The sequence below is a fragment of the Mustela nivalis genome (genome assembly GCF_964662115.1).
Source record: "Mustela nivalis genome assembly, chromosome: 10".
Taxonomy (NCBI): Eukaryota; Metazoa; Chordata; class Mammalia; order Carnivora; family Mustelidae; genus Mustela; species Mustela nivalis.
Window position 1 is genome coordinate 22,560,038 of NC_139029.1, and position 112,793 is coordinate 22,672,830.

The 112,793-nt window shown below is 54.8% G+C and overlaps 2 protein-coding genes and 1 long non-coding RNA gene across 17 annotated transcripts; all 3 read right to left on the reverse strand.

Moving 5' to 3' along the window:
• Positions 1-19,887: 19,887 nt before the first annotated feature.
• On the reverse strand, positions 19,888-56,523 carry ADGRB2 (adhesion G protein-coupled receptor B2). 12 transcript variants are annotated; one of them, XM_082685597.1, is made up of 30 exons: positions 56,298-56,520; positions 48,316-49,150; positions 37,245-37,328; positions 36,828-36,992; positions 35,462-35,626; positions 34,691-34,855; positions 34,433-34,600; positions 34,255-34,356; positions 33,976-34,082; positions 32,981-33,175; positions 32,763-32,831; positions 32,566-32,674; positions 31,897-32,227; positions 31,462-31,567; positions 31,249-31,292; positions 30,890-31,016; positions 30,335-30,438; positions 30,132-30,234; positions 29,319-29,469; positions 29,069-29,138; positions 28,634-28,700; positions 28,403-28,488; positions 28,013-28,111; positions 25,738-25,909; positions 25,342-25,437; positions 24,955-24,994; positions 23,710-24,326; positions 21,390-21,425; positions 20,931-21,026; positions 19,888-20,361 (listed from the first exon to the last, which is right to left on the reverse strand). In XM_082685597.1, the coding sequence occupies exons 2-30, from the start codon at positions 49,133-49,135 to the stop codon at positions 20,176-20,178; spliced, it is 4,680 nt and encodes a 1,559-aa protein (XP_082541723.1). In that variant the 5' UTR covers positions 49,136-49,150; positions 56,298-56,520; the 3' UTR covers positions 19,888-20,175. The 12 variants fall into 12 exon arrangements, with proteins under 12 accessions (XP_082541723.1, XP_082541719.1, XP_082541726.1 ...); XM_082685593.1 differs by having other exon boundaries at positions 20,931-21,029; XM_082685600.1 differs by lacking the exon at positions 35,462-35,626 and having other exon boundaries at positions 20,931-21,029.
• Positions 56,524-66,632: 10,109 nt separating this feature from the next.
• On the reverse strand, positions 66,633-79,058 carry LOC309841772. Its single transcript, XR_014299304.1, has 3 exons — positions 78,909-79,058; positions 69,631-69,746; positions 66,633-67,868 (listed from the first exon to the last, which is right to left on the reverse strand). It is a non-coding gene; the product is annotated as an uncharacterized lncRNA (long non-coding RNA).
• Positions 79,059-81,724: 2,666 nt separating this feature from the next.
• On the reverse strand, positions 81,725-111,803 carry SPOCD1 (SPOC domain containing 1). Of its 4 annotated transcripts, none has more exons than XM_082685637.1 (15): positions 111,578-111,785; positions 109,601-110,948; positions 91,891-92,067; positions 91,416-91,511; positions 91,271-91,331; positions 90,892-90,982; positions 89,985-90,144; positions 89,748-89,864; positions 88,074-88,199; positions 85,653-85,785; positions 85,068-85,218; positions 84,627-84,762; positions 83,978-84,067; positions 83,506-83,692; positions 81,731-82,562 (listed from the first exon to the last, which is right to left on the reverse strand). In XM_082685637.1, the coding sequence occupies exons 2-15, from the start codon at positions 110,936-110,938 to the stop codon at positions 81,898-81,900; spliced, it is 3,528 nt and encodes a 1,175-aa protein (XP_082541763.1). In that variant the 5' UTR covers positions 110,939-110,948; positions 111,578-111,785; the 3' UTR covers positions 81,731-81,897. The 4 variants fall into 4 exon arrangements, with proteins under 4 accessions (XP_082541765.1, XP_082541763.1, XP_082541762.1 ...); XM_082685636.1 differs by having other exon boundaries at positions 89,748-89,885; XM_082685639.1 differs by having other exon boundaries at positions 81,725-82,562; positions 109,601-111,803.
• Between the last annotated feature and the right edge of the window lie 990 nt (positions 111,804-112,793).

Here is a 112,793-nt window from a genome sequence, read left to right on the forward strand (position 1 = left end):
CCGGTAGTTACTGGTATGATTCCAGGTATCGATTCCGGGAGCAAACGCTATAATAATTGAAGCCACGTACTTTGGGTCTGCGGTTATGCCCTATAAAACCAGCCTGTGAGATCAGGAGAGGGTCGCTCTCCTCGGAGGCGGCTCTGGCCGGTCAGTCTGACTTCTAATGCTTGGCATAGAATAAAGCTCCACATAACTTTCACTTAGTCTCATTCCTTTGATAACGGACCCCAACACTTACACGGCTAGGAGATGGTGGGACAGGTTCCCACGCCCAGGAAGCCTGCACTCACAGCACAATCTTAACTACTGTGCCATCCTGGGCAACTCCTACCCTTCCCCCTTTCATGCCCGGCTCTCCAAGGCAGGGGGAGAGGGCTGGACCCAGAGCAGCCAAAGCAAGAAGGACCTGAGAAGGGGGAACAGAGATAGCTCCCCGCAGCATCGCAAGGGTACTCCCACGAACCGCCAAGCCTGGGGTGCTCCCTGGGCCTGGATACAATGCAGACACGGTCTAGAAAGGTACCTCTGGGGGCGCCTGGGTGGCTCAGTGGGTTAAGCCGCTGCCTTCGGCTCAGGTCATGATCTCAGGGTCCTGGGATCAAGTCCCGCATCGGGCTCTCTGCTCAGCAGGGAGCCTGCTTCCTTCTCTCTCTCTCTGCCTGCCTCTCAGTGTACTTATGATTTCTCTCTGTCAAATAAATAAATAAAATCTTTAAAAAAAAAAAAGAAAGAAAAGAAAGGTACCTCTGCGCCTTCCTCCCTCCGACACGTGGGTGCACACATCAAGGAGCATGTAGATAGGGTCTCTCACAACACGTGTGTAGACTTCACACACACAGGCAAGCAAGTATCTTTACACAGACACACGCATGCACACGCTAGTCCTCCACATAAACGGACGCACAGAGACACATATGCGAGCACATATGAAACCACAGAAATATATCCCTGGACATACTCCAACACAGGTGCCTAATTCCCAGAACACACGCGTACAGAGCTGCACGTACTTGGATATGCACACACAGAGTATGTCTGTGCAAACACACACCCGTGCCCACAGGGGCAATTATTCCTATACACGAGCAGAGAAAGCTACAGAACTACAGTGCGTACACGCATGTGCACACAGACACAGGTGGCTCCCGCAGAACCGCCCCCCCAACTCCCACACTGACCATACGTGCACACGTTTATACGCTTCCGCCCCAGAAAGCCCCGCACACCAGCGAGCAGGGGCTCCTGTGGGGCTGGGCTCAGTGCCCTGGCCCCAGATGGTATCACCACGAGGTAATCAGTGCTGCTAATCGCCACCAGCTGCCCTGGAGCCTGACTGCCGCTGCCGGGTGGGGCTCCAAGGCCTCCCGGGCCCAGGGTCATATGCCCAGATGTCAGCCGGGCCCAAGGGCTGCCCACCCCACTGTCCCAGCTGGCCGCTGGGGAATCCCCATCTGGCAGAGGCAGCACAGGAAGCTGGGGGAAAATAAAGAGCCAAGACAGGACCTTGTCCCAGGACAGGCCCCAGAGCTCCCATGCAGCCGAGCAGAGATGATCTGAGCCCCACAGGCTCACGTGGATACCTGGCCCCCGGCATATGGGCACACAGTTGTGCACGCACGCACTCATATCCCACATGGCCCAAACAGACCTCCTGATTATTCCCCACAGATCTGCTTCCTCCTGTCTTCCTCATTCTGCTAAATGCCACCATAATTCACTCAGATGCTCAGGCCAAAAAACTAGGAGTCATCCTTGGTTCCTCCCCTACCCCCCATCCAGTCCTGTTGACTCTGCCCCCCAAACACAGCCTGCATCCCCCCACTGCTCCGCCACTCTCATGCAAGCCACACCCACTTCTGCCTGGACTGTTGCAGGAGACCCCCAACCCCTACCTCCCACCCAACAGCCAGCAAGGCCTTTCCAAATCTGTCGCTGTTATGTTCACGGTCCTGCTTCAATTTTCCAGTTCTCATTTCATAAAACCCCAGATCTTTTCCTTGGCCTTCCTCGAAGCCCATCATGATCTGGCCTCCACCTTCCTATCCAGCAGCCTTGCTCCAGGAGCTGGGGCCCCACTGGCTTCCATTCTCAGTACTGTATTGGCCAAGTGGATGTTCCCCTGGGGGCTTTTGTACCAACCCCTCCCTCTGCCTGGAAGGATTTGCCCCGATCTTTGCTGGACTGGCTCTTTGATAGGTCTCCTCTCAAAGTTACCTCCTCGAGTGGCCCTCCTTGACCACCAGATCCACAGGAATCTCAAGTGGCTCCCGATCACATGAATCTGTTTTAAATCTCTGCATAGCTGCAGTGTGTGTGTGTGTGTGTGTGTGTATGTGCTGTCTTTCTCTCCTAATAAGCAAGAGCCTCCACGAGGGGTCGGGTCCACCCGCTGGTCCTCACCAGCCCACAGCTGAGCCTGGCACCCCAGAGGTGTCCCCTGGTGAGGTCATGGGGAAATGCACACTGGCACTGTCCCAGCCCCCAGGCACAGATGCGCGCCCCGCAGGAGTTATCACACGCCAGCATGGGCGTGAGCGAACACACGTGAGAAACACCCACAGGCGCGCAGCTTCTGGGCTCCAGAGGAGAGGCTGAGACCTGAGGACGAAGGTCACGCTCCGTTTCCTTTGGATGCTCTGGGTGTCTCTGTCCCATCTCCTTATGACTCTGGCTGTCTCCCACTGTCTCTGTCCTTTTTGCTGTGGGTCTGTGTCACTCTAGGACTCTCTAGCCTGCCTTTTTCCCTGTGCCGCTGGGCGCTCTGCAGCTCCCTCTCGCCTCTGCCTCTCTGCTTCCAACTCTCCTGTGTGCCAGTTTGGGAACCTCCATCTCCAGCTCCAATTCTCTGTCTCTCTGGGTCTCTCTGGTCTCTGTCTTTTTCTCCCCCTTTCGGTATCTCCATGTCCCTGTCTCCTGCCTCTCTTTATCTTCGAGCTGCTCTGTTCTCTGCTTCCTTCACTCTGTCTCTCCTGTCTGTCTCTGCCTGTGTCTCTGTTTCTGGCTCTGTATCTCTGACTCTCTGACTCTGTTTCTTGTCCTCCCTCCACCTCTTTGCCTTAAATCAGCCCCGCTGCCCCATCTCCACGGCTGTCCGCATTCCTGTGGCGGGGAGACCCATCTTTCACCTCCAGCGGCAGCTTTATGGCCCCAGCGGGTGGGCCAGCGCTCTACTCTGCCTCTCCGATGCCCACCTCCCCTGCAGGGCCACAGTGAGCTCCACACAGACAGCCTTGACCCTGGCAACATTTACAGATGCCCAACCAGACGGGCAGATTTCAATAGCTCATGGCACCCCGGAGCTCCCAGAGAGGTAGGTGCAGACTCTGACAGGTGCTGCTGCAGGTATGGTGATGGCAGGGCAGGTGGTCATGGGGGTGGGGGGCAGTGTTAGGAGGGAGAACACAGTAGGCATTATGAGCCCCCACTTGATTGCCCCCTGGGCTCGGCCTGCTTGTTCTGAGGGAACTATGGGGAGGTGACAGGCACAAGAGTCCTGGATTCCAGTCCTACCTTTACCCACTGTGGGATCCTGGGCCCCCGTCTCCCCAGCGTGGCATAAGGTAAACTATAGACTCCTCCCATGAACCCACTTCACCTGGTGTGCTAGGACACCTTGCAGCCCCTTGTCTGACAATTCTCCCTCAGTAGTTCTCCACCGAGGCAATTTTGTTCCCCATGGGACACTGGGCAACGTCTGGGGACACTCTTGACTGTCCTACTGTGCCTACTGGCATCCGGGGGGTAGTGCCCAGGGGTGCTGCTATACATCCGTGATAGGATATGATATGGACGCCTCCTGTGAGGCATAGGACAGTCCCTCACAATAAAAGAATTATTGGGTCCACCTGCCAGCAGCGGCAAGGTGGAGAAACTCTGCTCTACCCCAAGGGAAAAATTCGACTCCTCAAAATTCCCACGCTCTCTGACCGCCTGTAAAGTCTTCATCATACTCTGAGCAGGGGTGGGGGCCGTTAGAAGACAGTAGCAGTGATCCTGGCTCTGACTTTAATAGCGGCAGCTAAGATTTATTGGGCCTTTCTAAAGCACTGGCTGGCACCAAACATGGAGAAACTCATTTGAGTCTCGCAACAGCCACAGGAGGCCCGGGCACAATCGCAATGCCCGTTCCAAGTGCGGGAATGCAGGCAGAGAGAAGCGAGTCATCGGCTCAAGGTCACGCAGCTGGCAAGGACAAAGCCAGATCTGAACTGGTCATTTTGGGACAGACCCACAGGGCAGAGTCCTGTCTGGGAAAGAGTCCACACAGCATGGTCCTGGGCAAGTCCTTTGGCCTCTCTGAGCCTCCTGGGGTGTTTTTGCTTTTGTTTTTATTTTTGTTTTCATCCGTCAAATAGGATCTACTCTCTCATGTAACACAGCCAGCAGCAATTCTAGGAAATAAGACATTATTCTTACCTCTTTATGGGCCAGAAAGGCAAGGATTCAAGACTGAAGGCTCAGGTCATAGGGCTGGGAAGTGGTGGAGCAGAGATCTGAACTGAGCTCCGCCTGACCCCAGGGCTTCGGTTCTGAATCAGGTCACCTGCAGTCGCCCAAGTGCCACAAAGCAGGAGAGCAGAGGTCCTCAAGCTTGGAGAACTGGTCCCACACGGCCCCACTCCCCAGGGTTTCAGAGTCAATAGAACTTGCTTTTTGAGTAAGTTCCCAGGCCATGCGGACGCTGCTGGCCCAGGGACCACATGGAGAACCCCTGCAATAGAACCTGGTGTCAGATCGTGTGTCCCTAGGTTCAAATCCCGGCTCTGGCTTTTGCTGGCTCTGTAACAGAGGGATGGGGTATGGGGGTGGGGGGGTGTCACTTAACCTCTTCCTCTGAGAAACAGAGATAATGGTAACATCTATCACTTCAATTTGCTGGAAGGATTGAAGGGGATAATGACAAAGGGAAAGCTGTTCTCAAGGTGCTGGCACCTTGTCAATGCTCAGAAATGCTTGCTGGCATAACAATCCTCTAGCCGGGAAACTCCCCGCCTCCCCAGACAGACTGGAAGCTTCCAGAGGGCAAAGGACAGATGCTTCCTCTTCTCCTGTCTACGGGCCACCTCTCTGGGCTTGAACAGAGATGGTATCTCAGAACAAGCACAGAAGGGCCAGTGGGATGTAGCCCTCATTTATCAAGGCACCCCAAGGGGCCTCTGAGCCACAACACAGGGCCTCCTGGAGCAGGACAGGGAGGAGGGGCATAAGCAGCATGGAGGAGCACCAGGCAGACCTGGCCCTCAGCCTTCCTCCAAGCCCTGCCCACCTCTAGTAATCCCTTTCGGGGCCAGTGTTGGCCCACGGAGATTCTGGTGGAAGAGTTTATAGCCAAGCAATCAACACAGCTCAGTCCTGCTATGCTGTGCCACTCTGAGCCAACCTCTAATCCCTTTCGGGTCTTAGTTTCTTCATGGAAAAATTGAGCAAGAACTCTGAACTGAAGGTAAGAGTAGGGCCTCTTAGCCCCAGGATAACTGGGTTCACCCTCCACCTTTCCCCTGACTTACAAGCTGGATGACTTTTGGCAAATCACCCCAGCCCCACCCCCGGGACAGTGGGGAGCTTCTGTTTCTTTGTTGGTAAAACAGACTTGTTCGCAGCTCCCAAGGGCGCTGTGAAGGGTCCATGAGATGATACAGTGAAAGAGCTAAGCGTGGCTCCTGGAACTCAGTAGAGTAGGCAGCTATCCTGTGCAAGCGAGGAAAGAGAATAACCCTCACCACCACCACACACCATCTCTTGAGGCTCCCCTGGCCGCCTGCCCTCTACACCCTTGGGTTTGAGACTGTCTTCATTTTCCTTCCCAGGACGGGGTGGGGAGCAGCCTCTCAGAAAAGGCACATCTCAACAGAGGCTTGGAAGAACGAGGGGTGCAATCAGTTATCACCCACTGATTTAGCTGAGCATCTTTGTGCCGTGCTGGACTGTAAGCCATACAAGGAGCTGCTTTTGCTGCCATTTTATCCCCAGAGCCTATGACAGAGACTAAGCGCCTTACAAATCCTTGCTGCATGAATGAAAGAGGAGCCCAGGTCCTGTAACAGACACACTCCCCGCCCAGGAGGGAAGGCCAAAGAGTCTCTCCTCTGGCTGGTGTGGTTAGGAAGGGAGCATCCAGGGACTCCCAGATTCTTTCTTTGCATGCAAAAGCCTCAGACACTTGGAATCGTAAATTCTTTGAATCCTGGAATCTCTGGGTGGAGAGAAGCTTTGCTGTTACCCCGCACTACCTCCTCCCAGTAGCGCCTGCCCTGGGGCAGGGCTGGGGAGGCCTGACAGCTGGGCTAGGAAGGGAACTTCAGGGAGTGGGCAGGGGAAGGGAAAGTTGAGGGTGAAAATGCAACTTTTTCATCAAGGCAGAAAAGCAAATCAAAGGTCGGAGAGGTTTGATCCTGGCTCTGCTACTTCCTGGCTTTGTTCTTTTAGGCAAATTCCTTCACGTCTCTGAGCCCTCAGTTTCCATATTTATAAAAAGGGGTTGATAATGGTAACACCAAGCCACGTGGAATTTGGGGGAGGATGAAACGAGATAATGCATGAAACTAAGCCAAGCCCATATAAACACTCAAAAAAGCTTCATTATTAACATTATTATTATTATTATTATTGGGGAGGGCTAGCAATTCACCAGGGACTCTGGCCCCAAACCTCACACCCACGTTCATATCTGACAGTCCCCCCTGTCCCCTTCACTATTTACATAGCTGATTTCATGTCACTTTGAGAGGTCACTGACATTTCTGACAGATAGAAGACAAGGTGGTTGTTTTTTTCCCTCCATGAAGAAGCCCAAATAACAAATAATACATAAAGAAATAAAATCAGCTGGAGTGTTGTCGTCAGCCTTGACCACTCAGAGAAGACCTGACAAAGAGTACAGGTGGCTGGAAGGTAGGGGGAAAGAGCCTAAGACTGAGGACCTGGGTTCAAGGCCAGGGTCTGCTTTGATGTACTGTTTGGCTTGGGGGGCCAGGGAAGGGGGAGGTTCCTGCCCTTTGGTAACAAGGTAAAGCTGAATTTTGGGGACACTTGAGCACCTTCCATTCCCCCACATCTGCAGGTCTTAAACCTGTAATGACCCAAACACGCCCTCTCCTCGGAAATGGAAAGAGAGTCAGGTGAGCCAGACCTGGACAAAGGGCAGGACGCAATGCCCCCTCACCTCAACTCCCTCCCACCCCCGTCCCACCCACTCAAAGTCAAGTGATCCTCACCCATCCCAGCGTCCCCGTGACCACACCATACCACCTTCGCTGAGTGGCTCTGAGGGGGAGGAGAGAAAAAACAGGTACCAGAGATAGTCGCGAACTTACTAGACTGGGACCCAACCCAGGAGCGAGAAACTCTTAATACTCCTCTGCTGCTTTCTAAAAAGTAATTTTCAGGGTGCCTGCGTGGCTCAGTGGGTTAAGTGTCTGACTCTTGGCTTTGGCTCAGGTTATGATCTCGGGGTCGTGAGATCGAACCCCACATATGACTCTGCACTCGTTACAGAATCCAGAATCTGCTGGAGATGATCTCTCTCCCCCTCTCCTTCTGCTCCTTCCCTGGCTCTTGTGTTCTCACTCTCTCTCTCTCTCTCTCTCTCTCAAATAAATAAATAAAATCTTTTTTAAAAATAAAAAGTAATCTTAATCATTAGGGCAATCCTAAGTGTCTCTCCTGATTCTCATTTTACAGGTGAATGGCTATCATCCTCAACTTGAGCACTTTACAGTAAGGAAACGGGCCCTAAGAAGTGGCTTGCAGAGGCAGAGCTAGATTTAAATGGAGGGCTGTTACAGGCTCTGTGATAGACCCTTTCCTCCCTTGGGACTCAGTTTTCTCCTCTGTGGAATGGGGTGGTAACTCCAGAATCTGTAAGATCCAAGTTGGGACTTCTTTGCTGCTCTGAGCCCAGGTCCGTGCCTCCAACAGCCCTGTGGGCCTGGACGGAGAGAAAGGCAGGTGTAGACCTGACTGTCCTGCCAGGGATGTGGGGGAGGGGGGACACCCGCGCCAGACTCACAAAAACAACTAAATAAATCAGGGCCGGGAACTTCTAATTCTTCCCGGCTGTAGCTGCTACCGCTACGCCTGCCCAGTCTGGCCTGCCGTCGCCTGGCCAGTTCCTGGGGCCTGGGAGGGGGACAAGGCACGGCCAAGAGCGCAGAGTCTAGCCAACAGAGCGGGAGTGATGCCTGGCCATCAACTTGGCCCCGACTCCCAGAGATGAGGGGAGGCATCGGGTGCAGGATGACTCAGGCATCCCAGACCCCCTCCTGGGTGGGCACGTTTGGCGCCTGTGTCTATTTTTAGAGCAGGCTCCAGGCTTGAGCACAGAGGGGCAGGAAAAAGCGTGGGGGGGGGGGGGCTCACAGGGGCGCAGGCGCTTGACCAGCTCCTCCTGCTCAGGGCTCAAGCCCCAGGCCCTCCAGCTGTCTATCTAGAAAAGAATGGAAACACAATACCAGGTGGGGAGAATTACAGGGGGTGAGGTGTAGGCTGGAGAATGCACTGGTCCCCCACTCCACCCGCCTCCCTGCAAGGCCTGGCAGTTCCAAGGAGCTGGGCGCGGCCTCCCCAGAGAAATGACCTCTCTTAAGTAGGGCCAGGAGCCTCGCGACGGCGGGTCTGGCTGGCTATGGGACTGGGGGCCAGGGCGAGAGCCAAGTGGCTAGGGAAGGAGGAAAAGAGGCTTCCAAGTTGGGGGATCCCCTTCACATCCCGCCATCGGCCACGCCTCCAGCCTACTCTGGCCACGCCCCCTAGGCCACACCCACGGCCGCTGGCTTCGCGGACTCCACACTAGGCCCCGCCTCCCATCTGGCTCCGTCGGGCCCATCTGGCAACCTTGCATCCTGCCTCCAAGGTCCAGAAAGGCCTAGATGCCAGGCGTCTGACGGCCTGGGACTGGACCTGGGCCTGCCTCTGGAGGCCGGGACCGAAGAGACAGGAATGGGTGCCTCCTCCCCCAGCGTGTGGGGTCGGGGAAAAGGAGAGCGTCGGGCAGGGTGATGGCGGTCAACCACAACGCCATTGACAAGGAGGTCTCTAAGCTGAAGGCGTATCTGTGGGAGCCCCGCGCTTTTTGAGGCCCAAGTGGCTGAGGACACAGAAACACTGCTGTATTCGCTGGTACAGAGCGGTATGCCGAGGCACGTGGGGCATATGTCTCTGGACTGATACCCCCACCACTGGACCCTAGAGGTTGAGTGCTGGGGAGTGGGGGCAGCTGATGGCCCCAAATGCTTGAGTTCTCTTGGCGAGTTCAGGGTTTGGAGAGGCCCAAATGAAAGCCAATCCCTGGGTGGGGGAAGGGGGAGGGGCAGAGAATGGGGAGGGGGAAGCTGGTCTCTTAGCACCAGCCCTCCATCTAGTGGGAAGTTTGGGAATCGCAGAGGGGATGCAGAGTTGGGGTGAGGGGGAAGGTGTTCTTTGCACTTCCAAACCTTCCTCTCCCTGGCGGTCCTGCTGGCCCCTACCGCCACCATCCTCCCCAACCCAATCTGCTCCATCTCAGGGATTGGCCCCAGATAGTCATTTGAAGCTCTGTTCTCCCCTTTCCCCCTATCCATATGGATGGTGTCCCCTTCTGTCCAGCAAGGCCACCACCCCGGGGTTCAGGCAGCTGCCCTCTTTTGCCTAGATCTCTGCAGCTCCTGCCAACTGCTGCCCTTGCCTCCAACTTTCCCCTTACCCCCTCCCTTCTTCTACTGCTAGCCAACTAGAGTTTCTGAATCAGAAATCTGGTCCTGTCACTTCCTTGATTAATATCTTTCAAAGATTTTTTTTTTTTTTTTTTTTTTTTTTTTTTTTTTTTTTTTTTTATGATCAAGATGAACAGCCAGACCTTGGCTGAGGACTTAGAAGGCTTTTCACCACTTAACCCCATCTCCTTCACACAGGCCAGCTGTCAGTTCTTCACACATCCCTGCTGGCGCTCACCAAGAGGCCTTCCCACCTGCTGTTCCTTTCTCCTGGAACACTCTTCCTTGCTGTTCTCAAGACTCAGGCTGGCAGAAACTCTGCTCCTTGGGAGGCCATTCCAGGCCCCCTCTCAGAATGAGTTTGGTGCCCCTTGTCTGAGCTCCCACAGTCCTGGGTGCCTCCCTGCCCCTCTCAGAGCAGTCACTGCCTGGGTCTCAACACTTATGCACTCCTGTGACAGGATAATTTATAGAGATGTTCATTGTTTTGCTCCCCTCCCAGTTTCATGCTGATAGCCCAGCCCTTTGGTTTTCCTAGCCTCAGGGAAGTGTGCAGGGCTGAACACAAAAGTTGTTTGAAGTCTGATGGCTCATCCTGACTTTGGAAAAAGCTAACCTTCTGGAAGTGACTGTGCTGGGTATTCCCAAGGGATGGGGAGAAGAGAAGGGCCAGTGAGGGCAGAGAACGGAGGCAGAGCAGATAGCTGCAGAGTGGGCAGAAGGGGGAATCCTAGGAGTGGTAGGGATGTGTGTCACAGCAGCCCCACCCCTGACTGGTGGCAGGAGCTGTGGAGGACAGAGAGTGGTGCACGGAGTTGGGGGGGGAGGGAGAGGGCACAGAGAAGGAGCCCAGGCACTAGGGTTCTAGCCTCAGTGCTCCAAAGTGGCAGAGGAACAGCTGAGTTGCCAAGCCTCAAACCTTGAGCGACCACATGAACTGAGACAATGGGCATCTCTGTGATCGAGGTTGCCGGAAGACAGGTGCTGCCTCCTCCATGCTTAGCCCCAGTGGGACAACAGGCCCTTGTGCAAGACTCTGGAGGAGGTAGCAAGGGGACTCCAGGGATGGTTGAGATTGCATTTGCTGCCAACTTGTAGGACAGGGCTTAGCGTGGGTCAGATTGGAGCTGACTTAACAAGAATACAGAAATGGAGTGTTTTCTTGAGTTTCTGTACCAAGATTTCTCCCTGGCGCACCTGTCTGTTGTATCTGCACCATGGGGCTGGGACTGTGCCTCATCCTGAACTGAATTGTTGGGACTTAGCGGGCTGCCTGGCACATAGTAAGTGCTCAGAATACATATGCTGAATTCACTTTTCCTTGGTAGCTACAGAGATCTAAAACCTATGTCTGTTTCAGTGATTCCCCTGCAACCCTCAGAATAAAATCCAAACTCCTATCCTGTCCAGCAAGACCCACTGTGATCAGAACCCGCCCCCCTCACAGCCTCGTCAAGGCAGCCCATCTCCTCCCCTCACTCCACCCCTACTCTGCACTCTCCTGTCCTCTTCAGCCAAACCACATGATTCATAGCTTCCCAGACTTGCCAGCCTGTTTCAGGCCCGTGCCTCCTTTGGTTACCTGGCCCCTGCCCCTTTCTCCACCTACTAAGTTTTCAATCAGTCTTCAAAGCTGAGCACAAGTGTTTGCTTCCTTAAAGAAGACTTCCCTAATGTCTTCCCCACAAAGGCAGAGGAGACCTCTCCGGCTTTGGAGCCGACTGCTCACATCCAGGTCAGACTCCCTCTTCCCCCTAGCCCTGGCTCCTAGGTGGTGGTTTCTTTAGTGCCCCATACCCTGCCACGTACACTGTAGGCTTCCCAGAAATGCTCACTGTTCACTGAACCTTAGTGCTAACCCTCCATGGACTCACGATGTGATCTCGAGCGACCTCTCCCCTCTGTGGGCCTCGCTTTTCCTCACTGCCCTATGGAGGTGGGAGTGGAACTCAATGGTCTCTCATGGCCCTTATTTCTCTCAGCTGGGCGGGGCAGTGATGGTGCACAGAAGACCATTCACCTGTGTGCCCTGCAGGCCCGCCAAGGGCAGAGCTCGCTCAGATGTGTAGCTGCACCTGTATCTCCCCATGCAGGGCCACCTGAGAGCAAGTCCTTGCCTATATGGGGGCACGTGAGCAAAGGCGTGCGTGGTCTTCTGGATGTTGATGCTCTCTGTCCACCCAACCCCTCCTCCCCAATCAACCACTGGCCCTGACAGTGAGAAATTCAGCAGGAGCCAGAGATGCCAGTCCAGCAGCAAGTTAATATGCAAGGAATGAGCCTCCTGCAATATGCATGGCCTGAGGCTGGTGTCCCATGGGGCTTTGTCCTTCCCAGGCTTGCGCATGCAATACCCTCCCTCCACCCCCAGGTCTAGACACAGACACGGCCAGCCTGTGGTAAAAAGAGCCAGAGATTTAGCTCCAGGTGTCCCCCACTTGACATCCTTTGGGAACCTTAAACTCCACATTCATTCCTTCATCCATGGCTCTTAAGTTCACATCATGTGCCAGGCGGTGGCATATATGTCAGTGAATATCACCCTGTCCTGTGCTCAGAGGTTCACAGTCTAGTGGGGGAGACAGACAACAAACAGGAAACAGGTGCTGTAGTTTCAGAAAAGCAGTACTAAGGAAAGATTAGGCTGATGGGATACAAAATGACTCAGAGGGGCAAAGTGTATATAAGGAAGGCCTTTCTGAGGGGATGGCTTCAATCAAAAGATGAGGAGCCAGCAAAGCAGATAACTAGGAAAGAATGTTTCAAGCAGAGGGTATAGCACATGCAAAGGCCCTGGGGTAGGAGAAAGCATGAAATGTATTTGAGGAGCAGAAAGGAGGCCACATAGCTGGAGCTCCATCAGTGAGGAGAGAGTGGCAGGGGACACATCAGAGCTTTGGACACAGTAGGGAGCCTTAACTTTATTCTGAGAGCAAGGGAATGCCCCTAGAAGTTTCTGAGCACAGGGAAACCAAATCTATCCCTTCTCTCTGTGCCTCTTCTCCTTGGTATCCTTTTTTTTTTTTTTAATTTTTTTTTTTTAGAGATTTTATTATTTGACAGAGAGAGTGCACAGTAGGAGGAACAGCAGAGGGAGAGGGAGAAGCAGGCTCCCCGCTGAGCAGGGAGCCCAATGCAGGACTCAATCTGGGGACTCCGGGATTATTACCTGAGCCGAAGGCAGACACTTAGCGACTGAGCCACCTAGGCACCCTCTTGGTATTTTTCTTAAGGACTATGTCTTCCTCATCGTCATATCATCGGTTCCCAGCACAGGGCTTGGCATGAGCTGGCATCAGACAATGTTGGCTGAATGAATGAATGAATGGCCGATTCAGGCTGTCCTGGCTCAAGGTTTGAATGAGTGAGTGGCTCAGAGTAGATGAGCTGGGCCACTGGGGAGTCCTCCGGCAGCTCAGATGGGAGTCATCTGAGCAAGATTAATATATTTAGGTGCCCTGCCCACTGAAAAGAATCCGGTGTTCTTCATACATAATTCATAATAGAAATAATACTATTCTGTGAAGCATAATACTTACAAGCATGCTGAAATGGAAACAACTTCTTTTTGGGGATTTTTCAATTGCAAAATTCTGGATTAGTTCATCGAAGCAGAATTTCTTCTGTGTGTGTGTGTGTGTGTGTGTGTGTGTGTGTTGCTGCCGGCTTGCAGGTGCCCCAAGCTCGATTATCTGACCCTTGGGTCAACCATGCTAGAAGACAGGCCTGACCCAATGGTCCCCTCAGTGATATGGTCTTGGCTTTGAGCTCAGGACAACGTCAAATGCCAAAGTGGCCCCAGTGGCCCAGGCCTGATAGCAAGTGGCCCACTGAAGCACTGTTGGCAGTTCCTCAAGGCTATGCCTGATGTGGCAGGGGCTCAGTGCAAGAACCCATGCAACCCCCTGGGCCACCAAGGCTTTGAAGCCCCTGCCCATCTCTGGCCCTCTGAAAACTGTACAAAGTAACCAAGGCACCGAGAGACTTCTCAGAGGAAGAATCTAGGGCTCAGAAAGGTTGTTTAACTTGCAGTCACTCAGCAAATGGAGATCAAGTTGCAATTTAAGCATGAGACTGGCCCCCAAGCCGACTTCATTCTCCTCCTCCTCTGGGTGGGCCAGACAAGGCAAGAGCACCAAGAGGCACAGCCTACTTGATCTGATTCCCAGAGATGAAAAGAATGAACTGTGACACTGAACCCAGCTCAGCCTTGCGGTGGGCTCTATGGTGGGCTTAGCTTCTTTGGATGCCCAGCTGATCTCTAAGCTCAAAGCACTCTTAAGCCATTCCCAGAGCTTACCCTTGTCTCCAGGTCTCCATGTGGGTCCCACAGCATTATATAGACACAGTGCTAGAGAGCTAGAGGGGCTCCAAAAGCTTGAACAGAGGCTCTGGGTCCCAGGATTCACTCTCACTTCTTACTTACTCCCACAGTGGCGGACTTCACAGTTTCTATCCATCATTCAATGCCAACCACACCTGTTCTGCTTATGGACCCTGTAGGGAATTAGACTCAGTCCCCGAGGGGGAGGAAGGTTGACCTCCCTTCCCCACCTCAATGTGCTCCCTGGAGACAGGGCTCTGGAAACTCAAACAAAGCAGATCAGAGATTCTCAGGGAGAATGGGAAGGCGGGTGGCTCAGGGCAGCACCCCCACGTGCAGTCCAGTTTCCCCAAGGCAACCCCGGAATAAGCTCTGCCTCCACTGAGCTCTAGCACACTCCACCCCCCGCAACCCCCAGTGGGTGGGAAGTGACAAATGAGCCTGAGGAAGCGGAGAAGGGGAGGCAGCGATCAATAGCATTAACATGATGCCCAAATTAAATATTGACTTTCCTGGTTGACTCTAGGGATGCCTGGATTGATGGCTGGGGCTCTGCCATGCACCGCAGGGAATGGGGACATACCAGCCTGGAGCAAGCCCAGTGGGGAGGCTTGGGGGAAGGGCTCCCCACTGCTCTCCCTGACCAGGCAGAGAAGGCTGCAGAGAGCCCTGGGCAAGTGCCTGTATCTCCATCTTGTACCCTGGGAACTCCCCGGGAATCCAAAGTTTCCTCCTCCCAGAGGTCTTAGAGCTGAGGTTTTGTTGAACACCCATCTCTACCCTCCATCTGCTCTGCAGGACTTGCCGCTGGCCTGCAGCCCAATAAATGAGTAGAATCAATCTCCATGATGATATCCATTCCCAGGTCTCAGGACCCTGCCTCCCCGAATGGCAGAGCTGGTTATTTTTGGTCTGTCATTATGTAGGAACTTGGGGACAGGGTAAGGATGACCTCTTCATTGCATGGAAATAGTCCATCATCCTTGCCAGCTAATTTACCTTCAGACCCTACAGCAGACCTTAAGCTTCCTGTCCCTTTTCGTGGCCCCACTGCAAGACTGCAAGAGTTGTCTATACCGTCTTCATTTCTTTACCTCCTGCTCACTCTACAGCCTACTCCAATATGGCCTCTTGCCGCATCCAAGACCTTAGTACAGCTCTGGTTCCACTTCCATGAGTCTGACCACCTACTTCCTACTTGAAATTCCCCTTTAACTACCTCCAAAATATTTCCAGGTTAACACACTCAAAGCCAAAGTCATAATGTGTCTCCCACAAAGCTGGTTCTCTTCTGGTGCTCCAAATCTAATGGCACAATTGTCCATAATAAGAAAGAAGCCCATGAGTTGTCCTTGGCTCCTTCCCATACTGCCTTATCAGCGGCCCACAACTCCACCCACTACATACATATAAATTCCATGCCCCCTCTACTCTAAGTTCCCTTCGTGGATAGTCCCCTCACTGGTCTCTCTGCATCCATCCTTACTCTCGTTAATAACCCACCCCCATCCATTTCCCATCCACTCAGTGCAATCCTGTTAATAAATAAATCCGAGATCGTGCCAGTCACCGGCTCGACACTCTTCTTGACTTCCCACTAGCCTGCATGCCAAAGCCCTTGTGGGAGGCTCCCCTGTCCTGGACATTAAGATATATGTTGAGGGCCTGAGAGGATAGGGGTCTTCCTGGGGTTGGTGGCCTTGGAGAAGTGCAGGGAAGAAAAATAGGAGGTGCTAGGGACTGGCCCTAAAAAGCCCAACTGTGAGACCCCATGAACTGCCATGGTAGGCAAGAAGCCTTGAGGGAACTAAGTCCAGAGAGGCAGAAGTTCACAGCATCCTGCACCCAGGGTCTCCCTCAGGCCTCCTTGGTCACCTAATTTCTTTTTAATTGGTGCCTAATGGAAACGAATTAAACCCTACTGAGTTTTATTATGTCTGTTCAAGTGCCAGTCCTAACCTGCCTCCCTTCTCCCAGGATCGGGGGCTGCAGGTAGAAGGAAGGAAGACAGGCTGTGGGGTGAGGGGAAGGTCTCCTTGGGACAGCCCCCTTCCTGTCCATCTATCCTCCCTGAATACCTAGATTCTAGGAACACTGACTTAGGACCCACTTCACTGTGGTACTGTGCTGAGACTCTTCCCTGCATCACCTTCTTGAACCCTCACCATGACCCAGTGAGGCAAGTGGTACTTGTGACCTCCTTTCAACAGATGACACTAAACTGACTTGTCCAAGGTCACTGTCTTTATTCTGTCTAGAGCTGTGCCATCCAGTATGATAGCCACTAGCCACATATGGTTACTGAAGACTCAGAATGTCACCAGGCTGAATTGAGATGTGCTGTTTGTGTGAAACAAACACTAGATTTCAAAGACTTAGTATGAAAAAGAACATAAAGTATGTCGTTGGTAATTTATGTAGTATGTGTTGAAAAATGATATTTTCTATATATTGGGCTACATATATTATTTTTTAAAAATCTTGAGTGCCTGGGTGGCTTAGTTTGTTAAGCATCTCCCTTTGGCTCAGGTCGTGATCCCCGGGTCCTGGGACTGAGTCCCCCATCAGGCTCCCTGCTCAGCAAGGAACCTGCTTCTCCTTCTGCCTGATGCTCCCCTTGCTTGTGCTCTCTCTCTCTTTGACAAATAGGTAATAAAATCTTTAAAAACAAATAAACAAACAAAATATATCTCACCTTTCTCTTTTTAAAAATGGCTACTAGAGAATTTGAAATTTACAATTGCATATGTAAATTTCATTTTCTTGTTGGACATTGTCCCAGGGTCTGTTCTTACAAAGGTAGGGCTGGTCTGCTCACCCATGACCCTGCCATGGCCCAGAAGGCAAGGGAAGCTGCGGCTGAACTTGGCTGAGCCTCTGGGGCTGTCCTATCTCTTGGGAGGCCTCATGTCCCTTTCAGCACCCTGGACAGCACCCCGGCTCCCCTCTGGGCCTGGTACTGTGTACATGTCACCGACAAATGCTCCCCAGGAATAATACCAGCAAGGAAGGCTGGGTAGGGATTATCGATATCTCCATTCTGCAGATAAAGAAACCAACACTGGTTTATGCATTCCCTCTGTTCAGTCAGTAAAGATCTGCTGATGCCTACTCTGGAGCCCTCGACTGAGCTCACAAACATGAACCACATCAACGTGAATATTACCAGTTCTGTGAGCAATGTGACAGTGAAAGTGTGTGCCAGGGCTGAGATGGGGAGATCAGGGATGGCTTCATAGATGGGCCACTTGGGCTGGATCTAGAAGGGTGAAGGGATTTGCCAGTGCGAGCAGGAGGGAGTTCTCTGTGCCTAGGCACAGAGGTGAGAGGTTAGGAGAGGTAGACAAGGGTCACATCACCGAGAGCCTTGCATTCTAGGCTAATTCTAGGATCTCCAGGAGGCTTCTGGGCAGGGCAATGGGCAGGCCAGATGGACAAAATCCTGGAGACAGGAGGCAGAGAGAATAAGGAGGATGATGAGCAGAGAGATTCAAGTACAGGAAAGAAACAACAGGTTGATTGCTATCAGCCCTAAAAGAAGGGCTAACAGCCTACAGATAAGGAAACTCAAGGCTGGTAGGGCCTGGTCACACCTGCCGCTGCTAGGCAGTGCCTGGGGGAGTGAGGACTGTGGGGCCAAGAAGCACAGAGCCTCAGCCCAGGAAAGCTCTGGCCCCGACCACAGATGTGAGTCTCCTGCCTCAGGAGCTTCTCCGCTGCAGCTGTGGTTGCTGCTTGAGCAGAATCAACAAGGTGAATACTAAGCTGCCTTAATCCAGATGCACAGCGAGAAACCACACGAGGGGAGGGGAAAGTGCACGGCAGCTCAGCCCCAGAGAAACCCCTGGTGGCCAGTGAAGCCCAGGGCCAGGAAGAAAGGAGATAGGAATATAGGAAAGACACTGAGAAGGCACTAGGTGGTAGCTCAAAGGAAAGCCTGGCCCATGGCTGTGGGCAGGGGGTGGTGTTTGGCACTGCTGGTCCAAGGTCAAGACCAGGGCCTTTGTTTATGCCAACCGCTCCCATCACAGCACCCCAACCTCTACCTGGGCCATACACAGCCCTTCCTTGAGGAGATTCTGATTGGAATTTAAAAGAAAGTTTCATCCTCTCTGGGGGCAAAGCCAGTGACGGGAGCTAGGAAGCCTAGTTGGGGGCAGTGAGGATGCTTGCCTAAAAGAATGAAGCTGACATAGAGCAGCTATAAGGGACAGAACATCTGGAAGCACTCTCACCCTGGGTCCCAAGACCTATGGACAGCCACACATGCCCACCGCTATCTTCCCTGCAGCTTGCAACTCCTGAGTGAACAAAGTTCCCTTTTTTGCAGGCTGGCTGGGATCAAGAGTCTGCCCCTCACAGCCACAGGCCCCAGTATAGTCACTTACAAGATCTATGTTTGGGAAAGTCATGTCCCCTCTCTGAGCCCTGATTTTCTTATCTGTCAAATGGGGGAGTCACGGTACCTACCTTGAAGTCTCAAATGAGGTCGTTCCTGAGAGAACCCTGTGCCCTGTGCGTGCCTGGGCTGCCGGGGGCGGGGGTGGCAGGGAGGCCTGGAAAAGCCCAGGGCCTAGAGGCACAGGTCTGAGGGCTCTGCTGCTCCTCTGACCAGGCCCACAGCAGGCAAGATTCAGAGAAGACTGGGGGAGCCTGGACCTTGTGGCCAGCCCCTCCTCCAGAGGCTTTTAGCTGTAACCCCTGCCGCAGCAGCCAGTCCCTTCCCCCTTCTCCCCCCCCTTCCCCCTAGGCTCCCACAGCACCTAACCCCTCCCTCTGAAAGGTCAACCATCCTGAGACTGGGTCCCTGGAGAGTGGCCCAGGAGTGCCTGTGCTGCTGAATGACCAGGCCAGCAGCCACCCCTGCGGCCCCTGCTCACAATGCTGCCTGACCATCGGAGCACCAATGCCCACCCTCTAAGACATTTCCATGTGCCAATCCTACAACTCTTCTTCCTGGGTGCCACCATCCACTCCGGTGTGAGAGGAATACACCCCAGCACAAGCCTCCCACCCCGGACCTCGGGCCCCTCCCCTCTACACCCACCCTGAGCCCTGGACCCCGAGGCTCCATGGCCATCCAGCGCCCTGCCACTCCCCCAGCCAGGAAGCTCAGGTCCCAGGGAGCTGAGCTCTAGCTTCCTGTCCTGTCAGGGCGAGGCTGATAAAGATGGAGGCAGGCGGCTCCACTGCCCACCGAGCCTGGGCTGCAACTCCCAGCTCTGACTCTGATAGTGGCCTTGAGCAAGTCACTTCCCAATTCTGACCTCGTATTCCCACCCACAGACCTAAAACCTTCCAGTTATTCTGAGGGATCAGGGGTTGTGTGTCCGAAGCTCCTAGCACAGAGCACAGCTCGAGACCAAGTGCCAAGAGATAATAGATAAAAGCCTTTAGAAGTGTCTCCCATGCCAGGCACTCGCTCAGTGCTTTGCTCGGGTTAAGATGCCTCATCCTCTCAACAACCCTGTGAGGTGGGTACTATTACCAGCCCTATTTCACAGAAACCAAGGTCACTAAGCTCTGTCTTGGCTCCAGCCCTGGCAGTCTGGCCTGTGAGTCCCAGGGAATAGCAACCATGACCATCACAGCCAAGGGGAAAGGCCAGCTGCCAGGGGCCCCCTCCCACATTCCCAATCTGCTTACCCCAACCCAGGCCCTGACAGGAGACAGGATGTGCCCAAGGTCACCCAGGGAGTCAGGGGCAAAGACAGAGTCAGAGCCCAGGTGCCCCCTCCCAGTCAGGGTAGGCCTGACCCCATTATACAATTTGAAAAGACCCAGTGAGGTGAACCAAGGAGACAGGGGAATAAAATTGGGGTCCCAGGGCTGGGCCTTCAGCCGCGGGAAGCAAACAGCTCAGCAGCAAAATCCACAGAGTGAAGTTTATTCCCGACAAAGTTTCCCTCCCCCCTCCCCAGCCCGGGACAGGGACAGACAGCTGGGGTGAAGATGGGGGGCCTCTGAGAAACAGGGAAGGGCCCTGGCCCCCCCCAGGCCATGCCGTGTCTGGCTCCCCCAGCCCGGCTGAGTCCACTGCGCCTCCCTGCCCAGCCCTCGGGAGAGGGGAGGGGGCGCCGGCTCCTGGGTGGTTCCAAAGTGGAGTGTGAAAATAGAGAGATATATATATTTATACGCAGTGGGCAGTCCGGTGTGCACTCACACCTCTGTCTGGAAGTCACCATCAGGTGGCTCTGCGGGCTCCCAGGCAGCTGCTCGGTGCAGGCCCAGCCGTTCTCGGGGCTTGGGGGGAAGTGAGCCCAACGTCATCGACTTGAAGGTGCTCCAGCTCTGGTGTCTCCGCTGTTGGGACAGGCCGGGATGCTCCCCAGGACTGGGCTTCTCCTGTGAGAGGCAGTGGGAAGGACCCTTGGAGATGGGCCCATACCTTCTCGCTCGTCATTGGGCAGGACAAGTGGAGGAGGCCCAGAGAAGCCAGAAAAGCCCAAAGTTTCCCAGCATCCAGGCGCCTGAGTAGAGTTCCGACCCAGATCTGCTTGGCTCCAGGGCTGGAGGAATGAGCCCTGTGCACTGAGAGGCCCCTAGGGTCATGTCTTCTGTGTTCCCATCCTCCTTGAGATCCTGCCGGAGCCCCAGCAAGGCTCCCCATGCCCAGGCAGCCCCAGAACTGTCACTTATGCCATGGGTAGGCCCTTGGTGGGGCGGGCTGAAGTTGCCCAGGAAGGGGAGGAGGGCTGGGAGGGAAGAAGCTCCTCAGAGCCCGCCTGACCCTGACTCTGACCCAGCCGGGGGACTTATACTAGACATGCTCCACTCGGCTGTCCCACCTGAGGACGCGCTCCACCGCTTCTCCCTCTGCAACGGGGGCCACGGGTCCAGGTCTGACCCTGGGGGGCCCTGTGTCGGGTTGGGCCCGGAGCTGTGGACAGGGAACACTCAGGAGGAGCCCTCACCTTGGCTGTGGACTGGCTGCGGTAACGGTCGAAAGTGTGGAATTTCTGGTTGAGCTCGTGGTAGAGTTCCGAGTGCCGCTTCCGGGTGTGCATCACCTTCTGGGAGCCACAGGGGGTCAGAGGAGGGGGAAGGGACTGCACCGGGCGGCACGGTGAACTAGCCCCTACCCCTGCTCCCCAGCATCCTGGCACTCCACATCTCTGCCTGCCGCTGGCCCCCTAGGACAAGGCCCCGCTCTCCCTCAACTTCTCAGCTCTGAGCTTGGGCTCGGATTGGGGGATGGTAGGAAGATGCCCACGGAAGCCATGTGCTTGGGGTCCTTGGGTCAGGCTCTGCAGTGAGGCTTTGGCTCATGTTAGGAATGGACCCTCTGGGGACAGACACCATGGACAGATGCCCCCCAACACACTCACACGCACACACTCACACACACTCACACATACACATGCACCACTTACCTCAAAGTCCAGGTCTGAATATCGTAACTTCTTTCGCTGGGAGGGAGCAACAAGGAGACAGTGAAGGAGAAGAAAGTGTTTTAACTGCACGCGGGGGCTTTAGAGCAGGAGCCCTGGTACTCCACATCTGCCCTCACACCCCCCTGCCAGCCCGGGGCCCAGGAGCCAGGAGCTCTTAAGGGGAGCCCTTGGGACTAGAGCAACAGGACAGAGGCCTAGGGGATGAGGAGCTGAGGTGTGACCCCCCCCCGCAGCCTCGTACTCCCACCGCTCCTGCAAGGCCCGCACACACCCAGACCTGCAGGCAGACACACCCCAGACACCCCAGCTCAGTGTCACCGAGACATGGATTTTTACATGGGATCACAAAGCAGACCACCCTCCTCTGGGCCCCGAACTCTACCTTTCACCTCATCCTGCCCCATTCTCTGCCAGCTGCAGGCACCCCCACTCCTTGGAACCTTCCACTTGCCCCATGAACACAAGGACTCAGTATTCAGTTCTTCCTTGGACCCCGCCTTGCTGACAAACCAGGTCTTACCCCCCTGGCCTCTGCACCCCTCCAGCCCCTCGCTTGCCCAAGAGCACGTTCAAGGCCCCATGGATCTATGCAGTGTACAATGCTGTTCAAGGATGAGGCCTTAGAGTCTTAGTGTTGGCACCAGGAGTACTCATGAGAGTAGGTAAACTGTCCCGGGTTACCCTGGGGAAACTGGGGTCTGGGGAGGGGAAGGGACTTCCCCCAAGGCCCTCAGGGATGATGCTAAGACCACCAGCTAAGATTTCCTAAGTCCTGGGCCCAGCAGACATGATCATCGCCACTGGCCTCCATGACACCACGCCCTCCTGGTCTTCCCACCATCCCTGGCTTCCCCCGCATGAGGCCCTCCATGCTCAGCCCTAGACCTTCTCGTGACCTTGACCAAGCACCACCACGCGTGTGCCCTCCCCGTTCTGGCCACGTCTCTCTTTCTGGAGGCAGCAGGACATCTCTTCCTGTCCCCTGTTGCCCACAGGCACCACACACACAGCTGTGCCAACTAAAAAAACTCCAAATTCCCCACCCTAAACCCATTCCTCCGCCTCCACTCCACTGCAGTTGTCTGCACCAGAATCCTGGACGTCATCCTTGACCCCTCAAGACACCGCCACATTTATTGCTACCTCCCACACACAGAGCCCAAAACTGGCCCCTCCTCCGTGGCCCAGCCCTGGGCAGGTGTCCACAGAACAAAACCTGCCGTGATGCCGACCGAGCTCCTCCCTGGCTCTGGTGTCGTTTTGTCTTTGTTATGCCTTCCTGTTTCTGCCATCTGCAGCAGGAGCGGGCACCAAATGTTCAAGAAACATTTTTGGGAGAGAAACTAAACTTGCAAACCTCTAGCTGCTAACTTAATTTCCTTTGTGCGGAGGATGAGGAGAGATGTCGGAGGCCAAACACGAGCAGCCTACGGTGTCTGAGCTGTGACTCCAGCCCGTCCTTATCTGTGTTTCCATCATCCCTCCGGAGTTCTAGAATGTCCTAGAGTTCTACAGTGGCTCACTGCTTGTCACCTGCTTGTTCCCAGTAATTCCCTGAGGAAGCTGGAGGGAAGGTGGGGCATCCACAGAAAACACACAGGCAGGGAGACAAAGGGGCTTTTCTCAGGAAGAGAGGCTTTTCTCAGGGGCTTTTTTCAGGAAGGGTCAAGGACCAGAAGCCTAGGGCCAGTGCCTGAGGCTGATTTCAGGGATGTTAACAGCATCAGTTTCCAATTATCTAGCACTTTCTACTTGCTCCACACAGAGACAAACGTTTATACCACTCAGTTAGTCCTCAGAACAACTCTACAAAGAGGCTGCCCTCTTTACAAACAAGGAGACTGAGGCTCAGAGAGAGATGACACTCGGGACCTCATAGCTGATTGGTAGTGCCCGGATCCAAACTCAAACCTGCCAGACTCAGTGACCTGGGCTCCCAGTCCCTGATGTGGCTTCCCTAACAACCCAACACTGCACCCCTCCAAGGAAGACCCATCCTAATTGGTCACCCCAAAGGAGGAACTGAAGCAATCAGGAAAGCATGAAAGGTGCGCCCTCCGCACACGGAGTCCCAGCCCATCTGAGTCCAGAGAAGCCAGGATTCCCTTGTACCGGTGGGAGCACACACCGAGGAAGAAAGGCATGGTGTACACACTCCCAGCCACTTGGTACAAAGGAGCCGCTTGGCAGGGGGCAGTGCCTGCTGTTCCTCCCTGGCTGCTACCTGCTACTTAGACGTCATCTGGGGCACATGGTGGCAGGCCTCCTCCAACCCACCCCACGCCCTACGGCCCCTCACCTCCAAGGAGCCCAGCTTCATGGTGGAGCCTGGCACAGTACGGGGCATGGTCCGGCTGCGCTCCCCTGGCTCAGGTATTTGGCGGGCACTGGGCGTCGGTGGGGGTGGCTGGAAGGTCATCCCGTAGGGGTTCTGTAGGGACCCATAGGCAGGGCCCAGCCCCAGGCCTGAGTGGTCCACAGACAGGAAGCTGGGGTAGCCTTCAGGGTGGGGCAGCGTCTTGGCAGCGCGCCGAGGGGTGCCCTCAGGCCGGGCCCTTGGGGGTTCTTCGCCAGCTCCGCCCCCGCTGCCGGGCTGCAGGCTCAGAGTCCGCCGGGGCAGCACCATGTAGTCCCCCTCGGAGCCCGGCTCGGGCCGCAGCCATGTGAGGTCCAGCTGCCGCAGGCCACCTTCACCACACATGTACACGGGGTTGGCCTCCTGCGGGGGCGGGGGCTCCCCCAGCCCTGGCGAGGCCGCCATGGGCACCAGGATATTCCCGGGCAGCGGTGAGAAGCTGAGGCCGCCCTCAGGACCCACGAGGCAGGACTTGGGCTCCTCATCCTCGTCCAAGGACAGGCGGGAGAGTGTGCCCGTGATGGTAGATGGGTTGCAAGTGTTGACCTCCTTGAACAGAACTGAGGGCAGGAGGGGTAGAGAGTTAAGTCCTAAGGAGGAGGGGTCCCCGATGCCCTGGCCCAGGTTGAGTGGGTTCCAAGCCCCTGAGCTTGGACTGAGTCCAAGGAGAGGAAACTGGGTCCTGGAGAGATGGCTAGGCAGGAAGCGCTCTCTCACATACCAGATGGGTTATGAAGAGGGGTCAGACCGGCCCAGGGCCCCACAGCAAGGCAGGGCAAGGGATGAAGCCAAGACCTAGCTCCCACAGGTCAGCTCCCAGTGCAAGTCCTGACCTCTGACCCCCATAGCCCCAAGACTGTCAAAATGGCCTTGCTCCTTTCCCTGCCTTGGCCCGGTAGCTCCTCCCCAGGAGCCAGAAGTGGAAAGTGGATTCTGGTACGAAGCATGGAAATGATACAACAACGTGACAACCACTGCATACCAACCATCCTGCTGGGCATTTGATGTCCCCTAATTCAGTTAAGGCTCCAAGAAGTAAGCCCTTTGCCCAAAGTCACACAGTAAGTGGTGTTCACAGCTTTGACTCCAACTTCAGGCTCTCTAGCTAAACTCCACAACAAGACCGTTAACAGGCCCTCCCTTCCTGCCCACTCTCAGGGGCCATTCTCGGTTCTCAGGCAGACTCACCTGTCTGACAGGCCAGATCCACATCCTTTTCAAAGTCTGACTATAGGCAGAGAGGAACAGAGCAGATGGGCGGAGAGAGGATCCATGTATCAGGGTGGGGGGAGAGGGGACTCGCCCCTCCCCAGCCACCCAGAGGGGCTGCCCTTGGCACACTGCCTGACAGAGCCCAGAGGGGCCCCAGACAGGGTCTTCTCCAGCCTCACCCAACAGGTGGGAAAACTGAGAGGGGAAAAGACCTGCCCGATGCCACCAAGCTGTCAGTGACTGGGCCTGACTCAGACCCGGTCTCTGTTCCCTCCCTGTCTCTCATCCCCGGGCAGGAGGACAGGAGCGGGGAGCATCCTCAGAACCCACCCACAGCCTGCTTTGCTCGGCCTCCTCGCTCACCAGGATCTGCAGCTGCCCGTTCTTACAGGAGTCCGGGGAGTCTTCACTTTCATCCGCCCGGCACACGCCCATCTGGCACTTCACCACGTCCTGGACCTGGTGGCAGCAGGCGCCCGCTGGGCTTCAGGCCACCACAGGCCCCCTGGCCACAGTTGGCTGTGCCTCCCACCCCAGGCACCCAGGTGGGTGTGGAAGAAAAGAAGTACACCCAGGGTAGGGGAAGGTCAGAGGGGAGAAGGAGCCTCAAAGGCCCAAAGGCCAAGGTCAAGACCTCCTCAGGCAACCGACTTCCGCACCCAGCTAGGAGCGCCCCCCTCCCCAAACCTTGGGGCTTGGCTCCGCCCCGTCCGCACAGGTGAGGCGGATGGGAAGGGGCGGGGAGAAGCCCAGCCCCACCTCCCGGCGCAGGAAGCAGTGCACCGCAGTGATGACGAAACCCTGCGCGGAGTTGAAGACCGCGAAGAGAGCCTGGAAGAGGACCGAGCGCCGGTCTGTCATGGCCAGGACGGCCGACATCCAGGTGAGCGCCAGCAGCGGCAGCACCACGCAGGAGCTCCAGAGCGAGGCCCTGAGAACGGCAGCAGAGGGCCCATCAGAGTGACCCTCCGGGGACAGGGTTGCTGAGTCCAGGTCTGCACTCGGCCTGGGGCCCGTAAGACGCCCAAGATTGGCAGAGGGCCAAACTCCAAGACCTCAGCCATGTCCCCAAGCAGACAGAGGCCAGGAGCCCACGGCAGAGAGACAGAGACCAGAGACAGAGCGAAGGGCTGCAGCGGGGGCCAGAGCGCGGCGGAGGAGAGGTGGGAGGGGTGGAGAAGGCGGGCTCAGCCAGAGCCAGGGCCAGCGTCCGGGCATGGAGACCGAGCAAGTGGACAAAGCTGGATGGGAGAAAAGACCGGGAGGGAGGCAAATGCAGATGCTGTTGACTTTCAGCCCCAATCTGCGCGGAATCACAGGCCTGGGATGCACCCCCAGAGATTCCAGGAGAGGCGGGAGGGGGCCGGACGCGGAGAGACAGCAGACGCAGGAGGGAGAGAGCATGAGACAGGCCGACACAGAGATCCAGCAGTCAGAGCACAGAGGACGTGAGCGCACACATCTTTGGGGATGGGCCCAGGCCCGGGGCAGCAGAGCCTCTTCCCTCTCAAGGAGGCTGTGCCGGGCTCTAGGGTGGGGGTGGGGGGGTGCTCAGAGCCCTGGGCAGAAAGTGCATAGCTGGGGCTGGCCGGAAAAGCTGGGGTCATGACCAAACCCACACACACACACCCCACTCCTTGAGCAGGGATGGCCAAGGAAAGAGGCAGACGCGCCCTGGCATCCCTGCCCCAGAGCCAGCCGACCCTCACCAGCTAGGGCCCACGTGGGCACAGCAGGGCAAGATTGCCCTACTGGGCCAGGTGCCACGCCCAGCCTACTCTGCCTCGTGAACACCCCAGCAGGAGAGTCAGGCAGGGGTGGGAACAGCCCCGGACAAGGCAGAGAGATGGGCAGGGGGCCAAGACCTGTCCTAGGAAGAGAAGCTGGGGGCTATTCAGCCTGGCAGGGGGCGGGCACAGTGGTCTCCACAGCCCCCGGGGGCGCAGCCAAGACTCAGAAAGGGCCTAATCACAGTCATAAGAGCTACCATTGATTAACCACCAATCCTCTGCCAGGCCCTACACTGAACAATTTACATACATTAGTTCACACTGTGATCAAAACAACGCCAGTAAACAGGCATGGGGATTATTATCCCAATTTACAGATGAGGAAACTGGAGTGTGCCCAACTGGGAGAGAGAGACAGAGCTGGAATGCAGACCCAGCCTGGCCGCCTCCAAAGCCCAGACTTTTAACTGCTAGTTCTGAGAGACTGGGTCAGGGAGGCAGACGGAAGCCCGAGGGAGAGGGAGCTTTCTACCACGCACAGCTTCCCAGAGATGGTGCCAGCTGCTTCCAGAAGCCGTGAGCTTCCCTGACCCAGGAGGTGTGCCAGATAAGGCTGGACCCCCACTGGTCAGGGAGGCTCCGATGGATTTCTGGCCCTGGGTAGGAGGAGGTTGGGCCCAAGGCCCCTGTGGATTCATTCATTCATTCACTCATTCTGCTCTTAAGTGGCTCTGATTTTAGGATTCTCCGCCTCCGGGGGTTATGTTGGTGAAATAGTTCTCCGTCTGTTAGATTCTCTGTCCCCCCAACTGATTGTGAGATTCAATGCCTCTAAAATTCTAAACCTCAGATTCTGTGACAAATGATAAGACTATGATTCACTCATTCTAACATTCTTAGCTTCTAATTGTCTTACTCTAAGATTCTATCATTCTAAGGTTCTATGAGCTCAAGAATTCTAAGGACCTAAGATTCTAAAAGCCTCTGTAGGTTGGGGGGGGGGGTGTAAGGAGGGCTCTGCAGCTGTGCCTGGATAATACATAAGCTGGGAGTGGGGGGCAGGGGTGGGAGCAAGGGGTGGGCACAGGAACCCAGCATTTTCCAAGAGGCACAGACATTCATTCCCCGTTGCCCTTTGCTGCATCAGTGCCAAGCCCTTGAGAGTGTGTGGCAGTTGGCAGGGCAGGGCAAGCTTTTCAGGGCACTGGGCTGATATCCCTCCTCCCCCCAACCATGGGCACTGCCCCCCATTTCTTTTGCCCCCGCCCGCCCCCACCCCCTCCCCCCCGGGGGGCACAACTAACATGGCGTTCCTGGCCGAGGCTGAGCTGAGCAGGGGGCTGGGGACCGCTCCACACGCTGAGCAGGGGAGGAGCAGGCTGGCCCAGGGGCACCGCTCCGACCTCGGGGGCGGCACAGACACGGGAGAGGGGGGAAGACACATGGGAAGCGGGAGGAGACGGGGCAGCATGAGCCCCAAGTGGGGTGGGAGGGGGAGGGCAGACGAGAGAGAAAGAGGTGGGTTAGGGTGGGCGAGGGGATGCAGTGGAGCACTCCAGGTGCCCACCTTGCCTGCACCCTTGATGCACCAAGGTCAGGGAGCCCCGGCTGCATCGGCAAGCCCTGAGTCTCCGAGAGGCCCGGCCTGCCCTCCCTGCACCGTTTCCCACAAGGCCAAGTCGCAGCCCCCTTACCCGGCCCTCTGCTTCTTGGACTTGTCGGAGATGCCATCACGTGCCATGAGTTTGTTGAAGACGATGATCCCAATGAGCATATTCACCTGGGGGCCCAGTGAGGGGTGGGGGGAGAGATGGGATCACCAGGTGCCCTCCTGGTAGGAAAACCCCCAGGTGGGAGCTGGAGTGCAGGGAGAAGGTAGAGCCCCTTCGGCCACACCCTTCCCAGGATGCTAACGGGGCACATACCAGGACAATGACAGCTGCAGGGCCCACAAAGGCATAGAGCAGGCCGCCCTCCAGGGAGAGCCAGCAGCTGGGGTGGAGGGAAAAGAGGGGGCGTCAGACACACCACCGCTCAGTGCCCCCTGGGCTGTCGGTGGGGCAGAGCCTCCAGCTGGGTGACAGTGAGCCTTGGGCTCCTGCTGAGCCTGTTTCTGCTCTAACAAAGACCCAGCCCTGAGCCCACCATGGTCTGACCCCTGAGCTAAACAGTTCTTAGCAATTATCCCCAATCCCAGCATATCCTTCTACAGTCAGGGATACAGAGGCTCGGAGGCAACATTTTGCCCCAGGCACAGCAGGCAGGGGCTAGGACCGCGGCCTGAGTATACCCCACGCCCAGTGTGATGCGCAAACAGGTCCACTCATCGCCCTGCTGCCCACCGCAGGAGGCCCACGTACTAGCTGGATGTACCGTATCCTTTGGTGCGGGTAAAGCCGACAGACACAGCCACCACCAGGGCCGGCAGACCTGGAGGAGCAGGGGAGGGCCACAGAGAGATGGCTGCGGGTTCTCGGCGTCCTCTCAGCCTCCCAGCCCCAACACAGCTGACCCTGAGCCCAGAGAGCAGGGCCAGGGCCAAAGCTGACCCCGTCCCGTTGCTCCTGCCCCCAAAGCCCAGCGACAGAGTCCGGCACAGGCCCTGCTCACCCCAGCCCAGGCAGAGGAAGCGCTTGCGAACGAGGCGGGTACGCATCCGTCCAATGACAGCCAGGTAGGACTGCCAGGCCTCCGTGAGCACCCAGCAGAAGGAGGAGAGGAAGAAGAAGTGCAAGAAGGCGGCAGTCATGGTGCAGACACCCTGCAGGGAGACGGGAGGGAGTGAGTGGCCCTGAGCAGCCACCAGGGCGGGAGGTGCCCGGCTTCCCACATCCACCACTGGGCGCTGCCACGGCCGCCCACCCGAGCTCCACCCCACCCCCCCCACAGAGCCCTGTCAGGCACCCCCGCCTCTCTGCACCCACACACAGCACGACACGGGCCTGGTGACATGCACACAGCACTCGACATCCGGGAGGCGGGCGGGCAGGCCACCCACACGCAGACAGGGCTGGCAGGGAGGGGACAGACAGGAGCCACTGCCACGTCACAGCCAGACGGGCCTGCGCCTGGTGCTTCGCAGAGCCGGTCGAGGGGGCAGAGGGGACAGTCAGCCAAGGTCACCCACAGGCAGGTGGCATGAAAAGCCCTGCTTGGGCTCCCGCAGACCCAAGGCGGCCCAATGCATGAGCACAGGAGCTCAGCTCACAGACGTGCTCCCAGAGGCACAGGGAGCACCTGCAGGTACATACCCCTCTCCAATGGCCCCACGTGCACTCACACACACTCCTTCCCACTCAGTCCCTCCCCCAGCACAGGGTTTGGGTGTTCACAAACCGCCGCCACACACTGTCCCCAGCAAGCGCTCTCTGCCCTCAGCCCTTTCACTCCTCCCTCACCCTGGCACCCGTGACCTGCACCTGCCTTGCTCAGCACCCGGGACTGGCCCACGAGGATCAGGATGTTGGAAGCCAGGATGGACAGGCAGAAGTTCAGCAAGATGATGGAGCGCTCGGATTTTATGAACCTGAGAGGGCACGGCAGGCAGGGACAGAGGAGCTAGCCACCGCGCCCAAGTCAGGGCTGGCCACCCCCCACCGCCTCACCCCGCCCAGCGTCCCACCTACCTCCAGAAGGCTGCGTAGATGGCAAGGAGGGTGAGCAGCGCCATGCAGGACACGGCACAGCCGATCACGAGGGGGACTGAAGGGGAGCCTGCCAGCTCCAGGGTCTAGGGAAGATGAGTAGGTGGTCCATGAGGGCACAGGGCTGGGCAGCTGCAGGGGGGCCCGCCCCCTCCCCACACCCTGTCTGGCACCAACGGGCTCCTACACCTTCACCCACACTCACACACGGGATGGAACTCCCCGCAGCATCTATGTGTGTACGGGCAGACACAGTCACACACGCGGACATGCATTTAGGCTGGGTCACCCACACTCTACTACATATAGCCAGACATGTACATGTGTGTACACACATGAAGTTGCCCCCAGGCACATGTCATCCCTGTGAGCACCCTCCCAGTGGCACGGACTTATGTGTGAAGTTCCCCAAGTGCATCTGCTCGGACCCATGTGCAGGATCACCCAGGTCCCCGCCGACACCGCCACATATGGTTCCTGGCAACCCGGGAGCATCCCCTGCCACCCATCCAGCCCAGGCACCTCCCTCCTGCTCACCAGGTCCTTGGGCGGCTGGGCCAACACAGCAAAGGTGGACAGGTGCTGGCACTGGCAGCGAGTGTGGGCTGCTTGTGTCTCCAGCGTCTGGCAGCTCTCGGTGTCCCAGTCCCCTGAGCTGGCATCTCTGGAGTCAGGGGAGAGGTGGAGTGATACCCAGCCCAATTCTGCAGCCCCACCCCCGGAGCTAGAGGAAATCCAGGGTGAGGCCAGTGGCTGGGAGCCCCAGGATGAACCCTGGATCCCTCCAGCCAAAGACAGCCCCAGCGAACTCTCTTGCCTTCCAGGTGAGACAGCCCCCTGACAGAGAGGTGCCAGAGCTGCACCCCCGACCCCAGCAGAGCCCCCACCCAACTCACGCTCTGGAGTAGTCCCAGCTGGCGCAGTGGGGATCCGTGGTGCCCTGGGGAGCAGAAGTCACGAGTGTAGCATGGGGTGGGGAGCTCCCCCAGACTACTACCCATCCTGCCACAGCAGACCCCCCACAGGCCAGAGGTTCAGCCTGCCATCGGACAGGGCTTTGGCTACCTGCGATGGGGTACCCCGAGGTTACTGTCTGGACCCCCACTCACGTTGATGATGTAGGAGAGCTCCACTGTGATTAGGGGCTCAGCTGGTGGCTGGGTGGGTGGCCGCACGGTCACTGTCATCACCCTGGATGTGACAGCCAGTGGGGGTCTGGGGACAGGTACTGAGGTCAGCTCGTGCCAGTGGGGCCCAGACCCAGGCAAAAAACCCCGGAGGTGCTCTAGATCAGGGGCAGGGGGCCACCAGGGAGCCATAGCCCAGGAAAGGCCTAGAGTTCAGTGGGGCCCGGGACTTCATATGAGCTCTAGAGCTCAGTCCAACAGCCCCAGTCCCCATAAAGCCGCTGGGAGCCCCTATGTCCCTAGCCAGGCAACAGTGACCAAGGTCCAGGAGGCTTCGGAGGGAGCTCCCCGTGGCCAGCACAGGCTCAGTCCTTCTCTCACCTGCGTGGCCCCAGCCATCCTTCCCCGGGGACTCACCTCGGGGGAGGCAGGATGAGGCCAAGCGTGCGGTAGAGCACAGCACCGATCACAAAGTAGGAGGACGACTCCTCGGGGTCTGCCGGCAGGAGGCGCTGGTGGGAGTGGCCGGGGCCAGGGGGCACGGTTCCTGGGCCCCTCCCCCTGCCAGGGCTGCCCCCTGGGCCAGAGGCAGCTGGCTTCCCCGGGGAGGAGAGGCTGAGCACCTCCTTGGGTAGAAAAAGGCGGTCCTCCGAGTGCCGCACCCAGTCCTTCATGCCCCTGCGGCCGCGCATGGGGAATGTGATGTCACTGGACACTGCTGAGACCGGTTCACGCTGAATGCTGATCACTGCGACCGGCACCAGAGACGGAGGGACAGAGGCGGCCGGGAGAGTCACAGGAGAAGAAACAGAAAGGGGAGAGACAGATGCCAGGAAGGCAAACGCAGACACCAAGGTTGGTACAAACACGCGGGTGGGGGACACACGCACAGAAAAACAACCGGGTCGGGGTAGGGAGAAGGGGAGAAAAGACAGGGACAGAGATACAAAGAAGGGGTTAAATGAAGGAAAGAGAGGACCCAGAGAGACAGAAAAGTAGCAAGAGCCCCGCAGAAACCATCCCTCCCCCAGAGCGGCCTGGGTTCTGCCTTCTCCAGCCCGGGCTCCCTAGCCTGCCTCCTGGTACCCAGGTTGTCTGTGACAATCAGAGAGCTCTGGAAGGCCTTGAGGGCATCGCCCACCAGGTGAATGAAGTCCTCCACGACACGCAGCAGGTGCACAGAGCCAGGGGATACCTGGAGAGAGAGAATATATAAGGGTCCCAGGCAGGGGTGGGTCCTGGGTGGGACAGGGGGGAGGGGGGCTGCAAGCCCCGCCCCTCACCTGCTGAGCGTCATCCCACTTCTCCTTGTTCTCTGCGTCCACCATGAAGCTCACCACCTGGAAGAAGCGCTGGGGGCAAAAGCCACAGGAGTCAGGAGGTACCAGCCTCAGGGACAGTGGCTTCCCCTGCCACCCCAAACACAGACTCTGCCATGGAGTCCCAACCCCCCACTTCAGTCTAGGGTGCCCTCCTTTCTTTTGGTGGGGCAGGGTGGCACCTGCACGTCGTCTGCCGAGGGCACATAGGTGGCCCTCTTGAAGGTGTCCGTGACGTTCCGGAGAATGTCCACGGAGAAGAGCAGGTCCCCACTGTAGTAAGTGCGCCGAGCCAGCAGCTCCTGCAGGCTGCGCACCACCTGTGACATGCCCTCGCCCGCCAGCATGCGCTGCCCCTTGGCCAGGTGCTCCCGAAGCTGCGGGGGACAAGCAGGCTGCTGTCACCATGGGGTCAGGAGCTGGGACCGGCCACGGGCCCATCCCACTCAGGTCCACCCACTGCTTGCATCCAAGAGGGAGAGAGAAGGGGGAAAGGTCAGAGAGAGCTGCTCAAAGGGGCTCATAGGAGACAGAGTCCAAGAAAAAGACCTAAAGATACTTGAAAAAGACAGAAATAGAAATAGCTAGAAAAGGGAGGTGCTCAGATGTGCACAGAAAAGATGACAAGCATGGCACAGGGATGAGGCACCTCCCCATCTCAGAGGGGTCAGGCATGCTCCCAAGCGTAATGCACCCTCACTATCACTCTCTCTCTCAAACACGAGCTCTGAGTGCAAACACACAGGTACCAAATGCAGTCAGACACATGCAACACAGAGGCCACATTCGCTATCCACATTCTTACCCCCCCAGCAGGCCCTCCTGGGCTGGGCACTGGGGACACAAAAATAAATCCAACTTTGTGCCTGCCTTTAAGGAGCCCTCAGTCTAAGGGGACACAGACACTTCGATGAACATTCACAACACCTCATGACCAGGAGGCTCGGGGGACCAGAGGAGCACAGAAGGAGGTGCCAGGAACAAGGGAAGACACTTGATGGTTGGGCCTTAAGATGTGAGTAGGAGTGTGCTGGGCAAGGAGGGGCACAACCAGGCAGAGGTACAGCCAGACAGCATATGTCTGCCAAGGCACATGGGCCAGAGCAGGAGGCAAGCTCCCTCCACCTCCAGCCTGGGACAGATCCTGTGCCCCCCCAGCCCCATGGGGCACACTCACAGACAGGTACAGGTAGCGGTATTCGTGGGAGATGCAGCGGGCGAAGCTGGGCAGACCCCAGTATGCCACGCCTTGGGCACTGAGGAGACAGCGGCGGCTGGCAGACCCTGCAGGGGGGATAGGATGGGACACGGGGTTGGGCATGGGGGCTGGACTCCTACCCACTTCACTCCACACCCGAGCACCTAGGCTCAAACGGGCAGGGGGTGGGAGCAGCAAAAGGGGGTGAGCAGGAAGGGCAGGGGTAGGGGCTTTGGGGAGAGTCACCGCAGCCCTCACCTGAGGCATTGGGGGGGCACTTGTTGTAAATGATCTCGCCAGCAGCTGCCTTCTTCCATGTCATCAGCATCACATACTCGTCCCTGCACATCTCATGGAAGGCTGTGGGGGCAGTGTAGGGGCTCAGCCAGGCCCACAGGCTTGCCCCTCAGCCTCCCGGGGGGCCTGCGACCAATACCTGGACACCTCTTCTCGCTGCAAGGCTTCACCTCCTCTCCAGTGCCCTCACAGGGGTAGCCCTGTGCACCTGAGGCCTGGCACATGCGAAAGCGGCGCTGCCAGCCCGTGTCGCACGTCTTGGAGCACAGGCTCCATGCATTCCACGGCCCCCACTTGCCATCCGCGGCTGCGGGAGGAGGAGGGGCATGAGTGGCCCCAGTCGCCCCCCCGGAGGCGGGGTTGCCACCTGCCCCCGGCCCTGGCAGTGAGCACTCACCCGGGCATTCGAGGTTGCTGCACTCGCGGGTGTCTGTGAGTGCCCCTGTACACGTGGCCCAGGCTGGGCCTGCCACACTGCACTTCCGGCTGCGCTGCTGGGTCCCATTGGCACAGGAGGTGGAGCATGGGCCCCAGGGACCCCATTCTAGCCACTGGCCTTCCACTGCATGGGGAGACACAAGCAGGGGTGGCCGTTGAGCAAGGGGTGTGGCGAACAGTGGGGGCAGGGAGGAGGAAGATCCTGCTAGGCATTCCAATTTGAACCAGGCCAGACCCACGGGAGAGGGGTGGATGCAGGGGGGCTGCAGTGAATAGGTGGTGCCTGGGCCTGGGCCTGCCTGCCTGTCACCAGCTCCAGGAACACAGGAACCCTCTGCACTCAGCACCAAGGTGGCACCTGCCCTCTCCTGGTTAGGGAAATGAGACCCAGGGATACCTCTGGATCTCTGCCCACTCTTAAGCCCAGATTTGTGTCGCCTCACAGCCACGCTAGCCATGAGCACCAAAGGGTGACGAACAGCAAGGGTATCCCGGGACTTAGGGAAAGGGGCAGCCTTCTTTCCATAGAGTTGCAGTGTGCCAACTCCCAAGTCTGGGCCGGGCCACATCACCTCCCACGCTGGCCAGTACACTTCGCCAGTCTCCCCATGCTTGGTTCAAGTTCATGGGCCCCTAGGGGCAGGGCACTGGACCTGACTGCCTCCCCTCGGTCTCCCGACCCCCACCCGGCTGGGCAGCGCCCGCCTGGCAGCCCACGGGCGCTACTGACCCGGGCAGGCAGCCATACTGCAGAGCTTAGTCTGCAGCTCGGGACCCTCGCAGGCCTTGCCGCCGTGCTGGGGGGGCACGCAGGTCCGCATCCGGCTCCGGGACCCCCGCCCGCAGCTGCGGGAGCACAGGCTCCAGGAGCCCCACTCCTCCCACACGCCGTGCACTGCAAGGAAGCACGTGGCCGGTGGCTGGGCAGCACCTTGGCCCCGCCCACTGCCCATCCGCCCACTGCCCATCCGCCCACCAATCAGGAGCTCTGGCAGCTCTGCGACAGCTCCTCATTGGCTCTACACTGGGCCCCAGGACTCCGCCCTTGGAGGAGGGGAGTCAAAGACTCAGGCTTCTAGTCCCAACTCACACAGGATACCTCCTGCGACTGGGAGACTAGGACTGACCCAGGAGAGGAGCAGGGGCTCCTCCTCTCCTGGGGGCACAGGAGAGCCCAGGAAAAGTCTCCATATCCGTCCCAGCCTATCCCACCCCAGCCCTCCCGATCCCCAGACCCAAAGCAAGAATCCAACATGACAGGCCTGGGGCAAGAGTAGTGCCCCTCCCGAACCCAAGCGCATGGACACACAAAGAGACACAAACCTCTACACGGACACTGACACAGAGAGCTCACACTCTGGAACACAGCTTGGCCCCAGCCTTCCGCAAGCTCTTGCCACACCCCGGGTGCCAAGACCCCTTCCCAGATAGCCCTATTCTAAATCCCTGGCCAGGAGCTGGTCATGGCCTAGGCACCGCCGCGCTCCCTCGGGGAACAAGGAACAGGACTGGCGGAAGCGGTTCCCCACCTCCCCCTGGCGGACCACCTGTCGCAGGCAGGCGCATGCAACATTCTCAGTACTCCATGCTGGACTGAGGAGGCTCCCTGGGGACTGGGATGGGGAGTCAGAGGAGAGAGGGGATGGTCAGGCAAGGTTTCATTTAGAAAAAAAAAAAAAGAAGAAGAAGAAGAAGTGGCATTTGTCTTAGATCTTAAAGGGCAGGCTGAATTGTAACAGCCCAGGTGGGGATAGGATGAGAATAAGCCAATGCTGGGAGACCAGAGAGTGCAAGAGGCACTGGTATGGCCAGAGCGCAGGGAACACAGAGGGCAATGAGGGTAAAAAGATGAGCCTTGATTACCGGGACACAGGCATCAGGAGAGTGCGGGGCCCAGAACGGAGCCCACCAGTGTGGGCCCTGGTCTGATTTACCTGTGTCCCCAGTGCCCTGTGTAGGGCTGGGCATGGTGTGGGGGACAATCAAGTTTGCTGAATTAAAAAAGGAGGCGACCCACCATCTTTGGCAGATAAATCTGCCCGAGCCCCAGGCCGGACCTACCCCTGCAGGCCGAGCGGGTGGGAGGACGGGCATACCTGGGCAGGTGGCCGAATTGTTGCAGGGCCGGGTCTCCCGCAGGGGCCCGCTGCACAGGGTCCCATAGGGGGAAGACACACAGGAGCGGGTCCGCACCTGCAGACCCTGCCCACACGTCAGAGAACACACGCTCCACGGGGACCACTCCTCGGCCGCCGGGTCGCCTACGAGAGAGGGACAGCGTCGGCGGCAGGGGGCACCTCCCAAGCACTCAGCCTCCTAGGGATCCTCCTGCCCTGACCCCAGGGGACAGGCTCATAAGGAGGCCGCCCAGCCCTACCCACAGGCCTCACGTGGCAGAGATGTGACTGAGCTCTAGGACACAGACACAGACGGGCACACGCCAAGCACACATGCCACCAGACGCCACACCTTCGGGCCCCCGCCGCAGAGGAAGGGAGGCGGGCCCGAGTTACCTGTCTGTGCCATGTATAGCCCAGGCTCATCTGCAGACCTTGGCCACTGGGTTTTCACCTTGGGTTCCTCTTCCGGCTCCTCACCTGGAACACGGAGAGGGTGGCAGGGGCTCAGCAAAGGGAGCTCTGTCCTGCCAGAGAGGCGCAAAGAGGGTGGCCTGGCTTGCCCTCAGCCCAAGGGTCTGGAACCGACAACAGGCGATGCAAGTCATGGCCCCTGCCCTGCCCCCCCACCATTTAACAGACAAGGCAGCTCAGAAGGCCACGCGGGACTCGCCCACAGCCTTACACCTCCTCTCGCCTCAGCTGGACTGAGGGAGACCGGAGAGGAGTGGCTGCTCACATCAACAGGCTCCAGGAGGCTTCAGGACCATGTGCTACCCACACCTAGCTCCCCCAATCCTCCTCCGGGACGCAGGGACCACCGTCTCTGTTTAAAGATGAGGACACTGAGGACCAGAGAAGGGACGTGACTTGTCTAAGAGCACACAGCTGACGGAGCCTGAGGCCCAGGTAGTTTCCCCTCGGAGTCCTCAGGCTGACAAACAGACCACCGCCACCACCCCACCCCCACCGCCACAGTACCTGGGACATGATTCATACCAAGCCATGGGCTGAGTGTTAGGCTTGGATTATTCTCCCATGCGGCCCTGGACTGGGACCCGTAGGCCCAGGTCAGAATGCTGCTCCGCCAAGACCCCAGGGCCTCAGGCAGGGGCCTACAACCCCCCGTAAACCCTCCTCCCCACTTCCCCTGCAGTTGGGAGAACAGCAGGTGCTCTTGGAGGCTGCTGCCAACTCGGCCCCAGCCTCACCAGGCTCTCAGCTGACCACCCTGATTTATGTGTCTGGTCTAGGCCTTGGAAGCCGGAGGAGGGGCTGGGAGCTCCCATTCTCCAAAGCTGGCCCCTCCTGCTCAGACATGAGCTCATCTAGGCCCTCTCCCACAGGCTAGGCAGCGCGGATGGGGGCTGACACAAACACAGAGGGGCAAGACCCAGCCCCTGTAGAGGCTACTACGCAGGAAGGAGCAGCATTTGGGATAAGACTCAGCCCAAGCTGTCACTGGACTAGAAGGTACTGCTGGCCCCAGCCCCAGACCCTCCTCTATATCCCAAAGCCAGGTCAGCACCAAGAAGGCCTGGTGTCTGAAGAAACCCAGGAGGGCTATTCTCTTCCTGCCCCCTGCTGCCCAGTCCAGGCTCTGCGTCTGAGAGAAAGCTCTATCCAACCAGGCAGGAAGAGGGCCACATTGAGCAAACCCACTGGGCAGGGGGCCTTGAAGTGCCACTCAGCCCAGCTTCTGGTCTCATCAGCTCCGGGGCCCCTACCTCCATTTCAGCCACAAGTACCAGAACTCTATCTACACCTTCCCCAAAACTTCTCCACCAGCTCAGAAACCTGGGCCCCCAGGATAACTCTGGAGTCAGACAATCCTGGATCCCAACTGCGGCATGGCCCTGACTTGCTGTGTGACCTTGGGCAAGTGTCTTTGCCTCTCTGACTCTGTTTTCACCTCCTTAGAACAGTTCTCGGAATACCGCCTCCCTTGAAGGCTGACTTGAGGACTCCCTGAGAGGGGGCCTTGAAGCCTTTAGCACCCTGCTTGGCATGGGGTGAGCACTCCAGAAGGCAGGACCCATCTGGCTTATTTTTACCATCTCCCCTCCCCTCACGACCTGCCTCTCTTCTGCACCCTCGCTTGCCACCCTTTCGGCCCCCGGGCCTCCTCCCTTCAAACAGCATCTGTGACTCCTTCCGGCCTCACTTTGCGCCCTGCCTCCAGTGGGACCACAGAGAGGGTGCCCGTGCCATGCTTGCGCACTCCCAAATTCCCTCACCCAGCCCTTCCACCACACCCGCTCAGCCAGTCCCCAGCCCGGGAGCCTTGTGACAAGCCGCCTTCTCCACGCCCACCCCCAGGCTGCTGAAGAAATCCACAGCTGTGCCAACTGGCACCAGGACAGATTCAGGGCTGCATATCCGCCCGGGCGCCTGGGGCTTCTCAGCAGCACTCCCCAGCTCCCTGCCTTCCCCTTTCCCACCTTAGCTGTGCCAGACCTTGACCTCTCTCCTTGAGCTCATCTCTGCCCCCATGCTCTCTGCAAGGAGTCCCTTTACAGAGAAAGCAGGCGCTGTGACCTAGGAACCCCTCTCCCAACCCTGGGCCCTGACTTTTTGTCCTACCCCTCCAACTCCCAAATTCCCTGCAGTCCCTCTTACAAAGGCCAGCCCCCCACCCTGGCCTGGCCCAGCATTCCCCGCTCCTACCCCATCCCACCCACCGTCCAGGAGGGCTCCACCTGTGACCCTCTGGCTCAGCATTTGGTCAGCGCAGGCTTCTCACGGCAGCCCCCAAATGGACCTCCATTCCGGGAGAGCCGCACTTCAACCCTCCTTCCTCTACTAGCCACTGTCCCCCACCCCATTCCTCCTCCCCATCCATAAGTGTTCCACAGCTGGCAGTCTGGTTTCTCACCTGCCACTCTCATGCTGGCGCAAATGTCACCTCGCCTGGTAATCCACCGCAGTCTGGCTTCTGACCACATCTTTATGCTGAAACTGTTCCTGACAAAGGCATCAGCGCCCTCCTTATTGCTCAGTCCTATGGCCGCTGTCTTCGTCCCACTTGACCCCATGCCAGCATGGGGCCCCATTGACTCTTCCTGCCTGGGAACACTCCCCTCCTCCCCGACTCTCCTGGTTCTCTCCTACCTGTCCGGCCTTCGTCCGTCCTAGTCTCCCTGACCGCTCTGTCTTCCTGCTGCTTCCCACATGGGGCAGCTATGCTTTGTCGGGTTTCCACTGCACCCCCCAGGTTTGACTTAGCCCCTCTGAGTGGCTGCTCCCAGGGCACCCCTGCAGCACCCCCACGCTGGGCTTCGCTCCCCTGTTGCCTCCTGCCTCCTGAACAGGTCTCCTGAGGAGGGGTCCTCCAATTCAGCCCATCCAGAATCGGACCACCGTTTCTTCTCAAATATCTACCTGCTGGTTTCCCACCTTTTCACCTCGAAAGCTCCTACCTGAGATTCAAAACCCAGCACATGCGGCCTCTCATATGTGAAGCCTTCCTCGTCCCCCAGCCCTGGGCAGCGTCAGCTGTCCCCTCCACTGTGGGCCCTGTCCCCATGGAGGATTTCGCCTTCCAACTATCCGAACCTCCCTGCGCCTGTGGACCCCTTTGAAGGAAGGTCATGGAAGCCGTCTCCCCGAGCACAGTGCACGCTGGCCCCGGAGCAGGCCCAGAAGCATACTAATGAACACGCTGCTCCCAGCTTCTCCCCCCAACCCCACAGGGGTCGCTGGAAATGGTCCCTTGTAAGCCTTGAGTATCAGCCCCGCCCAGCACTCCTCTGCTTAGACCAGCCCCCAACCTGACACCCGTGTCCTAGTAAATACTGCAGATGCTGCCCACCATATCACCAATCCAGCTGAGAATCCCCTCATTCAGCTCCTGCTTTGGCGTCTAGACCATCCCTCTGGGGCCAGCAAACCCGGACGCGATGAGAGAGCTGTCTGACCCGCTTGCTGTGGACCCCCACCACTGTCCAGGGTCTCCACGGCCTCTACAAACCGGGCGCCAACCCTTTGCTGGCCAGCCCCAAGAAAGAACCAGAGGTGACAGTGGTGGTTTCTAGAATGCACCCGATTTGACAATCAGAACATGTCCCAGGCCCAGCTCTTGAGTCCCTCTTGTGGCCTCCTGCGCTGGACCAGAGACGGGAGGGGACAACCCCAAGGCCACGGGGCCTACGTGGATTGCCCTCCCTTGCATCCCCACCCCACTTCCCTCCGAAGGGAAGCCAGCAATTCATGTCCCCACAGGTGAGAGGCAGTTCTAACCGGAAGGGGAGGAACACAGGTAAGACCAGAGAAGTCACTACCAAAACCGCGTTTACTCAGCCTATACCGTGGGCAGGAATCTAAGAGGCCGCTGAGCCAACAGCACAAGAAGGGGTCCAGGAGGAGGTATGAATGCCCTCCCGGAACTCCCAAGTGTCTCGCCCATGGAGCAGCACGAGCTTGGAGGATCCGGGGCTCAGATGCTCACAGTCCTGCAATCTGTGGGCTTTGTCATCCAGGAGCCCGCCCTGGGCAGGAGGGACCTACTGCCCAGAACCCACATCCCTACTCAACCCCTGATGGGCTCTTAACTGTTGTGTTTGGTTCTGAATGAGGCAACGTTTACTACACAACCCCTCCCTGCCAGTCGCTGTGCACCTGTGGACCCTCGCCTCATCTCATGCTCACGAGCGTGGGTTCTCCCATGTTACTGACCGGGACTGCGGCTCTGAGGTCCCATGACACAGAGAGCCTGAGTGCCATTTGAACCCAGGCCCGCCTGACTCCTCCGGCAGCCACGCTCTTTCTTCTGAACCACGCTGGTTCTAACACAATGAAGTCCAACTGGGACCTCTTCAGAGATGCCTTTCTTAATTCCCAAGGGACCTCGAGTCACTTCTGTCCACCTGCTCGCTCCCCAAAGCCCTCACACTTGCTACTGTGATCCAGTCTTCACACCACCTTCTAATTGTTCCTTTGCACATCCACTCCCCACCTTCGAGCCTGATTCTCTTCTGTAACCTCCAAAGTGATCCTCTGGGAGCCCAGCTCAAACCACCCCCACCGCTAAGGAATCTTCTGTGGCTCTGTACTGCTATCAGCGTAAACCTCGGGGCCCGGCACATGCTGGCCCCTGCTGACCTGCCCAGTCCTATTTTCCTTTCCCCACCAGGCAGCCAAGCACACTGCAAGGTCATGTGGGCCAGTGTGAAGGACACAGCTTTAAGAGCCAGACAGACAGATGCAGATTTGATTCCCAAATTCACCCCAGAGGCTTGCTGTGTGCCCTTGGGCAAGTTGCCTCACTTCTCTGAGCTTAAATATCTTCGACTAAAAATTGAAATGATACATCCTATCACAGTTCAGAATTAAAAGAAACAAGAAATATGGACTGCCTGGGTGGCTCAGTGGGTTAAAGCCTCTGCCTTAGGCTCAGATCATGATCCCAGCGTCCTGGGATGGAGCCCTGCATTCCCCTCTCTGCTCAGCAGGGAGCCTGCTTTCCCCCACCCCACACCTGCCTCTCTGCCTTCTTGTGATCTCTGTCAAAAAATAAATAAAATCTTTTAAAAAAATAAAAAAAGAGAGAGAGGGAGAGAGAGAGAGAGATGGACTGCCTGCCCTTTCCATGAGCTACATGGAAAAGGAGTGTCACCTTCTTGTCATCCACATGCTTTCCTCTCTGAGATTGGTGTTTCCTCCCCTTGGGATGCCTCTCCACCTCAATCTGCCAACATTTTCTACATGTTAAATGCTGCCTCCTCCAGGAAGCCTTCCTCGGTTGACTACACAGGAGGTTGGCTACCCTGGTCCCTTCTGTGGCTGAGACCCTAGATTGGTGCCCCCTGCAGCTGTGAGTATCCTGGACTTGTGCCTCTTATGAGCTCTACAGGAGGGTCTCAATCTCCCTTGCTCCTCTCGCATTGAGGGCCTAGCTCTGAGCCACTCGACAGAAGACAGGCTTTCGGGAAACCCAGGCCAGATATCTCTGAGTGTTCCCCCAGCCCAGTGATACAGGAGCAGCTCTTGTTTCCCCCATGGTGCTGGCAGGCAGGGTGGGTGCAGGCTCTCTGCCACATGAGCAGGACTGCAGACACCTGCTCCCCCCATGCTCTGCAGACCCTGCCCCCAAACCCCACACAGTGCAGCCCCCTCAGCCTCCTTTGTCATGAATGTGTTAAAAATAACCACGATAATCATCACTTCCACGGGGAGAGCAGTGCGATTTACAAAGCGGTCCTCCCTCCCAGGGCTCTCTACATCCTCCCTGAGGCTGGCCCTGGGGCCCTGAGTAGGCACCAACAGATCCCCTTGAAACAGGGCTCTGTCATGTCCCTCCATGGCTTCCCACCACCAGCAGTGCCTCCCAGCCCTGCAGGGAGGTTGCACTGGAAAATGGCTTTGAGAGCCCCAAGCTCTTCCTCTGCAGTCCAATTCAACTGGGTATCCCCATGAGAGCAGATGCCCAGCCACAATGCCAGCTCCCCGCCGATGACTCCCTCCCCCGATCTGCGGGCCTGTCTGCCCAGCCTCTCACCAGAGCAAGCTGGGGCACTGCCACCTCCCCCACGTGGCCAGCGGCTCCTGGAGAGCAGGGACCACATCTGACTCATCCAGCCTCATCCATCTTCCTGGCCTCCCCCATGACACCCAACTTCTTGCTGCCTTACCACCCTCATCCAGTCGGGGCAGGGTCCCAGGGTCTGGGGACGGCAGTCAGAGCCTGGCCCCCATCTCCCATACCTCCAAGGCTACTGCCCAGTAGCGCCAGTCTACTAGGCCCCTGGACCCCACATGCCCACCCCTCCACGTTCTCGCATGGGCTGCTTCCTCCTGCAGAGCTGCCCCAAAGCATGCAGTAGGAAATGACTTGGGGTGGCTCGCAAACGTTCCATTAAACAACGCTAGATCGTGGACTAAGGCAGTTCCCCCTTCCGGGTCTCTTTTAATTAGGGTGACTTCCTACCAATCTGCCTGGGGTGGTGTATTTTGTGCCTGCCCTGATGCCAGGAATAGGACCCCTTCCCCTACTTTAAAACCTCGGAAATGTCCCAGTTAAATGATAAATTATAGGGTTGCTTTACTTTTAATCCTTCCAAACGCACACAAGATAAAAGTCCCCAGCACGTGCTCATTTCTCTTTCTAACAAATCGAGAGGAAAGACAAGCAGCTAGTTAGAATTTACTATCATCGCTTTGTTTTCACTACGGTTGTCTCTTCCGTTATCTTCTCCTTCAAATAACTGATACTCCCTTTCTGGTTATGATGTGAAATTTCTTCCTAATACATTTGATTTTAAAAGTGATTCAATTAAAAAAAAAATTTCACGGGCTAGTGGATTCCTATTCAGTCCTCAAAACCCAACTCCAAATCACCTTCTCTAGACTGCCTTCCCCCCACTTTGTGGTTGAATCCCTCACTCTTCCTCCTCCCTTGACCTCTGGTCCATGTACATCACACCTACTGAACTAAATTAGGACACCAAGCGGCGATTTACTAGGGATTTACCATGTGTGAGACACTGGGCTAAGCACTGACCCATAGTCTCTTGCTTGATCTTCACTGTTACTCCGTGAATAGGCTCTACTAGCCCCATTTTACAGGTGGTAAAGTGAAGGTGAAGAAACTGGCCCATAGTCACACAGCTAGTTGGGGTTGGGAACTGAACGGGGGACTGGGTGACTTCAGCCTGTGATTGCTGTCCCCTAGTGGTGGCTCTCCCTCATCAGAGGGCAGGTATGTCTGGCTCATCTCGGATCTCATCCACTCAGAGATGCCCCGAGGCCTGGCACACACTCCACTCTGATAAAGACATGAAGATGTGAGTGTTGGACAGGCTGGGACTTGGTCCCTGCTGAGATGTCTCAGGAATCTGTCTCCCACCATCCTGTAACGGAGCACACAGAGCTCCAGCGGCATGGGTCAGGACTCGAAGGACCTTCTCTAGGTCTCCCTGCCCTCCCGCTCCTGCCCTGAGAGAGGCCCAGCCTCTCCAGTGTCTGAGCCCCAAACAAGCAGTGAAGGCTGCGTTTCCTGCCACCAAACGAGCCTGGCCAAAAGAGGACCGCAGGGCGTGGAGCGCCGGGAGGAGAAAGACCAATCGAGGGCTGGGTTGGGCAGGTAGAAGTAGCTTCCCAGAAGAAACAGGGCTTGAGCAGCTTTGGGAAGAATGAGGAAGATCTGGATAACTGAGGGCAAGGGGCATTCTAGGAAACAGCTCAAGCACAGGTGGGGAGTCCAGCAAGCAGGGACTCAGGGGCCAGTGAGGAGCCCCAGTCAAGAGCAGGATAGAATCAGAGGGAAGGCTGAATAGCAGGGGACAGTGGGGTCTGGGGTGGGGCCAGAATGCCAGATTCAAGAGTCTAGGACGCGACAGGGAGTCAGGGGGTTGGATTAGGGAAGCGATGCGCAGAGGACGAGAGGTCCTGAGGCCCCCAGGGGCAGCCCCTTGTCCAAGCCACCCTGCAGAAATGGCAGAGTGGGGATGTGAACTTTTGCTGCAGGAATGGAGCCAGGATGATGGGGAGGTGGGTGAGTGGTAACCAGCCAAGGATGGAACAGTGGCTCTGGGGAGGGCAGAGTGTGTGAGAAAGGAGGGGGAGGGCTGCCAGAGCAAAAGACATCTTCTCCCGGGTATCACTCCACACAGCCCTCCCCACTGGCCTGTGCCTCATCAGGTCACGAGGGTCTGCAGGCAGGAACTGCAGGGTGGCAGCTCTCTCTTCCACCCCCCAACCCCGCCCCCGATTCCTGCCCCGGCCTCAGCCGGCATCCGCTGAGCTCCTTCCTGCCTGCCTTCCCTTTCTTCCTCTCTCCCCACTTAACAGATTGCGGCAGCAAGATGGCACAAATTTATGGCTCAACTCACCAAAAATAACAAGAGATCTATCAAAGGCAGTTTGCGTGAAATTAACAGGCGCCTGTACCCTCTTGTCAAGTGCACTCAGCTCTGAGGCGGGCCCCGGCACTCCGCTCCAGCGCTGCCCACCAGCGCCCCTGCCCCACTCTACTTGGCCTTGCCATGCATTCCACTCAGGGTCTCCCAGGGAAGGGGAGCACCGCTCCCCTGCTGCAGTACTTGGCAGAGGGGCCAGGCCAAGGGTCTTACTCTCCCTGCTCGCCACCATCCCCACCAATCTTGTCCTCAATCTGGCAGTTCCACGTGCGAGCCGGTTCTCCCCGGGCTGGTACGTGTGTCCAGCTGGCCCGGTGGGGAAGGGGTGGTGCTACCACCAGGCCAAAGTGCCCTGAGCCCTGATGATGTCCTGGCCTCCGACGCCCCCTGCCACATGGAACGAACCAAGCCATATGTCCATTGTCTCTTGCCCCAAAGAGATTGAGCAGAAGGGAGGAGATGGCAGAGAGGGAAAGTCTCCTGCCTGCCTGCCGAGGAGAGGAAGGAAGTCTGGGCAGCAGTGTCCTGTGCCAGCCCACTTAGGAAGACAGACGCCACCTCAGCCCTGGCAACTCCCCCCAAGGGCCCTCCCTGCAGGCAACCCAAGGATCATCCTGAAAACAGGCCAAGCAGGACAAGGAGCATGAGCTGAGGTCAGGCGTAGAACAGCTGGGAGCCTGAGGCTCGGAGCTCAGAGATGATACCAGGCCTCGTGCCCAGGGACAGGGAGCATCCAATCTCCACGCATCCCCAGTCCCAGAGGCCCCTGCAGAGGCTGTGATGATGATGGCAACCACGGTGGCCTTCCCATAAGCAGCCCTCTCTGACCCCCAAAGACACCCCAACTATCAACCAACTCCTGCTTCCGGCTTCCCCCACCCCAGCTGGCTGCTCCTGGCTCCGGGCTCCACATGGCAGCCTGCCCAGATGCTGCTCGCCCATGAGGGGAGAGCCTTGCTCCGTCCACTGCGGACCACTGGGCCAATGGACCAGAGGGAAATCCAGACAAAAGAGCCTGCCCTCTGCTAAGCATGATCGGGGAGGCCCCCACAGAGTCCTAGGCAGTGACCGCCAGGCAGGAAGAGCCATAAACCTCCTGATATACGCCTGGCACTCTCCGCCGATGTTCGACAAAGAAGCGAAATTCAATTTCTTCCTGCAGGCACTAAATCCCAGGCCGGCCTCCAGGGCCCGTAACCTGCCCACGGCCTGGCTGTCACTCGGACAGCTTCATCGACCAATGTTAAAGGCCAAGCTGGCCAGGGGGAGAGGCCAGAGAAAGGCCACCGGGCACTTGCCATGGATAGGCATGGTGCCAGATGTCTCCTGGGGGAGGCTGAGGAGCCCCCCCCACCGCATTGGGAGAGGCCACGGTCACAATAACTAGCCCCTCTAATAGAGAGATATCTCCCCATTTTACAGATGAAGAAACTGATGCCAAAAAAATGGGATCCACTGAAGGGGACGGTCTAAGGTGGTGCCCAACTCCAGGGCTCTGGCCTCCAAAGTAGGGGTGGGGACAGGTCATACTCCAACATTCCTAGTGGCCCTCACACAAGACCCCTTGCCTCCCTGTAAATACTCGCAGGCAGATATAGATGCTTCTTCTGACTTCCAGCCCTGCATGACATCCTCATACTGGTAGGCCAGGACCTGTTACCCCAAATGGGGAAACCGAGGCCCGGAGAGGGAGGGAACTCCCTCTTAGTACCAGAGCTGGGGACCGGATCCCAATCTGCCTTCCTCCCACCCCACTCCCTGCCAGGCCCCCTGGCCAGTCTCGGGACTTGGGATCCAGACGAGGGGCTGGGGGTCCTTGAAGCTGCAGGAAGGAGGGTGGGCTGAAGGTGGCTGTGCTGAGGGAGCTGCGGTGGGAGCAGGAGCCGCCAGGACTCGAGGGCTCGAAGAGCTTTTGCCCAGTCAGCAGGAAGCTCTAGCAGCTGGCAGCCTCGGTCCCAGAAGACATGGGCCCAGAGGGGGAGAGAGGGGATGCTGGGAGCTGAGCCAGTCCAGCCCTCCAAGGCAGCCTCGAAGACCGGGCCTCTTCACCCAGGCACATTCTTCTGCACCTCCCTCTGCCCTGACCCTGGGGCCACTGCCAAAAATCACTGACCCCTATGGACAGGAACACGTCCCTGCTCCCTGCTGACTCTCCAGCCTCCAGGCAAACTTGTCAACTTGCAGTGCCAGAACCTGCCACGCTCAAGCTCAGCTTGGTGCCTTTGTTCGCACCGCTCCCTCTGCCTGGAATGCCCTCACCGCTTCTTTGGCTTGGCTGGCTTCCACTCGTCCTTCAGATCTCTGCTCCTGTATCACTTCCTTCAGGAAGCCTTCCTTGATTGCCCAGTGTGGAGAGTCCTCTCCCCAGATTCACCACACCACACTGGCCGATCTCTGCCCCCCATTCACCCTGCCCAGACTGGAACCTCTTCGAGAGCGAGGTCTAACCCAAATTCATTTCAGGGACCCCAACATTGGAACAAGGCCGCACACAGAGGGGATGAGGGAGAAGGACCACACGAATGGCCTGGGAGATCTGTCCAGATAGGCACCAGAGAACCCCCTGAGCCGCCTTGACACACCCACCCCACCAGGGCCCTGCTCAGACTCACCATATCTCATCTCGGTGGTAAACAGGTCATTGCTGCTCCCTGAATGCAAATCGGCCTCAGCGGGTGGGGCCGGGCCCCCGGGCACCAGGGCATTGGACAGAGTGTGGGCAGCAGGAGGGCCTGGAGGCGTGGTGGTGGTGGCGGGAGCAGCCCCCGCCTCCCCAGGGCAGCTGCAGCCGGGCTGGGCAAAGCCACAGGCCCGGCCAGCCGCACGGCCGCACTCCTCACTCCAGCGGCAGAGGACACCGCAGGTGAACTGGCTGGAGTTGTTGTTGTTGATGAGCAAGACCTCGACGAAGCGGAAGGCCAGGGCGGCGGGCGCTAGCAGACGTGGGGCCTCCGAGGGCTCTGCCGACAGGCACAGCTGCACGAAGTTCTTGTCGAAGTGCAGGAAGGTGAAGGGGCCCGAGCCGCCGCACAGCTCCAGCCCCGCTGCCGCCTCCTCTTCCTCCTCTGGCCGCCCCGCCTCTGCCTCGGCCTCGGCCTCGGCCCGGGCCCCTGCAGCCGCCTCCTCAGGGCTAGGCCGCAGGCAGGTGAAGTTGACCAGATAGTGGTCCAGGGGTAGCAGACGGGGGGCAAAGTGAGCGCACACCTGCTCCTGGCGGTTGAAGCGCAGGTAGAGGGAGTACTTGGTGGGGTCGGGGTTCTCCAGGGTCCAGGAGCAGCCCGAGGCGATGGTGGGGAAGAGGTCCTGCAGTGAGAAGGCCCCGTAGAGCACGCCCGAGGCCAGGGCGGAGCAGGCGCTGGGGGCAGGGTCGAAGGCGGCGGCCAGGCGCAGGGACAGAATCACAGATAGTAAGAGGGGACAGGCTGGGGTCATCCTATGTCCCTTGCCCTGTGGAGAGAGACGGTGGTCAGCGGTCCCAGGCACGGACAGCCTGTGCTCTCAGTCTCCTGTGGCTCACTGCCAGGAGGGGGCCTCCTGGTGACGACTCTGAAGTCACCCACGTCCACCTGTGTGGTCTTAGATGGGGGGTACTCCATTGCGTGGAGCCTCAGTCACCTTACCTGTAAAATGAAAGCATGTTGGGAGAGTGCCTGACTCTGGCAGTCCTTAAGAAAACACATCAGTTGTTGTCTCTGTGATTGTCTCTGTTGTCTCTGTCACCCTGTGATTCCTCGGTCAGTCCGGTCAGTCCCACCAGCCACGGGCACCTGGCCTGACTCTTGGATCTAGCCCCGTCCCCGCCACCCAAACGGAACTCTCCAGAACCCTTGCTCTCAGTCGCAGTGTATCGTGATCAGCTGTGAGGCGTGTCAAGCATAATCCAGTGGCAACTGTCAAAGGAGCAATGTTTCACAACAATTTGTTTTTTTATAAATCAGAGCAATTCAAGGTTATTCCCGGAACAATGTCATTCTCACTTGCTTTACTGAGTGGGTGGGGAAAGGGGAGGAGTTACTGGCAAGCCAGGGGCTGCGCACAACCTGAGCCACGCCCATGGAGGGGATCATGGCAAGGATGAATGTCATGAGTACCTATGGGGTGGGTTTCCTATGGGGTGGAAACAATGGGGGGAGGCATCTGCAAAATGGGTGCACTCTTCCCCTTACCCTTTCTTCCCTTCCTGCCATGGGGTTATCTTTCCAGGCCTGGCTCAGGGCCCGCTACTCCCAGTGAGACCACGAAGCCATCTCCCAGCTTGCAGCTCCTATAGCCCTTGCCTGTGAGTCCATAGCCCCGGTCATCACCTCTATCCCCTGCTGTCTCCCCAAGGCTAGCTCCTTCATCTCAAGGAGTCTTCAATTTCCTAGGAGTGGAGACAACAGTTCACCGATTTCTCCCTCCCAGCCAAGTGCTGCATGGAGCTGAATGCCCAGCAGGTGTGGAATGTACTCCTGGTGTGGGCAGGCAACCAGGACCTAGGCCACACCCTGACAGATACGCAGGGTGGCCAGGCCCAAGTGGACAAAAGCTGGTAGGCAGGGCCCCTGCAGGTACCCTCCCACCCCCCCAGGCCAGGCCAGAGCCACTGCCCACAGCCCACCCAGCCTCCACCCTAGCTGTCCAGAAAACAGAGTCTGGCACCTAGGCTGGCTCAGTCCTGCTTCCAGCCCTGCTCCCGAGGTGATCCACGCTGCCTCCCTCCTCCGTGCCAGCAGCATAGCTCACAGCACTGGATGGGCCCCTAGAGCCTGGTTGCTCCACATTAGAAGAGAAAAGATGAGGCTCCAAAAGGGGCGGTGACCTGCTCAAGATCACACAAGAGAGATCCAGCTGGGACTAGAAGCCTGGACCTGAAGCCTCCGGCCTGCCGTTCCCTCTGGTCCACCAACAACCTCTTGCTCCATCCCCTTCCTTGCCCAGGCTTCAGGCCGGAAGGACAACCCATTAGCTCTGGGAGCTTGAGTCACAAACAGAGGATAATTCACAGGTGTGGCCAGATGTTCCCCCAAGACCTGGAGGCTCCTCAGGCACAGATTTCCCCTTGGCTTTTTGGGAGCATCAACAGAGGCGGGCAGGGCAGGGGTGGGCGGGCAGGAATTAGCACCCTAGAATTCCAATCCCTGTGCAGCATCCAAGGAACGCCTCACTGCCCCAGATCCCGCACCTGCCCCTCCCCAGTCATGGGAGGGGGGGAGTGGAGGGGACCAGCTCAGGCAGGCTCATTTACTGGGGAGGAGCCACCCCACCCTCTTCCAGAGACCCGGGTGGAGTTATTCAGCAGAAGTCAGAACAGGCTGCATCTCCACTCCTCCCGCCAGAACTGACAAAGGGACACAGGAGCCCTGCCATCCCTGCCCCACATCATGCCTGTCCCAAACCGTGCAGCCCGCCCCGCCCGCTGCAGCACCAGCAAAGCCAGGAGCTGATGATGAGTGACATCCGATCCCCCCCGCTGCCCCCAATTATTTTTAAGCAGGCTGCAAAATTCAGGCCATAGCTGCAGCTCAGCAGAGGGGAGGTGGGGGCTCATTATAACTGGCCTCGCCTCCCCCACTTAAAGCAGGGTAGGGAATCTACACACACACACACACACGCACATGCACGCACACACAAGCTTGAACATTGCTTTGCCGTGTGCACCAAGGCACATATGCACAGACTAATGAAAAGACAGGTGTTCACAGGCATTCTGCATGTGAACAGATACACATGCACACAAACACGCATACAGATCAGTGAAGCCACTGTAAATTCACACGCACACTAGGGTACAAGCACCCACATGTACAAGGCCTAAAGAGCCAACCACTTAAACACTTGCACAGAGAGGCAAATGTACTCTGCTCGCGTGAACACATCCAGGTAGCTGGTTCCTTGAGGCTTTAGCACATGACAGCTAAGTGTCAGGCAGGATCTGACTTGTAGCTCCTTCCTTTGTGTGCAGTTCCTGAAGCTGGGGGCTCAAACCCCGCCCCCCAACCCTGCCTCCTGGGCCTCAGCCACTCCCTCCTCCATAGCCCTGACCCATCAAGAAGTCCTAGGTTTAGACCCTCCGAGGTGCAGCCCAGCTTCTGCACAACTGAGCCACCTTGAAATCCTGCCTAAGCCCCCTCCTCCGCTCAATCTCCTTCAAACAAATTTCACCTGGGGTCTCTATGACCCTCGTGGCTCCTGCGGTGACATAAGACCTCTGGGGGCCCTTTATTTTAACATCATTCACCACCCATTTAAAAAAAAGGCAAAAAGCCCAATTCCAAGCTAAGTCAGAGAGAGCCTCTCCTGGGAGGGGACCTAGAAGAATCCTTACGTCACAGGCAGCCCGGGTGGTTATGGGCCATGATCACCCTCCCTGAGCCTCAGTTTCTCCCTCTGTGGAATGGAGACCATGATCCCTGCCCTCAGGACTGGGCCACCTTTCTCATTCAGCCTCCCGGTGAGTTCCTAGCACCGAGCCTGGCCCAGGCTGAGGACTCACGTGCTCACTTCCCCTTCTTCCCTCCTTCTTTTTCTTTTTCTTTTTTTTTTTTTTTAAGATTTTATTTATTTATTTGATAGAGACACAGCAAGAGAGGGAACACAAGCAGAGGAGAGGGAGTGGGAGGAGAAGCAGGCTTCCCACAGAGCCAGGAGCCCAACATGGGGCTCGATCCCAGGACCCCGGGATCAGGACTCAGGACCCCGGGATCAGGACTCCAGCCGAAGGCAGATGCCCTACAACTAAGACACCCAGGCGCCCCCCCTTCTTCCTTCCTTCTGAGAATCTCACAAACTCCCTGATTCCCTACTGAGGTCCACCACTATCTCTGGGAAGGCCCTTTGGGCTGAAACACAGAAATGACTTTGCCACCTCCAAGTCCAGCACGATCACAAACGTGCCTAAGAGCTGTAGAGGACAGGTATGGAGCTCAGCTCTGAGGAAGAACTTCCTGGGTCAGGAGGTTAATGGAGAGGATAATCAGAAGTCCTCCTCCCTCACTCAGGACTTCAGTGGGCTGAGATAGGTGAGCTGCCGGTGGCATAATGTCAGTCTCCCTTGGGAGACTTGGGCTACCCCCTTGGGCTACTTCCACCACATACCTGTCGCCCATCAGCAGAGAATCCCACCCTCTGCCCAAGCACACTGAGACCCTGTTCCTCCCCAACCCGATAGGCCGCCGGCCTCGGGCTTCCCCTTCTGTACCGAAGAGGGAATCGGAGGCTTTTTCGCAGCAGCTGGCAGGGACAAGACTGGAGGCGGGGGGCACCTCAGGGCAAGGGCTGGGACTCTGGGATCCCCAGGATCGACCCCCTTGCGCCCTGCGGGCTGAGAGCAGCAATGCTGGGCAGCCGAGCGCGGGGAGGCCGGGCCCCGGGCGGGGGAGGGGCGGCGGTGGGGGAGGGGGCGCGGCGGTGCGCACATCGGTTGCGTTTATCCACCTGGCAGCTCCAATTCGCCGGCCCGTCACTCACCCTCGCCTCCCAGGCACTCGCTGCGGGGCCGAGCCCAGGCCGACACGCGGGCGGGGACCCCCCACTCAGGGCCTTCGGGTCCCCTGCCCATGCACCGGCCGGGTGGCAGGGTCCTTAAGACCCTGGGGGGTCTCCCGGAGCTCTGATACCCAGGAGGGCACACACCTCCATCCAGTTTCTGGAGCTGGTGGGCAGGACCGAGGGGAGGGGGCTCTCCGAGTGCGGCGCCGCCTTCTCCACAGGGCAAAGAGGGCCACTCCTCCTCTAGCTCTGGGGTCTTTCGGTTGGGGGAGGGGCCCTTCCGCACGACACTTCTGGGGGGGGGCCGCGAGGGCGGTGGGGTGGGGGGGAGGGGGCGGTGACTCAGCCGCCCTCCGCCCGCCTCCCCGGAACTTTGCAGCAGCTGGAGCCACCGTTGCTACAGGAACCGAAAGCTTTTGTTCCCCAATGTCAGGGCTGCCCGGGCGGACTGGAGGCTGGGAGGCTGCTACTCCCCGGTGGGACCCAGACCCAACCACACTGCCGGGAGGGCTTCCAGCAGCCAAACGCCACGGATTCGAGCGTTCTCTCTCCCCCTCACCCGCCCTTCCTGCCGGCAAAGCCAGGTTTCTTCGAACTCTAGGGGTCCTCAGGCCGGGTCGCCCCCTAACTCTGACCTGGAGCATTAACTGTCCTGGAAAGTTCCTGATGGCATCTGACCCCCTGGGGAGAGGTAAGAGGTTCCTATGTGCACCATGTACTCTTCTGTAGCTGATTTCCCACGTGGGCCCCCCTAACAAGCAAGCCTACCTTTGGAGACCTTGTCTTGGGTCTCTTCCTTGCATTTATCCTACCTCCCCAGACCCTACACTTGACCCAGAACCACTTGAACCAGAACCTCAGAAGCCTTGGCCTGGCTTTCACTGATGAGCCTGTGGCCAGAGCTGATCCCAGAGCAGTCCAATGGGATGGTGAAGGATGGGTGAGGGAGGGGAGAGGCTGACAGTCACAGGCTCCCTGGACCCTCTCTGGGAGCTGGGTGGTTTCTGGCTTTATGATCCTGGGGGTTAGAGTGAAGTCACTAGAACCTGTTCTGCACTTTTCCTCTGGGAATAGGAATGGTGTGGAGAGGTGCCTGACCTTGCTCTTGAAGACGGCCCAATAAACCAATCGTTGTTGAGCATTACTAGGTGCCAGACATTCTATACAATCTAATTTCATTCTCCCAGCAACTCTATGAGGCATTTATCACTGACCCATTTTATAGAGGGCCACCTGAGGCTCAGAAATGTTACACAGCCTGCCCAGGTCACAAAGCTTTTTGAACCCAGGTCATCTGGTCAAAAGCTGACTTACTATCTACTTACTCAGCTCCATTACCTGGGTGTTGGGAGGGAGAGAAGAGGGCTGAGACTTTACTTGGGGTTACAGAAATGCCTAACACACACACACACACACACACACACACCCCAGGCTAGACCTCTCCCTTTCTCAAGAGTGATGGCGGAAGGGGGATAGAAGAGGGGAGAAGAGAAAGCAGAGAAGAAGGGGGGGGGTCTGTCAATCTCAGTCCAGGGAAGAAGCCTCACCACCACCATCATCAAGGCATAATCCATCCAGAGTCCCCACTGACCCCTATGGCAGCAGGGCGACAGTCCCCAGGTGACTGCTCTGTTTTAGGGCCAGGTGGACTTCCCCCACCGCCTATGCCATGCCCAAACACCTTTGCCCCCTCCCACCACCTAGTGGGGACTGCCTTGGGGTAGACAGAGGCTCCCTGGGGACACCTGCCCAAGCCCAAAAGAGCCCATCCAGACCATCTCAAATCCAGCGCCCAGTCCTGCTGGTCTGTCCCTGCTAGCTCAAAGGGCTCCTGAATTCCTGCTGGGATGAGCCTTCTACCCCACCCCACCCCACCTCACCCCACCCCATCCCCAGAGCAGAGGATCTGACAACCAGAACTGTTCCCACACGGCTAGCACAAGGGGGCACCCGGCCTTGCCCGCCAACCTCTTCTTCCCCAGGGACTTCCCAGAGCCAGTCCCGCAGCCACCACTGCTGCTCCGGCTGCGGAAACCTGGGGCTGCCCGCGGAAGGAAAAGGGGCGGCGGGTTCAGGACTGCGGGCAGGGGGCGCCAGAGAACGCCCAGGGGCCCGGCCGGCAGCTGGCGAGGCGGGCAGGCGGACAGTATCTCTGGCCCGGGAGCCCCTCCCCCCGCGGGCACCAGACCCTTCACCCGCTCTGCACCGGCCGCGGCGCAGAGGACTTCCCTCGGACCGAGCTGACTGCGGGAGTGGCCGCCAACTTCACAACCTACAACCCCCCCCCGCCCCCACCCCATCATGCCAGTCCCCGGGGCTGCGGGAGGGTGCGTTTGGTGCCCGGCTCTATGCCCCAGGGGTGGGAAGAGAAGGATGGGGGATGGACAGACTCCGACCAAAGATGGACACGGGAGCCAGGGATGCAGGGCCAGTCGAGATTCCGGCCGAGGAGGAGGGGGCTCGGAGCAGACATGGGGTACACGGCCCCAAGTCCAGGCTGAGGGGGAGGAGACCTGCAGCAGAGACTGGCGAGGGATAGAGAGACTCCAGGCAGATATGGGGGAGGAGGCATCGGGACAGAAATAAGAAGGGAAGCATGGTCGGGGTACTGGCGCGGGGAAAGGCAGTAACTATGGGCAGACATGGATGGGAATAGGAAGGACTCTGGGCAGAGATGAAGTGGAGGGGAGGAGCAGGGTCCGGCATCCAGACGAGGAGGGGCAATTAAGGGGGAATACACAGCCGAGCTGCAGGTTGGAGAAAGGGGCTCTAATCAAGGTGGGGGGCGCACTGCCAGGATCCAGGCTAAGATAGGAAGGGACTCCAGACAGCAATGGGGGTAAGGTTTGGGTCAGGATTGTGGGGGAGGGCTTTAGCAGAAATGGGTAAGGGGAAGAGGGTGGAAAAGGGACTTACCAGAGATGAAAGGGGCCTCGGCCCCAGGCTTGGAAGTTCCCAAAGAGATGGGAGTGGGTAGATGCAGAAAGAACTCAGTTCGGGAGGGGGAGGATTCAACAGAGATGGGGCAGGGGAGCGCCCCGAGTCCGGGCCGGTGCGGAAACTCGGGACCGCGCCGGGAGGGCTCAGTGCGGGGCCGCGTCGAGGTCTGGGACCGAGCACTCACCTGGGCGCCGTCAGCAGCAGGAGCGGGGGCCGGCGCTGGCGGAGGCAGCCACGGGGCGCAAGTTTGCCATCCCTAAGGCGGGGGCTTGGCCGGGCGCGGGGCAGCTCGCGGCAGCGGCGCGGAGGGGCCGAGGCTCCCGCTCCGCGGAGCGGCGGGTGCAGAAAAGGCGCCGCGGAGCAGCGCGGGGCGGGCGGGCGCCGGGCCGGGCGCGGGCTCCTGCCGCCGCCTCCTCGCCGCGCCGCCCCCCCCACCCCGCTCCCCGCTCCCCCGCCCTGAGCACCGCCCGCGCCGCGCGCCGCCTCCTATTCGCGGGCGGCGGCCGCAGCCCCGGACTCCAAAAGCCGGCGCCGCATCCTCGGTCTCCGAGCGCCGCCGCCGCCGCTGCCGCCGCCAAACCCGGTTCCTCCGGCCGCTCCGGCCGCTGCCCGCAGCGCGCGCCGGGCCGAGTGACGGCCGAGGCGGGACGCGGCGCCTGCGCGGGCTGGGCCCGGGAGGGGGCGCGCGCCAGGCCGGGCGCGAGGAGCCGCGGGAGAAGGGGCGGGGGGCGGGGGCGACGCGCGCCGCCTCCTGTTAAAGGGGGAGCAGCGCCAGCCGAGCCAAGCGCACCCTCCTCCTCCCCGCCCTGGGCCCCAGGCGCCGGCGCGGGAGAAGCCCCGGGTAAGCCCCCGCCCCGCCCGCGGCCTCCTGGACCGCAGGATGCGGCGATCCGCGACGCCCCTCCGGCGATACCCCAGGCAGGAGGCAGCTCGAGCAACCAGAGTCTCCGGAGCCCCGGGGGGCTGAAACATTCGCCCCACCCTCCCCCGTGTGCTTTGCAAATTGCATATCCCTGTGCATGCAGGTGCCACTCCCGTGCGCTGAACTTTGCATATGCTTGTGCACACAGGTGCCTGTGTGTGCACTGCAATGTTGTCTGGCTCTGTGCATGTAATTGCTACACACGTACACGGTGTGTTAACATGTGTTCAGGTCTTGAATGTATGTTGGCCGTTCATGCGGGTAGGGATGCTATATGTGGACAAGCTTACAAGTGCCACCTATGTGCTGAGAGTGCTCTGGGTCACTTGTATGTAGGAGCCACATATGGACACTGCAGTGTGGTCCCCTTGGTGCATGAAACTCTAGTGTAAACTGCAATGTCGCATGTCCCAAGGCACGAGGATGCTACACGTGTGCAGTGTGTTACATGTTTTCCTGAGTGCCTGTCTAGTCCCACAAGTGCCTTTTCCTGTGCCAGGGGCGCCCCCATGTTGCATCTGTTTGCGTAGAAGCAGCCGGAATGTAGGGACCTGCCCCCTCCCCAGCCTGGCACTGTGCAGTTGGGTGGGGCCAGAGCCCACATGGTGGAGGTGGTTCCCAGGGAGATGCCTATGGCTCAGGGCCCTGGTCCGGTGGTTTTGTGGCCTGGGGCATGTTGCCACCAGGAAGGTGGGCAGACCAGGGACACACCACTTCGGCCAAAGACAAGTAGGTTAATCGGATGACTCTGGTCAGAGGAGGAGCCAGCAGGGGGCAGCTTTGCAGCGAGGGTTGGGATGGTTTCCGGAACCATACTTTTTGAAGGTTCTATGGCCAGGAGGGGGCTAAGCCTGGGAAGCAAGGAAGTCCCCAGTCCACCCAACCCCAAGCCCACCTCTCCACTGAAGCCTCTTGAGTTGTCACTCCGGAGACCATGAGAGGACGAGAAGATTCCGCGTCCCCCCAGGAGCAGTACCAGGAAGAGGCAGAGAGAAAAGCCCCCTGTTCACTTCCTCTGTCTCCCCCCCACCCCCAGTAGTCTCGATGACGTTTGTTGTGAGTGATTGTGAGAGATTATCGACTTTAATGGAAGGAGGTAATAAGGGGCAATGAAGGAATCTCACCCGTCACCTTAAGGGAATTTATGAGGCTGTATAAGGCAGGGAGGAGGGCTGGCACCTTTCCTTTCCCAGCGGGAGCCCAAGGAGGCCTGTGCCTTAAGCCTGGCACTGGCAGGCAGGGCTCCTGGGTTCCTGCTGGGCAATCTCAAGCAAACCCCGGTTCTCTGGGTTTGGAGGCTCAGCCACTACTGTGAAATCCAAGGCAGGCCTTGCCATCTACAGAGTGTGTCGAGCCACCCCAAGGGCAGTGGGAGATCCCAGGCTGCCTTCCTTGGGCATTGCAAAGGGCAGTGGGGGGAGTGTGTGTGCTAGAGTTCAGCCCTTAAGGAGGTGGGCAAAGGTGGGGAGAGTGGTCAGGACAGGAGGTACGCACAAGGATGTAAGGACAGGTGCTCAGAAGCTTCCAGGACCCAATACTCCAGAGAGCTTCAGCCACTTCCACTCCCACAGGGAGCCTGCCTCCTTCTTTATGAATATTCATTGCATTAGCATACTAGAGACCCAGAGCCCAGAGAAACCCAGGCAGGTCTCTCTCGCAGATGTAATGCAGCTGGATCCTTGAGGCCCTCCCTCTCCCCCCAGGATCCAGCTGGGTACAGGGGTAATGGGAGGGGCTGGCTCTGGAAAGACAGCAGCATTTTGTCTGTCTATGTGTTCCTCGGTAGCCCTCTGACTTCTCAGCCCCACTCTTTCAGCCACAAAAATGTATGCCCGGGGAAAGACAGGCGGTCAGACAGAGTGAGGGACTGACAGAGATGGTACCCCGTCCCTGGGGGCTCACGGGGCGCTGTGTTGAGGTCATCAAGGCAGCAAGGGCTGTGGGAGCTGGGTGGAGAGAACAGACCTCCAGGGGATGTGCAGCAACAGCCTAGATTAGGGCCAACCTCTAGAAGGCTCTCCCGGAGGTGCCTCCCTGCATGAGGGCTTCCCCACCTCCTTTCCCAAGAGCCCCTGCCCTTCCAGACTCACTCTGGTGATAATGCCGCCCCGGGAGGACTTGGAGTAATTACAAATCGTTTCCATATTCAAATCCAGCTGGTTGAAGAGAAATTACTTCTCTGGCAGCCCAGGCGGGGGTGGGAAGAACAAGTCTAAGCCCCAGGAGGGGCCTCTAGGGAGCCTTGGGCAGAGACTGGGCAAGGGAACAGGCCCCAGCCAGAGCCTGAGCACCGAGGGGTTAGGCAGAAGATAGGGATACCGCCCTCCCCCGACCCTGCTGAAACACAAAGACTGGGCAAAGGACAATGACCCCCAGCCTTTTAGCCTCATTTGGGGCTCCCTCTGGGAACCTCTGATGGGAGGTAGGGGACCCATCCCCCAAGGGCAACTAAGAAGTCAAACTCTCTACTGTGCTCTCACGCTGCCTCCCTAGGTGACCTTGAGAAAATCCCTCCAGCTTTCTGAGCCTCTGTTTGCTTACCTGTGAAATGGTATAAATGATCTCACCAGGGCTTCAGGGAGATAACGGATACCGATTAGCAAGAGCAGCATTCCTGAAACGGGCCTTTTTAAGTCATTGTTTTAGTACCAATCAATTCGTATTTTGGTTAACAATGACAACCACCAGCGGTCCATTCCGTAGGCAGCCCAGCCCTCAGCGGGGTGGTTCAGGAGAGGGTAGTGGGGGGGGGGGGCACAACCCTGGCCTCCCTGGCCTGGCCTCACCCGCCCCGACCTCAGCCCTGCCTCCCACTGGGCCAGCCACTGCTGTGCTTCGTTGCCCTTTAAACAGATGAGAAAATGTTCTTCTTCTCTTCCCAGTGATTTATTTGGCCCAGAGCCTGGTCAGGTTTCCTTCCAGTCGGTGGGGCCTGGGAGTGTCCCTCAGTCAACCCCTACCCTCCCCTGACACTCAGTCAGGCACCCATTGGCAGCCCAGAACTCTGAGTACCAAGGTCCCCTTTTAGTCCCCCAGCCCCACCCCCGATACCGATCAGAAGCTCATAACATGTTCCCAAAGACACCCAAATCCATGTGGCAGTCTATCAGGGTCTGTCCTGGAGTTCATGTGACAAATACCTCACTGCTCTAGATGTCATGGATCCTGGAGCGGCATCCTGGAAAAAGCAGACAGATCCTCTCTGCCTGTGGGAAGTCCTGCATGTCCAGTTTCCATCCTTCCTGCTGCAGATGCCAAATGGGTTAGAAGCCTGAGGCAGCCCGTGTTAGCTACTCTCTAGCCAGATCCTCCCAGAAGTTTAGAGTCTGGTTCGTATACAGCCCTCTGGGCAGTTCCTGTATTCTTTGGTTCCCGGGGCAGGGGGCAAAGAAAACCATCAGGGTCCTACGCCTTACACTGGAAGGTGCACACAAGAGCCTGCCGCAAAAAGGTACCTTTGCTGGCACATTCAACAAATATTTATTGAGTGTTTACTATGTTCTAGGCCCTGGGATCCAGGCCATCAGCAAGTTCCATTGCTTCTACCTCCCAGAATATCCCAAATCTATTCACTCTTCACATCCCCACTGCCAACATGAAAACCCAAACCACCAACATCTGGTGCCTGGACCTCCCTTCTTTAATCTCCATGTCCCTACTTCTCCCTCCCAGCCCCAGTCCATTCTCCTGGAGCTCACTGAGCCATCTTTTTAACATGTAAATCCGAGCACCTCTTCCTAAACCCTCCAATGTCTTCCTGCTGCACTGAGCACCATGACCTTCCAAGCCCCACGTGATCTGGCCCTTACCAGCCTCTCCAGAGCCATTTCCACTACCCATCTTCACACCATCTCCACACAATATGGGAGTAACACGGGTCTTCTTGAAAAAGTCCAAATCTTTCCTCCCCCTGGCACTTGCCCCAGTTTACCAGGAAGGTTTCAGTTCCAACATCACCTCCTCTAGGAAGCCTCTGGGATTACACTTCTAAAGCAACCCTACCCACTCACCCCCCTCCAAACCATGGCCTTGCATTTCCGTCACAACATCATTATTTGAAAATATGTTGTCTGTTTACACATGTGTCATCTGTTTCCCCCTCTGGACTATGAGTTCTGTAAAGGCAGAGACCTTGTCCCTCCATTCACAGAGGGATCCCCTGGCACACAGCATTATGTCAAGTACAAGGTAGGTATTTGCCAAGGGAAAGAATGGTCAAAGGCAAGGAAAGATCCTGCCCTCACCCAGCTTCCAGTCTGTGATCCTCGATCCATGTTTGTCCAATAAAACAGTGTTTCGTGTTTTCCCATGTGGTAAACGAGGAAGGACTTCTGCCTCTATCTCTCCCTGGTTGTGTGACCTTGGACAGGTCACATACACTCTCCAAACCTCGGTTTTCTCTTCCGTAAAATGGAAATAATGATCCCAAACTAGCAGAGCTGATGTGAGTCACAAGAGATGGTAAAAGATGAAGGCCTCACACCATGGCAGCCCCTGGGAGGGGTCATCCGCAGGCATGTGGCCCCTTTTGAGACCTACTGAGGGCTGCAGCTGTTCCAGGTTCTAAGGACATGAAGATGACTCAGAATGGGGCTCTGACCTTGAGACCTTCCCAGCGCCCCCTCCCTCCCACCCAGGGAGCGAGGAGTTCTTATCTGCTGAGATCACTGCTGTGAAGGAAGCCAGCGGAGTGAACCGGGACAGTGTGAGTGTGGGATTCCCGCAGAGAAACTGAGTCTGAATCCACTTCTCTGCAGCACCTCCTCTCCTTATTTGGAAGTCCCTCCTCCTCTCCTGCCTTCCCCGTCTGTGTAAACACACACGTGCACACGGATGCATGTGCTGACAAGCCTGAATCCACACACTTACACAGTCACTGACCCCCAGATATACATGTGCCTGGGAAACACAGGTGTATAAATAACCACATGCACACACAAACACACAACCCCAGGACTCACACCCCCCCTCCATTTTTCTGGCCACTGAGAACTTGTCTGGCTCATCTATCCACCATGTCACCTCCTGCTCTAGGCTAGGGTTAGACAAGACCCTTCCAGGTTGCCAGGTGGAAGCCTACACTCTCCCCCTTGGTCAGTTCTCCCTGAGACCTAATTCCACTCTCCCCTGCTGTAGGCCTTAAGGACAAGGAGCCCCCGCAAGCGCTCTGGACACCCAGAAATGACAGCACGGTCCCCTGTACCCATACCCCTCCTCCCCCCCTCCACCGCTGGTGACAGGCAGACGGTGGAGGAAGGAGGTGCCTGAGAGGAGCTGCTTCCGGCTTCCTGCCCAGGTGGAAAGGGAAGGGGAATCCCTCAAGGAGGGTCTGGGCCACTTGGCAGGCATGGGGCACACCGGCAGTGGGGGGCCAGTGTGTCCCCACCATCTGGGATGCCCCATGTTCTCTCCCCCGGGCTCTGTGCCACCTGGATCCAGCTGGACTGGGCTCATGCCAAGCAGGACACATTGAGCGTAGCAGGCAAGGGTGGGGGTGACCTAGAGGTCTAGAGGGACCAGCTCATACTGCTGAGCCCCTCTGTGGGCCTGACGCCATGCCAGCTGCTTTTAACTTATTGTCACAACAAACCCTTCTACCGGTATGGTCACCCCCATTTCCCAGATGAGAAACATGGCTTAGAGGGAGGAAGCAGGAGAACCCAAGCCCCCCAGTCATTCAGAACGGCCCTGCCTTAGTTTTGCCTCTCTCTCTTCCCCCTGGCACCCCCTCCCCGGGGGGACAGACTAAGCACTGACTGTGGCAAACAATTTAGTTCAGGATTAGAGCTGATCTTCTGGGGAGAACCAGCCCCCTCAGGATGAGAGATCTGGAGGGCTCTGACTCCCAGGGCCTGCCCGCTCTAAGGAAAGGCTGAAGCAGGACACCCAGATTTGGGGGAGGCCACCGGCGTGGCTGAGGGTGCTGGGAAGGACATCTCACAGGACCGTGGACAGGTACGCACACACCTCCCCGGCAAGCACAGCGTGCTCCTTGCTGACACGCCCCAGGAGGACGTCTCCTTTGCTAGAACATACGTCACCTCATGCAGGCAGTCAAGTGGTCACCGCTGGGTGAGAGGGTGGGCCTTCTAGCTCTTACTGCCAAACCTGACACAACTCTGATCTCTGTGGGGGGGTCCCCGGCTTGGGGGCCAGCCCTGTGGAGGGGGCAGGGGGTTGGGGGGTAGGCTCTGAGTGTTGCGGTTGGAGGGGCGAGGCCCTGGGGTGCATCGCCAGCCGGTGTTCTGCATGTCAGAGTGGGAGTGAGTGGGGCTGAGCTCGGGTACACGTGTGGGTGGTTGTGTGCGTCAATGCGTGGGGAGAGAGTCTGTGTGTGTGTCTGTGGTGTGCCTGTGCGCAGGTTTTGTGTGTGTCTGCTTAGGCCTCGTACGTCAGAAGCCTGGGCCTGGCTCTGGGATCTCTGCTCTGTGTGTGTGCGTGTGTGTGTGTGTGTGTGTGTGTGTGTCTTTGCCTTTGTAAGCAGGGTGTGTGGTGTTTCACGCACAATTTTTCTGTTTGTGTGTATATACGTATGGTATATAATGCATACAGGCACGGGACACCCGCGTCTGTGTATCCGCTCGGTGTCTAGTGAATGTGGGGTGTGTCCATAGGGCTGGGTTTAGGGTTGTTGGAGTGTGTGTGCAACCAGAATGTAGTGTTTCTTTGTATTCCGTGCTTAAGCCTGTGGTTGGGAGGAAGTGTTTTCAGGCGTGTTGTCTGTGCCTTTTGGCGGGGTATGAGTCAGGGCACACGGCATTTGCTGGTCTATGTGTGACTACCTCTGTGTGTCAGTGTTTGGAAGGTGTCTGTGCCAGCCTGTGGTGTTTCCCTGTGTGTATTTGGGGGGTGTTGGCAAGCACAGGTGGGGTGCGGGGTAAGCACTGTGTATGGCATTACTTAGTGCGTGGCTCTGGGTGTTTGTGGCCCTGGGTGTCCTCTCTAGGTGCCCAGATGAGGGTGTGGATAGGTGCATAGTGTGTATCTACAGATCTGTACCGATGACACTGTTGTTCTTGTCTTCGGGCACTTTGTAAGCTAATGTCTCCCAGGAAGCCTCCTCCTACCCCAAGGCTGAGACCTCTGGCCGTGCTCTCCACTCCCAGCCATCTTGGCCAGCTCTGCCCTTGCCTTAGGGGGAGCAGGGGTTGGGGGTGGGGGAACAAGGGAACCCAGAAACTGCCGGCCACAGGTCAAGGTCGCAGGGCAGGAAGCGCAGGGGCTCCTCCTCCTAGGGCTAGGGCGCCCCGCTCCCCTCCTCTCTCACAAAGACCCCTACCGGCGAGGCCGCCCAGGTCTCCCCTGAAATGAATTTTAATTTCCGCTCCAGGCGGGCAGCCGTAATGAGGCTGGAGCCAGCAGGGCGGCGGCGAGGTGCAGGGCCGCGGGGTCGCGGGGCTGAAGGAGGGAGCGCGGATTTGAATTTCAAAGGCTGCTGGGGCCCAAGTGCGTCTGCGTTGTGCGATCTCCTGTGTGCCGGGCTGGTGTGTCGGCCCAGCCGCGCCTGCGTGTGTGGTGTGTGTCTGGGTGAGCGTGTTTTGTGAGTGTGCCTCTGAAGGGCGCGCGCCAGCCCCCGCGTGGGCTGCGAGTGCGAGTGCCGGGGAGCCTGAGCGGCCGGGGAGCCTGAGCGGCCGGGGGCTCTGTCACCGTGAACGTCCACAGCCGCGTGTCTGCGCGGGCTTGCGGGCCCGCGCTGCATCTGCGAGTGTGTATTTTTAGGACGAGTCTGCACGACCGTGTGTGTGTGTGTGTGTGTGTGTGTGTATCCGTGCCCCAGGCCCTGCGTGTGGCTGCGAGCATGGCCACGCGTTTGGGCGCTCTTGTCTGTGTCACCGAGTGGACGTCCGCAGGGCTGTGAGGGTGTGTCCGCGTGTCTGTGCCCACGTGTGGACGCGCGTTTGCACCTGTGAGTCCATGCGGGCGTCTGTCCATAGGAACGCGTGTCCATCTGAGCATGACCGCGTCCAGCCCCGCGTGAGACTGCGAGGGTGTCCGTGCCTCCGTGTGCCGGGAGGGTCTGTGTCACTGTGGGTCCCCCAGCGCTGGCGCGAACGAGAATGCGTGTCTGTGCGAGTGTGCAGCGGCCCGGCGTGGGGCAGGGGTGGGGGAGCCGGGGAGGGCTGCGAGAGCCGCGTGCGAAGGCGCCCCCAGCCTTTCCCGGCGCACCCGCCGCTGCAGCGGCCCCGCTCACCGACCCGCGGCCGCTCAATGGGCTCTAGGGAGGCAATGGCCGAAGAGGATGCGCCGTGAGCCCGAGGGGGCGGAGCGGTGGCGCCTGTTTCACGCTTTCTCTCCCTCCCCCCGCCCCCCTCCCCCGCCCCGGAGGGCTTGGGGCAGCTCCTCCGTCGTCGCTGGGCACCAGCCTGTGCCGCTGAGAGATCGTCACTGTCCTGTGGCTGCCCTGCTGACTCAGGCCAGGGCCACCAGGGACCCCCGGGCTGCCATCTAACAGGCACCAGCACACACAGACCCTAACTCGTACATACCAGACCATGCTCTCGGGCACACTTAACACACACGGGAGTGTGGGCCAGGCCACTGACACCAACCCCAGGGTCAGGCCCACTGGTGCAAGCCAGGAAGGCACACATGTGAGTGAGCTGTGTGCACACATGTGCGCGCGCACACACACACACACACACACACCCAGAGATACAGGCAAGTTCATGGGCACATCTCTTATTCACAGGAACAAACTCACCCCTCCCTGGGTTTTGGATCCTGTGGGGTGAAGAGGGCGGAAGCTCAGAAGGGAAAAGGGGCAGCCTGAAGTCACTTCGTTTTCCCTTTACTCTGTCAGGCCCTGCCTGGGTTGGGCCCTGACCGCGCTCACCCAGCACCCAGTCTCTCAGAAACCAGGGGTGGAGAGGCAGGTATAAAGACCCGAATCCAGTTATTCCTGGTCATTCCTATAAGGTGCCATCCTGCAGCCAGAGGCAGGCAGGAGCCAGGGACTGCCTTCTCATGGGAGGTACCCCAGCGTCCTGGCTGGAAAAGGCAGGTGCTGTCAGGATGCCCAGAGGACAACAAATTAGGAACTAGGGAGGGATGCCAGTTTCAGGTCCTCCTTTTCTGCAGGACTGGGAGCGTTGTTGAGAAGGGGTACACACTGACTCCTCCCAGGAATGCTCAGCAAGGGGCCTGGCACCAAGGGCATTCCAAAACCACTATCAACTCAATAAAAAAAGAAAGAGAAAGAAATGAGTCAGAATGTAGAGGACCACCTAAGGGCTGAAAGAGCACTATACAGAGGCAGAAATAGTATACCCAAGCTCTCTGCATGGGTGTGTGTGTGTGTGTGTGTGTGTGTACGTGTGTGTGTGTTTATGTTGTGGGGAAGGACACAGAAAGCTGGAGGTGAGGCAGGAAACACATCCCTGTGGGCCTTGTAAGCTAAACCAGAAGTAGGTTTAATTCTGAAAGCAACCGAATTCAATGGAGGGTTTCAGATAGGAAACATCATAGTCAAGTTTGTTTAAGGAGAAACAGCTGGGCAGCTGGAAGGTGGATTTGAGGAATCCAGGATTGGAGAAGAGGAATGGTGAGAGGCTCGTTCATTCTTTCTTTCATTCATTTATTCATTCAACAAATATTTATTGAGAGCTTACTAAAAGTGTCTGCCCTTGGGTGCCCGGCTGGCTCAGTTGGTGAAGCATGTGACTCTTGATCTCTAGACTGTGAGTTCAAGCCCCATATTGGGCATAGAGACTACTTAAAAAAAAAAAAAAAGAAGAAGAAAAAAGAACTGTCTGGCATAGAAAGGGTGAAATGGATACAAGTTAGGACCTCAAGGAATTTCTAGAACCTGACCACTTAACTCTTGAGTTTATGTGGAGTTCACTGCCTAGTAGGGGAGGAGAGGCAGACACAAAAGCGTAAATACACGGAAGGTTAATGTTGGTGAGTACAAAGAAGGAAAATAGTGTCCAGTAAGAAGGCAGGGGAGGAGAATGGTAGAGGAGAATGGGGTGTGGGGGGGGGGGGTTCTAGGTGAGGTGGTCAGGGAAGCTGTCCTGAGAAGGTACCATGGGAGCAGAGACCTGAAGGAGGTGAGGGATATGCAGAGGAAGAGCAGTCTGCATAGTGGCAATGGTAAGTGCAAAGGTCCTGAGGGGGAGTGCGCCATTCCCTCACACACGGAAGACTTATGGGAAGTCGATGATTTCTATTTTGGACATACTGCATTGAGGTGCCTTCAGGACATCCAGGGACAGGGCCCAGGAAACAGGAGAGATGTGGGTAAAGATAGAGATGAGGGAGAATGGAGGCGCGGGAGTGGCTGCAGCAGGAGAGATTAAGGATAGATGGCAGACAGGGAGGAGCCCACGGTGTGGAGTCAGTTTCTGGGAGAATGGCTGTTGGGGATGGGGAACAGGGTTGGGGACCGAATGGCCAAAATAGCATCCCCACCCCCACAATGGTCCTGGTTCTAGCTTCCCTTCCTTCCCATCCTCCTCGGGGCCACAGTCTCTCCTCACTTGCCTGTCTACCCTGCTGCCTGGGAGGGAGGCAGGCCCGTTTCCACCAGGAAGTCCTCTGGCCTCCCTCTGCCGCCTTCCTGACCATCAGAGCCAACCTGTCTACCTTCAGAGCTTCTTTCCTCTCACTTCAGCAGCTCCCACAGCAGGAATCAGTCCCAGGGAGCTGAGGAGCTGGGACTGAGAGTCTGGCAGGTTGCAGATTTCCCAGGTGGCCTCTGAGTCTCCATTTCCCCGTGTTGCGGTTTGGAGAGACAGCCCCCAGCAAGACCTAATGGGATCAGAATTTCTGAGGCTCCTTTAGCACGTTTCAGATAGTTTTGGTGGTGTATTGTTAACTGTCAAACAACTGGCCCTGGGGAGGGACAGGGGAGGCACAGCCTTGATTTGTAGCATTTGCCGCTTTCCATGGTGTAAATCCTCCCATTGGGGTCAATTTAAACAGCCCCGATGAGAAGTCCACTGGCTGGCAAATTCCCAAACATTTAACAACGGGCTCTCATAAACTTCAACCGTGTGACATTCTTCCTAGGTGTCTACGTATTGCATTTCCTACAAAAGGTGGACTGGTATCCACAACCTCACCCACTTTCCAGCCTCCTTCTCAGAGGGGGCCCCCCATTTTTCTTTTCTTTTCTTCTCTTTTTTTTGGGGGGGGGCTGTGCAACTAGGCTATGGCTGTGGTCATTATAGACAGGTGACGTGGATATCTGGTCCAGCTCTGCCACCAGCTCCCAGGGGTTTCCCCTCAGTCTCCCCATCTGTGAGATAGGCAGCCACCGCTGGCTCCCCAAAGGCCCTTTGAACTGTGAGATTCTGCCATTTCTCTCATTCCTTATCTTAGCCCTGATGGCAGCTCAGGGCCTCCTCTCTCAGAACATTTCCCCAGCCTCCTAGACCCTCCCTGCCCCAGCAGCCCCCCACTGCCTCTGGCTCCCCAGGCTCCCCGATAAGGGGTCCAACTAATTACATTAGGATTTCATGCCAATTAGCAAACAATTACACGGGCAAATTGGTGCCTAATTTGGAGCAATAACGACAGCTCCAGTGGCCGGGGGGGAGATCACTGCACACAAGACTGTTCACCCAGCCTGGGCCTCCTGGAGCCCCTGGAGGTGGGGAGCTGCCTGCTTTCAGCCCCAGACCCGGGCCAAAGTCTGCAGTTCTCCTTTAAGGATCTTTAAGCGCTGTTTTTGTTGATGACATGGTCTGCCCAGGCCTTTACTAAGAGTAGGGTAGAGAGGAGGGGGAGGAAGAGTGGATCGTAAGGAGAGGGAAGCTGAAGCAGACAAGACCACCTTCATTGAGGAGATGGGGAGTAATGGGAGACAGGAATTCACTGGTTAAAGGCCTGGATGCTTGTGCAGGTCATTTGAGCTCAGGTCGAATGGAGAAAGCATTTAGGCCAGAGCACAGGCTCATGCAGGGGGTGGGGGGTGCCGAGGCTGCGGAGGCTGCCGAGGTGGGTAATTACGGCCAGACAGGGAATGCCATTGCAGCCACAGCTGATTGAAGCACGCTCCTGGAGGCCTGGGGGCTCAGGGGAAGAGGAGGGGACTATGCAGAGACTCATGCTGTGTCCTGATCTGTGGCCACCAGCAACCACTCATCCCACCTACAGCTGCCATGGGGCCCCCTCGAGTCTCCCCTCTTAACATCACTGGAACCCGCTGCCCTTGTCCAGGACCACTAAGACTGTAGCTGTAGCTGCCAGTCCTGCCCCTCATCCCCTGTCTGTATTTTCCCCCAAGTGATCACCCTAAGGAACAAAACAAATCAGATTCCTCACTTGCTTAAACCCTCAATGGCTTCCCGGTACCCTCAGGATCAGTTCAAGCACCCCACCTCACTATTCACTGCCTTTTCCTATCCAGCCTCCCTCCCTCCCTTTCTGCCCCCACAGCCACCTGGTGTGTCCTGGAAACTAGACCCCATTTCCTGATTGTTCCCATCATTCCCATCTCCCAGCCTCTGACTCTGCTGTTCCCTCTGCCTGGATTGCTGTCCCAACACCCCTTCTTTGTTACCAAATGCATCCTGCCAGGCCCCCCAACCTCTGCCTCCCAGATTCCTCCAGGAAGGACCAACTCGTCTCTCCTCCAGGTTCCCTTTGTCACCTTCTTATGTGCCACTGTTCACTCTGCATCAAAGCTGTTGGTATCAGCGTTGGCCTGTCCCACCGGGCTTGGAGCTGCTCACGGGTAGGGCCTGGAGCTGATTTACTCTGCGTCTCCTTCATCCAGCACAGAAAGCAAAGGAACAGAGAAGACGAAGGGATGAGACAAAAAAAAAAAAAAAAAAATTACCCTGGAGGATAGCGGGGAAACTGAGGCAGAGACCCAGAGAAATATTCATGAATCAGGTGGATGCTGCACTTAGAAAGGAAAGCTGAGTCTGCTTTCAGCCCCCTGTTCATCAGTGCCAAGCCCAGATCCCATCCCTCTGGGTTTTCTTCCCAAACACCCACCCAAATCTTGGATGACCTCTCTTCAACCCATTCTTATCCAGCTGTTTTCACCTCTGCTTTCAGCAAATGACATAGAGGAAACCCCCTATGAAGCTAAGGTTACCCCCTTAAAAAAAAAAAAAGGCGGCTCTCATGATGGCAATGGCACAGCAAATAGAACTGCAGCATGAAGGCTTATGGGCAGACTCAAGGAGGGAGCTGCTGATCATCAGTGTTCAGCCCCTAAAATGATCTCTAAAGAAATAAGCAACAGGGAAGGGACAGCGGCGGGAGGTGGGCGTTGGCTTCTCCAAAGGAGACCGTGCAGAGGCCAGGGACGGAATTCAGATCTTCCTGGAGGCAGGGGGATGACCTGGCTGACTTTCCCTGAGAGCTTGGTTCTCTCTTGGGGGGCCGCCACTCCATCTCAAGGCCCATCACTCACGTTAATTACCAAGAAAAAGCCGATTTCTCCTCATTTCCAGACTCGAGTGACAGTATCATTAGGCTCGTAATGTGCAGAGAAATTGTGCGTGTCTGTCTTGGAACATGTCCTGAGCCAGAGTGGGTGAGGGCACCCCCAGCTAGGGTTTGTCTCCAAGACGTTCCCTGTGGCAGAGAGCCAATCTCAGAAAGAGATGCTGGGCCGCCAGGCCAAAGGTATTCTCCCTCTCTGTTTAGTGGGTATCTGCCAGGTATAAATAAACCCAGCAGTTCCTATCTCAGAGTCAAGAGCACAAACCGCTTTTGTCTCAGTCAAACTTGAACTTAGGCCTGTCTGCTATCATGACCCATCCCAGTCTTGCCCAAACACTTTGCTCTGAGCTCCCTGCCCACCTCTGAACCACCAGGCTTCTGGGTACCATCTCATCTCTGGGAGTGGGGCGTTAACTCTTCCTAAACATTCCTTCCTCCCTCAGCGAAGCCAACATCCAAAACATGAGCAGATCTGAAACAACAGCCACTGCTCACAACGCTTTACATGCCTCTTCACACTCTTCATTTGCTTAATCCTCACTCAAACCCACTTAACATAGGAAACTGAGACCCACACAAGCAAAGTGATTCACCCAAGTTCATGTCTCAGAGCTAAGCTTGACCCCAGCTCTGCCCAATGTCAAAGCTCAGGCTGGAGACAGAGTCTTCAATTCAATCCATCTAGCACTCTGGGAATGTGTCCTCTGTCTCTGCTCCTGATACAGAGAATTGGACCCAAACAATCTCTGCCCTCAAGAGCTGAGGTTGGTGAGGGAGAGGCAGGATGTAAAAATATAATTATAGCTCAGTGTGTTCTGTGCATGACACAAAAGAGAAAATACAAAAGGTTTATCCTCACCAGTAATCAAAGACATGCAAATTAAAACAACAATACAATGCAGTTTTACCTACTGAAATTAATACAGTTGTGTGTGTGTGTGTGTGTGTGTGTGTGTGTGTGTCTGTTTAGAGACAGCACCAGTGTTGATGTGAACTGAAATCTGGGGCACTCTCAGACTCCGCTGACGGAGAAGTTAATTAGAACAACTTTTCTTACATTTTCTTTAAGTAAGCTCAATGTCCAATGTGTGGTTCAAACTCACAACCCTGAGATTAAGAGGTGCATGCTCTACCAACTGAGCCAGCCAGATACACCAAAAACAACTTTTCTGGAAGGCCATCCGGCTGTGCCGTCAAGAATTTTAGAAACAGACCTCTTAGGGATGCCTGGGTGGCTCAGTCAGTTAAGCATCTACCTTCAGCTCAGGTCATGATCCCAGGGTTCTGGGACTGAGCCCTGCATCATAGGGAGCCTGCTTCTCCCTCTACCTGCAGCTCCCCTTTTTTGTGCTCTCACTCTCTCTGACAAATAAATAAATAAAATCTTAAAAAAAAAAAAAACAAGGGGCGCATGTGTGGCTCAGTGGGTTAAGCTTCTACCTTTGGCTCAGATCATGATCTCAGGGCCCTTAGATTGAGTCCTGCATCGAACTCTCTTCTCAGGAGGGAACTTGCTTCTCCCTCTCTCTCTGCCTGCCTCTCTGCCTACTTGTGGTCTCTCTGTCTGTGTCAAATAAGTAAATAAAATCTTTAAAACAAAACAAAACAAAATAGACCTCTTAGACCTGTTAATCTGCTTTTAGGAGCTTTATCAAAGAAATAACTGAATACTGAAAAAGAACCATGCAAAGGGATACTTATTACCATTATTTATAACTGTGAAAAATCACAGCCAACATAAATGTCTAGCAGTAGAGGGTTGGTTAAATAAATTATGATATATCCATATATAAGAATATTATGCAACCATTAAAAGTCGTGTTCTTGAAGAATTTTTAATAACCTGGGAAAATGCTCACTGTGTAATGACAAGTTAAACGAATCTATACATATAGGATGCTCTTAATTCTATAAAAAAATTTAATCCATTCATTTATAGAAAGTCTGGAAGGAAATAAGCTGAGAGTTAATCTGAGAGGATTGTGGGTAATTTTTTGGTTTCAATCGGTACTTTTCTGTTTCTTCTAAATCTCCACATTTGTGGAGAGAAGTCAAAAATACATGCAATGTGGGGGGGTGGGGGAGGGAGAATGTCACAGGAGCATAGAGAGACTCCTAAGCCCAGTCAGGGAAGACTTCCTGGTAGAGGTGATGTCCGTGCTGACTCTCCAAATGCCTTACTCAAAGGAAGGTGGACTGGTTCTAGCTTAGGAAACCACATTTAAAGGCACAGAGGCAAGAGATAACCTGAGCTCTTGTGGAAACTCTTAGTCATTTGTGTGGCTGGGTGAAGGGGGCACAGGTAAACCCCCAGGCAGTGAACAGAGACCAGATTGGGGAAGGCATAGAAGACCAGGCTGAGGAGCTGGTGCTTTGCCCGGAGAACACAGTCAGTGGATGGTCCCAAGCAGGGGGCCTCCCAGGATCCAAGTTGGGCTTTTGAAGGACCATCCCCGAGGCTGCAGAATGGAGGAGGGAATGGGGCACCGGAGGGAGGGTGAGGCTCAACCTTGGCCGGGAAGGCAGGGCGTGCTGGGAGTCTGTGGCAGTGCCTGAGTGAGGGAGGGGTTGGCATGGGCTTCGTGAGGGTGGCAGAGAAGAAGAGAGGAGGAGCCAGCCGGAGCAGTGATGATGAGGACATCTGACAGGACTTGGTGATTGATTGGAGAGGGGAAGCCGGTGGGGGAGGGAAGGCTCTGCCTCTGACCGTGACTAGAGCACACACTGGCACACACTCAGAAATTTAGATCACACAGTTTCAGGAGGGCCTTCCCCCACCCCGTCTCCCAAAGGGGCAGATTTGGACCTTATTTGATCTTTAGCTGCCCACCCTGGAAGAGGCTGACCTTGGCCAGGTCACCACACTTGACCTCTGGCTCAACTGGGTGCCCCTACTCCCAGCCTGCATCCCCGGTGGGGGTGGACAGGGTTAAGGGAAAGCCCACAGGGAGTGGGGGAGGGGATGGGCAGGAGCAGACAGGAATGGCCACCCCTAGATCTTTCCTCAGGACCTGATACTCCACATCGTCACACACATGGACTTGGATACACAAAGAGAGAGCCCAGTCACCCTCTGGGATTCTGAGAGTCAAGTCACAGGCGGAGACATACACAGAGACAGCCTGACGCAGCTGTTCAACACAGGCCTATCGCGCACACAGTCACACACCCACCACCAAACAGCCACCGACACAGCCCCACACAGGTCTCACACTCAGGCCACTGTGCTCTGCTGGAGCCTCCAGGTCCCCCAGAAGGACAGGCAGAGGGCTGGCAGAGGGGCCAGCACGGGGGACTGGCACAGGGACCAACAGCCAAACGGGGCAGCCGGGAGGAAGGGGTTGCCAAGGCAACAGGCTCCTGCGGAACCAACCAGGAGCTTAGATTCTTGACTCTTATTTTTAGAAGTTGGGCCTGGGCTGCTTGGGCCGGCCAGCGGGCCCAGCTCCCTTGGGCGGTGCCTGAAGACACAGACACCAGCCTCAGCCCCGCTGGGGGGGTTCCGCTGGGCACTACCCATGCCAGTCTTCTCCCACATGACCCCAGCCTCCTTCCCCAGGTCACGCCCTGAGTAGTATCTTCTACTCCCTTCTATCTTCACACAGACCTGGGGTCCCGCCTGCAGTGCCCGTCAACCTGCAGTGCCTGTCAACCTCTAGGCCCCAGGGATCACGGACACAGTCTACCCCCCCACTATGAGCTATTGATGTCAGTGGTTTAATTTACAGTGTGTTGGGGGGAAAAGGGGAGGGTGGACTTTGGCCAGATTTGTGAGGTGGTAGGTATGATGCTTGTGTCTGAAAGAGTGTGTGTGTTTTTGTGTGTGTGTGCATGTGTGTGCCTCTTAGAGGTGATACTCACATCAGCTCTGCAGGTGTGTGTTCGTGTGTGTTTGTGTGTGTGTGTGTGTGAGAATTCTCCCTTCCAGGGTGTAAACTAGAGTTCTCCCTCTTCCCCAGCTCCCCTCGCCGCCCTTACCCCTGATCTCTACCCCTGTCTGGCTCTCTTAAAAATGGGGGGGAAGGGCAGAGATCTCAAGCTGGAGATCATGTTTGGGCCTGGGCCTTGCTGTCCCCCCTTGGCCAGACCCTCCATGTGTCGGAGCACCGAGCTCCTGATCAGGCGGAAGAGTGGTAGCCCTGGGCAGGGAGGGGCCAGACGGATCCAGGTGGACGGAGACTGGGAAAGGAGGGGGTTGGGGGAAGCGTGCTCCAGTGAGCTGACTTTATGGTGACTCCTCCAGCTGCTGGGGATTTCTCTGTTAATCTGGGACTGCTCTGTTTGCATCTCATTTGCCTATATTTGCATAACAAGGGTCTGGCTGGCACCAGAGATCGAAATTCCTAGCCTGAGTAATTGTGTGAAAAAGCCTCTGGAGATAGAGCGGTAATTTGGGGGTCAGGGAAACAGAGGCAGGGAGCTGGATGTACTGTGGTTGCTGGTCTCCATTCAATCCCAGAAGCCTCCATTTCTTCCCGAATACCAGAGCAGGAGGGGTGGGGATGTCAGTGAATCCCCATGGGAATGAGGATGGAGGGGCAACAAGATTGAGAGCCCTGGGTTCCCACGTGGACCTGGGCACAGAGCAGTCCCTTTGGTGGAAATGGCCTGAATTTGGTAAGAGCCAAACTGAGGGTGGGTGGGGAAGGACAACTCGGCTAGTTCTGCGCCCCCCACGCCCCATCAGCATCCAGACTTCCTCAGCCCCCACCACCTAGTTAAAAGCTGATCTAGCCAGAGTTCTTGGGATGGTCTCCTGGATCTGTCACTTAGCAGCCCCAATAATCTCAGCCCTGGGCAACAGCCACCGCTGCCCTGGGCCTCTACTTCAGACAGCCCTCTTCTGCATGGAATGAAGAATTTCAAGGTCCACAGGCCCACAGGGTTGTGCCCACCTGAAACTCCACCCCCTTCTAGACCACACCCCAACCCAGGACCCCAGAATTCCCTGCCCCAGCAGCACTAAGCCCACAGCCAAGCCCCGGATGTCCTCCTCCCCACATCCCTTCTCCTCAGACTTGATGGGTGGCAGAGGGTGGCCTTTTCCAGGAGTGTGGGGCATCCACAGATCTGCACAGGAAGCCCCTCGCACTGTTGTCTAGAGCTCCCTGGGTGAAGAGGAGAGAGAGGTCTAGGGGGAGGTCTAGGGGGTCTCCTGTTATATTCTTGCCCTAGGCTTTTTAAACATTTGGGGTGGTTCCAATAAGTTGTTTGATCTTGGGCAACCTACCTAACCTCCCTGTGCCCCCAAGTGGGGTTAATAATAGTACCTGCCTCATGCAGTTGTTAGGAGGAAGAACTGACTTAATTCACGTAAAGCACTTAGAGCGGCGCCTGGCACAGAGAAAGGGCTTGCAAGCGTTCGCTATTATTGTCTATATTACCCTGGGATTTGGCTTTTTTCCCTCCAGCTGCAGAAGAAGCACCTTCTCTTTCACTTTGAGAGATGGAAAAAGTAGGGATGGGGACATCGCTTCCACTCCTCTACCTCATCCCTCCAAGCCCAGCCCCTGCTTTGTTTGCCTCCCCAGCTCCACACCCTGAGGCCAGGCTGCCCGGCTGCGGGGACACTCAGGTCATTGGACAGGATAGAATGGCTTGTTTAATCTCCTTACTGGTTGAATGAATGAGTGAACAAATGAAAGAATGAAAAACAAAAATTAAATGACTAAAAGTCATACAGAAGGCTGGAATCACTAACAGAAGGACAGACCTATAGAAGACGTCTTGGCTTTGGAGGCCCACGGATCTGTTTCCTGTTGGCTTTCATTAGATGGTAGGCGGCAGAGGGGGGCTTAGGGGTCTGGACAGGCTTTCTGCAAAGTCAGCCCAGGGTTTGGTGAGTGGCTCATGCTTGGGGAGGGGGGTAGCTGTATCTGCGGGCGCAAGATGGGGATGGGGCATCTGCTTGTGTCTGGGTCGTTCTGTGTCCTGCGGAAGCCCAAGCATGTGGGGATGGCTCTGTATGAACCCCTGTATCTCTGTGTCTGTGTGTCCCAGCTCCGAAGCCCCTCCCAGCTCAACAATGAGAGGCCCTGGGGCAGGCCTCATCCTGGTGTGTGTGTGGGGGGGGGGGTCGGTGAGCTTCATTACCTCCTTATTTCCACCTCTGTCCCCCTCTGGCAGAGCCAGGCCTCAGTGCTCCCGCCTGTCAGCTGGCGGGTTAGCAGTGATAGAGAGCTCTCCTGGGGCCTGGCAGCCTCCACCATCTGGCCAGGCTGGTGTTGGGGGAGGTGGGGGAACCTGTCCCAGGACGCCCCTCTGGGCCCTCAGGCTTAGCACTGGTCTCGTCTTAGAGAGTGCCGGGCGTAGGGGCACGTGGGAGTGCAGGTGTGTGTGAGCAGCGCTGCACGTGTGCCCATGTACACGTGATTTCATGTGTGGCTAGAATGCGCGTGGATGGCTGGGTCTGGGTGTGACCGTGAGTGGAGTTTTATGTTTGTATTCATGACTGTCCACGTTTGTGTGTCCGCATGGCTGGATCCTTGTGGTCTGGGGTTTCTGTGTATGACGACCTATGTCACAGACCATAGGTGAGGTGCTTGGGTCTTGGCTCTGCAGGTTTTCTATGGAAAGGCCCCAGACACAGGTGGGAAAGGGACAGGGACCTATTCTCAGCTTTCAGTAGGGAGAAATTAAGCTCCATGTCCATTTCTTGATGATTCTCATCTCTCTCCCTTGGCCTGGGTGAGGCTCAGTGGTGCCAAGTCCCCCTAGAGGGGCCGGAAGTCCCTGTGAAGGAAACCACATCGCCCCAGGAGCCCTAGAGCCCTGTTCCTTAGAGGCGGCACCTGGTACCCCCCAGGCTCTCCAGGGAGCTCCTGTAGGGACTCCCCTCACCAGCCACAACACAGAAAGGACACTCATAGAGCCACTCGGAAGTAGTCACCCGATTAGCCGGTCATGAGGGGTGGCACAGCCTCACACATGAACCAGAAACCCACATGGGGGTCACAGCTCCACTGAACACGGGCACATGGACACACACCCATGCACCCATCTTGCCGCACAACAAACATTCACACAGGCACACAGATGGAAGGCATGTGCGTTTCCACACAAGCACATGCCCGTGAGTCACGAGGACAGGCATGCTTCGAGTTACACGCATGCAGACGTGCTTGCGTGTGTGTTCCCAAGTGTTCTGTCCCTTCCCACCCTGGTTCTAGTTCTCAGTCTAATACCCCGCTGCAGCTCTCCAGGGATGACCTTTGCAAGACAGGCATCAAAGGAGGGCAAGTGCCACGTGCATACGGGACCCCCTGGGAACACAGCTGTGTCTGTGTACATGTCCAGATTTGTGCACGTGCCACTGTATGTCTTGTAGTCTGTGTGGTTGTAGCTCTCTGTTAAACAGGGAAGCGTCTCTATGTGACACTGTGGATATTTTTCTGGATCTATGTGTATTTCTGGCAGGACTTCCATGTATCTCCATGAACACATTTTTTTGTGAGGGTGGATGACAGTAGGGGACTTGTGTATTGTGTGACTAGACCATGTGGACTGTCTTGCCGCAAATGTATGTCTATATATGTCTGTGTGTGTGTTTGCACATGTGTACATTTCTCATGTGTATATGGGTCTGGGGTCTGGAGTCCACAGGCTGGCTGGGCTGGCTCCCATCCCTGCAGAGGCTGTGGCCTGGGGTGGGGCTGGGTGGGACTCGACTGCATCCCTCAGCCACTGACAGTCGTATTTACAGAACTCCGAGTAGGACGTAATTGCTTCTATTAATCTTTCTCTGGTTGTTAATTGCTCACTTATCGGGTTGTGTATTATGCCGACTGTTGCTCTTAATTCGCCTCTGTAGCTGCAGGTGTTTGCTGCCTTATTAACTGTTAATCGGCGCGGCTAGGGATGGAGACTTAATTGGCCCCCAGAGTGGGACACAGGCGGGCCAGCCGGGCACTGCCAGGCTCTCAGCCTGTCCCTGGAACCCTTACCTGTGGAGCACAGGTGGCTACAAGGGAAGGAGTTGGCCCACTGCCATCCGCAGGCGGACAGCAGTCTTGCATCCAGCGGTCAGAGTGACAACTGTAGGGTATAGCCCCCATGTACTCCTACCTCCTCCCCGAAGCCAATCAACCAATCAGAATCCAGCTCCAACCCTCTCTCTCCATCACCAACAAACTTCATCTACCCAGGAGAGGAGCCAACCTCATTTATCTTAATTATGTGAACCTAATTGAGAACGAAGGGACCAACACAGAGTGGAACTGATTCTCCTCCTTTACCACCTCCTCTGCCTCCCCTCTGACCCTAGCAGTCAAGGCTAAGGTTACGGGGACTCTGGGAAAAAGGAAGGCAAGAAGGCCAGAGCAGGTAGGGCTGAAGTCAGACCCAGGAGGGACGTTCCAGGTTTTGAAGAGGCTATACAGAACAAATGGAGGCTGGAGGGGAAGGGGTGTAAGGACGTGCATGAGTGTGTGGGGGTGGTGATGGGTGGGGGATGGGGGTCCATGCTTCACTAACCTGGCCTCCAGCTTCCAAGGGCAAACAGGCAAACCAATAGTCCTCATCCTGTGCCTTGAATCCTGACATCTGGAAGTCCTTGCTGGCGTTTAGTTGTCAAGTCTGGCGCTGCAAAGGAAGTTAATTTGCTTCGGTTGGGTCCTGAGAGGAGCTGGATTCTAAGAAGGGAGGGTAGAAGCCATTACTAAGGGCCTGCTGTGTGCCAGAAGCAGCATAAGTGGATATAAAGGTGACATCTCTTCAAATCCTCACATCATCTGGTGAATTAAGGATTAATATCCCTATTTACGAAGAAGGAAACTGAGCCATAGAGAGGGGAACTAAACTTGCCCAAGGCCACACAGACAGGCGAGGGCAGAATTGGGATCCCAACCAGGCCTGGCATTGTGTGGGGGTGCTGGTCAAGGGTACTTGGACGAATTCATGCTAGTGGTTCAATAAAGGGCCAAAACGGGAGGTCACTATTACAGATCACCCACCCACCCCAATTCTGGGAACATTAACAAGCGAAACACTCACGCATGCGCGGCCCACGTGCCCCTCGGGCGGGATGGGAGAGAAGCAAAGGGAACTGTCCCGGGATAGTTGCCCAAACAAGTTCCGGCCCCGCCTCTATGTTAATGACATGCAGATATATGCAAATTTCTACACGCTACCGCTCAAACCTTTGGGAGAAATGGGACGATACGGGAGCGGTTGCTATGGAAACCCAAATGCGAGCCCCCCTCCCCCCTCTACCGCTCAAGCAAGCGCAGAGACACGTGCCCAAAGACCCAGGGTTCCTCGCTCCAGAGCCCAGAGGATCACGGAGTCTCGGAGGGTGTGAACCGGAAGGACCCTCGGAAACTGCGTCCAGCCCGGGGGAAGCCGAGGCCCGGAGAAAGTCGCGCCTTGCTCTGAAGCCGAGGGGAGCTAGGTGGCCTTTCCGGTCCCTGGGGACTCCTACTCAGGCCTAGCAACGTGAGCCCCGCCCAGCGCTGCTTAGCAACGTCCCTGGAGCCCAGCAACCTCCGGTCACGCCCCCTAGCAACAGCTCGCCTAATCCTTGCTCCTGGCCTCCTCCGCTGCTAGAAAGGCGAGGGAAGAGGCTTGTGGACTAGGGCCAAAGCGTGGGTGGAGGTCGTACTGTCCAGCCCCAGCCTCCAAGCACGCTGCAGGATTTCGCGGTCCACCTCTAGCCCTCTTCGCGGGGCGAGGTGCTGGAAGGCCGAGTCATCCCCCCAATTTGCAGGGGGGAGGGAGGGAACTGAAGCTCCGAAAGGAAGGCCCGGCCGAGAGTACAGAGCCTGCTCTTCCCTGAGTGCCCTGAGAAGGCAGCATACGCTCTCCTGTCTCCCTGAGAGGAAGCCCTGGGCCTGGGGAGAAGGGGTGCGCAGCCGTCTTCCCCTTGACCTGCCCCAACTGCGTTAGGTAAATGATCCAAGTTGCCGACTCAGATCAGGCTGCAGGTTGCATAGTAATTTGTGTCATTTACATACAGAACGGAGGCTGTGGCGCTCACTAGCCCGTCGGAGTCGGTAAAGTTACCGAAGGAACCCCGCTTTCTCAATCCTGATTCACTTGTCCAGTCCCCTTTCCGCGTCCTCCTCCTGCCCCCGCACCACACTCTGGGCCCCTCTTCCTGTCCCTCCGGCTAAAATTCCATACCTCTCCCCGCCCCCAGTTCGTCCTCTGGTCCTGCTAGCCCCGACCTCCATCCCTAGGCCGAGGGCCCCCTCTGCTGTCGGCCGCGGGTAGGGCAGCAGCAGAGCTCATGGGGCAGAGAAGAGGGGCTCCCCCAAACAACCAATGCCCCATCCTTCCCAGTACAGCACGCTCCAGAGCGAGGCGGGTGCACAGATAGACTTCCAGAGGGATGGACGGGGTATGCACCCCTTTAGGACCGGGGAGGCGGGGTGAGGAGGGAGGAGGGGTCAGCCAGAAGTTCTTTCCTCTAAGCAGGGCCCTGCCTCTTCCCACTGGGTTAGGCAGCCAGGGGGCAGCTAGTTTCCAGGTGGGTCCCCAGACTCAGTTCGTGTGGGGTCCACCCCATACTGAAAAGCTTTACAATTGTAGCTGCTGTTAGGAGCTCACTCCAGGCCCCAGGCAAAGCAGCGCCATCCGGCCCTAACACGACGGGCTTCCCAGCCTGCCCTGAATATCCATCCACTCCTTCCCAGGCCAAGACCCGTGGTTTTCTCCTGCACCAGTTTCTGGGAGCTGGCAAGACACGCAGAGAAGCATCATCCTAAATGGATCTCCTAACTTACTCAACAGACACCCATACACACACACACACACACACACTATCAGACATCCATGCACACAGAGGCACACACATGCTCACAAGCCCATGTGTACAGAGACACTCACAGATCCACATGGACACAGAGACACAGAGGAAATATGGTGGTACCCAACTAGCCAAATGAAAAAATTGCTGGTAACTGAAAAACAATGGGGGGGTGTAACTGAAAAATTAAAAATTATTGCAACTTGCTCTCCTTTTTCTCCCTAATAATCTCTTGGTGTCTGTGCCCCAGCAAAAGCCTCATTTCTGTCTCCCCCACCCTAGTTCTGCCCTCTCTCCCATGGCTTCTTCCTCCTAGTTCAGAATACTTGCAGAAATGCTTCCAGAACCCACCACAGCAACAGATGTGCCCTGGGGTGCAGTGATGGTTCAGGAGCTCAAGGCAAGCAACTGGCAGGGCTGCCCCCTCCATCCCCAGCACTTCAGCTCTGCTACATCTGTGTACAGAAAGTCACAGACACACCTACCCCGATCCACACCTGGCCCGGCCCCGGATCTCTCCTGATTAGCCAACAGAGGCAACCTCACCTTTGCCAAACTCTTTATTGAACCAAAAATCAACACCAAGCAGACCGCAGAACAAGCAACTCAAACAGCTGACCCTCCCCTGCTTCCTCTGCCCCTCCCTCTCTCTGGAAACAGCTCAAGATTCAGTCCTGGGGAGGGAATCAAGGCCTCTCTTCTGGTTGGCAATGAGGGTCAGGTCTCTCTGGGGAGGGTACACTCAGAACCAGCTCCATCTGTAGGAGCCAAAGAGTCAGGAGCCTGGCCAGGGGGCTCTGGAAATGCAGGGCGCTGGCAAAATAGGCCAAGAATTCCAGGGGTTGTAGGGGGCTGGGCAGGGGTTGGGGGAAAGAGCCCCTGGCCTGGGGAGCTCAGCGAGGCTTGGAGCTGGTGGCTCATGGACACCAGGGATTCCAGATGCTGGAGCAGGGCCTGGTGGGGACAGGAGGCCCTGTGGAGGTGCTGGCTGGGGCCAGATGGTGCTGCTGAATGGAGATGCCATGACTGGCACCAGCCTGGTTTGGGGGGCCACTGCCCTTGCCTAGGACCCTGCCAGGCCTCTGGCTCTCCCCACAGTCTCTCCCTGCCTCGAGAAGGCCTGTGCCAAGCACAAATTCCCTTTGGAGCCAGGCAGCCCGCGTCTTGGCTCGGCAGCGGAGCACCCTTTGGGGAAGGGGAGCCCTTCAAGGCCGCGCTGGGACTCCTGTCCTCTGGCTGATAGCTTCTCCTCTCCACTTTTCTGTTGAAGGAGACCATCTTTCGAACCTTCCCCCACAAAGGGCTGGACTCCGCTGTGTGTCGAAGCCCTGCCTTGGGGAGCAGCACAGCCAGGACCAGGCTTGAATGAGCAGCTTCCAGGCCTGGGAAAAGAGGGAGCAGAGAGACCAAGGGCCGGGTAGGAGAGAGCATACCATCCCCAGAAGCTGCACTGTGGCAGCAGCAGGTCTGGAGAGGAGGCCCCAAGGAGAGCTTTCTAGCAGTGAGACGGGGGCCCATGAGATGCTGGGAACAGTAAGAAGAGGGTGAGCCTGTCTCAGGCACAGGAATGGACTCCCCTGATGAAGGGTAGGGCAATGGATGGTTTGACCTCAAGACTATATGGGTTCAGTCTGCCACATTGTCCCCAGGACCGGCAGCCCAGAAAGGCCAAGTGTTCTGCTTGGAAATGGAGGCAGCTAACCCCCTGACCCCCACCCCCACCCCCACCCCCGGGGGCTTTGCTGGAGCCACACCCTGTGCACCACGGCCAACCTTGGCCTAGGACCACTGCAGTGAAAACCTCCCTCCTTCCCATCTTGGGTGATGCTTTTGATTGTCTGTGGGTCCTGCCTCTGTCCCGCCGTGTCTGCCTTCCTTGTGACCCCCCCAGGGCTTTCTAATCCGGATGCCTAGTTGAAGAGGCAGTCCATGTGGTGGTCAGCAGCCCTGTCTCTGCAGCCATGCCGCCCGGCTGTGAGGCCTGGCCCCGCTTCTGACTGGCCATGTGACCCCAGACAAGTCACCAGCTTTCTCCCTACCTCAGTTTCCTCATCTGTGAAATGGAGAAAATGACATCAGCATTCTGATGGGGGTTATTCCGAGGACTCAATAAATTAATAGAAGTGAAGCTTCTAGAACACTGCCTGGCACCCAGTAAGCAATACAGAGCTATGATGGTCCCTCCGTGTGCCAGTGTCAGGAAGTTCCCTGCTGAGCTGAGCTGAGCTTGCCTCCTCCGTGGACACCAGGGTGACCTTCAACAGCCCTCCCCGCTGGTCACAGGGGAGGGGAGGCAGGGTCTGGTTCTCGCATTGGGGCACTCACCGGGGCCTCCAAGAGGGCGCAGTCTGGGGGGCAGGGGCTGGAAGGCGGGCAGGGGCAGCAGGACCATGCCCACGTGCTCCACAGCTGCCAGGCCATGGCGCTGTTTGTTGTTGAGGTAGGAATAGAGCTGACGGCAGTTCTGTGTGTCCCGAGCCCCGTGCGGGCACAGTCTGACCACGCAGATGTCCTGCAGTTGCAGGAAGGAGGGTGGCTTCTGGAGCAGCCATCCTTTCCTCCTGCGAACACCCCGCCCTCATCTAAACCTCTGACGACCCTGTGAGGACGCAGGTGCCCCTTTCCAGAGGAGGAAAGTGAGGGACTTGCCCAGGGTCACAGAGTGTCTATGATTACAGGGGAAACCAGACCCAGACAGCCTAAGCCAGGCCTCTGCTCCAGACATGGAGAGAGACGGAGCACAGGGCTGGGGGTCCCCTGCTAGGAGGAGAGGGTGGTGCCCGAGGATGCCAGTTACCTTGGCCTCTGCCGGGCAGACGCTGGCCAGAAGTTCCCAGACAGTACCAGAGGGGATGCAGCCTGCCGAACGGATCACCTCAGGCAGGGTCTGGGGGCAGGGAGGACAGCCAGTCAGCCCCCAACTTCCCACTCACTTAGCGCACACTCCACACCCGCCAAGGCAAAGCCACAGCCTTCAGTGACAAGGATGGTATACCAGAACCCCAGGAAGGTCAGTGGCAGCCTGAGAAGCCCTGACTGTCCCTGGAGGCCTACAGCCTACCTGGACCCACCCTTGCAGCTCCTCAGAAGCTCCTTCCTCCCTCCTTAACCTTTCCACTCCCATCCCTCAGTTCAGCTTGACCATTCAGTCACTTGACCATCCCTCCTAACCCCCCCTTCCCCGGGGTCAGGGAGGCACCACACTCCTCTCCCAGGGCCCTCTCGCATTATGCCTTCGGTGACAGGGAGTCCTTGACCCCCATGTGTCTCCGCAGGAGTGGGGCTGGTGTCTCATTGGCCCCGTGCCCAGCACAGGGCCAGGCCCAGAGAGGTCCCCATGCCTAGTTCTAGAACGAGGGAGTAAGAGAATCAAAGAATGAAAGCAGTGTGAGGAGCTGACTCCCGGTGTGTGAGGGGGACGACCCTGGAGAGCAGGGCCGGAGTACCGTGAGGAGCCGGCAGCTGTTTCCAGACACCAGCTGGGCCGTGGCCCTGAACCGCTTGATGGAGAACATGTCCAAAGCTCCCTCCCAGGGCGGCTGGCTGGGCAGAGCCTTTGTGGGCCCGGCAGGCATCTGGAGCCTAGAGAGAGGGACAGAGAGGCCCAGACAGAGCAGGTTATCAGGCCATTCGTCACCATCTCCCTACTTTTCAGAGCAGGCCCTGTGTTCCCCATGTGGGTGCTGGAGCACTAGTCCGAGCATGGCCTTGTGGGGGGAACCAGCAGGTGGTGATGACTGGTTCTACTGCACAGATGGGGAAACTGAGACCCACAGAAGAGGCAAGACTTGCCCCAGGCCACAAAGAAAGAAGAGGCCATACTGTGTCTTCTGCCCCCCAGGTGGGTGCCCCGCCCCCGCTGACCCCTCCCGGCCCCAGCCCCACACCTGTCCTGGAGCTGTGTGGGAGGCTTCTCCCTAGCTTGGGGCGTCTCTGGAGAGGATGGGAAGGCTGGGCTTGGAGCTCTCTCGAAGATACTGTCCCCTATCCTTGTAGTAGCTTTGAAAGAGCTTGGCAGCTCACACGAGGGCTTCCAGTCTACAAAGAACAGCAGCCGAAGCTGACAGGCAGGCGGCTAGATGAAGCCAGCCTAGGGCTTTGGAGCCAGGCTTTGTTTTTTGTTTTTTTGTTTTTTTAAAGATTTTATTTATTTATTTGACAGACAGAGATCACAAGTAGGCAGAGAGGCAGGCAGAGAGAGAGAGAGAGGGAAGCAGGCTTCCTGCGGAGCAGAGAGCCCGATGCGGGGCTCGATCCCAGGACCCTGAGATCATGACCCGAGCCGAAGGCAGCAGCCCAAACCACTGAGCCACCCAGGCGCCCCTGGAGCCAGGCTTTGAACTGGGTTCTTTTCAAGGTGACCCGGGACACAGATAGGCCCACCTTGCCACCTTCTCCCCAGGCCATGGATCCCTGTTGCTGCTGAGCCCCCACTCAGCCCTAGCCTGCCCCAGCCCGTGTCTCCCGCCAACCCAGGCAGATGCGGCAGCTGGGGTCCAGGAAGTGGTGTTCGTGCTGCCCCGTGGTGTCCTTGTCCTGCTCTGTGGTGGCCTTCAACGTGGCTGCCAGGGCTGGTGGGCTGTCATCTATGGACACCATGGGTCCCTAGGAAGCACAGGAGGAGAGAGCAGTGGGCTGGCAAGGTGCCAGAGAAGGCAGCAGCTCTCCATCCATAGGGAGCCTCGGAGATAAGGTTTTTTATTTTTTTATTACAGAGATACGGTAAAGGTATTGGAGAAAATTTGGAAAATACAGAAAATTTGAAAATCACTGAAAAGTCACCCCTGGCCCCAGCACTCAGAGACACTTGTCCTTGTAGCAGATTTCCTACACACAGGGTGCGGGGGTCCTTTGAGTAAAAAAGCTGGGATCATATATTCCGCCTGTATCCTCATCGCATCTCTGAATTACAGCAGAGATGCCTGTCGTATTCCCCAGCACCTGAGTAAGTGGGCGGTGGGGGGAGATGGGGGGGGTAGAGAGGGGCCTCGTATGTGCATTGCCACCACTCCTGGATGGTGGGGTCATTCCCAGAGTTTCATCATTACAAACGGTACTGAGGACGTCCTTATGCAGAGAGAGCACTTTTCTAAGCTTTCATCTCTGTCCTCGGGACAAGTTCTCAGAAGCAGATGGCAGAATCAGGGAGAATGAGCATTGTTTTTTCTTATTTTATTTTTTTTTTAAAGATTTTATTTATTTATTTGAAAGAGAGAATGAGAGCCAGCCAATAGGAGAGGAGGAAGGTCAGAGGGAGAAGCAGACCCCCTGCTGAGCAGGGAGCCCGATGCAGGACTCGACCCCAGGACTCCAGGATCATGACCTGAGCCGAAGGCAGTTGCTCAGCCAACTGAGCTACCCAGGAGCCCAAGAATGAACATTTTTAAGACTTGATGCTCACTGTCAAATCACCTTTTTCCCTCACAACAGAAATAGCTTTAACTATAAAACAGGGACACCTGGGTGGCTCAGTTAGTTAAGGGTCTGCCTTCAGCTCAGGTCAAGAACCCAGGGTCCTGGGATCAAGCCCCACCTGGGGCTCCCTACCAGCGGGGAGCCTCCTTCTCCTTCTGCCCCTCCCCCCTGCTGCTTAAGGCGCGCGCGCATGCTCTCTCTCTCTCTCTATTAAATACAATCTTAAAAAAAAAATAAACACAAATCAAACATAGCTTTAGGAAGGTTTTGAAGGATTCAGAAGCTCCACTCTGGCCTCATAAACCACCTTCAGAGTAGCACCAAGGCACACACCTCAAATCACAGTTGGTCCTCTGGGACCAACTAAGTGACCCTGGGCACAGGGCTTCGGGTTCCTCATCCAGGACACTGGCATCACCCACCTCATAGGTCACTGTGACTTCTGAACGAGGCACTGTTGTCAAAGGGGCATAGAGTGGGGCTGGATAAGGAGTGAAGATGCTATTACATGTTACTCCCCTCTCCGCTTCTCTGCCATTCTCTCCCCGGTGAGGGCTCCTTTCTGGGTTTTCGAGTTCCTCCCTCTACACTTAGGTGCCATTTGTTTGGGGAATACAGATTGGTTTTGCTGGAAACTCCCTTCCATGCAGGCAGCGGGAGGGAGCAGGGATTTTTGTCTGTCACGTTCACTGTCATTTACTGAGAGCACGTGGCTCACGGGGTCCATCCACACTGTCCACCCCGGGACACAAAGCTTATTAGAGGCAGGTGAGCATCTGAGCCACCGAACACCTAAGCCAAACCAGACCAGCCTCCCGGGAGTGACTGAAATAAGCCGAGGGGGAGTTCTGATCATCTGCGGGAGGCTGAACTGGTGATGAGTTCATTGATTTGAGGGCTGCTGAGCCACGGTGACAGGCCACGTGCAAGACAAGGGAGGCGGGGTGGGGGGGGATGGGGGGGCAGTGCACAACAGGGAGGAAGGAGCAGATCCCCAGCGATGCAAGGGGAGTATAGTGACAGCCCTGGGCTCTGGGTGGTTCTGCGCCCCCAGCACCCCAAAGTCCTGCTACCAAAGAGAGTAGGTCTCTGTTCCTCATATCCAAAAACAGTCGCTGACTCAAACAGTGTGACCCTCCTGCTTCCCAACCAGAGATCTGGCAAGAACAACTGGGACTGAAGAAAGCAGCAGTGATAAGACTCATTCTCACTCCCATGGGATGACCTGGCATTGGGCAGGACGGAGGGGACCACCGAGAAGGTGAGGACAGGCCAGTCCCAGGGGTTCCGTCCTGCCCCCTGTTCGGCTGGACCCCTATGGCAACGACCATCCCCTTGTTCGCCGTGAAAACCCTGGCACTCACAGTGGCCCAGCAACTTGGCTCAAGGCCACCCAGCTGCCAAGGTGAGGAGTGGGACCCTGGGTGCCAGACCACCCCTCCTCCCCGCCCCCAGTACCAGGTCAGGCGGCCGCTTACCACCAGGTCCTCCAGGGTCAGCGTCTGGTCCACGTCCCGCGGGATCTCCACTTCACCCTTGTGGGTCAGTTTGAAGGCCGGGAGGCTGCACGACTCCTTCTGTTGCTGCTCAATGATCTCCAGGCCCTGGGGGGGGGGGGTGGCAAGTAGCCCCAACTCAGCCAGATCAGGGGGTCCCAGTCTACTAGGAACCCCGGTGTTCACTTTCCCCCGGGGAGGCCCCTCTCCTGCGGACTCCCTCCTGGGCCACCCCTTCCTCTCCCTTCACACTTCTGCTTCCACCCTTCCCCATGCCTAACAAGCCCTCCCCGCTCAGCCCTACTGCTCCAGAGCTCACTCATTCTCCCTCCAAACTCGAGCCTTGCCTCCTCCAACAAGCCTTCTTGGACTTCATCTTCTCCCACAAGTCAATTCTGCCTCTGACTGTGCCCCACCCTCTGGTTTGGGAAGAACACGGTGCAGTGGGAAAAGTGTAGGCTCGGAAGCATCAGCTGGGTCGTGACTAGAGACCCCCCAAGGCAGTGTGGCTTTGGACAAGCACTTCACTGCTCTGAGCCTCCATGTATCTGTTTTCGAGGAATTAAATTAAGGGCATTAAATTAAATGACAAATGTAGAATGCTTGGCTGGAGTCTGGCTCACAGTAAATGCTACCTGTCATTCTTATTGTTGATCAACGTCATCTTATCTGAAATGTTTCCTGGAAGCCTGGAGGAGGTCCCGTCCTCCCTGGCGGGGCTCGCCTCACAGCTGAGGGCTCCCGCGCTTACATGGCCACGGCCCTTCACAAGGTCTCTTGTTTCATGTTGTTGCCATCTTGAAATTCTTACTGCTTCTTGAGCAAAAGGCCACACATTTTTGTTTGGCCCTGCCCCCCACAAGATATGTAAGCTGGTCCTGCTCCTGGTCCCCCACAGGTACCTGGACAGAAGCTCAGCCTACAGTGGACAGAGTCACCTAGTGGATTCCAGGTGGATCTAATCCGCCTAGTATCTTCCAGAACGGAGGCTGCAGCAGCCCACCCTGCCCCACCAGCCTACTCTGAGATCAGCCCCCTCTCTGTCAGGGATCCCCGGCAAGCATTCCCTAAAGTTAGCTCAGTGCCCATACCTTCCCTGTCCCCGACCCGTCCCCAGGACGGAAGAGACCCATGGACATGGGTTGTATGAGGACATGACTGTGAAGCATGAGGGCTGTGGGGTCCCTCCCCCAGCCTGAGGCACCAGGAAGACTTTTCTGGGGCTTCTGATGCTGATGTGGGAACAGAGACATCCCAGGGGAGTCTACCCCCATCAGTGATGGATGACAATCCTGGACTCCAGACCCCAGACCATCACACCCAGTACCCCACCCCTGCCCACAGCCCAGCTCTGCAGAAAAGCAAATGGAAGATAACACCTCTCAAGGGTCCCCACTCCACCAAGCTCTCCATCGCCAGGCCTTTTCCTTTTGCCTCTTGTCCATTTTTTTTGTAGAGAGGTCTCTCTGTCTCTCTGTCTCTCTCTCCTTGTCTTCCTGCTCTTTCTTTCCATTTCCTCCTTTTTATCTCTGTCTTGTGCTCCCCAAATCTCACTGCACCCCTCCCCCTCTGTTCTGTCTCCCTGCTGCACCCTCAGGCCCTCCCCTCCCTGGGTCCCTCCCACATCAACTATCCTGACTTAACCCAACAGCTCACCCTCTTCTCTTCCTGGTCCCGCCAGCGGGCCAGCTCTTGGGGGGCCAGCTGGGTGGAGCTCATCCGCACCAGGTTGTGGGGGGTGACATCTCCCCGAACCACTTTGAGAAACAGGTCCTGCAGAGGTAGGCATGGGGGCTGCACCACACTGCTCCAGAAGCACCCCCCACCCCAATATCCTGCCTGGGCTTCGAGCCTCCAAGGGAGGGTCTGGGCTTGCCCCCAAGCTCCGCGCACCGGATTCCGGGGATCACGCAGGTTGAACAGCAGGCTGCGGTACTTGGTCTTGTAGCGACAGCTGGTGGCTTGTGTCAGATCGAAGAGGGCTGTCTCAATGCCAGCAGCGATGCCCTCCACCGCCTCCTCACTCAGCACCAGATCTGGAAGGTCCTGGAGGCTGCGGGAGCCACGGCTCTGAGCCTGCGAAGTGATCTAGGCCCTCCGCCGGACAGGGAAAGTATGGGGCAGGGTCTGGACCAACTGTGGGTCCTATTCTGTGCATCTCCCTATGTATACGCATTCATTCTCACCCCAGCTCTGTGAGCAAGCCATATTCTCATTCTCCATTTACAGATGGGGTGAGCAAGGCTCAGAGAACATAAGGTGCTTGCCCAAGGCCTCATGATAAGCGGCAAAGCAAGATCTGACTGATCAGCCCCCGCTTTATCCTTGGCCAGTGGAACTGGGTTGGAGGAAGCCTGGGGGAAAAGGGAAGGAAGCAGCCAGGCAGGGGACTGAGCCCTGGCCCTCAGTGTAACACGGACTCTGCCACTGACTTGCTGTGTGGCCTTTACCAAGTCCTACCCTCTCTGAGCCTTGGTCTCACCATTGCAAACGAGAGCTCTGGGCTCAGAGCTCTCAGATGCTCAGTCTCTCTGTGTCTGAAATCATTTGCTGTGGGTGGCAACCACAAGGACAGGAGCAGCAGCAGTGGCTTAAGGGGCGGGCGTGACCTTGAAGCCAGAGAGACCCAGGTTCAAATGTCACCTCTCCACCAGCTCGCTGTGCAGGCAGATGAGCTCGCAGCTACAAAATGGGGTTTGTCACACACTCAGAAGCCCTGAGAACATGGCAGCATGGGCCTGGGAGGCGAGGACAGCTCTCAGGACGTGGGATGTCAGGGAAGTGGGGAGCGAGTCCTTACCGATTCCGCAGCACCTCCTGTAAGGCATGGACCACTGTAGCCCGTACCCCGACATCCAGGGACAGCTTCTCCTGTTGGGGCCGAAGCTGAGCTGGATGGGGGGAGAGGGAGAAAGAGAGAGAAAGAGTCACAAACCCCCCATGGGATGCCTGAGGAGCAAGGGGCAGGGGCGACTCAACGCTAAAGGGTTCAGGTAGGCAAGGTTGGGGGCTCCCAACTTTAGGAACCTGAGCCGTTGGGTCCAATCCCGGGCAGCTAGCAGCCCCATCCCTCTGTGGAAGGACAGCGGGCAGTGGGACTCGGGGATGGCGCGAGAGAGAGAAGAGTCCTAGCAGGGGTGGAAGCAGCTCCTGGGAGGGCTCTCTCCCTGGCATCTCACCTGAGTCCTCTCCCCCGTCCTGTTCACCAGGCTCCTCCTCTTCAGCCTCTGCTGGGCCACACTGCCCGGAAGGGGAGAGGAACTGAGGCCATGACTCTGGGAGTAGCCTCCCAGCCCCAGCGGGCACTGCTCCCCCCATTATCACCTCCCCAGCTTCTGTCTGCTTCAGCAGGGGGGCAGTGGGGAGAGAGGCACTCAAGCCAGGACACTCAGCACAGGCCTCACAGACAGGAGTCCCCTCCTGAAAGAGAGAGGAATGGCTTCGACAGCGGAAGAAGTCAGAGGCCACCAGGGGCCCACGCCATCCCTTCAGGGGGAGGCTGCTAGAGGGCCTCCGGATGGTAGAACATGCTGGTCAGCCAGGAACAAAGGTCAGCAACTGCTCCCCCTCCAAATGCGCTGGAGGCTCCAGTCAAGCTCAGGAGCGCTGGACAAAGAGCACACAGACCCCGCTAGCAGGCAAGTGGGGGGGACTAACCCCGTCTCTGGCTAGCACATTCAGTGTGACCATGGGCAGGTCACAGCTGTGTGGTGGCCGTGACATCTCTGTGAGGCAGGTGTGACAGCATCCCTGGGCAGGGATGATGGAACACTGTCTATGTGAAGAACTTGCTCTGTACCTGGCACCTGGCAGGGCCTTGGGCCACGGGCCTTTCCTTCCTTCTGGGTCTCTGGACAGGTGATGCTAAGCTGACCTCCATCATGTCCTCCAGCACCTCCAGCTTTGGGGGCTGCGGCTCCCCTGCCTGGCCACGGCGGAGGGCCCCCAGGAGGCGGAGCACTGCCCCAGAACCAAGCTGCGGGGGGGGGGGGGGGAGGAAAGCACCTAAGAACCAAGGAGCAGCAGCAGCATCGAAGGCCCATTTGGAGCACTTACTTGCTCTGCACTCACTTACTGTCTCTCTCCTCGCTGTGCTGTAAGCAGCAGGAGGACAGAGAGCATGGATGTCTTGGTCCCACTATATTCCCAATGCCTAGAACAGGACTGACACGAAGTAGCATTTAAGAAATATGTGCAGACTGCAAGGGTCTCCATGCCCGGAGAGGAGCTGGTCTTCATTCTCAGCCTCTCACCTTCCCCGCTCACTCCAGCCGCTTATGAGCATTTCAAGGTAGAGTGGTTTTTGGTCTTTTCCTGCTCCCCTTTTTGCTCTGGCTGCCAGGAAGCTCAGCATTAACTTAGAGTCCAACACTCAGTCATACCTTTCCAGGATTGGCAGAGGGTGAGAGGTTGTCATACCAAGATTTCCCCTTCACTTCCCCCTTTTCTCTAACTTGAGGCTTTTATCCCGTTTCAAGTATGTTTTGATTCTTATAATTTATTGCAAACCACAGGGAACTACTGTGAAAGTAGGGTCTGAAATCTAATCTTTGGCTGAATTCTCATGAATGGTCAGGTTCCAAAGGTCGGGGAAAACTGGAAGTCTGAGGTTCAGCACCACCAGGGGCGGGGAGTGCTACCATGCTCTGGAGGAGAGTTGGGCGGGGGCAGGATTAACTCTAGGTCCTCTAGGAAGACCCCTCCCATCCCCCCAGACCTGAGGAGAGGGAGGAAGAAGAGCAGTAAGTAAAAGCAAAAACCTACGTAACACACGTGCTTCACCCCATGGGGCATTTCCATTTCCTCCTTGGAGAGAAAGGAGGCAGAGGTTAGGATTCAGAGGACCAGTGACCCCTTTGGAGGGAGTTCACAAGAAGACACTCACACAAAGGTAAAGGAAGTTCAGTGTTCACAGGATTGGCAAAAAGCCCCCACAAAAAAATAAATGCGTACCCTCCAATGTCCATCAAAGGGGGAATGATTAATAAACCATCAGATATCATCCTGCGGATTCTAACTGGCCACCGAGTAGAGTGAGTCATAATAAAATCAATACATCATTCATCGGAGGCTTATAACATAGCTGCCCCGAAGGAAACACATCACACACACCTTATTCCGGGTCCCAGATCAACACCATACGGTATGTACCATTTCTACCCCCATTTTCCAGATGAGGGAAGCTGAGGGTCAGAGAGGATCTGAAAAGTCCCGAAGCTACCACGCAGCAGAGCTAGGGCTCGAGCCTACTTCTGTCTGACTCAAGCCCAGGCACTGAGCTGCGGGCTATGTGGACAGCACTGACAGATGCGGAAAGATTCATGGAAAGATGTCAGGGTGTATTATTTGGAGGGAAAAAAATAGGTTACAGAGCAGTATTGTTGCATAAGGCCCATTTATGTAAATATGTATTTATAGACGCAAAAGGCAGGTTATCTCTGGGGAATGAAATTCCAGAGGGACTTTCAGTTTCCGCTTGTAGACACTTGGGTACTTATGTTACTCAAAATGAGCATGTATTTCTTTTATAAGCAGAAACATATTTTTTAAAATTAAAAAACAAGTTTAGAACAATGTGTGTAGTGTGCTCCCATTTGCGTTAAAAGAGAAAGAATTTTTAAATTTGTATTTGCTTGAATCTGCATAAAATATCTCTGGAAGTATCCATAAACCTAAAAACAGAGGCTGCCAGTAGGAAAGGGACAGGGAGCTGGAAAAGAGGCTTTTCACTTTTTTTGTTTTTTTTAAATCATGGGGATGAATCAGCCTTTCAAAAAAGTAAATTGAGGGGACGCCTGAGTGGCTCAGTTGGTTAAGCGGCTGCCTTCGGCTCAGGTCATGATCCCAGAGTCCTGGGATGGAGTCCCACATCGGGCTCCTTGCTTGGCGGGGAGCCTGCTTCTCCCTCTGCCTCTGCCTGCCACTCTGTCTGCCTGTGCTTGCTTTCGCTTCTCTCTCTATGACAAATAAATAAATAAAATCTTTAAAAAAAAAAAAAAAGTAAATTGAGGCAAAGGGATGGGGGAGAAAATGGGATATCTGGGAAGGAAAGCAGGAAAGATGTTAAGAACAGCCCTCCATGGCTTAAAACTTGCTAACTGGCCCCTGTCTCGGGGGCCTGTCCATCAGCTTTATAAGGCTCCAAGACAAAAGGCAGCCGAATCTGACTAACAAAGACTTTAGATGCTGGATTTATCAGACTAAAATACAAAATATGGGTAACACGTTTAACAAAACAAAAGAAGGAGTCAAACATGTGAGTGAAGGGCAAAATGATATTACACAATAACCAAGCAGATTTGGTTGGGAACCAAACACAACTTCTGGAAATAAAAATGGGATAATCATGAAAATATAAGACTCCATATCTAGGTCTGATAGCCTATTAGACACCGCTGAATACGTGGAAACATTTTAAATAATCCAGAGTAGGGCTGCCTGGGCAGCTCAGTCGTTAGGCGTCTGCCTTTGGCTGGGGTCATGATCCAAGGATCCTGGGATGGAGCCCCACATCGGGCTCCCTGCTCTGCAGAGAGCCTGCTTCTCCATCTCCCACTCCCCCTGCTTGGGTTCCCTCTCTCTTTGTCAAATAAATAAATAAAATATTTTAAAAAATAAATAAATGATGCAGAGTATTCACAACACAGAGACTCGAAAACACGGTGAACGAGTGAAAAGGACTGATAAATCTGACTAAAGTTCCAGAAGGAGAGAGGAGAGAGAGCCGGACAGAGGCAGTATGTGAAGATATATGGCTTAGACTTTTCCTGAATTGGTAAAAGACAACAATTCACAGATTCAAAAAGCTCAGTGAATCTCAAACAGGAGAAGAAAAAGTAAAGCCACAGCTTGGTACCACATAGTGAAATTGCCCAACACCAGTGAGGAGGAGATCCTAAGAACATAAAGAGAAAAAATGACAGCTTACACTTTAATAGCACTGAAAATGTGCCCCCACTCCTGTGAATGTTTTCCATTAGCTCATTTAATCCTCACCAAAACCCTATAAGCTTAGGTACTGTTACTATTATCGTCCCCCTTTCACAGAAGAGGAAACTGAGGCACGCAGAGGCACTCAGAGGCTAATCAGTTTGCTCAGTATCTCACAGCTACCAGAGCAAAGAGCTGGGATTTAAATCCAGGCAGTCTGATTCTAGAGGCCACACCTTTAACCATATGCTATAAAGGCTTCTCACCAAGACATTTTTAGCTACAAAGGAACGGCAATTAGACTAACCACTAACTTCTCAACAGTCACAATGGAAGGCAAAACAGAGTAGAATAGTATTTCCAAATGTGCTTAAAGCAAATAACTATCAACTGGGGACCCATACAACATATTTTTTGAGAATGAGGATCAGACAAAGATATCCTAGTGAAAACCAAGAGAATTATTGTTATTCTTAATCATTTTATTTTTCTCAAAAAGGAAAATGTTTTTTTAAATTAATTAATATATTGAGTGAGAAGGAGAGAGCGCAGAGGTGCGGGGGACAGAGGGAGAGGGACAAGCAGACTCCCTGCTGAGCAGGGAGACCGACAGGGGTCTTGATCCTGGCAACTCCAGCGGCCCCAGGGACCCCAGGGATCATGACCTGAGCCAAAGGCAGACACTTAACTGACTGAGCCACCCAGGTGCCCCACAAGAAACAAAATGTTAATGGATGAACTTGAGGCAGAAAAAAGGAAATAATACCTGAGAGAAAAGCCGAGATGCAAGGAGGAATTTTGAGCAAAGAAAATAACAAACAGGTTGTTAAATCTATATGAACATTGATCATATGAAACTTAACAGTGTGTAATTGGGGGATTAAAAAAAAGATAGGGCCAATTTACTGGATAATAGCACATATATTGGGAAAGTGCATTTAAAGCAATTAAATGTAATTAACTGGACTTAATTAAAGCATCCCAAGGTACTTATGTCATTTCAGAGGCAGGTAATAGTAGTAACTACCTTTCAACTTTGACAAGTTAGGTATTGGTTTTAAAATTTCCAGAACTGCCACCAAAAGAACATAAACAGGGCATAGAAAATTCCAAACTACTCAAACTACTAGAGGGATAAAAAAGGAATAAGGAAAAATAATCAGGGCTCCTGGGTGGCTCAGTCAGTTAAGCATCTGCCTTAAGCTCCGGTCATGATTCCAGAGTCCTGAGATGGAGTCCTGCATCCGGCTCCCTGCTCGGCAGGGAATCTGCGTCTCCCTCTGCCCTTCATCCCATTTGTTCTCTCAATCTCTCTTTCTCTTTCTCTCAGATAAATAAAAATCTTTAAAAAAAAAAAAGAATCAATCTAAAAGGAGGCAATAAAAGGGAAAAAGGTATAGAAAAGGCAGGGTATATATGCAAAGCTCAAAATAAGACAGTAGGAATAGATTCAAATAAATGAGTAGCTACAACAAATGAAAATGGGCCAATCCTTGAGATAAATACCAAAAAATTAGGCCTTTAAAAAAAAGAAAACCTGGGGCGCCTGGGTGGCTCAGTGGGCTAAGCCTCTGCCTTCAGCTCAGGTCATGATCTCAGAGTCCTGAGATCTAGTCCTGCACCTGGCTCCCTGCTCAGTGGAGGGCCTGCCCCCCCCACTTTTACCTGCCTCTCTGCCTACTTGTGATCTCTGTCTGTCAAATAAATAAATAAATAAAGTCTTTGAAAAAATTTTTTTAAAAACCTAATTAAAGGATATTTATAAGACCCACTTCTAAAATACAAAAATGCAGGGTGCCTGGATGGCTCAGTGGGTTAAAGCCTCTGCCTTCAGCTCGGGTCATGATCCCAGGGTCCTGGGATCGAGCCCCGCATCAGGTTCTCTGCTCAGCAGGGTGCCTGGTTCCCCCTCTCTCTGCCTGCCTCTCTGCCTACTTATGATCTCTGTCTGTCAAATAAATAAAAATCTTTAAAAAAAAATGCAAAAAAGAGTATAAGAAGAAAATAGAATAATATGTGGACAGACAAATACCAAGCAAAATAAAGCTTCATAGCCATATTAATATCTGACAAAACAGACTTCAAGGAAAAAAATAACTAGGAGCAAAGACCTCACTACATAAAGATAAGCAGTTTCACCAGGAAGCTATCACATCTCTAAACGATAAGCATCTAATAACATAATCTCAAGAAATATAAAGCAAAAAGTGACAAAACTGCAAGAAAAAAAAATCCACCATTATAGCAAGAAATGTTAATATACTTCCCTGTTGATGAATCTGGCTGACAAAATAGTAAAGATTAAAAAGATTTGATAAAAGCTATTTTATTTATTTATTTGACAGAGAAAGAGAACAAGAGCGCACAAGCGGGGGAGGGGCGGAGGGAGAGGGAGAAGCAGGCTCCCCACTGAGCAGGAAGCCCAACCTGGGGCTTCATCCCAGGACCCTGGGATCATGACCTGAGCCCAAGGCAGAGGCTTAACTGACTGAGCCACCCACGTGCCCCTGATAAAAACAGTTTAAAAACTTCATCGTGTACCTATAGAGGACGTGTACATATATAGAAGACTTTTCCTAACAAAAAATACATATTCTTCTCAAGGATACACGTGATAGATAAAATTAACCACAGCCTGGACCATAAAGCAGACTTCAACAAATTTCAAAAGACTGGTACTTTTTGCACCAGCACTGCCCAATAGAAGTATAAACATGAGCTGTGTGCATTCTTTCAAGTTTTCTGGTAGCCACATGAAAAAAAAAGGTAAAAAGAAACAAGTTAATTTAATTTTAAGGGCACTTGGGTGGCTCAGTTGGTTGAGCGTCCAACTGTTGACTTTAGCTCAGGTCATGATCTCAGGGTGCTGAGATCAAGCCCTTTGTCCGGCTCCACCCTGGGTGAGAAGCCTGCTTAAGATATCTCTCTCAGGACACCTGGGTGGCTCAGTTGGTTAAACTGCTGCCTTCGGCTTGGGTCATGATCCTGGGGTCCTTGGATCAAGTCCTGCATGGGGCTCCTTGCTCAGCAGGGAGCCTGCTTCTCTCTCTGCCTCTGCCTGCTGCTCTCCCTGCTTGTGTTCTCTCTCTCTCTCTCTGACAAATAAGTAAATAAATAAAATCTTAAAACAACAAAAAAAGATTCTCTCTCTCCCTCTTCCTCTACCCGTACCCCCTCAAAAAATTAATTTTATATTGTATTTAACTCAACATATGCAAAATACTACAATTTCCATATGTAATCAAAACAAGAATTTATTAGATTTTTACATTTTTTTGGTACTAAGCCTTTGAATTCAATGTGTACTTTACACTTAGTCAGTTTTGGCCACCCAAATTTCAAATGCTCAATAGGCACAAGGGGCTGGAGGCTGCCATTTCAGACAACTCAGATAAAAATTGCCTTCTCGGGGTGCCTGGGTGGCTCAGTGGGTTAAGGCCTGCCTGGGTGGCTCAGTGGGTTGATGCCTTCAGCTCTGATCATGATCTCAGGGTCCTGGGATTGAACCCCACATCGGGCTCTCTGCTTGCTGGGGAGCTTGTTTCCTCCTCCTCTCTCTCTCTCTGCCTACTTGTGATCTCTGACTGTCAAATAAATAAATAAAATCTTTTTAAAAAATTGCCTTCTCACACCACACTCTGATCAAGCTAGAAAGCAATAGCAAAGAGAAAGAGAGGAAGAAAAGAAAGAAGCCCAGAGGAATGGAAACTTAAAAAAAAAAAAAAAATCTTACTTCTGAACAATAATATGTAAATCAAAGACAAATTATAATAAATATTATGAAATGTAGTAATTGAATGATAATAAAACTATGCATTAGTCTCTGTGTGAAGCTAAGGTGATAATTACAGGTTCCCTTATAGCTTCTAATGATTTTAAGAGAAAAGAAGAAGAAAGAAAATTAATAAACTCAGCATAATTCTTAAGATTTTATAAAATAAGAACATAAATGGAAAGAAAGATGACACTAAAGACAAACATACAATGTAAAAGATCAACAAAACCAAAAATCAGTTATTTGAGAAGACTCAAAACACAGACAATTCTCTGACAAAATTAAGAAAAGAGCAATGACACAACTACACCATATCCAGAATAATTAATCATGAATGCACCAATATTAAAAAGATAAGATATTATCGTGAAATACTTCATGTTAGGGGCATCTGGGTGACTCAGTCTTTAAAGCGCCTGCCTTCAGCTCAGGTCATGATCCCAGGCTCCTGGGATCGAGCCCCGCATCAGGCTCCCTGCTCCACAGGAAGCCTGCTTCTCCCTCTCCCACTCCCCCTGCTTGTGTTCCCTCTCTCGCTGTGTCTCTCTCTGTCAAATAAATAAAATCTTTAAAAAAAAACATTTTATGCCAACTTGCCAATAAATTTGAAAACTCAGATTAAATGGATATATTTTTAGAAAAATATAACTTGCCAAAATTGACTCAAAGAAAAAACTGAATAAACCTATAACCATAGAATGAATTTAATCAGTAAGGAGACATCTTCTTAAAGAAGACACCAGTCCAGCCTCTTTGTTACCAGTGACTCTACCAAAATGTTCAAAGAACAAAATAATTCCAATCTGATACAAATTCTTACAGCAAGCAGAAAAGGAGAAAACACTCTGCAATGCATTCTATGAGGCAAAAACCTGGACACCAAAACCTTAGAAGGCAAATAAGAATAAATAATTTCAGGCCAATTAACACATCAATAGAAATACAAAAATCCCAAACCAAATATTATGAAAATGAATTTTTAAAAATATAAAAAAGAGAAACATGATCAAGTTGGGTTTATTCCAGAAATGCAAGTCTGAGTTAACATGAAAAAAAAAATCCAACTCATTAAATTTACTACAATAATAAATTAAAGAATAAAAATCATATTCTCTCAAAAATGCAGAAATCATATTTGATCAAATGTACTGTCCATTCAGAATAATGAACAAACCAGCAATAAAAGGAAGCTTCCTTAACTTGATAAAGAGCATATATATAAAAATAGAGCAAACAGGGGTGCCTGGGTGGCTCAGTTGGTTAAGGATCTAACTTTGGCTCAGGTCATGATCTCCGGTTCTGGGATTGAGCCCCGCGTCAGGCTCCATGTTGAGGAAGAAGTCAGCTTCTCCTTCTCCCTCTGCCCACCCCCCCAAGATATGCACAGGCCCACTCTTTCTGTCAAATAAATAAATAAAAATCTTAAAAACAAAACAGAGCGAACATATTCTGGTGAAGATAACCGTGTTCCCTATAAGGTCCAGAACAACACAAGGCTCTCTGTTATCATTTCTATTTGACATTATACTGGAAGTCTTACTTAGTGCAGTAAGGAAAGAGGGCAGAGAATATGCAAAAATTGGAAAGGAAAGAAAAAAGCTGTCATTATTTTCAGATGACATGATTTTCTACATAGAAAACAGAATTTTAATAGGTAAATTATATGAATAAAAGAATCTAGCAAGATTTCTTTAAAATTAATTGCATTTTTATACACCAGCAACAGTTAGAAACTGCAATTTTTAAAAGTTACCATTTTATGATAAGCATCAAAAGACATAAAGTAGTACAATCAGACATGATGTGGTTTTGGATTGAAAGACCACGTGACTACCTATAAAATAGTCAGGCTGAAAACTATAAATCCAAACCTAATCAAAGTTCCAGATTCAAACACCAGTTCACAGGAAATACAGAAGACAGAGAAACAGGTGTCATTAAATTACGGGGATGCAGTAAGCTACAGGACAAACTAATTTCTTCAAAAATAGATTGCAGGTAGGGTGTCTGGGTGACTCAGTTAAGCCTTTGGGTCAGGTCATGATCTCAGGGTGCTGGGATTAAGCCTCACTCAGGCTTCCTGCTCAGCGGGGAGTCTGCTTGTTCCTCCCCTTCTGCCTCCCCCCACCCACTCATGCTCTCTCTCTCTAATAAATAAAATCTTTTTAAAAAACAGATTAAAGGAAAAACAAGATATGGGGAGAAAACCTAAAGGTTAAAAGAGACTTATAGGCATATTAACCAATTACAATGTGTGTATTTTATTTAGATCTTGACTTTTAAAAGATAAAGCATAAAAACAATCATCTTTATAAGACTATTGGAGATTAGGATACTGAATGACTATTAGGTGGTATTATTGGAACAACTTTCAGACAAAATAACAGATGGCTGGTAGAGTTGGGTGATGAGTACTAGAAATTTCACACCAGGGCCTAGCAATTTTCCTCTGGAAAGAACCAGAAGGAAAGTATTTTAGGGTTGCTGGTTATATGGTTTCCACTGCAACCCCTCGACTCTGCCTTTGGGGTATTAAATTAGTCATAGATAATATGTAAACAAATAGTTGTGTCTGTGTTCCATTTTATTTACAAAACCAGGTGAGGTGGCCAAGCCCTTCTTACAATTCAGTCTATTTTTGCAGATATTTGAAGTTTTCCATAACAAGTTCTATAGAAATATAGTATTTAGGAATAAACCTGAAGAAGATATACAATATTTTTGGTGGAAAAAATATAAAACTTTATTGAAAGACAATAAAGATGATCAAAATAAATAAAGGAATATACCATGTTCATGGATTGACATATTATACAATACTTCACACCTTAACAATACTGTAAAGATGCTGTAAAGATATTAGTCCTCCTCAAAATGATTTATAGATTCAGTATCTTTCCAGTCAAAATCCCAACAGGTTTTTGTGTATGTGGAAATTGACAAGCTGATCTAATACTTATATGAAAGAGCAAAGGAATGTAAGAACAAAGATCCTCCTGAAAACAACAAAGATGGGAGACTTGTCTTGCCAGACATCAAGAATTATTAACAAGATACTATAATTAATATTCTATAATATTGGCAAAGGGAAAACTTTTTGAAAAAGAGTACAGGGAGACCAAAAACCAGTCCCACATACACTGAAACATAATTTGTGACAGATTGGGCATTGCCTATAAGTAGGGAAGGACAGGATTTTCAGTAAACGGTGTTGGAACAACTGGGTATCCATATAAAAAACATATAGTCCATATCATTAACAAAAATTAATTCTAGGTACATTATAGACCTTAGTGTGAAAGGCAAAACAATACTATGTACAAGAACATCTTCATAACCTTGAGATAGGAAGGGAATTTCTTTAAAAGATTTTTATTTATTTTTATTTTATTTTTAAATAATCTCTATACCCAACATGTGGCTCAAACTCACAATCCTGAGATCAAGAGTCACATGCTCCACTGACTCAGCCAACTAGGTGCCTTAAAGATTTCTTAAAACACATAATGTAAGTGAAATAATGGATAAATTAGGATACATTAACATTAGGAATTTCTCCAGCAATTCTACCTCTTTTCAATTCCACTTTGATTCAACTGCCACTTTTGAGCAAAAGGACTGAAAGCGCAGACTTGAACAGATCTTTGTTCACCAATGTTTATAGCAGCATTATTCCCAGTGGTGATGAGGTAGAGACCACCCAAATGTCCATGGACAGATAAACAAAATGTACTATATGCACAATGGAATATTATTTGGCCTTTAAAAGGAATAGAATTCTGATACATGCTATGACATGAACCCTGAAGACACTATGCTAAGTGAAATAAATAGTCACAAACGGAGGCATATTCTAGTTGTATGAGGTACCAAGAACAGTGAAGTTCATAGAGACAGAAAAAAGAATAGTGATTATCAGAAGGGAATGGGGAGAAGGGAATGGGGAGTTACTGTTTAATGGATACAGGATTTAGGTTTGGGAAGATGAAAAAATACTGGATAGTGGTGTTGGCAGCAAAACTGTGAAAGTACTTAATGCCTCTGAACTGTATACTTAAACAAGGTTAAAATGGTAAGTTGTATGTTAAGTATATTTTACTACAATGAAAAAATTTTTAAATAATTATTTCTGCTCATCCATAGACACTATAAGGCAAGCAAAATATGAGCCACACTTTGGGAGAATATACTTGCAAAACATATAACTGACAAAGGAATAGTATCTAAAATATATAAAGAACTCCTACAGGGACATCTGGGTGCCTCAACTGGTTAAGCATCTGCCTTCAGTCCGGGTCATGATCCCAGAATCCTGGGATCGAGCCCCATGTTGGGCTCCCTATTCAGCAGGAAAGTCTGCTTCTCCTTGTCCCTCTGCCCCTCCCTCCACACTCATGCTATCTCTCTCTTACTTACTCTCTCTCAAATAAATACATTTTTTTAAAAAAAGAACTCCCACAGATAAATAAGGAAAAGTTAAACAAATAAAATAAAATTTTGGGGAAAAGAGTTAACAGAAATAGCCAAAATGTATGCAAAGATTCTCCTTAGTAATAGGGAAATGAAAATCAAAGTAGGGGTGCCTAGGTGGCTCAGTCAATTAAGTATCTGCCTTTGGCCCAGGTCATGATCTTGGGGTCCTGGGACCAAGCCCTGTGTTGGGCTCCCTGCTCAGCAGGGAGTCTTCTTTTCCCTCTCCCTCTGTCCCTCTCTGCCAGCTGTTGCCTGTGTGGGTACATGTGGGGTCTCTTTCTCTGTGTCAAATAAATAAATAAAATCTTAAAAAAAAAAAAAGAAAGACAAGATAAATGAAAACAACACTGAAACCTTGTAACATAAGCTTCAAGTGTTGGTGCAGATGAAGAGCTACTGTGGAAGTATCTACTGCTTCCGCCACTTTAAAAAAACATTTGGTGGGGCGCCTGGGTGGCTCAGTCAGTTAAGCATCTGCCTTCAGTTCAAGTCATGATCTTAGGGTCCTGGGATCGAGCCCCACATCAGGCTCTCTGCTCACTGGGGAGCCTGTTTCTCCCTCCCCCTGCTCTTACATTCTATCTCTCTCTCCTTCTCAAATAAATTAAAAAAAAAAAAATTTTAGTGAAAATTAAAATTAAAAAATTGTTTAAGTAAAGCTGAAGGTGTGTATACCCTATAATCTAGCAATTCTAGTCCCAGGAATATTCCATGGAGACACTCTTGCTCATATATACCCAGAAACATATACAAAATTGCTCATCATAGCATCACTAGATGTAATAGCAAAAAAATGCAAACAACCCAAATGTCCATATGGAGTCAATAAATAAACTGTGGCATATTCATGCGATGGGACACTTGCTGCCAACACTTAGGATCTGTATAATCTTGGGAAAATTACTTGATCTCTCTGTGCCTTTGTTTTTATCAGTGAAATGGCCATAATGCCAGTATCTACCTCATAGTGTTGATGTAAGGACCATCATTATTCAAGGTTCTTAGAACAGCGCTTGGAACACAGCCCGTTCTCTCTGTAAACACGGATGTTAAGCTTCCTTGGCTCATGCCCTGACACCTGACCACACTGCAGTCTCTGCCCTTGCATTCAAGCAACTTTGTCCTCGCTGATCTCCCCCACCTCCCTCCTCCCCCTCCAGACCCCATCCCGCCTCCTGTTCCACACTCCAAGCTGCCTCCTGCCTCTGGTCCTCTGCTCTCCTCCTGATGTGTCTTTCCTACCTTCTCCGCCTGCTGAACACCTACTTCCTTTGCCCAGACCCAACTCAGACAGCCCCCATCTCTGCCCTACCTTACCTTAACCCCTCCTACCCACCCCTACCCCAGGTAGACTTAATTGCCCTCTGGGTAATCTAAGGTCTGCTGGGCCTCAGTTCCTACCTCTGGTTACTTGTTTACCTCCTCCCACTGGACCGTGAGTTCCCTGTAGGGGTCCCCCTATTTGTTGAACAAATTACAATAAAGTCCCATAAAAATCCAAACCCCTCAGCCCGGCCTTTGGCAGCCTAGCTCAGAGCACAGGCTCTGGAAGCCTCCAGGCCTGGATTTAAATACTGGCCCCAGGGGGGCCTGGGTGGCTCAGTCGTTAAGTGTCTGACTCTTGATTTCGGCTCAGGTCATGACCTCACAGTGGTGAAATAGAGCCCCGTGTCAAGTTCTGTGCTCAGCCCAGAGTCAGCTTGAGATTCTCTCTCCCCCTCCCTCTGTCCCTCCTGCCCACCCCCCCCCATTCACATGGTCTCTAAATAAATAAGTAAAATCTTTAACAACAACAACAAAAATACCAGCTCTACTGTTTAATTGCTGTGTGACCTTGACTGAGTCACTTAACTTCTCTGAATCCCAAATGGGAGTACTGAGTATTAACACCAACTTCTAATGTTGTGAGGGTTGATTATGAGACAATGACCTTATGTGAAGCTGCTGGTATACAGTAAGCACTCAATAAAAAGTGCTATTCTTAGGCTACCCATCTGCTAGAAGGACATGCTCTTCTCACACAGCTCCTGACACTTCCCAGCAGCAGACAGAGAGCCCCCAGATGGGGCCAAAGGAGCTCCATGCCTCCCCGGTTGTGGTGAGCAGAGCAGGGGGCTAGGGCCGAGCTGCCCTCTCCACACCACCTGCTGCTCCACCCTCAAAGTAGCACCTGACCTCACTGGCCATGGTGGGGCTCCGGACAGAGAAGAAAATGCCATTTCCCCCGCTGTGTCATCCAAAGGTCTGCATCTCACACCAGAAGAACACAACACAAACAACCTCTCATACTGGACGGCCATTTCATAGAGGAGGCAACTACGGCTCGGGGCAGAGACATCCCTCATCCAAAGCCACCCTGTGGTAAGAAGCAGAGACTAACCTTGAACCCACCAGTCTGCCCCTGGACCGAGCCAGGCTGCCTCCAGGAGAAGGTGCTAGCTCCCTGAAAGGGGGCCAGACCGGCTGGACCCTATGCCCACGCCCCACTCAGCACCGGCCTCGACCACCTGTCTGTCCCTGTTGCAGCCCTGGCTCAGTTTTTCTCCTGCAGCTGGCACCCGTTGCCATAGCAACGGGTGGTTTCAGAAGCTGCACCGGCTGCTGAGTCAAGGATGGGCCCTGGAGGAGAGAGCAGCTGTGGGCTCCTTCAGTCAAGGCGGGTGGACACCTGGAGCCACTGCCGTACTCCCACAAGCCCCTCAAACCGCTGCAGGCCCCCGAGTCCCAGTGCCGGCCCAGATAAATCATCGGAAATGAGGAGAAAGCAGAGGCACAGCAAGGTTCTCTGCAGCATTACTTAGAGCAGCACACAACCCTACATGTCAATAACAGGTAACACTTTTGAGTGTTTATCTTGTACAAGGCACTGTGCTATACGCCAAGCATGTGTCATTTCATTTGCTCCTCACCACCCCGCTGTTGGATAAGTGCTCCCCCCAACACCCCTCCAGTTTGCAGGTGAGGAAATGATGTTCAGAAAGGTGAAGCCGCCTGCCCAGGTCATTCAGATAGAGGCAAAGCCAGGACGGAATGCGAGGCTGGCCGCCTCCAGGCTTCGTATGCTCAACTATACGACGGTGGTCGGAAATGAGAAAAGGAAGTCCCAGCCCATCCTCTGGTCCCAGCAGCGCCCGTGGCCGTGACAAATATGTCTGCAGCCCACTGCGAGCCAGGGCTCTGGAAAGGCACAGATTCGACAGAACAATGTGTACCAACTTGGAAAGATCTCCAAATGCTATAATGCTTGAGAAATAAACAAAGTACAGAACCAAGAACGATGAAGCGTAGAATGAGCTTATTTAAATATGGGCGCCGCAGAGGTGTAGATGTTCACAACAAGGGGGCTGGAGGGATTCCAAGCGCGAACACCGATTATCTCCAGACGAAGGCAGTAGGGTCTGGAAGAATTTAAAGGGACTTCCTCTTTCTGTGTTCACAAATCAATGGTGAAAAAAAAATTTTTTTTTAGATTTATTTATTTATTTATTTGACAGAGAGAGATCACAAGTAGGCAGAGAGGCAGGCAGAGAGAGAGAGAGGAGGAAGCAGGCTCCCTGCTGAGCAGAGAGCCCGATGCGGGACTCGATCCCAGGACCCTGAGATCATGACCTGAGCCGAAGGCAGCGGCTTAACCCACTGAGCCACCCAGGTGCCCGAAAAAAAAATTTTTTAAGTAAACTCTATGCCCAACATGGGGCTTGAACTCACGATCCCAAGATCAAGAGCCACATGCCCCGGGCACCTGGGCCGCTCAGTCAGTTAAGCGTTTGACTGTCTGACCCTTGATTTTTGGCTCAGGTCATGATCTCAGGGTCATGGGATTGAAATCCATGTCAGGCTCTGCACTGCTTAGGATTCTCTCTTTCCTCCTCCCTCTGTCCCTCTCCCCGACGCTCACATGCTCTCTCTCTATATACACCAACTGAGTCAGTCAAAAAAGCCAAGTCATACATTTGACACACACAGTCCTAATCCAGGTGAAGAAAAGATATGTATGTACAGGAAAGAGATGAGAAGAAAGATATACCAAAAAGTTGGCATTTGGAGTTTTAAAAATTTCTAATTTTCTATCATAAACACATACTAGTATCTTTTATTAAAAATTGCTTTTGAGGGGCACCTGGGTTGCTCAGTATTTAGGTGTCTGCCTTTGGCTCAGGTCATGATCCCAGAGTCCTGGGATCAAGCACCCCCCACCGGGGTCTCTGCTCAGAGGGAAGCCTGCTTCTCCCTCTCCCTCTCCCCTTGCTTGTGTTCCCTCTTTCGCGGTCTCTCTCTCTCTGTGTCAAATAAATAAATAAAATCTTTAAAAATAATTGTTTTTAGTGATGTTTACAAAAGCAATGTAATAGCATTCTCATGTGATCGTAATACCAAATTGTGGTACATCACAGAGCAACTCACTTGTTCCCATCCCCGTTCTATAAATTTGCTCTTTGGCCTTGAACTAGTCTTCTCACCTCTCTGGGCCTCAGTGTCCACATCAGTAAAATGGGTATATATCAATAGCCTCTACCTCGTCAGGCTGTTAGGAAAATAAAGCACTTAGTAGAGTACCCAGCACACGGTAAGCAGGCTAGATCCTCTCATTAGCGTGATGCCAACAGGGAAGGGGCACAGGCAGACAGTGAGGTGTGCTCTCAGGACAGTCCGTCAGCATTTATGCACCAGTTCTGTCATTTACCAGATTTGTGATCTTGGGCCAGTCACCTTACCTCTCTGGGCTTCATGTGACTATTCAATCAAAACTGCCTAGCACAGAATATTCAAGGAATGTGTTAAAACTATGTGAGAAGGCGCCACCTTCTGCCTTAAATATAAACACGTGAGCTACTGGGGTGCTTGGGTGGCACAGTTTATTAAGCATCTGACTTGGATGGGGCGCCTGGGTGGCTCAGTGGGTTAAGCCTCTGCCTTCGGCTCAGGTCATGATCCCAGGGTCCTGGGATGGAGCCCCGCATCGGGCTTTCTGCTCAGCGGGGAGCCTACTTCTACCTCTCTCTCTGTCTGCCTGCCTCTCTGCCTACTTGTGAACTCTGCCTGTTAAATAAATAAATAAATAAATAAATAAATAAATAAAAAGCATCTGACTTGGCTCCCACTCAGGTCATGATCTCAGGGTCCTGAGATCAAACCCCACATCAGACTCTGTAGTGCAGTCTATCTGGGATTCTCTCTTTCCCTCTCCCTCTGCCCCTACCCTTGCTAGTGATCTTGCACTCTCTCTCTGTCTCCCTAAAATAAACAAATAAAATAAAATCTTTTATTTATTTATTTTATTTTTTAAAGATTTTTATTTATTTATTTATTTGACAGACAGAAATCACAAGTTGGCAGAGAGGCAGGCAGAGAGAGAGAGGAGGAAGCAGGCTCCCCACTGACCAGAGAGGACCCCCTGCTCCCTCCCTTCCCAATGAAGGGCTTGAGGCAGAGGCTTTAACCCACTGAACCACCCAGGCGCCCCTAAAATAAAATCTTTTAAAACAACATGTTAACTATTATTAATAAAATAACAATTTAATTAAAGGACAATGGAGAGGGGCACCTGGGTGGCTCAGTGGGTTGAGCCTCTGCCTTCGGTTCAGGTCATGATCTCAGGGTCCTGGGATCGAGTCCCGCATCGGGCTCTCTGCTCAGCAGGGAGCCTGCTTCCCTCCCTCTTCTCTCTCTCTCTCTCTGCCTGCCTCTCTGTCTACTGTGATCTCTCTCTGTCAAATAAATAAATAAAATCTTTAAAAAAAAAAAAAGGACAATGGAGAGAGAAGTAGTAAATACAGGGAATGTAGCTGGGCATTGACTCTGGCTGTGTGAGCTTGGGGGAGTATGTTAACTTCCCTGAGCCTCAGTTTCCCCATCTGGAAACATAGGGATAACGTGCTATTGTTAACTCTAAAGGAAACACAAATTGAACATAAATGAAGTCATTTACTTTGCTCCTTAGGCGGTGCTAGGCACATTACTTTACACCATCATCTCACTTAATCCTTAAACAACCCCCATTCAACTGGAATTACTTATCCCCTTTTTACAGATGAGGAACTTAGTTTAAAAAAATATTCCAGAGTCACTCAGCTAGGAAGTGGACAGAGGCAAGGTTTGAACCCAGAACTCACCAACTCCAAAAGATAATGAACCCTCATAAGATATCAGCAAATGAAGTTCATTTTCTTGTTCCTGACATGGTGAGCCTCAGTTTACTCAGCATAAAATGGGCGTGAAGGATAACGCTCACTCAAACGCTCTCTAGCTTACCTCTATTAAACTCCACTGCCTAGCATGGCGTTAAGACTGGCCAAGTCCTCCCTAGCCCAACTTCGCAGACTCCACTTACCGGTTTGGGGAAGCTTCCTGGGTGGGATTTGTCCTGCTGGTCCTTGCTGAAGTCATCCGCACTCCTGTCTGTGCCCTGGTGCTGGGCGTGGGGCACTGGGCCTCTCCTCGACTTCTTAGCATACTTGGATCTTCTCTGTCCCATGGATGGGCCCGAGTGAGCCCTGCTGGTTGTAGGCTCCAAGGAGCTGGAGGGGCTATCGGTGGGAGCAGGGGGTCCTTCTCCCAGACTCCCCCTGGACTCTGGCTGAGGCTTGACCTCTAGCTCCTCCTGACTGTGTGAGACAGCAGGGCCATCTTCACAGCCAGCCCCGACTAGGTGCTCAGCTTCCTGCCACACTTCGGCAGCCTTTCCAGATGCTCCAAGGCCTAGTGCAGAGCTGGGATCCCAGACAGCCGGCCTGAGGGATTCCCCTCCATCAGGTGGTAGGACCCCTACAGGGTCAGAGGGGCTGCCTGGCCGGGCCCCGTTCTCTGAAGCAGGCAAATATTCAAACTTCGAAGTCCCTGAGACACATCCCACACAAGTTCCACCTGGATCTCCTGACCCAGGCCCAGTGTCGTTGGGAGAGAGGGGACCACAAAGGTCTCCCAAGGGCCTCACATCAGCCCCTGGTGGGGGGTCTCCCTCACATGGGGGGCTGTCCCCACCAGGGCTCTGACCAGACCACAAGAAGCTTCCTGCCCCCTCCCTACTCTCTGAGCAGGCCTCATACTTCCTGCTGTTCGTTCTTGCCCCCATAGGGGCTGGGCCTGGGGAGGATGGTAGCCTCCTTTTGGAAGGCCCCTCTTTACTGAGGGTAGGGTCCCTTTCATCACTCCAACCTCCCCCTGCCTCTCCTGGCCCGGGGCAGCTCCTCCTCCCCACCCCTCCCAGCCTCTCCCTGCCAACCAAAGCTCTCTCTGGAAAACCCAAACACACGGGACAAGGGTTCCTGGGCCAACTTTCAGCGAAAATGTCATGCAGAGAAACCTGGAGCCTCCTGAAGGCCGGAGACTTCCCCTGAGCAGACACTCTGGGTGGCTGGGAGAGGAGCTGGGGGCCAGGCACCAACTCCTGGCTCTGTCCCTTGCCTTGTAACTCCAGGGCCATCAAGTGGGCCTCCGCCTCCAGGCCTGCCCCAGGAGCACCTCTAGCCTGGGAGCGGGTACTTCGACGGGTCTCTTCCCTCAGGACCCTCTTCCTGCTGCCAGCCCAAACTCGGGCCCCAGAGCTTGCCCCTGGCCGGTGTGGTGTCAAGCCTGACCCAGAGCTGGCTTCTTCCACATCGTCCTGGAAAAGTGCAGCAGTGCAGCGGGGGCTGAGGGCAGGGTCCTCAGGGGACCCTTCCTGAGACATGTCTGTCCACCTATAAGGGCCAAAAGCAGAACGCAATCCCCGTGAGGACACAGAAGGGAGACTGTGTCACACTGGTGTCTGGCTGCCAGCCCATTCAGGACACCAGGCCAGTGGCACTTGGGAGGCAGCCTCCCTGCCAGGGGCTGGGCGGAGGCCCTGCCCACTCCTGAGGCCCAGAGACCACAGGGAGACAACAGCCAGTCACATAAGCCTCCCCACCATGTAAGCCCCAGGGGAGCAGGAGAGGCCTGCCACCAAACAGGATTGAGCTATAGCAACCCAGCGACCCTTAGGTCTTCTAATCTCTGAGGGGTCCCACTTATGCTTAAACGGCATGTAATTTTAACAGGGGCTGTTTCTTAAGCAGCTACTATGTGCGTTATTTCATTTCATGCCGGCAGCCACAGGGTAGGAAACTGAGATACGGGGACTTTAGCGACTCACCAAAGGACACGCAGGAGTGGAAGAGGGGATTCTTTCCCCCACTGAAAGTCCAGCTCCTAACCACTGGGCGGGGAGGAGGCAGTGATTGGGACTAATTCCCCTCACGCCAGTCCTGCTCCGATGAATACCCCCGCCAGGTTCCCAGGCCTGATCAGGACAGTCCCCCTACAGCCCAAGCCCTCCAGGAGGTCTCACCTGTGCTCCCCGAGCTCCCCCTACCGAACCACCCGAAGGCTGGGATCACGTGAGGGGGCGGAGTCCGGGGGGTGAGGGACAGGGGTGGGGCCTCTGAAGAGGCGCTGTGGACGGCACCCCAGGCGTACTGGCGCCCTGGCACCGGCAGAGGGCGCGCTCTTCCTCCCGAGGGCTTCCCGGTGGAGGTGCCAATCCCTTGGGCTTCTAGGCAGAGGTAGGTGGGCGCCTGAAACAGAGGGCAGAAGAGTTAAGGGGTCTTGAATCTGTCTGACAGTATAAACTTGGTCCCAGAGGGCGCCTGGGTGGCTCAGTGGGTTAAGCCGCTGCCTTCCGCTCAGGTCATGATCTCGGGGTCCTGGGATCGAGTCCCACATCAGGCTCTCTGCTCAGCAGGGAGCCTGCTTCCCTCTCTCTCTCTGCCTGCCTCTCTGCCTGCTTGTGATCTCTGTCTGTCAAATAAATAAATAAAATCTTTAAAAAACAAACAAACAAACAAACTTGGTCCCAGAGCCATGGGGAGTCACTAAAAGTGCCTGAACCCCAAGGAGAATCAGAATTACACTTCTAATTATGTATTGTTTTCATTCTCTCAAATATAAAAATATTACTCATGTGGAGGAAAATGCATACCCAAGTCCAACTGAAAGGTTAAGGATTTTATTTACTTATTTGACAGAGAGAGATCACAAGTAGGCAGAGAGGCAGGCCGAGAGAGGGAGGAAGCAGGCTCCCTGCCGAGCAGAGAGCCCGACGTGGGGCTCTATCCCAGGACCCTGAGATCATGACCCCAGCCGAAGGCAGAGGCTTAACCCACTGAGCCACCCAGGCGCCCACAACTGAAAGGTTAGAAATAAGCTCAAACGTCCTCTCACTTCCTGACTCTTGGGAGCAAACTTTCTTCCTTTCACCAAGTTGTTTTAGTTTTCTATTCATGCCGCTTTCATAACTGTAAGTGATCTTATATTCTATTACTAATCAATAATATTAATAATAGTCTTATACTCTATTACTTGACTTATTTGTGGGAATAGCCTCTCTGGACTCCCTGCCCTGGTGATTGCATTCACCACCTGTCCTCCTTTCTCTTCCCAGTTTTTCTCTTTCATATTTATATTATTACCGTTTCTATTGATTACTCTCACCCCTCGGAATAATAGTCTTGAAATGTCCACTTCTTCCTTAGATTGCGCGTCTTGACTCTCCTCTGCGTGAAATG

Excerpts from the sequence above, each read along its gene's own strand:
- ADGRB2 (XM_082685593.1), bottom strand. The coding sequence starts at position 49,135 with ATGACCCCAGCCTGTCCCCTCTTACTATCTGTGATTCTGTCCCTGCGC. Across the intron at positions 34,357-34,432 it reads CAGCGAGAAGAGGTGTCCAG|CCTTCCATGAGATGTGCAGG; the intron begins GTATTGGTCGCA and ends CTGCCCCCACAG. Across the intron at positions 31,017-31,248 it reads AGCTGGGACTACTCCAGAGC|AGATGCCAGCTCAGGGGACT; the intron begins GTGAGTTGGGTG and ends CCCTGACTCCAG.
- SPOCD1 (XM_082685636.1), bottom strand. The coding sequence starts at position 110,938 with ATGTCTCAGGAAGGGTCCCCTGAGGACCCTGCCCTCAGCCCCCGCTGC. Across the intron at positions 85,786-88,073 it reads TGACCCTGGAGGACCTGGTG|GGACCCATGGTGTCCATAGA; the intron begins GTAAGCGGCCGC and ends TGTGCTTCCTAG. Across the intron at positions 83,693-83,977 it reads TCTGCCCGGCAGAGGCCAAG|GACATCTGCGTGGTCAGACT; the intron begins GTAACTGGCATC and ends CTGCAACTGCAG.